The sequence below is a fragment of the Uloborus diversus genome, chromosome 7, assembly GCF_026930045.1.
Source record: "Uloborus diversus isolate 005 chromosome 7, Udiv.v.3.1, whole genome shotgun sequence".
In the NCBI taxonomy this organism is placed as follows: Eukaryota; Metazoa; Arthropoda; class Arachnida; order Araneae; family Uloboridae; genus Uloborus; species Uloborus diversus.
The window spans coordinates 157,468,799-157,575,830 of record NC_072737.1 but is presented as its reverse complement, the minus strand read 5'-3'; the positions used below and the strand labels follow the sequence as shown (position 1 = coordinate 157,575,830).

The following is a 107,032-nucleotide window of genomic DNA, read 5'->3' as shown; positions in this document are numbered from 1 at the left end:
GGCCGTCAAAAGCAGGACAGCATTTCATTGGTTCCCGCCAAGCAGCGCGCTCTTTTCTCTGGTGGGTGATTTCAGCCACGTGATTGATGTGCGGCGACTGTATGTGAATGCTACCCTGTTTTCCTCGGCATTCCGTCACGTCAAAAAACGGGATGGACGGGTCGGATGGTCGATAAGTGAACTGCCCTTTAGAGGAGCAGAAGGTTTTGGATTGGAGATCTCTCCCCCGAAAAGTTTTCTGAATTGAAGCCTTAAAAATGAAATTTTTGAGAATCTTCGGTAATATTTGGAGGACAACAGTTTTGGGACACTTCAGGGTTTTTTTTAAATTAAAGTTAAATTTATTCGACCTTGAATGATGATGAATGATTAATTGAGAGGGCGTTTCTCGGAGGCAACGGTGGGAGTACTCTCATGGTCTTTCGAAATTGCAGTCCTAAATACTCAGGTGTCGACCATCTTTAATGACGTTAAGGTAAGGGATGGGGTTTGAGACTGTTTTCCATGGATTTTTCAAAACCTAAGTTTTGAAAACTCACTTCCAGGCCAGCTTTGGGAATGCAAAAAGAAGGGTTTGGAGTTCCCCACTCCTCCTTTCAGTTTGGCTACGTCCCTCCATCTTCATTGTAAATTTTAATTATTGAAGTAATATTTTATTATAATTTTCCTTTGCCAAACACGATTATTTGCTTGAATTTTCCATAATAAAATTTTCAATTTCCCGCCTAATATTTTTGTTTTATTGCAATACAAGCGTTTGCTCCCTTAGAAAAAGGAATTATAACATTTTGAACGGATGTGGTAATTTTCTGCGATACTTTAGGTCTCTACACCACTTCATTTTATTTTAAATATGCCACCTGCATCTCTTGATCAAGCTTTGATTTACTTACGATTTTTACATTCAAACATTTAGAACTTTTGGTGTGAACATTCATTACATAATACTTTGAATCTCTCTTTGTATTTAACTGGTTTTTTTCCCTCTATCTCTCAATTTCAAATTTATTTCAACCCATACATTTTTTTCCACTTAGCAATAATTTTCAGGACAACATTTTTCATCAAAAAAAAAAAAAAAAAAAAAAAAAAAAAAAAAAAAAAAAAAAACAATAATAGATAACTAAAATAAATTAAAAAAAGAAAAAACATATGGGAATGTTTCGGCAACCCCTATCCTACGGGCTGTCCTATTTATTTATGTATTTTTATTATTTTTTTTTAACTGCAGAACCATGAAGCATGGTTTTGTATAACCAGGGCCGCCGAGAGACAAGGCGTGCAACATGTTAGTTTGGTCGCCTGTCCTCCCTCCCATTATTCAAATTTTTCTCTATGCACAATACTTTAATTTGAGCCCATAGTTTTCGACTAGGCAGACATACGCATTCTGCGGCCTAGTGTACTGTACTGAATACTTTTTTTTGTGTTAATAAAAATGTTTGAAGTATACATTTCCGCGGCCCTTACTTACTCTTGATAAAAGAGAATCATGGATGTTCCTAAATTGTATTTTGAGATTACATTTTCTGTTCAAATTTGACAGAAGAAATACTTTTTGTCACTCTTATTTCACTTGTTCATTTAAATTACTATTTTGTTTTATTTTTTTAAAACAACGAAGAGTTTTCCTTTTTCTTCGTTAGTTGCATCGCAAAAATGAAATTGGCGGCCACACTTCTGAAAAACGGGGAGGGTAGGGGGCTTGCTACGGCGATGGCCCTGAAGAGTACGTGGAAAAAGTATTATTGATGCATCTATTTCTTGTTCAATGAGTTTAAATATTTTTTCTTTCCAAAATTCAAAAATTTCATGTTCTAAAGAGAAAAAAAACCTTCCGGAAAAAAATCCCCCCCAAAAATTTTGCTGGCGCAACTTGCGCCATAATCCCCCCTGTCGCGGACCCGAAGATTTTCATCCCTGCCAAACGAAGTTCAAGACGGAGTTCTTAGGATATCACTTCAAAAAAAAAAAAAAAAAAAAAACTCGAGAGAACCTCCAAACCCCTTCGTTCCTCTATAAGTCAATAACAAAGAAGTTTGAAATAACGTTTTAAAAGACGTTTAAAAACCTTTTAAACTTTGCAAAAGTTCTGAGAGATAACCTCAAACCCCTTGCTCTAAGTTTGATGAAGGTGGCTTGGAAGAGCCTTCCTTACCCTTACATTACCAAAGACAGTCCAAACTTCTTAGTTATTATTATTACTAGAAAATTGCTTGTCAAAATATGACGTCTGAAAATTGCTTCTACATTTTAACGAAGCAATTGCCTGTTTGGTGACATTTTGATAGTTGAAATTTTAACCCTAATTCAAGTGGATTGACCCTAAACTCCAATAGATAGCATTCATTGTTGACCACTTTTTCGTTTTTTCATCCCCATAAAAATGACACCATCTTACCAGTAAAAAATAAGTGACCGGATCCAGCTCAGCCTTGTCAAAATAATGCATTTCCCTGCACGTCAAGCATTGCCAAAATGTGTTATCAAACTATCATGCTGTGGCACGAGTTTGCATTGTTGATGACGTCAGGAGCGTTACTTGATCATCCATCATTGGCTATTAGGTATATGAGGGTTATAAAAATTAGACTTTATTTAAAAACAACATTACGGGGACAGCCCTGAAAACTCCTCTCCGTTCCCCAAACGTTGACAAACTCTACTAAAATGGCGTTTTTATGACCACAATTCTAAAACAATAATGCGAGAGAACTTCAGAAGCCCCCCCCCCGCCACTCAAGTTGGCCTAAATAATCTTCAACTTCCTAAAAAAATTGCCCCCCGCACTTATAAGCCTCACTCGTTGCCTCTGGTTTTTTATATATAAATTTAACTTTAGTTTTATTACTTAACAAGTCCAAAAAAAAAAGCAATTTTTGAAGCAATAATTTTCTCACATTTTCGCAGGATGGGCCCGCAGAACCCCTTTTCAGTACCAAGCCAACCACCCCAGAAGGGGCCAGTCCTAGCCTGAACACACATTTCAATGAAATTATTACCAAGACCAAGTATTTGTGACAGCTCAAAATACTGTCGAGGAAATAATGTAAGTCTAATACATGTCTAAGTGTTTCTCCAGAGAAAGTTATTGTGTACAAAATTCATCAAAATTTTCAGAAAAAAGTTGTTAGATTTATTACCACTCATCTGCTCTCAAAACTAGCTCTAGCAAAATTTTATACCTTTTTCCTCCCTCTTTTTTTGCTGCCGCTGAAAGTCCTACGGCTTTTCGCTGTCGTTTTTTCATTTTTTTTTTTGCCCTCCACTCTTCAGTTTCAATCGCCACCTCTGTGGAGGAGGACATAGAGATCTACTTCTAAGTATTCCAAATTGGATCCAGGCTATCTTTCTGAATAATTCCAGTTTTAAAATGTAATTTCAGGCTACATGTTAAGACCTCAGGTTAAAAAAAGGGTGCTCTCTCATCTGGACACTTTTCGAAATTGAAAGTATAAAATACATTTTTAGACAATGTCTGGAGACCCGAAAAGGGGAAGGGCATTAAACTTTTGTCCCCTTTTGTACCCAGTTGATCCAGAGTCGCATCTAGCCTCCTTTTGTCAAGTCTTTATATCAAGTGTCAATAAAAGACAGCACTAGGGTGAATTTGCCGATGTGGACAAGGGCTGTCTTGCTCCCCCTGGATCCAGCACTGAATCTCTCATGAATCCCTGCAGCCATCTCTCCTGATATTACACATTTTTTGCAGGTCATAGGAACAGTATTATTAAAAGTCCTTAAGGTAGCTCAATCTTCCAAAAAAAAGAAAAAAAAAAAACGCCAGGGGTTAGGGGCTACACACCCTACCCCCACACACTACTTTTGCTTTACCAACTGCCTATTACCTTTTACTTAAAGCAAAATAAGAATGCACTTAGATTGGTTTTTCAACAGTCAAATGAACTTTCATTTATAACCAAATCAATTATACTACTTTCAAAAGATGTTCTTTTATTTCTCTGACACCATATCTTCACTCATTACGTCAGATGCTTAGGCAGTGGCACAAGGTAAAACAATAATTAGTAATAAATTTAACTAGCCGCCAGGGCAGTTTTATTAGTCGCCTGCGGCAGACAGGTGCATACCACATTTGGTGGTATAGTTCGGGGGCTTTGCTCTTTCTTGCCACCTATGGCCGTACATTAATTAGAAACCAGTTCCTTAATTTTTAACCTGACGCATCTCTGGAACCATTCCATTCCAATTCCCACTTTACTATTAACTCAAATTAGTTAATGAACAGTACATTAATCTTCAGAGCTGCACACTTTTAGGACCATTTCATCGTATAGGGTTCATACACTTGTGGTGAAAAAAAATTCCCTGCCTTTTCCAGGTTCTTTTTTAGAAAATTCCAGGTTACTCGCTTCATTCAAAATTAAGTTTAAATAACAATATTTTCAAAGTAATTAAAATTGTTTGAAGTAGCAATACGTAATTTGCCCCTTAGATTTAAAAAAAAATCTTAAATTTTGAGGGAAAAAAAGGAAAAAAAAAATTCAAGTTTTTTTTAAAAAAACATTTTGTACAAAATTGTTTTCAATCGTTTACTACTTGTTGAAAACAAAGTACATTCAACGTATTTCAGCGTTTTTCCATTGCAATGCGTCATCCGAAATATTAGAGTATTGCTCTAACCGTTGCTTTACAATACTTCTTTTTATTTTCTTATTAGTATGTAACACAAAACATATAGAGCAAAATACGAAGCCATTTTTCAATATAAGATTAACTTGTATTGATCGGCATACCATATAATGCATAATAACAAAAATCAACACCCGCCGATCATAAGCTAATGACAAAAATAATCAGCTTTTTTCTCTTTAGCATATTAAAGGCTGCTTATACATTAAAATTTTTTTTTCTAGAAAATAATTAATTTTTAAAAATTCATAATTTATGGCACATTTTATGTTACTTTTAATAATTTACATTGAGATAAGCATCCAATTCTGTTTTTTGAAATTTACATCTATTTCCATCTTGCAAATGACCAACTATGGCGACTAAGTACAAAATTTAAGATAATAAGTAGATCTTCGAAATTGTAGCATAAAAGTAGTCATAAATAATTAATAATCCAAGACAAAACAGTCAGTCTTTAGCACATAAGTGTCTATATCAATTAGAACAAAAAAAAATGTTCTAAAGAAAATTTTGCATTTTTCCAAAAAATAATTGTGAACTATCCACACAGAAAAAGGCACAATCTGAGTTATTTTCAATAGTTAGTTAGTTTTCAATAATACAATGCCGTTTTCGGAAACCTAGGCACTTAAAAAGTCTTGTGTACTTCTATCTTGAGAATGAACAAATATGGCGTCTACGCCAAATGTTAAGAAATAATTTTTTGAATTTGTAGCATGAAAACAATTTAAAAATAATAAATCTTCATGAAACTACAGTTCAGTTGAAAAGTTATTTAGCACATTTGCGTAAAAGGCAATGAGTATAAGATTAATTTTTAAGAACAAAATTTTTCATTTCTCAAGAAAATCACACATTTAAAAATAATAATAAAAAAAACTAATTTAAATTTTGGCAACTTGAATTCAAATTATGTTTTTCGCAATCACGAGTTTGTGTATGTAGGTGTGTGTGTTTGTGTGTGTGTGCAGGCATGTGTATGTAGGTATGTGTGTGTGTGTATGTATGGGTGTGTGCGTAGGATATGGACACAATCTGGAGACAGTTTTCGTAGAGGAGCAGCATTGGGAGGGGCAGGCCAGTCGAAGGTGGTGCTACAGCGGGAGGGAAATAAAATCATATGACATCAAAACCAAGTAAGAACAATAAGCAATCGTGATTGCTCAAAAAAAAAAAAAAAAAAAATTGCAGCACATTCAGTGTTACTTTCAGTAATTAGCAGTTGAAGAAAACATCCAATTCTGCTTTGTTTTTGGAAACTTAGGCATTTAAGCATCCTGTCTACTTTCATCTTGTGAAAGACCAAAAATGGCGGCTACGTTTCACACGTTGCTGAAAAGACTTTACGATCAAAAAATGTTTTTTTCCAATTGACCCTCTTATCCTCAGGCTTGTGCTTCAGAAGCAGTAAATTGTTTTCTCCCATGTTGAGTTTGTGTACAATTCCTGTTCACTATAGGAATTATTTCTCGGGAACTATTGAGGACCAAAAATGGCGACAGCGGAAATTTGTTTTCTGGGTAGGCATTTTTTTTATTGCTAGCGTCAATTTGCCTCAAAAGTTTAAATTTTTTACACGAAACATGGATAAAAACGAAGATTAGACCTCATGGTACTAAAATTGGAAAAAATTGGAAAATTAAAATTCTGAGCCAAAATTTTAAAATTCCCTGACTTTTTCAACCATCTCATTTTCCCCAACAATTCAAGGTTTTCCCGAAATGTACGAACCCTATTGCCAGTTCGCCCCGCCTCTTAACCATAGACAAGAGAAACCCAGTTTCCATGCCTATGCTCTCAACTAAAAGTTTGAACTATTTAAAGATCGGAACACTTCCGCTAAAGCATAAAAAAAGAGAAATTATAAGCACAGGGAAAAGTGGCATTTATTTTGCAGAGTCAAAAGGTGGCTTAGGAAAAAATGGAGAAACGGGCAGGCTGCAAAAAGGCACTTCTGCTTTGAGGGGAAAATGAAAGGGAAAAGCGAAATTGTCTACAGAAGGTATTTCAAAGTGATTCCGAAAGAAAAACCTATGGGAGAATAGTTATGCTTTTAATTACAGGGTGGCGACAGGAACTGTGAAAAAAAGTTCCCTGACTTTTCCCTGATTAAGTTCACCAAATTTCCCTGATTTACGTTGCCAATGATAATGGTTTTCTTTCTTTACTCTACTTGAAATCCATTGTATGTTTGCATAAAATGCAGTATTTTAAACGTTTTAAGTTGTGTAAAGTTGTTGAACTAAAGATATATTTTTAAAAAATGCTACTTTTTTAATAAAATGGTTAAAAACACATATCAAGTCAATTTTTTTGGGAAAAAACCCTACAAAACAGTATATTAATTTTTTCTACATAGAAAGATTATAGAAAATTAAAAAAAAAAAATACTTTACTTCCAGAAATCACTTAGCATAAGAATTTTAAAAAACTATTAAAATTACTCTTAAAAACATATGTGTATTTCTGATAGAACTAAAAAGTAATTGAAATTATTTTGAACTAAGTTTTCAAACAGTATAATAATTGTTGCAAGAATAACAAGTAATAGTGAAAGAATAGAAGTAATGTAGTTATTCTTATATAACTAATTGACATATTTATGCAAAACAGATGAAACCATTTGACATCCATTCATAGGGAGCTTTTCTCTAATCAAGAACATAGGTTTTAATGAATGAATACAGCATTTTAACAATAAAAAAGTAAAGATATTTACTTAAGTACACAAGTTAACTCTATTTCAAATGATTTCAGTACGTAACAAAAAAAATCTTAGATTGCTTTTGTAACAAACAACTTTGAAATGCAAGAAAAAAAGAAGAAAAAAGCAATTAGTTAATTTCAAAATATATAAAAGAAGAATACAACTTGGTTATAAAATTAAAGAATCACTTCAGTCTGAAGAAAAGAAAACCTTTATAATCTGCGGCGACAACAAATAGTATAATGGCAAAAAACAAAGTTTTTTTAATTGAAAGTTCAATTTTAGCAATTAAATTAAAAACACGAAGAAGTAATAACTTTTAAGCTTTTATAGTATTAATTCAAAAACCAAAGATTTCTTCTTGAAATCGTGATTACAGTACTTAATTACTTCGAGAGAATGGAATAAAGGCAAAGGAGCTAAGGCATTAATGAAGGTTTCCTTTTTGCCTGTATGGTTGTTTATTTTACGTAGCATTGAAAGCGTAAAAGGAAATTTCAAGCTAGGTAAAATAAACAACCTAACAGACACAGAAGCAATCTTAGGAAGTCATCCTGTGGTTAATAAGTAAGATTCAGTACTTTGACGTTGAGGAAAAAAGATGCACAAATATGCGGCAGTGTATAATCACACCTCATTAATTTTACTTTTTGTTTGAACAGATAATTGGCGGAAAATGCATAGGGAATTAGAGTACTAAATTTTGTAAGCAAAAAAAAAATTTTTTTTCTTCATAAAATAAATTTTCCCTGATTTTTTGTTATTTTTTTCAAAATTCCCTGATATTTCCCTGACTTTTCCCTGATTCATAAAGTTCCCTGACTTTTCCCTGATCTGTCGCCACCCTGAATTAATATCTCCGCTAATTTAAGTCGCACAATTATAACACCCAGCTAAACATGTAGCCAGAAAAATTATGAATCTATCGATACCTGGTTTGATGCTCAGTTTTCTGTTGTTCATCAGGAGTAGAGAAGATATAGATAGATAGATAGTCACATACAATCGAGTTTTATTAATTTTGGATACACTTGATTGCAACATCATGTTTGTATGAAGTTAAAATATTTTTTCACACAAAGAATTAAATTTATCTAATTTCAAAAAAAAGTTACTTTGAAACAAAATATCTAAATGCATTTCTATTATGCCTACATCTAATCCTTGAAAGTTATTTTTATTTTTCAATAGCACATGTAAATTCTCAGAATGAAGTGAAACGCAACTCAAAAAACTAAAACATCTAAAGGAAGACCCATCTAGACTGTTAGCAATAAAATGCTCATCTTGCAAAAGAAACCAGGCAGAATGAAAATATTTTTGTATTTATAAGTAATAAAAAAAGGTCAGTTTTTATTTTCAGAAACGAACATTACATAAATTAAAAAGTAGTTAGCATTGCACCAAGATTATTGACAAATCTATCATCGTTTGACAGCGATTCACAATTCAATTTCATATTTGTAAAATTGGTTCAAGCAATATTGGTTTTGTTGATTTAAACAAGTAGTTAGTGAAAAATAGGGAGGAATAAAAAAAATATTATAATGCTATATATGCTCTTTATAAATGTACTTTATAATGCAGAATATTGCTTTATTTCAATCAAAGGAATATGCCAAACAAAATTCAAACAAGCACATTCAACCAAGGGAATTTTTTTTTAATGTTAACTTTGAAACAACAGTTTTTTTTTTGGTTGAAATATTATATATATATATATATATATATATATATATATATATATATATATATATATATATATATATATATATATATATATATATATATATATATATATATTCAATGATTTCCTGTGTCTTTACAACATAATGGTGATTATATATGAGACAGTGAGAAGCAAAGGGATGTAAGTGGCAAAATTAAAAATTCGGAAATAACCAGTACAAATGGTAGATGAACCCCTCCTCTGTCTTGGGGCAAGAGATGGTACTTGTAGCCCTGGTAGGTGCTACAGTACAGCATGATTAAGAAAAAGAAAATGAATGGAAGCCTACCTAGGAAGTTATCTTTATACACGTTTTACTAAAAACTTGAAAATGTCCACTTACATCCCTTTGATTCTCACTGCCTCATATGAAGTCTCAAGCCTTGAAATTAACAGAAATCTGTACAGTCTATAACAGTGCAAAAGGATACAAAACTCCAAAAAGCTTAAAATATATTAATGCATAATTCATGTCTTTAATAATTTAGACTTCACAGGTAAGTTTTAAGATTAAATTAGGAAGCTGAAAGATAATTTTTATCGCAACCAAAAGGAATTTAAAATTATTGAGCAGCAATTTTAATTATTATCATTATTTTGAGACACCCTAATTAGCTCTATACATAGTAACAACAATTTCAAAACTTGAATTTATTATTTACTTTTCCAAAATTGACCGTGGAAAAAAGGTGTAATGTAAATGAAAACAAAGAGAAAATGCTAAATTGAGTTACATAATGTTTAATTTTGTTCAAGGGGATGTACTGTTATTTCACAATGCATATTGATGAAGAAAATTGTCATAGTTTGCATGTTTTAATATGCAGTTATTTTATGCAACTACATTATTTCCTAGCAAATAAGATGCTTCTTTTCAAAATGAAAAATGTGCCCTTAAACCAGTTTGCATCTTATTGGCCAAGAGTACATTTGTCAGACAAACTGACATGCTAAGAAAAAATGCTAGTAAGTACTTTCTTTCCGCACATCAGGTCCAAAAAATTGTTAGACAGCATTTGATCCATTTTTGAGAAAGGAAACAGGTGATGTAATTGTTGCAAGGACAAAGGGCATTCTTTTTATTACTAATGAGTAGAATTTGAATTGAAATCATCTTGTTATACACATACTGCATTAAATATTAACAAAATCATTCAAAATTTAATATTTTCCAAAACCACCTTGCAATTAAAATGACTAACTTTAATTTTTTAATAAATATGAATTTAAATGTTGAAATAAATAACAATAAAAAATTTGTCTTTATTTTTAAGCAGAAGTGCAAATAATAACTGCTGCAATAATTTTTGATAATTGATACATAAATATGTAGAAGCAAGGGGATCCCACCAGGGCAATAATCATGGAGCAGACTGAGCCATTGAAATTTTAAGGGGGTTTTAGTTGTCAGCAGTAATTTTCTCCTTTTTTGTTTTTCTGAACTTAGCAAAACTATTTATCATAATTTACTAACACTCAAAAAAACTAGTTTTGCTCAAAACAACTTCAATTTCCTGGATATTAACATACAAATTGACTCAAATTGCTACACTACAATCTATGATAAAAGGCGTGAATTTAATGTTAAAGTTAACAGTCTACAAGATTTTTCATCCTGCTCAAGTAAAAAGGTTTTTATTGGCATCATTGTTTCACAAGTCATCAGAATAAAAAGAATTTTCAACACTATTTCCGCTTTTAATGAAGAAATTTATGTACTCAAAAAATAAACTTTTTAATAATAACTTCAATAAAAATCCGGTTAAAAACATTTGCTCAAGTACAGCCTTCGATGAACATTTCGCTTGTCTTGAAGCTGTTTAACTGTGTAAATGTATGATACAACCGTGACAAACCATATGATTGGATCGTAGATGTGGATGTTTCTTTTGCACGTGGGAAACGGGCGAATTGCTTGATTTTTGGAATGATCACTTCGGATACGGACTTGTTTCATTAAATTTGACTTTTACGTTGATAACTGGATTGAACATCATTCTGCTGAATAATGGATTGGTTTTATCCTCATCGGATCTTAAGGCAAGATAGCTTAAGTTATTGGCAGGTACTGTACCGTGGAAGGATCAGAACTCGTTTTTCCTAATCAGTCGAGGCGAACCCCCCTGCTTTTAATATTAGGTTTAAGTTCCTGATTATTTGTTTATAGTTTAACATGTGGTGCGTTTAGCTCAATGTTACTCTGTATTGCATACACTGGAGCTTAAACACTCTCTTTTAGTTTGTAGTTAAAAAAAGTTTTGGTCTTTTGACCATACTTATTGAATTTTCCACAACTATGAGCTCTGGATTCAACCTTTTGTCTTTTCCTACCAAAGAAAGTGGATTAGTTTTTGTTCAAAAAATTAGGATGCAAATGGATTGAAGCATTGAGTTTCAGACACGAATTGACATTAAAAAAATATTTAAAAAATCAGGCTTTTGTAAAATAATTTGTATGGTCAGTGACATTAAAATGAAAAATGTTTAAACTTGCATAAAGAAATTAACCAATGCAGTTTAATTACTTCATAAGAGATAATCAAAACACAAGAAAACTTTTACAATGCTATAAAAATATTTTACTTTGAAATCAAATGAAAAATTAAAGTAAAGAAAGTACTTGTCAGGTTTAATATTTTTATCTCCAAAAAATATTACCATCAATAAATCAAAAAGTAAAAAAATCTTAAAATTAAAAATAGAATGAGTCCACTAAAGATAGCATGTGCTAAAACAACTTCTAAATATTAAAAATACTTGAAATTTTTACAGGATGCAAAAAGATTCAAATATCAAATATGGCAAGAAATTTTCGGCTCTGCACATGTCAATAATGAAAAGTTTCCAAAAAATAGGTTTTTACATAGGTAAAACAAATTATGAAAGTTGAATTAAAATAGCAGACTTCAGTAAAAGTTCAGAAAAATTACTCCAATTAGAATAATAAATCAATGTCTTTCAGAAAGTGAAGCTTTAAATGTTAGTAAGAAGAGTAACTTCAGCGAAACTTCATTAAATTAAAGATTTAATTTCAATACATTAATAGTTCATTTCTGCCTTTTGAAGCATATTAAAAGGGTTGGCAAAATCGAAAATTGGTACAGGAACAGTGCAATATAAATGAAAATGGCCTTGCTGTAACACAGCACAAAAAATGCATTTTCAATCAGTGAGGTGCAGCAGTTTATCCCTTAGCAATATTCCCTTGAGGCCATTTCTACGCTTAAGGGTGCTCTTCACTGAGAGTCTGAAAGATTCGGATCTAATGTTAACCTACGGGGAAAGTTGGAGCTTGTTTTACAAATTCCTGTGGAGTTTTCGGATCCGTTTTTTTTTTCTGAGTATTTTTCAAGACCATGTCTGTTTCTTTTAGTTTTTACTTTTTTGATGTGTCCATTCTCCGATTTTTTAAAATTCGAGAAAAATTAATTTCTTCGAAAACGAGGTACTGTTGGACATTTCGCTCTGTAAAACATCTGCAACTCGTGCTATCGAAATTTTAAGAACGCCCTGACACGCAAAATATTTCCAGCTCTCTTTTGAGATCTTGTTTGAAATAATGCGACCATTTTTTAAACAAATATCATGTTCTAACTATTGAAAAAAATTTCAAAATACGTTCACTTCTTGCATTCGCCCCGCCTTATATTAGTAACCTCCCCTTTTTGAGGGGTAAGTACTAATGGGGTGTAAGATTTATTACCCTCTCATTAGTTCCCCTCAATGACCTCCGCTGGACGTCCTTTCTTCTTTCCTCTTTTCCTTAGGCTTTCGTGAAGAATCAAGTGCTTTTGAAAGTGAATCCATGTAGATGCGTGCTATTAACTGTTAAATTCGCAACATCTGCTTTTTTTTCAAATATGTGGTTTGAAAAGAAATAGATTTGAAAGGAATATTTCTGAGTCAAATTGTTTATTTACAATATAATGAACATTGTTACAATGCTGTCGAATGCGAAAAGTTGACATTTTTCCCTTCCAGTAGAAAAATATTTTTATATATAGATTAAATCGTATTCTAGATACTGGGTATTTTGCATCGTTTTACATGTGTTTTATGTTACTACAAATGGTACACACATAAAGTGCTTTCCACAGCTCAACAAACATTTTTGAAAATTATTTGTGTCTTTATGAGCCAGACTCGTCAAATTTCTTTAGAAGGTTTGGGAGGCGGAAAATTCAATTGCGGAAAACATTCCGTACACCAACATACTCATTAAATACATAGAAAATCATGAAAAATATATTAGCAATTTAATATGATTCAGTTAATGTAAAAAACACACCGTGGTAGAATTACTAAGCATTGTATGTATTAGTTTTAATGATGTTTTCAGCCTTATGTTGCCGACAAAGCTAACTAAGATGTGAACAATATAGAATGGGGGTTACAAGTTTTCACTGTTTTCTATTTTCATTCTCAGAAGCTAGATCAGCATTTTAATACAATGTAGAAAAAATTAATTACAGGCATAAAGGTTTTTCAGGTCACATAAGCACCCCCCCCCCCTCCCTTAAAAAAAACATCATTAAAGATCGTCTTAAATTTCGCTTTTATGGCTTTAATTTCAAAAAATTTCGGGAAGGGAGTTTGTGAAAAGTCCTTCTTTGACCATAAAAAAAAAGTCGTCTAAGATTGCATTTTTGGATTTCAAAAACCTGCATGTCCCCAACGTTATTAAAGATGGCCTACAATCATGTTTATAACACTTTGAAAATTTTGCCTCCCCCCCCCTCCGAACATCACACTAAGACTGCGTTTTTAGACTATTTCGAAAAATTCCGGGGAAAGCTTCCGAACTTCCCGTTTCCTAACAGAATTGAAGAACCTGAAATTGTGTTTTTGGCGTTTCAAGTTCAAAAATTTGCTGGTGGAAGATCACAGGACCTCTTACTTACTTCCAAATACTACCAGAGATCGTCTAAAAGTGCATTTTGAAAATTTTTATTTTCGAGAAAATTAAAAGGCATAGCCCCCAAACAGAGTGCTTGGGAAAATAGGGAGTATTTCTGAGTAAATAGTATGCTTACGATAAAGATCTTGTTAATTAAATATAGAAATGGTTCCCTCTCGTAAACAAGAAGCTAAATCCTTTCTCTCGCTGTAATTTACATATTACTAGGAGTCAATAGAATAGAAAATGTGGGATCTCAAAAAAAGATTTTTGTTCTATACGAATGAAAATTACTTGATAATCATTTGATTAGAACATTCATTTTATTCTGTGACTGAAGACACGATACGATAATTTTTCGGCACAGAAGTGCGTAACACAGAACTTAAAAGAAAAAGTTTGTCTTGTTTGTTTGTTTTTTTTTTTTTTTTAAATTGTGAACCCTTACTTGTACCTATAATTGCTTTCCTAAATGTAAGCTGTTCATTTTCATTTTTGTTTCAACTTTATGTATTTCTTGCAAATCTGTTTCTTCCCTTTTTTTTTATTTTTTATTATTGATTCATTAAATGCAAGATGCATGAAAACGAGGCAGAGCGATAAAAACTTTAAAATCTGGCAGAGCGAGGCGTTGAGATTTTTTTTCACCTAAGTACGAGTCTCGTATTTCGAGATTTTTTTTTTTTTTTTTTCAGGCAGATATACATGTAGGTAATATTTTCGTGCCTCCTGAGAAAAAGGACAACCCTTAATATTTATTATGACAACTAACGAGGATCGGACACTCACAAGACTTATTAGAAAATTTTAATAAAAACTCAATGTGTTGAAGTAGAAGCACTATATACACTATATGACCAAAAGCACTGGGACACTTTCAAAAATTCACATGTTTAGGGATTTCTCGAGAAATAATAGACCAATTGCTCTATAATTTGTTTCGCATTAAATGTATACTCTAGTTGTCATTTTCCAATAAAAATTAAGTCTGCTATTCATTTAGGGGACCGACAACAAATTGAGGAAAAAAGTTTTTTGATAATTTTTCATTGCAAATTGTTGGGAATAAGCTATAATTTTCAGAAATGAGTTAAAAATCTATCAAAAACTTATTTTTATATTTTTGTGAAAGTATCTCTTATACCCATGGAAATATAAGCATTTCTTTCAAAAATGCAAAATTTTTTTGAAGGTTTTCGCCTCATATTACGCAGAGTATTTCGTCAAACGTTACTAAACTTTTAAAATATTTGACAGCATTGTAGAGAAACATAATAATAAAATTTGAAGTTAAAATATTGAAAATTTGTTGAAATATGAACAGTTAAAGCTATTAATTTTTCACTGCGCAGACACGAAAGATAGCAATTTATAACGTTCATAATTCAAAGCTCAGATACATCCTACAATCCATGAAAAAAATTCCACCGCAATTTCTTTAAATTTTAAAAAGTTATCAGCAATCTAATGAGCCGAATTTCTATAATTCTAGGATAGGCGACGAATGGTAAGGGATTGTTAGCAAACTGGCAACACTTTCCTGCCATCGTTATAGTGTGATTCATGATAAGAACAGATTATTTGTTGCTGGTCCCCTAAATGAATAGCAGACTTAATTGTTATTGGATTTGACGTCTGGAGTATACTTTTCATGAGAAAAAAAATTACAGAGCAGAGAGCAACTGGTCTTTTATTTTTTGAGAAATCCGTAAAATTGTGAATTTTTGAAAGTGTCCCAATACTTTTGGTCATATAGTGTATGTAATACTTCATGTATTTTGCCGAATTTAGTAACTGGGAATCTGAGACTTTAAAAGTGCTAGGTTTAGTTTTGTTCCAAAATTTCAACGCAAGATAGTTTACAAACATTGAGAATGGGGGAAGGAGTGATTTTTGCCTTTGAGCTTGGAGCAGGGTGAGCACCCTTGCATACAAAGATCAGAGAAAAATCTTTAATTTTTCAAATTCAGGAAATCCTTATCCGTAGCCGTCCGCGACTTTGCCGTTGTTATGCTCAATTTGAAAGAACTTTCACCATAACAACCCCTTGAGAAATGCTATCGTAGCCTTCTCATCTGCATATAGTAATTAGATAAATAAATAAATATTTTTTCTAAAAGAAAAGGGTTCAAAGATAAAGATTAGGGGAATTTTCTGGTCACCAGTGGTGAGAAAAGGCATTTATAGTAGCCACATTTTTTTCTAGTCGCCACTACATTTGTAAAACAGGTAACTAACCAACAAAGTAGTATTTAATTTAGCACTAAAATATAAATATTATCAGTTCAAATAAAGGTTAAAGTAACTAATTAGTGGCATTAATGTTTATTGTACAATCAAGTATTAACTATGCAAAGAGGATCTAGTTTCATTTTTAAGAATGTTTTCTGCCAACTCGGATGGGGTTGGGGAGAGTGGCAAACAGGCAGAGGAAGTGAAAAAATTTCGCCAACCGATAACTAGTTAGTCCCCACTTTTATTCGGCACTCGATTTTTCAAATATATTAAGTAGGATCATCCATTTTTAAAGAATATTTTTTGGTTAGAATTTGGAGTTCATTTCGTTAAAATTCAGTGTGGTCATGCAGGCTATCTTTTTTTTTTTCCTTCCTTCTTTGAAATTATCAATTTTCAATAACGAACATTTTTCTAAAAATAAAACGAAATTATAAATTTATTTATTGCAAATATTCATTCATTCGTTAATTTTTCCTAGATGAGATCAGGAACCGTATTAATGGGGAAAAAAATCTTCGTTTCAAAAATTAATTTTAGTGCGAATGCAAATAAATTAATATCACAAGCGGGATTGCAAAATGCGCGGCAATGTAAAATACCGCGCCTTTTACACTGAGTTATTTTTCTTTTACCTATGTAGTCAAGACTCAAGAGGGAAAGAACTAGAATTTCCTTGGAAGGGTCTGTAAAAAGCTGCAGTTTCATTTCGCCGTCAGCTATTACCTCCTCGACTACTCTGCACAGCAGGGGAGCGTCCGGTCTGTCCCCCTGCAAAATGTGACAGGTCACATGATCCACACTTTCATCGGCCACCGCTCGTTCTATTGGTTGTTGAAGTGTCAATCACTTCACTGATGAACATTGCTTTCGTTTAAAGAAAAAGCCCATTTTCAAGCGAGATCGTTTTTCTTCCCCACTGAAGAGCAGCCTTAAGAAATAATAAGCATTAGACAAGTATCAAATGCAAAGAAAAAAAAAGCTTTTGTGATATTTTAGTCTAGTTTTATGAGCTTTTGAAGCAGTTGGTTGCTTTTATGCAAAATTTACTAGTAAATGTCACATGCCCCCCCCCCCCTATTTTTTTTTTTGCTTGACACTTGCAATTCTTTACTACATAAAATATTTTATCCAAAATAAAAATAAATATCTTTGAGTTTTTTCTTTTGTAAACTACACATCTACTCCTGATAAACTTTGTTAAAAATATGAGGAGGGAAGAAGTATTCATGCAGAAACGAGTGTTCTTTGAATAAAGGAAGAACAACATTAAAAAAAAAAAAAAAAAATCTTAATCACAGCATACAAACAAGCTAGAAGTAACAGTCATAAAAACAAATTCTTTTTTTATTTATGGAAGGTTTCTTTCAGTTACAATGCATCAATAGTAAAATTTTGAGCTGAGTTAAAACTTAAGAAAGCAGCAGTACATAGAAACAAAGTAAAATTTAAAGAAACAAAGTAAAATTAAAGGATTCTTAATATCCATTAAAATATATTAGTAAGGAGAATTAAAACATTTAAAACCACACTGCAGCCAACCAGTCTTAGAGCTATGCATTTGTTCAGTATAAAAGATATTTCCTCATGCACACATAGCTGCCAACATTGAAACATGAAAATTAGGGAGACTGTATGAATAAATTTAGGGACAAAAGTTTGAGAGCAAAAAAAAGTTGAAAATTTTAAGTAGGGATTTTTTAAACGAGTGTGATTGGGACCCAAACTTTGGTTTTTGTAAATCTGGCAGGATCCGAAAACTTGAAATTGATATATTACTGTTGTTTTCTTTTTTGAAAAATCTACAACTTTTAGGTTTGAGAAAAATAGAAATAAACTCTATATAAATAAAAGAAAATATATATGTGTGTATGTTCCAAATATAAATCCACAGTTTACATCGGATCTCAACCAAATTTTGCAGGGAGGTACTTAGGCACCCAAGAAGGAACGCAGGGAGGAGGGGCGTTAAATGCCAGAAAAGAACCGAACTGTTCAAATTTTAACTTTAGAACTAAAAAATGGAATTTTTCTAATAGATGAAGGCGAAAAAACGTTGGCAAAAATTAGAACAAAATATCCATAGAACCCCCTGATTTTTCTGCATCAGATAAAATTTGTTCCAATGTTCCAAGATGTTTAGAATGTGAATTACAACTGTTTTTAATTGATTTTTTGCTAAAATGTAGGTAAGCCTTCAATTAGAAATTTACTGTTGAACAATGCTTTTATAAAAATTTGTAGTGTGAAGAAGATCATTGAGAAGAAAGATCCGTTGCTATTTTTTCTTGAATATGAACAAATAAAATTCTGGCTTCTCCTTTGAGCGTTCTCCTGTAATCGGGGGATCCAACATTTTTCCTTTTTGTTTTATTTTTCCACAATTGGCCGGAAAATTTTACAAATTCTACTTTTTGTTCAAGCCTGATTGTTTTACAGGCACTTGACATACCTTTTATTTTTGAGTATACCATGCAAAGCTGAGGGACACAGCTAGTAAATAAATAAATAAATAAAGTTTTAAAAGAAGCATAAGTTTCTTTTCTCTTATAAATGATAATAAACAGCAGGTGAAAACTTGGGAAGTTCAGAGAAATATCATGAACATTTACTGCATGTTTTGGAAAATAAACGTTTTAAAAAGATGGAAAATAAAATAAAATGAAAAAAGATAGACTTTTACAATTTTCATACTTGTATGTGATAAAGTTTCTTTTTCCGATTGCAAAAGTTGCAGCATAAAGATTTTCCCGTAAATTCAAAACACCAAAAATCCCTATATAGGGGAATTTCGTTGCTTTGAGGCAAGTTTGGGAGATATTTACTACATTTGGGGGAGGGCATCAAAATTTGGGAGTCTCCAGAATGAATCAGGGGCATTGGCAGCTATGAGCATAGTAGGGGAATTAAATCTGATGAAGAAAAAAAACATCATAAGAGCAGCAATGTGAGCACTCAAATGTACAAGATAAAATTCTGATCCAAAAGAAAAAAAAAAAAAAAAACTTATAAAATAAGTTAAGACTTCAGACAAAACATTACAAAATAAAAGTCAACAATAATTTTAAAAGTCACTTAACACAAAATTTACTTTTTAAAACATGTATGCAAAAATATAATTTTTTTAGCGAATGTCTTCATGATACATTTAAGAGAAACAAATTTGAATTTGTAATGTATCTAATTTAAAGCTTTTATAATGATAAATGTAAGTGAAATTGAACAACAATAATTTATACATGAATTATATAACACATGTTTAGTGTCAGCAAGGAGAAACACTTAAAACAGCATAAAACTTACTATATGTAACAGGTCATAATGATGATGTAGCTCTTTATGTACAAAATGAAATTAAAATATCTTTGCATGTTATTTACAATATACACACAATTATAACAAATATAAAATAAATGTATCATGACTAGTTGCATTTTAAATGCTTTCAATTTTACCAGTTCAGCATAAAATATTTTCTACTTTATTGAACATCCATCTTTGAAACTGAAAGAAAAGCAGAATCAATTTACTTCTGATTAAAAATTCAATGTAACAGCAGTAAAATAAATAATATATTAATTTAAAAAATAAATAAAAAATAAAAACCAAATTCGAAATAAAAAACATTAGATAGATTATATCCAGAGTAAACAGAAATATATGAATATACCAAGGGTGCCCACTTGGGGCGGGGGGGGGGGGAGGGATCATGGCGCAGACTGGGCCAATAAAGCTTTTATGGGGGGTTGTTTTGAGGGACATTTTTTGGGGAGGGGCATCTCCGCAATATTGAGGGGGGTTCCCTTGCCCATAGGGGGTGGACACCCCTGAATATACTAGTTACCTATTTCAAGCTTGCAACCAGGAAGGTTAACATTTAAAATTTTTTGAAACAAAACAAGTAACTGACTAAAACAGTAAATCTTGATGGAAAATTATGCAGATTAAGTATCAAAAAAGATAATGAACATTATAAAAACACTATTCTCTAGAAGGAGTTCATGTTACCTTTTGTCTTATTTGCACAGTCAATAATCCGTACTAAGCATCTACTAAATTCTTGCAAAACTAATCTTTCAATTTCTTCTTCAGATGCATGGGACTTTTCAGCATCACTTGCTTGAGCAAGTAAACACAAACAGGTAGCTTCTAGTACACCTTCCGTAACGAAAGCAAAAGGCAGTCTAAAAATAAAAAGGATGTATTTTTTTTTACAAAAGGAAATATAATTTACATGTGTTTTAAAGTTACAATGGGCTTATGTGCTTAAAACGTATTGCAGAATATAGTAGAACCTCGATAACTTGACGCCCCAAGGCAACAAGCAAACATGCCGACTTAATCGGACGTTAACTTACCGAAGTTCCGATAATTTAATTTCTAAAGAGTTTCTGTAGCACCTATTTTTTATAATATTAACATTCACACTAAGAAAATTATTCCAATAAATAAATTTTCTTTTTGTTTTCTTCTTTTTAAAAGTACATACATTAATAAAATCACTAATATTATTTGAATACCTCGTGAGGGATGAATCCATAATTTTTGAAAAGAGGTGCAAAAACTTCTTGTCAGTCAGGTCTGTTTAAGATAAAAAGCCCTGCTCACAACATCATGTGCAAAACATGGTTAAAATTATCATGAAACACATGTCAATTGGACAAAGAAACACTTTCCTCGGCATGATGCAATAAGGAGGAAAGATTACAGTATTCTCTGGCAGTAACAATGCTGGAAACTATTCTTGTAAACAGCCCTCCATTAAATAAAAGGTGATGCAAACCCTGATGCAAAGTGAAACAGAATGGTTGTGGGAATTCAGCCGCAAGGTTGGCATGATTTTTACCATCTGTGGTACTTACCAGTTTTTACTGCCTTTGGAAAAACCTGCTTTCTCCATGGTTTTTACCATCTTAGGAAAAAACCTGTTCATGGTATTTTTTAAACGTTTCTGTTGTTTATGTGCAAATGTTTTTGCTTTTGAAGTAAATTAATGTAAAAGCCGTTTATGTTTAAGGTTGTAAACATGAACAGTTCCTATTTTTATTTACATTAAAATCAATTTTCAGCAATCGATAGTGATCATTACAAGTTATTACTTAACTTATAACCAGGGTTGGCTTTCTGCCGGCAGAAACTAGTTTTTGCCGTGCCATTGGCAGAAACTGGTTATAACCGGCAGAAACTGGCAAAAACCTAAAAACATCTTTAATTACTTAAGTGATTGCTAAATGATCTTCGTTTAAGTAAACTAAAAAATGAAACTTCATTTCATCATTTAAAAAAATACGGGGTGGCGACAGATCAGGGAGATCAGGGAACTTTATTAGTCAGGGAAATATCAGGGAATTTTGAAAAAATAACAAAAAATCAGGGAAAATTAATTTTATAAAGAAAAAAAAATTTTTTTTTTTGCTTTACAAAATTAAATACTCTAATTCCCTACGCATTTTTTATCTTTTCGATAAAGTAAAATTAATGAGGTGCGATTATACACTGCCGCATATTTGTGCATCTTTTTTCCTCAACATCAAAGTATTGAATCTTACTTATTAACCACAGGATGAACTTATTAAGATTGCTTCTGTGTCTGTTAGGTTGTTTATTTTACCTTGCTTGAAATTTCCTTTTACGCTTTCAATGCCACGTAAAATAAACAACCATACAGGCAAAGAGGAAGCCTTCATTAATGCCTTAGCTCCGCTGCCTTTATTCCATAGTCTCGAAGTAATTAAGTACTGTAATCACGATTTCAAGAAGAAATCTTTAGTTTTTGAATTAATACTATAAAAGCTTAAAAGTTTTTACTTCTTTGGGTTTTTAATTTGATCAATGGGGTTTGCTAAAATAGAACTTTCAATTAAAAAAACTTTGTTTTTTGCCGTTGTACTATTTGTTGTACCGCAGATTATAAAGGTTTTCTTTTCTTCAGACTTAAGTAATTTTTTAATTTTATAACCAAGTTGTATTCTTTTATATATTTTGATATTAACTAATTGCTTTTTTTTTCTTGCATTCAAAGTTGTTTGTTACAAAAGCAATCTAAGATTTTTTTTCGTTACATACTGAAATCATTTGAAATAGAGTTAACTTGTGAACTTAAGTAAATATTTTTATTTTTTTATTGTTAAAATGCTGTATTCATTCATTAAAACCTATATTCTTGATTAGAGAAAAGCTCCCTATGAACGGATGTCAAATGGTTTTATCTGTTTTGCATAAATATGTCAATTAGTTAGATAAGAATAACTACATTACTTCTATTCTTTCACTATTACTTGTTATTCTTGCAACAATTATTATACTGTTTGAAAATTTAGTTCAAAATAATTTCAGTTACTTTTTAGTTCTATCATAAATACACATATGTTTTTAAGAGTAAGTCTAATAGTTTCTTAAAATTCTTATGCTAAGTGGTTTCTGGAAGTAAAGTATTTTTTATTTTATTTATTTATTTATTTATTTATTTTTTTGAATTTTCTATAATCTTTCCATTGTATAAAAATTTAATATACTGTTTTGTTGGTTTTTCTTTCCTTCCAAAAAAATTGTCTTTCTTTTTTAACCATTTTATTAAAAAAGTAGCATCTTTTTAAAATATATCTTTAGTTCAACAACTTTACACAACTTAAAACGGTTAAAATACTGCATTTAATACAAACATACAATGGATTTCAAGTAGAGCAAAGAAAGAAAACCATTATCATTGGTAACGTAAATCAGGGAAATTTGGTGAACTTAATCAGGGAAAAGTCAGGGAACTTTTTTTCACAGTTCCTGTCGCCACCCTGAAATAAAATCCTATGCTAATGCCCTTGATTTAGTTCGAGAAGGTATCTTTTCAATTGCAGATGCTCGTAATGTTTGGATTAATCTAACAAAGGACGAAAAATCATATAGGTGCTCAGGAAAGAGGAGTGATATACAGAATTAAAAGGCATTTCTGATTTTAATTTGTTCACTTATATGCTTCATCTAAATTGTTTGTGATTGAAATTATCACGTGCTTCAAGAAGAAAGTGCCTGAATTCTACTTGCCAATATTAACATAGATTTTGTACCTAATGTCACAGTTTAGCAAAACAAATTAGCCCTATTTCTCGAAACTTATTTTTCCAGTTGAATTTCTCCCACTACCCCAGTTACTACATGGTGGACCAGTTAAAAAAAATAAATAAATAATTGATTAAAGTTTCATGAACATTGCTTGTTCCTTCATGCATTACCTGCTAGCTCTTCTGTTTCAGGAATATTCTAAAGTACATATTAGTCATTTGTACATATTAGATTGAGAAACTGTTTAGATTTTAGAAACCACCTTTTCTAAGAAGCAACTGCAGTGTCCAAACAATGTAACATTTGGTTTTAAATTGTGGTAATATCGTAATTAAATTGTGCTTTGGTTAATAGTTCTTTTTTCCGTGCACTTCCTATTGCAGTCAATAATTTAATTTTTTTTTTCATTTTGTAAGTTTTTGCCAGTTTCTGCCGCAAATGTGGCAGAAAGTGGTTTTAACCGGTTTCTACCAGTGGTTTTAACCGCCTCGGCAGAAACTTGCCAACCCTGCTTATAACACTGCTGTAAGTTTTGTCTCCTCTGCTTACATGAGTTTTAGAGGTGTTGGAGAAGGGTTTAAAGTATAAAAAGGCAACAGTTTTTTTACTAGGTGATGGTGAAATGAGTTTTCATTGATTTCGTGATCATACCAACAAAACGATAATTTAAAGGGGCAGTTCTCAAAAGGTGGGAACAAAAAAGTTAACTTTGAGCAATTTCAAAAATTTTCGAATTTGATATCAATTTTGCTTTTATTCTATAGTATGCATACCTAGAACACAATATATGAACATGAAAAGACAGCAGGTATTTGTAAAAATTGTTAATTAACAAATTAAATTAGCAGTCTGTAGGTAACACATTTTGGACATTGTTGTCCAGTAGGTAACAGATTTTGGACATCATGATAATGTAAGTTTCACCATTTTTGACAACTGTTAATCTGATTTTTAACTTTTCCAATGAAAATTATATTTACTACTTTTTGAATTTTGCAATTTAATGATAAAGAGGATATTAATGAAGTACTTGAAAGGCTATACATACTGCTCTTTACATATAATAAAGTTTTGGAATGATTTTGAAGTTGATGAAAGGTAGAAAAAAGCTTCATGGAAATAATTATACAAACTTGTAGTTTGATTTATTGGGACAAATAAGGAATAAAAATAGAGACAAATACGACATATATATTTTTATAGGAAAAATAAACAAAATATGCTTTAAGAAAGAATGTGAAAAGTGACATCAGTTTTAATAATGAATATTTTTTCTAATGTCATAAGAATTAAAACGATGTCTAAAAAAAATTATTGAAAAAAGAAATTCGTATTTCTTTTTGGAGATCGTTAAATTATGTTTAAAAGAAAGAGAAAAAAAAAATCTAAAATAATAAAAGCGGCGGGAAAAAAAAAATTGCTAGCGCAGGTGATAAAGGCGCCAAAACTGGTGCAGCTGACGATTAACTACATTTGTCAAACTGGAATCCCCCTCTGGTAACCTTTAGCTTATCCTATACTGTGTTGTCGCCAACGGAGGTTTGCTTGGCGATTTTCGCGCAAAATGGCTTTTGTTCGATCATAACAAGCCATGTTTCTACTGTAATTTATGTATTGTTCAATGTGTAACGTATTAATTATGCAAAATACTAATGGATTAAAAAAGATAACATCATAATAATCTTTTTTATAGATGTTAGAAGACAATGGATTATAAAAAAATTATAAATAAACGGACAGAATTATCGGCGTCAAGATCGTAACGCCATTTGGACATCTCACATGTATGTTTAAGAAAAATTATTTTTCTTCTAAGATACTGCATAAAAGCTTATGAAAACACTTTTAAACAATTAAAAACTGATTCTGAGGATCGATAAATACCTTTAAAACGAAAACATCATATACTTAGTTCTCAAATAATAGCATTGTAAAGATCGTAACTTTTGGACATGCATCAAATTTCAAACTTACTTTTTTCTAAAATCGTTTACAAAGTAAATAATCTGTCTTTACTTTTGTTATTTGTGTAAAATATAAAAACAAAAAATTATTCAGTGTAAGATTCATGCCTTTAATTTTTTTTGAAACGTATGGAAATAATTAAAAAAATTTTTTTTAATGGTACATTTGCTCAGTTAACGTTTTGGTATGTCCAAAATTGTGCCATTTAGCAAAGAAAATATTTTTTAAGGGCATTTGAAGACCTTTTTTTTGCATAATTTATGCCAATTCTTGTCTCTATACAGCATTATAATTTACCTCAAAAATTTTAGAGTTAATTAAAATGAAAGTTATTTGGTGTTGAAGCTTCAAAGTCTGTGTTAGCTCCCACCGTTTGAGAACTGCCCAAAGAACAATTTAGTTCTAAAATCATTTTGTGTCGATTACTATTTTATAGTGAAAAATAAATGAAAGTTTTTGGCAAAAGCAAAACAATCGTTCCTAGGACTTGATAATATATTTTTTAATATTACAATTTTAATCTGCAATAAATAGGTCATTGTAAATATTCTCATGCTTAAAAAATATTTATTTTTCTGTAACTTAAGTCAAATAATTAATCTTCAAGAAATATTATCTCTGTGCTCATTCACACAGTAAAATAAATGCAATTTTTCCCCACTGAGCTCAATTTTTTAAACAAAAGAAACAATAAATTTACCTATCTAGTTAAACAAAAGACAGATAAATTTTCCAATTTAAAGCTTTGTATCCTCTTAACAGTCTGTATTTAAAAAAAAAAAGTGTGCGCATGTGTGTACAGTGCAGTTACAATAAGACTGCGTATCTGCACTGATATACACATGTAGCACAAATAAATTATTTCATTAAATTCATAGCTACTGATGAATTTTGAAAATTCAATGGCATTATCAATTTAAGTTTTTAATAGCACAAAATTTGTCCCTCTCTTTTCTTCCTTATTGAAAAATAAAATAAAATAAAATAAATTCTAGATTGGGAACTCATGAGATGCTAATAAGTATTAATATATTTTTACAAAATAGTACTTGATAATAAATTATAATATAAGATATGTAAAGGCTCATTATTTTCTAGGTTTTTACCAATAAATACCTAGTTTTTCCCATGTCCTGGTAAAAACCAGTTTTTCCTGGTTAAACCCCAACCCTGTTCAGTAGTGGCTTATCAGAACTATGGTACACCTGGTTTTGTTCTGATTGGTTTGTTTTGGTTTTGTTTGCTCATTATTGTTTCTAATCTGAAAGACCCCTGGAAGAGTATTGTTTAGTCTACACCAGGGCTTCCCAAACTTTATAGTAAGTGAACCCCTTTTGTAGACCAATATTTAATGCGGACCCATTAAAAAAGTTCTTGGGGACGGTCCATAAATGACGTCACTTTTTTTCCAACACAATTGCCCCCCTCACTTAATTGTCACCTTGTTACATGTCACACTATTTTTCATATGCATATTATTATAAAAACTAAAAAATCGCCCGTCAAGGTATGACGGGTGAGGATTGCTTCTACATTTGAACAAAGCAACTGCCTGTTTGGTGATATTTTGATCAGCAAAAAGTGATAAAACTAAAAATGTCTCATACTTAAATTCTGACGCTATTTCTTTCTCTCCCTTCCCCCCATCCCCACCCTGTATGTTAAAATACTATCTAACTTTGATAATGCAAGTTGTTGTATGATAATTTGCATATACAGATCAAAAAACTTAATTTTTTTTGCACAAAAAAATGAATTTTTTTCAAAAAATTATCTCAATAATATCAATTAGGGGAACCGTTCGAGGTGAGAGCATCTATATCTATATATATAGATATAAATCTTGTGTCACAATGTATGTTCGGGGTAAACTCCGAAACTTCTGAACCGATTTTAACAAAATTTCTCAACTATATGTAATTTGGCTCAACTTAAAAGATAGGATACTTTTTATCATTTATTATTGCAAAAATGTTAATTATTAAATAATCGTGTGTATTGATTGTTTAGTGTTACGATTTCCTAATAGATGGAGGTGCAAGTTGCAAGATTAAAATAAAATTAGCAATACCTTTCACCAGTTCTTGACAGTCCTGGTGGTTTAGTAGGGATATCAAGCATTTGTGATGACAGATTTGTTTTAGCTGCAGCCTGTTGCTGAACTCTTACTTCAGCAGCATCAGCTAAATGCATCAGAGTCTTTCTCTCTGAACTGTCTTCGAAGTTTTTGCAGCCAATACATTTACACAAATTTGTACACAGGATCTTTGCCTAAAATATAAAAAATAATGAGAAAAAGAATGAGAATTTTTAAAACATTAGGATACGTTAAAGACTAAATTAATACACATATGTACTGAAATTACTAACCTCATAACATTCACAATAATTTTTCAGACATCCAGATCTTTTGCAATTGCAGCCTTTAGTATGTCTCCTTTCTTGGTCCCCTTCCCGAGACTTCCCTAAATGTAAGCCTTATTAAATAAATCATGATTTTAGGTATTATTGGATTTTGCATACGTCCTTAATAACAAAATATACATCTTTTATTTTACATAAATAAAACACAACTACTGATAACTTAAATAAAAAATTACTAAATAAATATGTAGCAATTTAAAACATTTATAATACACTCACATTCCATCACATTTAGATTATATTAAAATTGACAGAAATGCAACATTTGAAAATGCATACATTTTTTCAAGAGGTTATAGGTAAAATTACACATTAGTAAAATTGAAAAAGTATGATTCATTGATACAGGAGTGTTTTAATATTAAACAAATTTATAAAGCTTATAAGTATATTACAATGTTCTGCCGTACTGTAAAAAAAAAAAAAAAATTCTGGGAAAAGTATTTATAAGTTAAAATTTACTAAATTAACTAAAATCAACTATCAAGGTTTTTCAGATATATATTGGATTTAAAAGCGGACTCTCTACTCAAAACAAATAGCTATTGAGACAGATACATACACATAAAACTTTTTTTATAATCTCGCTATTTTGTAAGCACAAAAAAGGAATCTTAGAATTTCCAATTGAAGATTTATTATACTAGAAGCGTTGCGCGGCTTTGGACGTTCAACCTCAAAAATAAAAGTTATGTCAAGTGACTCAACAATTAGGCATAAATAATCGGGGGGGGGGGGAAACTGAAAAATTTCCTGTCAAAATAATGATTCTTAAATTTCGTTGATGGAAAATTTGAAGTCCCGAACAAATTCAACGCAATCCTCGATTAATACAACTAAATCCCTTGATAATCATCTGCTGGCAGTCAAAAAAAAAAAAGATAATGTCCAAAAAGTAATCAAAAGGGAAAGTTTTACTTCAAAGCAAAAAGTAAGAGTTTTATTTGTTCATAGTCGAGAAAAACAATGGCAAGAGATTAGACTTAAAAATGCTTTTAATTCTTTTTCTGGTGATTTTACAGCCTTGTTATTTTTTTATTGCGAAGATAGAAAATTCATATTAAGGGTATTTTTCGTGGGCTTTTGAATGGAAACTGAGAATCAAGAAAATCAGATAATTATTTCGGGTAGAAAGAGCTATTTAATGCCATTTTGGGGCCTTAAAATTAAAATTCTAACAGTTTGGGTTTTTTTTTTGTCGTTCACCCCCCCCCCCCCCATGTTCCTTCACGAGTGCTTGAGTACGTCCCTGCCAAATTTGGTTGAGATCCGACGTAAACTGGATTTGTTATAGGAAACATACATACACACAAATTCTTTGTTTTATTGATATAGATTTGCATAGGAACACTTATCAGAAGTATACATACCAATTTTTGGATGAAAAGCCAATGGATTTCGGTCCAAACACGCCTTTATTGCTTTTTGTCTTTCCTCTTCATGGGTTAAATTATTGTAGCAATTATTACAATTGCAACTATTGCAGAATTCTCCATTAGCAAAACAATCACAATACCTAAATATACAAAATACAATAAGAGGAAACCAAAAAAAAAAATATTCCATTATCATAAACAGTAGCATTTTAACATTAAGCAAAGTTAAAAACAATACATATTTTGGTAATAAAATTGCCCATACAAAATTTTGAACAAAGTTACCTATCAGTGAGATTAAAAAATGTTTGAATATGAAACTTAATCATATTTATTAGCTATATAAGTAACTTGTATATGAGAAGAGTCAATTAAACAAAGAGGAGGAAAATTCTAAATCCCCTTTACCTTCTCCTCCCTTATTTCCGTAAAAGAAGCCAAATGTGAGATATTTTGATGAATATAATTGACGATGAAAAGATATGCAACAATATGATTTACATTTACAACATGTGTTGCATTAAGTATTGATTTAAAAGCAAACCAGCTAATGAATAATTTATAATTAAACTTACATAACTTGCTCTTTTCTAGTGATCTTCAATGACAAAAAAAAACATTGATGGTTGGGTGGCATAACACTTATTCTCCACTCCTTACTTTTGATACTCACTTAGACTGCTTCAATGTTAACATTTTGCAAAACACAAATGTTTGAATTTTTTTTTTTTTTTGAGCAATCACGATTGCTCAAAAAAAAGTGAGTTCAAAAAACTCTGTCCTCTGCAGGTGGCGCGGCGCGGCTGCTCCGGTCCTGAGCTATCCGCTTCTCCTGGTCGGAGGCGTCCATGTCCTACACATGCTCACACACACACACACGCCTACGTGCATACACACAGGTCTACGCACACACACAAGCCTACACACTTACACACACAACTATGCACACGCAACCGCACAAGAGGAGAGGCAGGCTTGGGGGGGGGGGCGTTGGACAGGAGCTGTTTCTAGAAACAATAACTCCAATGAGTAGAGTCCTGTCTCAGTTCGTGATTGCAAAAAACATAATTTGAATTCAAAATTTCAGAATTCAAATTATTATTTTTTTTTTAAATTATGTCCTTCAAATAGTTAAGGGGGTAAATATTAACTGTTTGCCCTTTCGAGCATACAAAGTTTTGCAGTCCAGTATAAAAACGAAGAATCTCCAGGAGGGGAGAGCGTCTTCAAAAGGGAGGAATCCCTGTCTTTCTGGAGTGCAGAGCAGTCGAAAAGGTGCCCTCCATTCATGTCAACTCCTTCGCCACACAAAATGCAGTTAGGAGAGTCCACCAGCTTAAAACGATGTAGATGAGCCTGAAGGAGGTCATGTTCTGTCAGCAAGTGGAAAGAAGAGACCCCTATAGCCCTAGGTAGGTCCTTGGGAATGCAAGATGACAAGACAAAAGGTTATCCCAAGATTTGCCAACAATTTGGAGCGTATGCGGTGTTCATGAATTTTTTGCTTGAGCAAAAATTTGATGTTTCACAGATTTTTCCAGGAGGGGTCAAAAAAGAAGCCTCTTTTGCAAGAGTGTCTGCTTTTCCATTACCCCATAAACCATAATGGCTTGGAGTCCATTATAAAATGAGCTCCTTACCGGAAGTTAGAGTATTTATAATGTTCCTGCATTCGAATTCAATGGTGGTAGGAAGCAGATTGTAGGATGAAATAGTATGGATTGCAGCCTGGCAGTCAATGTAGAGCATGAATTTTTCACCATGCATCTCTTCAATCCTTTGAACAGCCAGATAAATTGCCAAAATTTCTGCATCAAAATTTTCTGAATTTGAATTCAATGATTGTGTTTCAGTTATACTTTTTTGTATAATTGATTATAGCATCTATAGATTTTGAGTCTTTGCATGTAAATAATACATTAAATGGCTACTGATAGCAGCTGGTCATTGGTTATTGCTGTAAAGCTTATGCTTTAGATTTTGATTAAGTAGAATTTTTGTTTCTAAAACATATTTCTCATGTGTTCTAGCATTCATATAAAGAAAAGGCTTATTAAGCCACCTTTTCCCAAAGGTTATGACCAAAAAATAAATTAAAAATAAATAGATGAAAAATATTAAGATTAATTAAACAAAATAAAAATTTTGAATAATGTTGCATACTTTGAAAAAGAAATTATTTTTAAATACAGTAGCAAAATGCAATGTTCAATGCAGATACTATCATTTCTAATATTCAGTCATGCACACTAATAGCTAAATTAGAATAAAAGATTAAGTGTCGCCCTCAAACTCCCAAGACACATTCCTCCAAACATTTTTTTTTCCCAACTACAATGCTACTTCTAGAGAACACAAGGTTATAATTTTTTAAAACACAAAATGGAAAAAGGAGGAACAGCAACAAACATGTGCAGGGGCCATCAGTAGCCCCTGTATTGATTACTGTATTGTATTTAGCCCTATATTGCATCTAGGCGACATCAGTACTCCTAAAAATTCACCAGCCAGGCTGGTCCTAGTCAATATATCAATTTCCAATGAAGATCATAAGCACTCTTAAAATTATTCACTTAACAACTGCCTTCCGTAAACTATTCCAAATGCTTGTTGAAGTAGTTATTTTTCCTAATTTCAAAATTTAAAGGCTGTGGAAAAAAATGCACTTAAAATGTTTGTGGATTTAGTAAGTACGCTAATTGAATGCCTCAAAGGACATAGGGTGATTCCTCTGGCAGGTGAAACAGGATCACCTATTTCAAGTACATTGGCATTTTTAAATACAACTTTAAAAATAAAAAAAAATAAAGAAAGCGAAAATTAAGTCACTAACTACTGTTCAGACTAAATACATTTCATAAACAGCAATCATTTAATATCACCATCAGACTTAACCTTTTCTCATTTACTATTTCTCTTGTCATTCTAATAAAATAATTAATTTTTTTTTAGAAATTTAGCAAAATTCATACCTTCCAATATAGCTTGTATAGCATTGTATTCATGGAGTAGATTCATAGAAACAAATTTTTTGCTGTTGTAGGAATTGGAAGCTTTACTAACATATGTGCAGACATAAGAAAATTTGTCAAAATTGAGCTTAAAACCTTGAGAGAAATTTTACACGAATACAATATTTTTTTGATTTTGTAAAAGGAAGTAAAAAGCAAGATTCATAAAAATATAATTTATGGAATATAAAGCTAGATTCATATTAACAATAGTTCAAAATTAATGTTTAAAAAGCATACTTACAGTTTTAAACATTGAGACTTTGTACAATTGCACGGTTTTCTTGGCCTCGTATCATTTTCAACTGGAGGTGCTCGGCTGTATGAGCAAGTATTTTAATATAAATATTAGTTACATTTCATACAAAAACATAATATTTAAATTCATCCTAATTAAAAAACAAACTTTGAACAACTGCTGAAACATGTTTTGAATCATTACTAAAAATATGGTTCAGTCAAACTTTACATTACTGAAAATTGGAAACAAAACATTTTTAATATCTCCATACTTAAATATTTTAAATGCATCAGTAACTTGGAGATGCAAGCATTTGTAATATAGAGTACTCAAATGCGTTCCTTTTTCATGGTGGTAACAAAATTTAGAAATTAAAAAATTCCTGATTTTATATTTGAGACTATTACAAAAATTTAATGAATTTACAGGGTTTTAAATCTTTTTGTGGCAAAAACCTGTACATTTTTTTTCCAGGATTAAATAATGAATGATGATAAGTATTTGTATACAATACATTTAATCACAAGCCGCAAATATGAACTTCAAGACAGGGATGACAGAGGTCAGAGATGAAAAAGATGGTAATACAAATTATTCAGTGCAAAGACATGCAGAATGGATGATATCTAAAAATGCATCAAAAAAGTTTCTAGAAGAAATGATGTCTATACTGAACTGTTTATAACCAACTTCACTTCAGGGGGAAGGGGGGGGGGGGCAGAAAATATTTTCCCTGGGCTACATCACCCTTTAAGACAGCTTTGCTTAAGATTGCACAAATTGTTGGTTCTCAAAGTATGGTATTGCAGCATTCTTCAAATTCCATTTAAACAACAAAATCAGGACTAAAGCAAATAAGGTACTTATAATGTTTGATAGTATTTATCACTTTAAATTATAACAAATGTTGTTTGCGTTATGTGGTCCAACGTGCCCCAACAGGGGGATATCCCAGGGTGTGCCCTTGGTCCATTTTACAAGGTTTCATTAAAAAATTAATATAAAAAAAGTTAATCAATTCAACATTTTCAAAAAAGTCTGTGGTGTTGAGAAATATTTGGTGAAACTTATTGCAGAAAATCAAACTGCTCATTAATTTTTTTGATGAGATAAAAAATGAAATGTAAAAAAGCAGACCAACGTGCCCCCCGTCCCTCCTTTCTTTTTTATTAAACTTGACTGCATGCTATACATTTCTGTGAAAATTGGATACTTCCAGAAACATCACAGCTTTAAATCAAAAGATGAATTAAACATCATCGAAGTAATATATGAGAAAAACCAGAATCTTTTCAGATCAAAATATTGAGGTCTGAAACTCTGAGGTCTGAAAAAGCGAAACAAGGAGGAAAACTTTACAAAACAAACAAAAATGGCAGGAATTCCAGCAAAAGTGAAAAAAAAAAAAATCATTCATGTAGAGGAGTAGGTTTGATTTGATAAGCAAATTTAACCTTTACTGCTGAGGAGTTTTGCAATGCTATTTGAGCAATTCTTACCTACTAAGTTTAAAAAATTTAACTTTAAATTGCAATAGCTTTGCTTAATGCTGTCGACAGCAAAACATTAATATAAAAACCAGCACATGTTATAATAAAAATAGGCAAAAAACTTTTTGTTAGTAATTCAAATCCTTATCAAGGAACTCTATTCTTGATTTTAAAAATGAAACTTCTTAATATACCACATGGATAACAAGGATTAAAATAGCTATAAAAGTCTTATGCACACACATCTAAAAGTACATATAAAACATTATATTAAAATTTAAAACACTCAAAACTTAACATATTTAATTTTATTTCTTTTCAAAGCCATCTAAATCTAATTTCTTACCCATTTACACTTCTAGGAGAATGGTGAGCAGTTGCAGCTGAACTTGCAGAGTGAAAATTGCTCTGAGGGGCAGCAGCAAGGGAAATAAATGCTGATTGAGATCCAACTGCAGTTGAATTTGGCGTTGGAGCAGGCAATATGTTAAGCATTTGTGTCCCACTGCTAATTTGGTGCACTGAGGACGGTTGTTGTATCTAGAATGAAAATTTTTAGATTAATTAATAAGCACGACTATTTGATGAAATAAGTAACACAAGCAAAAGAGATAAATGCAAAACTGTGGCACTCAATTTCTCTTGGAACAGTATACATATTTTGAAAATGAGGAAAATTATTTCAAACAATATTTGTTGCCTTCAAAATTAGTTTCGGTAAATCAAAAATTTCGGATAAAAAAAGGTACTGGAAAATGGCCGACTTTATACAAAATGAAATTTTTCTGAGATAAAAAGCAGAAATTAGAGGGATAAATCACGCAGTGAGGGTTTTGTTGAGCACCAGGAGTTGGGATCAAGTTAGATAAGTTTTCCAAGATTTCCACGAGGTGTGTCAATCCTTAAAAATATCTTTAACTATCGGTAGTAGGTAGTAGAATTTGCAATAAAAACATCTAAATAGTTGCTACACATAATTTAAAATGTTGACATACTTGTGTTACATATTGCGTAGGTACCATCACATAATTAGAGGAACCAGCAACAGGAAACAATGTTCCACCAGATAATGGATTCAACTGACCAGTAGAAACCATACCAGTACTTGTACGAATCTGTGAACTTGTTGAACTTGGTATAAGAAACTTTGGTCCAATTGGTTTTGGAGCCTACAAAAAAAAAATTAATGTTAAAAATATAAAACAGTATCTTAAAGTACATCAATATATTGTTTTCTATTTTAAAGTAAAAAGTAAATACTTTAATTGGAAAAATACATTAAAAATGTAATAACTTTTATTCTGTGATTATCTAAATGAACATTATTTTTTAAAATACCAGTAAACGTTTTCCTTTGCTAATGTTATTAGATTTTCATCGGTCCTTCAAAATAGTGCCTTTCACTTACAAGCAACTTCACGCCAAATAGGTAGGGAGAGTTGAGGCTTATGGGAACTAGGAACTTGTTAGACCTGTCTTAATTATTTAAATCTTTTACTTCAACTGGTCAAAGCTGTAGTCAGAGAAGGGTCTTAAGATTTCAAGTTCCAAAATAGAATACTACACTTTCATTTATGATTAAGCTTGAAACATTGATTGTTCTTTTCCCTTTCTATAATTTGCATTGAAATTGTAAAATTTTTATTCAATCTAAAATATATATCATACATCGGGGGTCCATTCAAACACAAATTGGGCCCATTCTGTAGCCCCTTCACAAAATTCTATATTGTACAAGCGGCCATTTCAAAACTTTCCGTTTGTAAAACCAGTTCTTTCAACACTTTTAAGCTGAATCAATTTGACCAGAAGCAAAATATCACTGAAAGAGCCCTCCAACTTTCAAATCATTTAGGTCAAGTCACACACATTAGGTTAAGAGTCATATTAATCAAACATTCCCAGTGAAGTCTTTAAGGCCAAAAGAAATTCCGGATTAGGTTTCGGATAGCTAACATGCTCTATATGATGTGACAGGATCCCCCATATATATCAATATAAATATTTTTTCCTTTACGTTTTCCATAAAAAGAAATTTTTTTTTTCTTCACAAGATGCAGACTTCAAAATTAAAACTTAGATTGACTCCTGTACATGGATATTCCATTTGAGAATGGCAAGACTGGAGTTAATAGAAAGTATGACGCAAACATGCAACGACATAACATACACTAAGGCTTAAAAATTCTAACATAACAAACATGACATTGTAAAACTTTCTCATAACATACAATGTGAAATAGTAATGTGAAAGTTACTTCATATCATAAAATCAAAATTAATTTAAAATACCTTGTAGAAAATTTGTTGAAACAAACTAATGAACTCTCCTGTAAATAACAGGCTACAGCCTTGCGAGTTATGACCTATAGTTGAAGTAGTGAAAAATAAAAAACCTAATGGGTTTTTATCTATGCAAAAACACATTCTTACCAAGCATAGAGCTAAGAAAGGAAACAATGTATTTTGAAGATATTGCTCATGTGAAGGAAGAGTAAAAAAAATGTAGACCATTAACAGTTATACAACCCAAATTCAAAATAATAGAATATTTCTCACTTTTGGGAAAAAAAAGTTTATTCTAACCAAATACAAATGCAAATTAGGTATTTAAATGAACTTGCCACCTTTCTTAGACCTTAAAGTGTGCAGTTGATTTCAAATATACTCAATTAAAAATAATCTTAGACAGAATAATCCAAAAGTTTGTAGAGATGAAGATTTACATTGAGTCAAAAAATTAGAATATTCAAATCAAAGGGGGGAAAAACACTTCTAAAAGAAACAATATCAATACTAGAATGCATTATTTTTTGCTGGATTCCATACTTTAATCCTTTAGCACACACAGATTCTCTCTTTCTACCACCTGTTTACCATAAAATCCCGAAAGAAACCGAGAAGAAAGTTTCAGAACAAAATTAAATATTAAATAAGGCTAATTAGGCTAGCATTACTAATAATTTTATGACTATAAAATACTAGTAAAAAAGGAACATTATATTAAATTGATATATTAATGGTGCATTAATACATCATAAAAATATAGTACATAATGTTTTGGTAATTTTTAATAATAAATGAACAATATTACTATGATTAATATAATTTTTATATTAAAGATACCACAGTTGAAAAAATACAGAAAATATCATGATATTTTCAAAATATATATTGTGATATATATCGACTGATATGTATCATGATATATATCAGCGAACCTTGATTACTGGATTTACAACATACCGGTTTTGCTGGTGCAATGGGGACAGTTGTTCCAATTTGAGATGTAGATGCTTGAGAAGTAGTCGTTACAGCAACAAGATTTGTCGTTAACGTAGATACACTGCTGACAGGCATCAAAGTAGTTTCCTTTTTCGCTGTAAAAAAGCAAATATCTCATTAATACTCGGGACCAAATAATTTTCAATTTTTGTACAGGATATCTGCTAAATTTTGAGTGTTGAAATTCATAACTTTCCATGACTTCTGTTCGTAACTTTCCAGGACTCACAAAATGTCACTTTTTCAGAAAAAAACATCGATTTTTCACAAGAATATCTAAATTAGTCATTTCATGAAAATTAAACTGCAACTATCTGATCATATGTTTTTAAAAATTCAAATTAAAATGAAATGTCACTAGCTCAGCTACTATTAAACTAAAAAACAATATGCATCAATGACTACTGATACACATGAAATAATTCGAGTTTTAACTTAATTATTTTGCTACCAAAGACATATATATATATATATAAATCTATAATTTTTTTAAACATTTCTTGGATTCCAATAAATCATTCAAAATTTTTATAGTTAAGAATTTTTGCATAGGTAAGAATTTTCACATGCAAATAAATTTATTATTTTTCATCTGAAAAATCTGATATGACACACAATAATTTTTCCGAAAAAAAGTTATGTTTAGAAAATGATTTTTCAAAATAAAAGAAACTTCAAACATTAAGCAATAATAATGTAAAACTACTGGTGAACAGCTTAACATTTCAGCTTTATTTTTTTTTCCCTTTTGATTTTTTTTAATATAATTTTTTTTAAACTAGTTTTCTAAAAAAAACCTATGACTAGCAACAATTTAGTAATTACTAAAATTAAGTGTGCAATAAAGAAAACAAATAATCGGGAAAAAAAATTAAAATTGAAAAATTTAATAATTAACTTACCAGACATTACCAGACATATTACTGCTAAAGTTTTAGGATAGGCTACAAATATTGAAAAAAAAAATCCCTAATTTGTTATTTTTGCAACATTTTCCGACTTTTAACAAATTTTACCCTCGAAAATTCCGTGATTTTTTTATTTTATCAACATTCTAAAAGTACTTAATTCTTAAGACCAATTTTATTTTCTAAAATCTTCATTAACTTAAGACACTGCTGAAAATTAATGATAATGAGTCTCTTGAATCAACATGGATATAAATGACTTAAAAAAAGACTAATGAGAGGGGCAAAATTTGAAGTCTAGAAGCCCTCAGTTACACAATTAGACATATAAAGAAAAGAGGTTTACAAATAATGCTTGACACATAATTATAAATGTTCAACTAGAAGAATCACATAGTATAGAAAAATGAGTGAATATTATAAGTAGATGCAATTAGATTTTGAAATGTGTGAAAAATCAGTATTAACGCCAATAAACGTAAGAAACGACTAAGGTGCGTAAATTTTGCACCTAATCTGTACAATTTGATAAATGTGAATGTTCTTGAATTCAAAATCCATGACTTTTGAGCATTTTTTGCTGAAAATCATGATTTTCCATGACAATTTTTATCATAGTCCATGACTTTCCAGGTGCACGGACACCCTGTTTGTATTAATAATAATTTCATAAAATAAATAACGCTTTTAAGAATGCAGCAAAAATAGCAGTCAACATACCAATTGCATCACAGGTAAAAAGTTATATATTTTCACTCTTGTAAGAATTATGAATACACACACACACACACACACATATATATATATATATATATTATATATATATATATACCTGTTTTTAAATGCATAAATACTTTAAAATACAATAGACCCTCATTTTACGCAGGTTTATTTTACATGGTTTAAAATTTGACACCTTTAATTTTATTTTAAGCAGATGAGTTTTGGTTTTACGAGGATACGGCAATGCTATCAGATAAAATTTTCCCCTCTTTCAAAATCCAAACCCCTAAAGATTGCAGATTACGCATAATCAACTGCATTTTGGCGGGCTAATAATCGAGTTTGGGCCACTGGAGACATTTTATGCGATTGGTTCCAGAGCTCTTTCCAGAAGTAAAGTTATCAAACTCACATAGTTCAAAACTCACTAGAAGAAGAGCTTTTAGGAGTGACAAAGGGAGGTCAAATCCAACAAGGATATCGATGTCGGTGACGCACAACCAAAAACGTTCACAGTAAAAATTTTAAGCCACTCCTAGACAATAGAAATGATCTTTCTGATTTGTTAGTGAAGGAAGATTCTATCATGGAAATTACGCAAGTGATCATGGATGCGTTAATTTGTGCAAAGAATTACAGAGAAAAATTCTTAATGACTGCCAAAAGACTATCATAGCCAACTCCTCTTTATAAACAGAACACAAAATCAATTTATGCTTTCTCTATGCATGTTGTGCATAAAAGTCTATATACGTACACGTTAAACTTATTATACAATTAATCATCACTAGAATGAAGTATTTTGTTATCTACGGAACTAAACCCCTATTTTAACACCAGAATTAGGTCTCAATTTATGTGGCATTTCCATGGAATGTAACCCACCCCTGTACATTCACATAGAGTAAAAACACTTATAACATCAATAGTTTAATTATCAATTGCTTAGTAACTGAAATAAAAAGGAACAAATAATCTACACATATAATAAAATAAGATGTTTGTGTGTGTGTGGCGCGCTTCCCGGGAAAACGGTAAGGCCTAGAAAGATGAAATTTGGTATACAGGTGCTGTTTTTGCTGAAGATGTGCACCTCGAACTTCGATTTTTGAAATTTTAATTAGAAAAAAAGTTATTTAATGTTTTATGTGTTTTTTTGCACTTTTTAGTAATTTTTACCTCACAGACTCCGAACCAATCGCAGCACACAAATATTTTTTGTACTATAGTGTAGGAAATTTAATTTTAAATATGATGAATGAAAAAAGTTTGAAGATAGAGCAATTTTTATATTTTTTATGAATTTTTGAAAAAACCTTCAATTTGCATGTTTTCCTGGATTTTATTTTTTTCTAATATCATCCTGCGAGAAGTATCAAAGCCTCATTTCTGAAATTTAAGTTAGTAATAGTAAAAACATTTCGCCCTCTTTAGAAGAAAAAAGTTCTTAAAAATACGCAATAGTTTTTTTTTTACAATTTTTTTAATGCTGAACTTATCATGTCCTTTCACGCATCAGTCGAAAAATGCATTCTTCAATCTTTTATGCCTGTGACGTCACTACTTGGGTTTCGATTCGATATTTACGATGGAATCTTAATCGCAAGCAATGTTAATCTTTTTTTTTACTATATAGCTTACTTCTACATTTTCTGACGTGATGACCACGTGTTTTTCCGGCAGCGCTTGCTTTTTTTCTTTCCTTTTTTTTGGTTTTATTTAGGGATTGCATTTATTTCTATTTCCACCCCCCCCCCAAGCTGGACCTTTCGCTGTATCTATATTACTTTACATTTCATAGTTGTGCGCATTAATTCAATAAAAACAGCGAGATTTTTTTTATCTTTGTCAAACGCTACTTTTTGCACACTACGGGGAATTTGAGCCTTTTTTTGCTCTACTTAAATAAAAAAAGCGGTTTTTTGAGTGATCTTTGTTTTTATTGAGAAATGGGCGGGGAGGTCAAAATAAATAGAGATAGATAAGAAAATATAGAGATAGATTGTAAAGGTAGATAGCCGCCGAGAGAGAGAGAAGGCGGCAATCTTAGCGTAAAAATGTGAATGGCACAAAAAAAAAAGATAGAGATGGATTGATTAATACTGCTGCCAAATTTATTTAAACAACCGCCGAAGGCGGCAAACTTGAAGTAAAAAGGTAAATGACAAGTTAGCCAAACTGCCGCCGTAGGTGGCTGCTTGCACAGAAAGGCGAATGGCGTAAGAAGGCGAACCAGCTGGTCGCCGCAGGCGGCGAGTAATTGTTATAAAACATAAAATTGTCAGATTTAAGATAGCATAGTTAAAAATAACCTCCAGCATAGTTAAAAATAACCTCCAACTTAAACATAATTGAAATATTAAACACTGCGGTGTATTTCACTGCACTAAATTTTTGGTAATGCACAAGATTGATACAAACATGCTTTCAAAAAGAAATGCATTTTATAAAATAAATTAAAATTTGGAAGAATGAAAAAGAAAGTGGGAAAGGAAAAGTAATTTCCAGTGTAGCACATGTTCAAATCAATAAAAAATATTTTTAATACATCAGTGAACATATCCATTATTTATTCTGCTAGGAGATGGTTCTAAAAAGAGTAAGGGGAGGGAGAAGGAAACATAATTTGTGAAAGTTTTAAATAGGCGTCAATTAACGAATAAACTGTTGTGCTGAAAATTCAATGAATCATTAATCAACGTTTTGAAGCACAAAAATTGCAAATTACTGCAGACACCTGTTTCAGTATTACAAGGAACACCTTTTTCAATGCAAAGAAGTGTGAGCTTCTGGATCACGATGAAACAGGAGACAGTAAATACCAAAAAAATTTAATTTAACAAAATAAAAACGACAAAATGACACCTGGAGCTGAAATTTATTACATAACTCCACCACGAAAAACTGTTAAGTAATAAATTTTCAAGAAGTCCCATAAACAATGCAAATTGTCCAAAAATGAAACCACTCCGAATAAATCAGCAATAAATTTACTGACTGGAAAAATTATGTATGGAAGCAATGTAACCAAATGGAGAAATGCAGAAAACAGGGTTCATACTCTATTTGGATGAAAAAATTCCATGACTTTTCCAAGACTTTTACATGACTTCAATAAAAATTTTCATGACCTTGTTACAGCATTATTTAATATCTAGCAAGAATAGCACAATTTAATATCTAACTTGCCAATTTTTAGAAATGAGCATTGGCAAAAACTTCTACATGACTGCCACTACTTCATTGAAGCACTTACTCGTAATGGGAAAAAAATGTCAGTGTACACTTAAAAAACTAAACTATTTTTATTTGGCTTCATCATATAAGTTTAAGTGCAGTAAAATTGCAGTAAATGGAATATAATGATGCGTAAATGTCTAATATTTTTTTATAAACAGGCAGAATGATAACCAATGGGACAAAGATTAATGAGTCATCACTAAATTTCAATAAATTTGCTTCAAAAGTTGTTTTTTAGTGTCAACAATGGCATTTAATCATCCACACAACTTCACAGTATTTTCGTTTTTTGAAGTAAAACCACATAGTTTAGTTTTTTGTGTTTCTAAACCAGGTAATCATATGAAAAACCCATTCAGTAGTGAATAACTCTCCTGATTCAAAAGTACTTGTTTTTCTTACTTATTTGCACATTTTCAAATGTATATAAATTAACAAGTTCAGAAATTTCAACACATAATGTGTGATTCCCGACATTGAACGTAGCAGTGAGCCGTATGGATTAGCTTCGTGGGCCGTATGTTGGGCACTACTGTTCTAGAGTATTAGAATTCCCCTTTTTCTGTATTTTATCACCTGACTAAAGATCTTTATTTTATAAAACCTTCAACAAATTAAAATAAACTCTGATAAATTTTGTACTAAAGTTATTACGAGTGATGGAAAGCAACTCGGATGCAATTGAATTGCGTCTTTAGAGTGGGCGTGACCAAACCAAGAACTTGCAAGTTTGCTACTACAGAATATGAAACATAAAAAGTGTTGAAAATAATAATTGATTCAAAATGAGTGATGCCCAAGCAGTAAAACCACATCACTAAAAAAGGGCGAGTGGTTGCGACAGGAGTGGATGCAATGAGATTTCAAAATTCAGATCTGAGTCATTCCATTTCAAATCAGGCAGGCAGGTATGAAAAGTGTCATATGACCATCACCGATTTTTTTGAAAAAAATACAGTAGTTACAACTAAGGGACATATGAAATATCCCAAAAGGATTTTACAAGAAAAATTTTTTTTCTTCAGTTACAGCCTATTAAAATTCTGCACCAAATCCTCCATTTTGGAAAAAACCGGCAAAACACTCCATTTCAAATGGACATTATTTCGAAAGTATTTAACCTATTTGAATAATTCTTTTTTCTAAAAATAAATAAGGACCCATATATCCTTTAGACATCGTTTTTGAAAGTTTAGTTAGGATTTTGATAAAGAAAAAAATCATTTTTGTCGCGAAAAAACTGCATTTTTACCGATTTTATGATTTTTTTCTCCATGAAAAAAAAGTTTTTTTTACTAAACGGAGATGGCAGTCTAAAGCCCTTATATGATAGTTTCATAACATATTTTATTATAATCCTTGGATGCATACAGCCTCGGAAATAAAATTTAAAATTTTGAAAATTTTCAAAAATTAGCGATTTTTGAAGTGATTTTACTCAAAAAACCCTTTTTTAAAAATCGAAAAATTGGCTCATTTGAACCCCATATAATGCTTAACAAGTGGGTAGACACCGCATCCCGTATTTTTTCCCATAAAATGTTTTATGATTTTTTGAAAGTGACCTTATCGCCCATGGCATGCATGTAAAATAAAAATTTCTAATAGTTTCAGTAACTGAAATTCTGGTTATATTAATGCCTAATAACTACAATAAAGGTGGCCTTTATCAGGAACAACTAAAATCTTACTAACTTTTAATAATATATCAGTAACAAACCGCTGTTGATGACCCAGTCAATTCGTCTTTTTGTAAGACTCTGTGTATAGTCTTTAGAAAGAAAAGCCTTTGGTGATTATATTAATGACTAATAGCTACGATAATGATGTACTTTATCAGAAACAGTAAAAATCTATATTTTTTTTATAAATATTAGTTTATTTTGTCTCCAAAGCTATGCATTCACCGTTACTTTCATATGCAGCAACGAATCATATTTTTTCTCTTTCAATTCTCTTTCTCTTCAACTCAATTACGCGACAGGGGAAACCATCAAAGGGAAGAACAATACAATGCATTTAAAACGATTAATTTTAATTTCGTGCTTTGGTTGACATTGGCGAATGTTGTCACATAATTTTTGGATCCTACCTAGTATGATTACTTTTATACTTAAGAATATGTATACTAAATTCATACCGCAAAACCCACTTGTAGTTTAAGAATTTAAAAAGCCCACTGTTTTATGAGAGAAATAATTAATTGAACATGGTTGTAAGTTGAGGTAACCAAACAGATCTCACCAAAGGTAGCTATTATAGCCAGGGATCCAATTTCTAACAAAAGAAGGTCAGGATCCCTATAGTCTTCAGAACTTATTTTAATGCTTAAGTGGCCTGAATTCGGTCAAAAATAAAAAAATTTGAGTGAAACAAATAAGGAAGTATGGGATCTCAGCTCCCATAACAATTAGGCGCTGATCAGCAGAAAAATATATTCATTTAACAAAGTACAAAAAGACGAATTGACTGGGTCATCAGAAGCGGTTTGATACTGCTACATTATTAAAAGTTAGTAAGATTTTAGTCGTTCCTGATAAAGGGCACCTTTATTGTAGTTATTAGGCATTAATATAACCAGAATTTCAGTTACTGAAATTATTAGAAATTTTTATTTTACATGCATGCCATGGGCGATAAGGTCACTTTCAAAAAATCATAAAACATTTTATGGGAAAAAATACGGGATGCGGTGTCTACCCACTTGTTAAGCATTATATGGGGTTCAAATGAGCCAATTTTTTGATTTTTAAAAAATGGGTTTTTTGAGTAAAATCACTTCAAAAATCGCTAATTTTTGAAAATTTTCAAAATTTTAAATTTTATTTCCGAGGCTGTATGCATCCAAGGATTATAATAAAATATGTTATGAAACTATCATATAAGGGCTTTAGACTGCCATCTCGGTTTAGTAAAAAAAACTTTTTATTCATGGAGAAAAAAATTCATAAAATTGGTAAAAATGCAGTTTTTTGACGGCAAAAATGATTTTTTTTCTTTATCAAAAAACCTAACTAAACTTTCAAAAACAATGTCTAGAGGATATATGGGTCCTTATTTATTTTTAGAAAAAAGAATTATTCAAATAGGTTAAATACTTTCGAAATAATGTCCATTTGAAATGGAGTGTTTTGCCGGTTTTTTCCAAAATGGAGGATTTGGTGCAGAATTTTAATAGGCTGTAACTGAAGAAAAAAAAATTTTTCTTGCAAAATCCTTTTGGGATATTTCATATGTCCCTTAGTTTTAACTACTGTATTTTTTTCAAAAAAATCGGTGATGGTCATGTGACAGACCCTGCCTGATCTGAAATGGAATGGCTCATCTTATTTTTGGATCGTTCAATTTTTGACTTTTAATAATTTTTATGTGTTATACTATTTAATCACTTGAGATTTCTAACGCTCTTTTAGTTACTGTTACTTTCTCTTTGTCAAGGTTCCATGACTTGAAATGAATTTCCATGACTTTGAATGAAAATTTCAATTTTCCATGACTTTTCCAGGTCTGAAATTTGCTTATTTTTTTCCCATGACTTTCCAGGATTTCCATGACCCGTACAAACCCTGAGAAAAAAAACAGAGAGAAGGATAAACAAATTTCCCCAATTCATTGGATCTTGATTTTTGGGAATCTTTCCACATCCTGAGGAACTGGTCTAATTTAGTTAACAATTTTAGTGCAATTCTGTATTTTTCTTCTGTGTGGACTCCATTTTTAAAAATGGTTTAATTTTTCTATTATTTTTATGTAAACGCCTGTACATTTCTTCCTTTCACATTTTGCTTTCTTATTTCCTTTTGTGATCAACAAATTCCAGTTTATTTATCCTTCACTCTGTTTTTTTCTGCATTTCTCCATTTGTCACATTGCTTCCATACATTATTTTTCCGTTGGTAAATTTATTGCTAATTTATTCGGAGTGGTTTTATTTTTGCACAATTTGCATTGCTTGTGGGATTTCTTGAAAATTGATTACTTAACGGTTTTTTCCTGATGGAATTATGTAATAAATTTTAGCTCCAGGTGTCATTTTGTGGTTTTTATTTTGTTAAATTCAATTTTTTGATATTTATACTGTCTCCTATTCCAATTGCTTTCTTTGGATGACTTTTTATCCAGAAGCTCACAGTTCTTTGCATTGAAAATGGTGTTCCTTGTAACACTGAAACACATGTCTGCAGTAATTTGCAATTTTTGTGGTTCACAATGTTGGTTAATGATTCATTTAAATATCAATTAATTCAATTTACTGATTTTGCAGGTAATTTTAAAGTGCAAAGTCAAAATAAATCTTGGAGATACAAATTTCAATCCTAGAGAGAGATATATAAAACTCTGAATGCTCATTATTAACATGAATTAAATTTTAGGTAGTTTGATATGTCCCAGCTGGAGCTTGACAATTTTCTGATAAAAAAAGTCCAATCATGAAACTTATTTTTAAATTCAAATACATTGCCCACATACAGTGGCTGGAGAGGGGAGACTGTTAGTCAAATGTTAAGCATCTTTCCTTGTCTGTGCTTTTAAAAGTTCAGATTTACACAGAAAAAAATCAATAGTAATCGAACGAGGGTCCTGTAAGCTATAAATAATAATGAACAAAAATATAATTTTCATCATTTTCTGTGTATGAAAAACTTGACTTTGGAACTGTCTAGAAGGGCTATGTGTGTTTGGTCACATTATAACTACAATTATAAATTTCCTCTTTCAATAACACTTCCATGATTCACAAAAGCCAAATAATCAAGTGTTTTCCAAATGGTACTGATAATACACAAACCAGAGAGTCAAAAGTTCAATGAACTTAAAAACAGAAATTGAAATTTGTAAAATGAGAAGTTTTCTGATGTGAATCAGAAAGCATTATGTAGCAATTGTGATTGTAGTATACTACTAAGCAGGGCACTATTAACTAGAGATATCTCCCTCCTGGATCTTTGGCCTCGATTTAATGTTTCCAATTCTTGCAGAGCAATACCAAAGGATTACAAAAAATATGGTAGACAAATTTTTACAAACTGTAATTTGATTCCAATGTTTAGGATAACATGCATACTGTCTGATCTCTCTCTGTTGAACGGTTCTATTTTAAAAAGGGGTGAGAGCTTGATGAAGCTGCACCATGGTGGCATTTCTGCTTTATCGATAAGGAAAGGGAATAAATTTAAAAAAAAAGCCTAAACTCAAACCAACACCTCTAATAAACAAATCCAACGGGGGGGGGGGGGGGACTTTCACATTCTTTATTTCTTCTCAATATCTCTCCTATTTTAATAAATTTTAATAAAATCAGAAGCGACATGACGCATGCGCAAATTTGAAGAAGGTTGTGGTTTAAAATATCAAACATTACACTTTTAACTTTCCATAGTGTTCTTATTATCAAAATTTACTACATAAAATATGTTCTTATTACATAAAATTTTTGAAATGGTTTTGTATACCTGGAGTAGTCGTTGTAGATGTAGTACTGGCACTAACAAGTCTTACGTAATGAAATTTGTTTCCGGGTACTTGGATTGGTGTAGCAGAACCAGAGGTTGATGGTTGCGTAGCTTGTACTGTTGCTACAGTAGTAGTAGCAGCAGCAGCCACACTTGTCAGAATACTTGTAGCAGTAGCAGTGGAACTGCCAGTAATAGGTTTTAAAACAGTCTGCAAAAAGTTAAAAGCTTTTAATAAAAAATATGTTTTTATATCTTAATAGACAAATAGCAAAAATTCAATCTTTTATTTAAAAAAAAAAAAAAAAGCTTTACGAATTGCTTAAATGTGCTCTAAAAACTTACTTGGGGAACAGGTTTTAATATAACCTTTGTAGGCGACTGTGGAACAGACATTCTCACTGTAGGTACACCAGCAGTCACATTAGTAGGACACATCACAGTTGCAACTTTATTACCAGCACTTAAATTAGAAACTGTGACATTAGTGGCTGGTGCAATTCGCCTCGGCGACCTGGAGTATGTTACTGGAGCATAAGCAACTTTTTGTGTTGGCTTCACCGGAGACAAAAGATACTAGACAACGGGGAAGGAAAACATTACATACTCTATCAGACAAATTATAATGAATAAATGAAAAGCTATAACTTACCACCTAAAACTGGAGCTAAGGCAGAACTACAAGCTCACGCTGACAGCCCAGTTACAGCATCCAGAGATGGGGGCTTTGTCCTTGTTTTGGGCTCAGCAGTCTGTAATAGTTATATAACAACACTGGAGGCTGATACCTTCTCATTGGAGCTGAGATTACCTTCACACTGGTGTCCCCACTGGGGTTATTTTAGCTACCAGTCTGAAGGTAATTTCAGCTCTAATGAGACGGCATTTGCCTCCAACCTGGTTATGACAACTCTGGAGGATTGAGTCCAACACAAGGGCAAAACTGCAACCTCTGGATTCCATAACTGGCCTGTGGATAAATGATAACATGTAATGAATAAATGACATTTAAAAAAACTAAAAATGCTTAATATAAAAAGCACAATTAACGAAATTAAATATACCCTTCCTTAATTTTAATTTATCAGTTTCGAATATTACTACCTATGCATAACAAAACACTTAATAAATCAGAAGTAAAAAAAATTACCTTGGTGTCAAATGTAAACATAAAAGTTGAAAGCACGTGCCTAGACATGTTTCAGGGTAACAAGGAATCCTTTTCTTTAATTTTTTTTCAACGTGAAAATTCGGAGCTTTTTGACTTTAAAAAGAAAAATGTGGGAATGCATATTCATGGCTGTTTTTTAACCAGAAGCTTACATCTCTGTGCAGTAAAAGAGCTTTTCTAATATTAAAAATTGAAACATTATAAATAATTCAAAAATACAGGCTAAATTAAATCCCAATGTCTTCGGACTTTGAATAATTATTTGTATTTCATGGTAAGTATGTAAAAGATAAAAAGAGATGTGCTTTCTTAATTTTCTAGCTTAACCTGTTCAGGACACGCAGAAAGAGGAAGAAGCGCTATCCCAGGCCCGCACGCTCAGCAGGGATCCATGTGCACGGGACCAGGTGATTTTTGTAGTTGCCTAACTTTATTTAAAAATTCATATAAAACCATTATTGCAATTAAATGAGCTGAAATTTTTTATTCACCATCATTAATATTCTCTGAATATATTCCAGCTAAATTTTTATCGCATTGAAAACAAATCTGGGAATTTTGAGGGAAAATTTTGAGGGAATTTTTTTTCAGTAAAACAAAAGACTGTATATATGTGGGTTTTAAAAAGTTTTAAGTTTGCATTCAAACATTTAAAATACAGACAAAACAATAGAAAATAAAAAGACTAAAAAATATTTCAGACAAAAGTTAGAAATAGTAACTAATTATCGCTGAAACACTTTTGAAGCTTTGATGTCCGCTTGCCATTAACTTGCACTTAAAATACCTACGCTATAATCCACACCCTCAGAATCGCTGCTTCCGACATTCAAAATTAATACCTTCATTTTCGTATATGATTCATTCAACAATTTCGACATCTGATCCAATCATGTTTAAAAATTCTGTCCGTATTTTGTTTCGAGAGAACAACTGTAAGTTCAACATGTTTCTCAGTTATCTTCATATAACATTCAATAAATACAGTGAAGCCTGTTCATATGTTTTTGAATGGACTGTACAAAAAAAAAAGCGTATAAATAAAGAATCATGTAACAGACATACATTAATATTTGTTAGACTCTGCAAGGACTAATTAAAAAAACACATAATTGATAAAAACGCATAAAAGAGAAACGTATAAACGGTGCTTTACTGTATAATACATTATTTATGTGAAATACCAATTGATTTTTGAAATCAACAAGATCATAAGACTCCAGACTATCTATGATAGCACATTTTTGGGGGATTTCAATGGTTCTGTGATTTTGACTTCTCAAATTCATGTTCAAGAGAAATGTTTTTGTTGCAAAGATAATGTAAATATTCAAAATCCTTCAAGTACAGATATCCTAAATTGTTAGCTACAAAAATATTTTTACCTGTTTAGTGGGCGTCCCTTTTGCCTTAACTTGGTTTGAGGACGAAAAATATTCTCTCAACACTTGAGGCGATCCACTAATGTTCAAAAGGTTTCTTGACAGAGTATATGTTTTATTTGGGCTGGCCAATAAAATTGGCTGCGACTGGGTGACAACTATAGGTGTAGTAGCAGTTGCAGACACAGGAACTGGTGACACCAATGTTTGATTCGAAGCAGCATTATTTGTTATGATTACTTTTGTAATCATTTGTCCAGTTGAAGAGGGAGTTACTGCTCTTTTTACGGGACCTTGTGATGTATTTGAACTACTAGCAATTGTTGAAACGACGGGCTTATTTGCAACAAGTGTTGGAGTTGTTCCAGGCACTTGGCTAAGCAAAATTTTTACATCTCCAGGCTTTGCAGCTGTGGAAGGGGCAATAGCATTAAGTATATTTCCTGTTGCGTTAACAGTTGGCAAAGTCAAGATTTTTGTTCCAGCAGAAACAACACCAGATTGTGGGACTAATGCTACATTTGAAGCAGAAACACCTGGAACACCTTTAGCTCCAACAAAGACAGTAGAGAGATTTGTTGGAGGCTTTTGAAATATTAAAACTTGTGTGGGATTTGATTTGTTTGTATTAACAAGGCCAACTTTTGACAAGGGTGCGTCTGCTGATTTTATAGCAGGAACAGAAGTAACAGTTGATATAGGTGTTAAAAAACTGGAATCGGAAGATTGCACTGCATTAGTCATCAAATTTGCATCACTGATGATGGAAAAATTTGACAAATTAACAGTTCCATCGACAGAAGACAATGTATTTACTATATTATCAGATGGATCTGAATTGAGAGAATTTTTATCAAACGATATATTGAATAAGTCTTGGTTACAATCAACTGTATCTGTTCTTAATATAGATTCACCAAGTGGATTTTCAGCAACAATATTCATTGTATCTGGCATCAGAATTGAATCCTCATCTTTACCAGAAGAAAGGCTTGACATAAAAGATAAGCTAGATTCATTCAGATCAATATCAGCTTTGGGTGACAACTCTATAAATAAGGAAAGAAAAATACAATAAATGTAAAGCCCAAAAGAAAAGAAAAAAAAAACCACATAAATAACGCAGGGAATCAGTGGATGTGTAACATTAAAATGTTGATGATCTACAAGGTTCAGTTACAGGTCAGGGAAATCAATATATGTTTATTATTTTTATTAAGGATACAAGTAAAAGGCTTTCTGAGAACATCAATATTTTTGCAGATGCTACCAAAGATATTGGGGGCTCAGGAGGGGATAACTACAAAGAACTAGTAAAAAAGTTTCAAGAGTATTTAGATGGGATTTCTTGGCTCAGATGTCATATATCCTTCCCATTTGGCGATATCCAAATTTTTGCACAAAATTTAAATTATTTTTTTCGCCAATGAGGCAATGATTGCAATATGTTGTGTTTTCGTTCTTGATATTAGTTCCATATTTATTAGTAGTTCAGGCTGAGTGTGTGGATTTAGACAATGAAAAAACAAATTCTCTTTTTCAGAATTCAAAAAAATTCTCACTTTCAAAGTTTTTGAGGGGTTTTTTTTTGTAGTTTCTTAACTTTATTTTTTTGCATGTAAATTTATTTTGCAAAAATAGTATGGTTATTTTACTCTTAAAGGTTATTATCAATGTCAAGAATTATTCAGGAAAATTCCTCAATTTTTTGCGATTGATGTAAACATTTCAATGCATATTTTTAGACTGTTCTCATTTCCATAAACGTCCATTCCTTTTGGTACTGAATAACTGAAAATAAGTTGACTCTAGCATTTTATAAAAATATGAAGGTGTTATTTTATCTAAAATAGAGTAGATCTTTTTGGTATTTTGAAAGCATTTCTGAATAGCAAATTAATGTATGGTAATTTTGTATTGTTTATGTTTTGGATGTTTTTTCGAATCATTCTACTTTTCATGCATCAAAATTTGAATAACTTTGCTTTTTTTTTCTGGACTGAAATAGTATTAAAAATGTTTTATACTAGACTTGTAGTTTTTGCTCATTTAGTAGCATTTCTGTATAATTTACTTTCCGCAGGGCCGATCCTAGCAGGTGTGCAGAGTGTGCACCGCACAAGGGCGGCCAAAGCAAGGGGCGGCCGCAGGCCGCATCATATAGTTCTTTTAATTAAGCAAAATTCCTCAAGAATTTCTCACAAGATGACATAATAAGTCGAATAAATATGCAGAATTTAAATGTTTAACTATCAAATTAGGTGCAATTTTCCAACAACATAGCATATTAAAAAAAATGCAATGTTAGAGCACATTGTGTTGCTCAATTATCCATTAATATCAACTCTTTATTCACATGCTTCATTTGGTTGCAAAATTTGTGACAGAACTGGTAATAAGGCATGGATACAGGGGAGGGGCAATGACGGAAGTCCCCCCACCCCCCAAAGCATGGAAGGGTGCCTTCTAAAGACCACTAATGCTCATCCACAGCCTCCCAAGCTTTTATTGACCCTTAACATTGAAGACATATTTATGTAAAAAAAAAAAAAAACTATGCTGATAGCATACTTTCGCAAGTGTTTCAAACAACAAATTCTGTGTTCAGCAGTCGTAGATGCGTAGAGACTGGAGAGACAATGGAAAATTGCGACTCCCCCGAGAGTCAAACATATATAATCAACGAACTAAAATTTTTAATTTTCCCCCTTTACTGCAATTTTTCTAGTTAAAATCACGAATGAACTGGTCGGTTTCAGATCAAGTAGGAGGACAGGGCCCTTGCCCCGGGCTGCAAATTTTAAGTTTGACTTCAAAACGAAGATCCAAAAGGATGCCTTGACGAGACTAAAGAAGGCTTCAAACTGCGTTTTTAGGACTTTAATTCCGGAAAATTTCGCTGGTTGAACCACTGATTTTAAGGATCCAATTAAGTCTCTTATTCACCCTTTCTACCTTAATGTAATCAAACATAGCCTAAAAATGCTGGCTCCAAAATCCAAAATGTCTTTTCTGGGGACAGCCCTTCCTAACGTCATCAAAAAATTGCTCAATGGTATTTTTCGAATTTCTTTTTTGAAATTTTTGCGGTAGAGGGCCCTGAAATTCTTTCCCTAAGATTACTACCAAAGATGGTCTGAATTAGCGTCTCTAAAGAGGCCCCCAATCCTACCCACTTAACGTATTCAAAAACAAACTAAAATTGCGTTTTTCAATCATCAGTTTCGAAGAACTTTGGGAGAAATACCGCGGATCCCCCTTAACGTAATCACAATAGCTCAAACTTTCGTTTTTAGATGGTTCCGTGAAGCCACCAAACCCTTCCTGCCTAAACTAGCCTGAAATTGACTTCAGTTTCAAAAAACAGTCCTTGAGGGCACACTGAATCCCCAACTGCTCTTTGTCCCATCGTTATCAAACAATGCCTAAAATACGATTTTGGTACTTCTATTTCTAAAAAATTCCGGATGGCTTACGTAAATTTTCACGGCACTAGGGCATCCCCCAACAATCGGAGACAAGTCTTTAGTTGTATTTTTCAGATATTAATATCGAAAAATATTCAGAAAGATCCGCTGAAGCTTCTCGGTTTCCTTAACGTCACCAAAGATAGTACAAAATTGAGCTTTTTAGAGCCCTAAAACCCTTCCTTCACAAAAATAGCCTAAAATTGATTTTAATTCCGAAAAATATTTCCTCAGTTCGGAATATTTTCCCCTATCGTGTCCAAATCTAGCGAAAAATGTGTTTTAGAAACAATAGTGCCGATAAATTACCAGAGAAAAGATGCCAGACCCCCTACTGTCACCAAATACAGCCTAAATTTGAGTTTTAAACTTCAATTTTGAAAACTTTCGATAGGAGACAACTGAATATCCTTCCCTCCAGCAACGTCAACAAAGATAACCCAAAATTGCTTGTTTAAAACTTCCGTTTCAGAAAATTTTCAGGGAGAGCGCCGATCCTTTCACTATCGGTCCTTTGTTAAGATCACAAAAAATAGCTGCAATTTAACGTCAATTTTTAAAGAATTTTAGGAAAGAACTCCAACATTACTTTCCCCTCAAGTTTCGGAAAATTTCCTAAAATTGCAATTTTTGACGTCAATATTGAAAATTTCTCCATGGACCTTGAATGTTCCCGACTCTTTTGTCCTTGCAACCAAACAAAACCAAAAATTAATTACAACTATTTTTCATACGCCAATTTTGAATATTTTCTGGGGGCGATACCCTCCCCCCCCCCTCCGTTTCTTCCTCCTCCGTCTTTCTTCTGATGTCACCAAAGGCAGACTATAAAATGCGTTTTTACTACTATTACCTTTTTAACAAATTCATCCTTCTGTTTTTTTTTTTTTTTTTAAATTAGAACTTGATACAGAAATTTGAAGAAAGATTTATATAGATTTATATGGGCGTTATAGTCAAAATATGCTAATTGCTCTTCAGGGGCGGCACATCAGGTCTTTGCACACGGGCGGCCGACAATCCTAGGATCGGCCCTGACTTTCCGATATTTTTATGTCTGTGATTGGTTTAGGAGATGTTTTCCGCTTAAAACATCACAATTTGAAAGGCTTTGTTTTTTTTAAGAAGAGTGTGAGAAAAGTTATTGTTCGATGAAATACAGTCACTACGTAATAAAAACATGTTATGAACACTCAACATGACATCATCAAACCAACCAATTGCTCTATGCAAATATACCCAATGCAACTAAGTGTAAATACAAAAGGGTAACCTGTTTTGAGGGCAATTGCCGCACATATCAATATTTAGCCAAGTAAAAGATAATTGACACAATGAGAAGAAAAAGGATGTAAGTGACAAAATTAAAAAAAACCTGTGCATTGTGCAAATAGTAGGAGAACCCCTTCTCTGTTTTGGGGCAATAAATGGTGCTAGTAGCCCTGATAGGTGCTGATATGTAGCATGATTTAGAAAAACAAAATCAATGAAAGCCTACCCAGGATCTGAACTTTAAACGTGTTTTTCTCAAAACTTTATAAAGTCCACTTACATTCCTTTCTCACTTTCTTAATTGTGAAGGAGAGGCTTAATCACTGATGAGATGTCTACTAAATTAATTACATTTGCTGAATGACGAATGGCTGTGAAGGTTTTGAAAAATACAAATTTAAGACTATTTAGTATAATCGGAGAATGTGAGGTAAGGCAAAAGACTTCTTAATTACTAATTTAAAAAAATTTGCACATAAAAAACTTTCAATTCTTTTTGACAGTAGAAGGTCAGCAAATAATCTTCGTTTAGAAAAATTGAAATTTGTGACATGTATTCTAACAATATTTAAGTAAACTGATAAAGTAATAATTTCTAGTTGTGAATTGATCAAGCTAGCTAAATTTAAATTCTTATCTCTAACTCTTAGCCACAAACACAAACTATTTTTTTTTAATATTTTTAGTGACACCATTACATGTAAATATTTATTTTTAATTTATCTTTCCCAAGTAAGTTATTTTATTTTGCAGAGAAATTTTTAAATTTTAACAGCAACTGAAAGTCTAATGTCTTATCTGCAATGCAAACAATAACCAGACTTAGATAAAATAAAAAGCTTTCTGTGAACACAAATCCTAACTGAAAAATTTTCTGCAAATAATTATCTTGCCTAATTCACCCTTAATCTTTATATATTTCTTCCATGCGGACGTTTGTAGTTATAAGGCTTTTAAACGGCTGGACCGATTTGATCAAATTTTTTGTGTGTATTTAAGTTGCTCCAAGCATGGTTTAGAGTCGCAATGGATCGAATTGGAAACTTTTTTGTCAATTAATTAATTTAAACATTGGATGGTTATGTCTCCCAAATGATTAATATTTATTTTAACATATTGTTGAGCGAGAATCGAAATAAATATTTAACCCATTGCCAAAGTACAATAAAAGAGCCAGCTCTGCTTTTTGTAATGAAATTTCCTACTGCGATATGTCAATTGAGAATAGATAAAACGTTGAGAGAGAGTGAAACCTTCATTTCTTGAAAGCAACAATTTTAGGTCCTGTGATACATTTATAAGTACTGGACGGTTCATGCAAAACGTGTGTTCTGCCGTCGTAGTTGAACTATGTGACCAAATTGGTGCTTTAGGTTTTCCTAAGGTCCGTATATACGAGCTGACACATCAGCTAAACATCAGTCATTTTGGATCAGAGCACATGTTCTAGTTGTTGTGTTTTCTGGCGTGTTATTGTGTTTGGTGATTATTCGCTGTGAGCAATTATTAGCGGCATGTGAATTGTTTGTTAAATAAAATATTATTTTCGGCAAATTTGTCGAAATCCGAAACTTTGCTCTGGTAACTCGAGCTCGGCAACAATGAAAAATCAGATCCAAAATGGCTAAACTTAAGCTGATGAGTCGGCCTATCTATATAGTGGTTCTAGGTTTTCTTAACCAAATGTTCAGAAGTACTATACCTAGCAACATTTGTTTCTTGGCTCAAATCCATTTGAGTTTTGGCACCAATGTCAGAATACTTTAAGGATTATCAAACTAATCGGTACATTATTAAAAGGAAAAGATCATGGAATTTAAAGACCAAACAAATTTTATTTCCATCCAGATAAATTATAACAGGGTAACAAAATGATCAGTGCAGTGGAAGATTATCTTTGGTGGAAAGAATACATTAGGCAATATATGAAGTTTTAAAAGTATTAGTTCAAAAGATCGGACTGCTAATCGGTCGGAGTTGGCTTCGCTCACAGATCAGCTGGATTACAGTAACGTGGTGGCTTGGCGACTTTGGCTACAAACAATAGAGTTGCGTGATCATTTGTTTGCATTTAAAGCAGGGTTGGCAAGGTTTTGGACACTATGGTAAAAACCACGGTAAAAACCCTGGTTTTTACCGTCCTGTCCAAAACCCTTGTGTCCAAAACTATATTTTTAGAGAAATTGTATTTTTGAGAAAAAACAAAAAACAGAATAAAATGCATCAAAGTAAAGTTTTATATTGAACATTTATTCAATGTGAACATACTAGTGATTTATGCCGCTGATTTTAATCTAGTTATAGAAGTTGAATTCTTAATTTAAATTTGTATGCATGAGTTTATTTAATTATTTATTTATTGTTATTATTAGTATTATTATTTTTTGATAATGGTAACCAAATTTACTTATGCTTGTGCATGTGTGCAAATGAAAGCGGGGTTGGTCAGGTTTTTACCATCCGGTTCAAAACCCTTGTTTCCAAAAGTGTCCAAAACTATTTTTTTAAAAAACCATATTTTGTGAGAAAATATCAAAAACAGAACAATATGTGTCAATTTTTTTTTTTTGACTACTTAATATATTTATTTAATATGAACATTTAAGCATAAATATGTATATAGCTTATATATACAGCAGATTTTAATCTAGTTACATAGAAATTAAATTCGTCATTAAATGCTTCAATTTGTATGCCTGAGTTTCTCTTTTTTGTTTCCATAAACCAAATTTTTGGACATTTATGCATGTGCTGAAAGAAAGTGTTCAAAGTATAGTGCAATAATTGACTTAAATGCAATAAATGACATTTTTTTGTAAATACAGAATGTGTTATATTAAAAATATGAACAAAAAAAAAGAACACAACTTTTAAAATATAAGTTGTGTTTAATCATTAATTTCTTGCTCTTTAATCTATGAATTAAAAAATAATTTTCATTAAAACATCACACAAAATTTATTTGCAAAAACCATTAAAAAAAATGAAGCATTAAAAAAAATATTGTACATTTAATAACATTCCTTTGAGTTATAAATGTAACTGAAATTAGTTGTCTTGTTAGCAATGTGAATTTCCTTTCATGGCTCTACCAACTGTTACAAAAGGAAGTTTTTATGTGATAGAGTTATTGGCATTTTATTTTAAGTAAAATATTTTTTAAATGAACATTTTGGAGAAAAGTATTATCAAATACTTATTAATTAAACCTCATTAATATTTATATTTATGCATTACAAATACTGTAGTAAATACAAATTGATTAGGTTACACCCCTTTAGCTTTAGCATAGTTTTGGACAGTTTAAGACAGTTTCGGACAGTTTTAGACAGTTTCGGACAGTTTTAGACACTTTTGGACGGTAAAAACCACCTGTCCTGTCCTAAACCGGTTTTGGACAGTCCAAAACCCAACCCTGATTTAAAGCTACTGGTTATGTAATTTACTGTATTTTTTTGTTTATTTAGCGAAATATTTCAAATTGCAAAGAATTGTTTTTCACTTTCAAAGAGTATTTAGTTGAAGAATGTGGTTATTTTACATCAGGAGTGGGGGGGGGGGAGGAGATGAGTGATTTTCGCTTATTCAGAGAACTGTTTTTACCTTTATCATTTTTTTAAACGATATCCTTTTGATTGTTTTCTTCTTTTTCATATGGGGGATGTTGCAGCGGGACTTCTTGTTGGTTCTAGATGGGTAGTTAGTTTTTTACACTTAATATCTGAAGACACTTTTTATCCTTTGAGTATGGCTGAAGGAACAAACCACCAAGTACGGGAGAAAAAAGTTAATAAAAAGACTACTCAGTGGGCAGTAGATAAATCAAGTTGTAATAAATATACGCATTCTGACATCAAGCAGCTTAAAGCACTTTCTTTTACTTATTTTTTTCAACAAAACGGTTTAAACACTTGGTGGTTTATTGAATTTTTTTTACTTTCAATTTACAAAGTTTGAACAGAACAACTTCTGTCGGGTCCTCTAGTTTACATTAAAATGTGAAAAAGGGAAAAAAAAAAACAAATTCTTCATCATTAAAAAAAAAAATTTGCAACAACATATAGTTTAAGCTTATTTTTCACCAACTAAAGAAAATTGCCTTAATCATTATCTTTTTCCCAATATCAATCGCATGATCATCAATATTATTCGAATTTTATAGTGAAAAAGTTCATGCAGATCTGATATAAAACATGAGCTACCTGCTTTTAACTTGAAAATTTTATGAAGATATTTGATTTTGTAAACTAATCAACAAAAACTATTCATTTGTTTAAAATTAAGTATTTCTGCAAAAATAAATATCATATTTTCCTGCGTATTATCTGTTTAAGAAGTTTTAAATTAATGAGGTACGAATTATACTCTGCCCAGGATTATCTGTGCTTTTTTTTTTCTCCCTTTCAACGCCAACGCATTGAAACTCAATATACAGCAGGATTCACCAAAAGAGACGGTTCCGTAGTCTGTAAGGTTGTTTATTTTACATAGCTTGAATTTTCCTGTAATGCGATTCATGTTGTGTAAAATAAAAAACTGTACAGTCATAGTAGAAGCAGTCTCCATTTGCAATCGTTTACTTTGTCTTTAAGTAATTAGCATACTATAATAACGATTTCAAGAAGAAATCGTTATTTTTTAGATTAATTTTGCACAAGAAACAGAAATAAAGTGTGAAAAATTTTTTTAATGAATTTTATGTTCTTTTAAAAATTAATGTTAGTAGTGAAAAAAAATGTCTGCAGAGCCAAAAATTTTCTGTGAACGCCGTTTGCATGTCCGTCTATATTATGCAAGACTGCCAATAATCTTGCCTATTTTAACATAATTAACAATTTTCTTTTAACTAATTGATAAGCTTAGCAATACACACAGGGTTATACAGAGACCAATTTCCCAATAGGTAGAGTAGGCAGCAGCCTAGGGCGACAAATTTTGCTTCAATCCCATTCTTTAAATTATTATTCTTGAAAATAAAACATCAGTTGTTTTTTAATTTTGCCGCAAAACAGCAACATAATTGATCTTAACTTATCAGCGGAGTTTACCGTAATTGTCGAAGCCACAGAAAATGAGGTGTGACTAGAGATGTAAATTTCCGAAAATTTTGAAGTGGTGGAAAAAACACTTTTTTTTTTCAGGCAGAATTGGAAAAATTGATTTTTTTATGAATAAAAATAGGGTTTCTTAATAGCTCTGTGTTTCTTGGAACATATAAAGGGTTAAGCATTAAAAAATATATGCAATCTACACATCTTCTTTTTCTGCTTGACAGAAATACACATAAAAGTAAGTTTAATTGAAAAAAAAATTTTTTTTTAATTTATAACTGAGAGCTTTCTTGATCAAACACCAGAAACAAGTCAAGTCGTCGTTCAACCAATAATATTGAGTAATATGTGTCTAATCATAACAATTATATTGTCTATTTTAGATTGTCTTCGAAACTTGAAATAATAATTATAATTTTTGATTTTATACATGATTGATATTGTTTGAAAGAAAAATAAGTATGGTTTCCCTTAATTACAATGTAACTTTACTATCTAAAAATAAAAGCTATTGAGTTTTGATTTTTTCTAATCCAGTCTAAGTTTAAATCAAAACTAAATTGGTTTTTCTTTTCCTTTCCCACGGAAACCCCAAACCAAAACTGCGTAATGGTTTCTAAAGCTGATTCAGAATTTAAACTGGAGTTTCAGTTTATTCATACGGCCGTGCTAAGCACAGAAGTAAAAGTAGTCATACCTACACTTTTGGAAAAAAAAAAAAAAAAAAAACCCAAGTTATTATAACTAAGTTTTTCTCTGTTTCGAATTTTATTTAATAAATAAAATGCTTTCGGGTCATCAAAAGCTTTTTTTATAAATTCTGAAAAAAAAAAGGAGAGAGAGAGAGAGACCTGAATCAAATATATGGAAGAGCAAACTTTAAAACACAATCTCTCTGCTTGAGCTCAGCTGCAGATTCCACTTTTGTGCTTGGCACGGCAGCATACAAGGTGCGGCAAAAAAAAAAAAAAAAAACCTTGGACAAAGGTTGCATCATCGAATGGAAGTAAAGTAATTTCATTTTAATGAGCATCTTATTCATTTTTGTCTCTCAGTTTATTAGAAAATAATTTACACTGTATCTCCTAGTTTATGTATTGTTTTTCGTTTTTCTTACAATTTAAGTAAAAGACGTGCTATTTTAAAGTTGTTTAAGCAAGTAGAATGACGGTTTGTTTGCTTGTTATGCCGCTTCAAAAGGCTTAGAAATTATAGTCAATGTCCGGAAAGTGTACAAAAGCGAACAGTGAACATTTTAATAAAATAATTGACAAAATCCGAAGTCAGGCTTTGTCTGTGATGGAATCAGCACAAGCGACGAAAAATCTGGGGGTTTTTTTGTGGATGAGGGTTATAAAATGAATCAAAAAGTGTACCCGAAGGACATTTTAGAAAATTTGTACATCTGTGGACCTAAGATCACTTCAGCACAGCAATGTAGACTGGACATTTCAATTTGACTCCACATCAGTTCATACAGCCAAAAAAAACAAGAGTATGCAAAAGCAAGGCAAATTGTTTTTAACATCATATAGTCTTTAGAGTGGACGCTTTACTCGCTAAACCTCAATCACATTTATTACATTGTATGGCCTGTTTTAGGGTCAAAGGTCTATCCTAAACTACACATAAGTTTGGACTCTCTTTACCAACTGCTTTATAGGGAATAGGATTGATTAAAGGACTTGTGGCCCTTGAATGGAAATTTTCTATCAGTTGCACCTCTGTTTTACTTTAAAAGGCGGCCAGTTTGAAACCAAATGATTTATATATTGCTAAAGGTCTTCCCATATTATTATTTTTTGCATTTTGCTAATTTATTTATTTTTAATAAAGTTACATGGAAAAATTGCTTGTCTATTTTCTTTTTTTTTTTTTGCCACACCCTGTAGATTTGGTTTGCACAGTCAGCAGAAGCATAGTTCAGTGATTAAAGTTATGCTTGTTTGTTTTATGAAGAAGGAAAATAAATTCTTCACTAAATATATTGGTTTATTTATTTATTTTATTTTTTTTTTTGTTCCTGCAAAAAGTATTAAATGTTTTTTTAATCTATATGCAAATTATATTATCATACAAAAACTTGCATTATCAAAGTTACAGTATTTCGACATACAAAGAGGGGGTGGGGAGGAAATTGCATCAGAATTTAAGTATGAGAAATTTCTAAGCACTTTTTGCAGAAAATTTCAATTAAAATTTCCTGAAAAGTTGAAAAAAATAATTTTTTTTCCTTTTTTCGGAAATTTTTTGACTGTTTTCATCTCTAGGTGTGACAGACTTCCGGTAATGGGTAATCAGCCGCATTTTAGCTTGTGGCAGGGACTGAGTACATCTCCTACAGAGAACATGCTTTTGATCTATACCTTCCAAGAATTACTTTCCCTAAACCCAAAGATTCTTTTGGAGGAGCACATCAAGAAAAGAGCCTCACGTAAAACAGATATAACATCTGATTTCTCTTAAAAAGATGATGTGCAACACTTGAAGAGAGTGACCATTATCTCTTTCTGCGTTTAAAAAGAGCATTTTATTCATCTTACACCCTTAGGAGTGTTCATCACAAGTCATTACTTGAATGTTTAAAGAATTGGAAAGTAATTTGGGATTATTTATCATTTTTACTTCCGCTCAGTAAGTTAGTTAAAACCTACTCCGTTCAGAAAAAGCTTAAATATGTACTGTTTTATACATTTATTTGTAGAACGAATCAAAATATTTTTTAAATTTTTAATATGTATTAGGGTCACCCAAGGTAAAATGGGTATAAAAAACAGCATTTTTGATTTCAGTGACCCATAGCAGAAATATCATGAAATATAATTATGTTTTTGTTCAATATTCTATACATTGTGTATCCTAGGTCTAATTTGGACATAGTTTGTGTTAACTTTTTACTTTAAATTTAGTGTAAAGGGGTATACCTATTTTACCTCTGTGTATACCCATTTTACCCCGTGCTTCGGGGTAAAATGGGTATACACCGGGGTAAAATGGGTATACACCGGGGTAAAATGGGTATATGCTTTTCAAAGTTGAACTACACTGTAACTAATGGAGAAAATTTTTTTTAATTGAGTATAATTGCATTGGAGAATCAAAACTTTAATCCAAAACAACCACAAAAAATGTTTACAGAACCAAATTTATGAACACAAGGTGCATTGGCAAAGTCTTGCAGTTTGGCTGTGGTAGTATTTTTACCACTTTGTGATGCCTGCACAATATCAATGTCACCTTTCTTGGGGAGCACATAGGATAATTTGGCAGATGATTTTGTAGCAAACTTCTCAGTATATTCACCTTCAGCTGACATTTCAGTGATTAAACCTATGAATTCCACAAATTTAACAACCGGCCTGTCGCCAATTGCTGGGATGAACAATTAGGAGAACCACTAATTTTCACTCCTACTTCATTAGTTATTTTATCAATTATTGTTAATGTCTTTTTTTTAATTTATTTAATTTATGTGTATTTATTTATTTTTTCTGCTTTTGTTTGCCTCTTGCCTGTTTCTGTACAATTTTGCAGCCACCTGTTCTGTAATTAAAAATTCTCCCACCTTTGTTTGGACTCTTACTTTTTTTTTTGTAAATTTTTCATTTCCTTACCAGTGTTAAAAAATGGCTGTGAACCAAGAGGTATAGCAGGAGGATTTAGTTATTCAGTACAACTTTGCTATGAGACATAAGGATTCTGTTGTGATTGTGTGTGAGGTTGTACTTAGACTATGCTCTGAGCATGGGAGGTTGGTAGTTTTAAAAGGAAATTAAAAAGACAGCGTATTAGCGATCAATACTTACTATGTTTTTTAATATGTAGCAATGAACCATATACATAATAAACTTACAGTAAATTACTAACTTACAGTAATCATGAACTATATCGATAATAATCGAAAAATGTAATACCTTTAAGTACTAATTGGTGTGAGTTATAGTAATTAAAATAAAACAAATAAAAACAGAGTAATTATTTATAAAACTTTTTAAAACATACTTTTAGTTTAAAAGATGAATAGTATCTAACATTTGTCTTGCAAAGATAATTTAAGTTTTTTAATCTTCATGCATTCAATGTCTTTAACTCGAAAATGTTGGCTATACCCATTTTACCCCGTACAACTAAAAGTGCTATAAAATTTTTGTAAATATTAAAATTTACTTATTTTTTGAGCTTGTTAGAAAAATTCTTTTTTTATCAAATCCAAATAAAAAATTTCCGAAAATCTTCCTGTAAATTTTTTTAGAAAGAAGTTTATGACTCACTATAAACACATCGTTTTGTGTTCTGAAAATTAAAACTGTTGTTAAGCCTGGTAAATGAGTTGCGAGATTTTTTTCCTCAAGTCAAAATGTTGCCTGATATGTAAACATTTTCATCATATTTTTTTATTTTCAAAAAATGTTGTCCAGTAGAATAAAATCAAGAAAAATGCAACTATACCCATTTTACCCCGGCTACCCATTTTACCCCGGGTCCCTCTATTTATTTACTATAGGTGACACTTTAAAACCCTGCAATTTGATAGTTTTAATATATGTATTTGAACATTGAAAAAAAGTAAACCGAATGATTTTAAAATTACGGTGTTTTTTATTGCTCAGTTAATTTTGTTCGGTTACTTTGTTAACGAAAAAATGAACTAAATTCTGTTTTTGTCAATATAAATGCTATTGCCAGTCTTATGAAAGCGTTTAAAATCAAATGCAAAATTTTAAACACGCAAATACTAAAGGCAGAATATAATTGTAAGAAATAGTTTTAGAATTCATCACGCTTTTGAAACGAACAAAAAAGAATGAAAAAACTCTCTAAGCCCCGTGTAGATTTAAAGTCCTATCGAGATTCAGCCTTACAGATTGCCTGAAAAGTTTGTGATTGCGAATTTTAATAGCAATCAAAATACTTGCAATATTTAAAAGGAAAAACACGGGGTGCATGCACTACATTTTGTGAATTTACTATTTACAAAATCAAAATTTAATTATAATATATAAAGTTGAAATATTTCATGATACTTAAATTTTCTCCATTACGACAGGCTAGTGAAAATTAAAGCCTCGTGAAAATAAGGGCTTTTTAGTATTTAAATTGACATAGGATAAATCACTTAAGTGGAGGGCGGCTTTAGATTTCAAAACTGCCTAGTTGCTGCATGAAGCTAAATTTAGCCATGGGGCTTGGCCATCCCTCCATAGCAGAGGATTTGGCTTTCAATGGGTCAGACAATTTTTTGTTCTTTGAGAAAAATGAAACTTTTGCTTTCAACCCTTCTGTTCAAAAGCAAATCCTCCCTTTGAATTTGAAAGTAACTGAGAATGCAGTTAACATACATTTATTTAAAAAAAATTCTAGTTTTATAAAGTTATGAGTACTAACGTCAAAAGCAAAAGTATGCAGTTACATCTGTACATAATGCATAGTATATCAATGGTCTCCACTCATCCCTTGTATACTTATGTACCTAATAGGAAAGCAGCATTGATTTAAAATAAGAAAAAAAAAAAAAAGAAAAGCCACATAGCAAACTTTCATTACTTTAAAAAATATAAGTTTTTAAATTTATTAAATCTGTGATTTTTCTATAAAGCTTTGCTAGTTACTTTGCATCAATTAGATTTTACTCTTTACAATAATATGTAAAATTCATGAAACATTTGGGGGGAACCAAAACCAAACCAAAACCACTTGGTTTTAACTGTGGTTTAAACCAAACAACCCTGATACATTCCATAATTTTTGTAATGTTTTTGTAGAACTTATCATCAGTAATTGATACATAATTATAGAAGTTTAAAAAAATTATATATATATTTTTTAAAAATCAGGAACATGACTCTGATAATTTTCAGAGACTTTTCAAAAGTTAAATCCCCTCTCCCCCCCCCCCCTCCCAACACTAAAAAAAAAAAAAAAATACATTTATCAGATACAGAACAATTATTACTCACATTTATCATTGCATATATAAGCAAAGCACATTCGATAAAATGAAAATTCACCCCACTCTATCAGAACAAAAACTTACATATGTGACAGTTCAATTCAGTACTGCAAATTAATGTTTCATGAGAAATAGGATTAAATTTAATAAATTCACAATGCACACTACACTTATAACCTTAATTCAAGATCTCGAATTTAGTTGGAATAAAAACAGAATCAAGTTATAATTGATATAAACATGATCGGAGCACTTGACAAATTTGTAAACAAACAATACGTAACAATTTTAGGACTTAATGTTTGACAGAAAAATTAAATTTATAATCATAAATACAAATTGATAACAGAAAGACAAAAATGAAGCGAAAAAATTCACTTTTAAAACCATAAATATTTGCCACGAATACCTAATTTCCCATTTATTCTTGAAAGACGCGCCATTTGCACAGCACAAAACAGGGAAATTTGAATGAGGATTGAGAGAGAAAAACATATTTCAATCCATGATCAATTGATAATGTTTCAATTATGGTAAAATGTATGTGTTACTCAAACCAAGAAAACTTGTTTATTTACAAATGAATATTTCCCCCCCACGGCTACGATTACGCGAATTAGCACACATCGCGCCTGTACAGTATAGGAAACATTAGCAGCATTCCTGAGAAGTTGTACTTCAGGCAACTGTACAGCTTTTTTCTAATTTCCTACACTTGTAAAATATAAACATGATCGAAAATGGAACATATTTAAAAGACTTTAGCGAGAGATATTGCGACATTACCCATTCTCTCCGAAGGCATCCCTTTTAACTTCAAAATCACGCGCCGACCATTGCCATCCTGTATAAAAGCCCCCTCCCTTCAGAAAAATTTGCGAAACTTCTATAAAAGTGACCTGGCAAGTTTTTTCCGCGATATTTTTTTTCGTTTCTTGTTGAAATGCTCGAAAATATTACAAAAAACACAAAAGGTTGCTTTTTCAGGACTTCTTTTATGATTGAAAAGTTTCGTCAAATATCTGATTTTGGAAATTAATGTCCCGAAATTGTCAGGGCCTGAAAACTAGGCCGTGGCCTAGGGCCCCCGATATTTAGGGGCCCCCAAATGACTGAAATTACTTTAATCTATGTCTAAAATTGTTTCAATCAATGGCTAAGTTATAAAGTTTGAATGCAGGTGGCCCTAAATAAGTATTTGGCCTAGGGCCCCTCGATATCTTAATCGGGCCCTGGAAATTGTGAACTTTTAGTACTAAGTGTGCGTATAATGGAAGAACAAGAAACGAAAGTTTGCTATGAAAAATTTCATTAAAAACCGAAAACCTAAGGCTTGAGGAGAAAATGCCGGCAGCTGCTTTATGAGAATAATTTTTTACCAGTTCAATAACTCATCTTTAACAAAATATACATTAAAAGATTGAAATAATTTCGGTAGAAGAAATATTATAAAGCAATGACCAACTCTGATTTACATAGAATTACCTGAAAACTTATTTTCATTTATGCTCCATTATTATGCTCGTTTGCTTAAAATGAATTGTTTCTTTATAATTTTAGATTTATTTTATTTTTATTTGTTTGACTCAATCGAAACAAAAATGTTGCTGCTCATCTCTTTCAGGATTTTAGCAATAAAATCCAGGTTTTACCTTCATTTACTTATTTCATTAAAATAAAAGGAAGTAATCTAATATTATGCATTAATAAAAAACATAGTTCAAAACGAAAAGTTTTCCGAGTGAATTTTGCACCAGATGGTTTGTTTTAGAAGGGTTATGCCTTTAAAGCACTAAAATTTATAAACACTTATGTTTTTATATATAGATATCATATTTGGTACTTTGTTCATGATCCCTCTCCCTTCGCTGTACATTAATAAGCGTTGTTAATTAAATCATATTCTGTCTTATTTGAGAATTTTCAACACACTATGTTCTGTATGTAAACATTTCAGGAATCATACTCAACACAAAATTTACCACGACTTTTTTTTTTGGGGTCAAAAGTAGTAAATATTCTTAAATTTGGCCCTTTGAATCCGACCGGTTACTAACCGCGGCATTCTTTGACTACCGGTTATCACACCGGTTACCATTTTGAGCAGTTGATTGGTTGATGTAATCACGTGATATCCTTAGCTGTCACCTGATTAACTAACCGGTCGCTACCAGTCGTGCTTGTCGAACGCACTCATTATGGGCAAAATTGCTGGATCACACACGCTATAGAGTTAGCACTCCAGTTAAATAAACTCTCTAGGCTCGGAAGCCTCGCTCGTTTGTTTTGAGAAAAGTTGTCAATAGGGAATTTGCGCGTGCTCGACTTTTGAAGCAATTTTTTGCAAAGTATTTAAGATGTCTGGTGTAAAATCTCAATTAGCTGCTCTAAGTAGTCTAGGAGGCACGCCAAAAGATCAAGCCGACAGGTATTTGATGAAATAAATTCTCTGAAATGTTTAATTGCACTTCATTTAGTTCCATGCAGAACAACGTTTCATAATTCTTTTTCCCTCGGACCAGTTTAATTTGAAAAAATGATGAATTTGAATTGTGAGATTTTGATACAGTCGCCGATAGTTTTCCCCCCCTGGCATCGCATTATACACGTTTTATTTTTGCTATATATCTGCAAGGGTATGAGTGCCTACTCAATGACTTCGAAAAAATTGTTCGCAATTGAAAATACTGCCTAAAGTCACAATTGTCGAAGACTTCTCAGAAAGAAATTTTTTCTTGACACTATAAATAAACTACTCATGCAGGGATGACACCCGTAGAGCAAAGGCGCACCCCCACCCCCTAGATTTTGAAACCCCCCCCCCAAAAAAAGCAAGAGACCCCTAAAAATTTCAATGGCACAGTCTACGCCATGACCCCCCCCCCCCACCACCAGGTGAGCACCCTGACTCATGATTTCCCAATAAATTAATGCTATTGTGTTTTGTTGAAAAAACAAATTTTCATAGTTGTGTAGATATGTGTTTTGAGTTACACGAAATTCCTCTTTCAATGTGGCTTCTCTTGCATATTCACTACACAGAAAACAAAACGAAAAAAGATACAGAGGCTACCTGAAGACCCCTAATTAAGATATTTGTTAGCACTCTGCTAAACACTTTTCTGGGTTCTGTAATCGAACCTTATAAACACTAAAATTCACACAAACTGCCAGTGACAGCTTAAGGGGTGCATGGTGACCAGCCACTCGGTGCACAAAATATTTGATGGGGGGCAGAGCACATCGCTCCTTAGATGAACAGAAGAAAATTCAAATGTACAAAGGAAAAAATATTTTCTCTCTTTTTCTAATTAAAATCAAAACTACAGTGAAACTGTTCGTCAAACTTTAATGAGCTGAAAACTTCCACAAGCCGAATTGAATATTTATTCCATGACCATCAATATATTTTCCATGGTAATGTAACTTCATTACATGAAACCATTTCCCTTTTCCATCTCCCCCTCTCCCCCGTCAGTGCATCAAATACCGTCTCTGCAAAGTGGATTTAGTAAATCTTTGACATGAATTTACAAAATCAGAGGAGCTTTTTACAAAAGAAAATAAATATTCCTTTTAACACAGATTTTTCGAATTTTGTAGTAAGTGATGGAGATTGGAGGGGATTTTAGTCACCGAATAATCTGTTTATCAAGATATTCAGGGCCGGATTTGGAAGTGTGGAGGAAGTGGGTTCGAAAAGATCATCATATTTTCGAAAATGTCTGATACTTTGATATATATCCGAATATTTTGATATATAGGCTATATGTATATATCTGATATTTTTGATTTAAAAAATTTTCATTCAAGTCATTTTGTCAAATAATTTTTAAATTTTTGAGCTCAAGAAGCGAGAAGTTGTAAGGATGACCTGCAAAGTCAACCATTTTTTGGGATTTTTTTTTGCTTACTTTACTTCTCTTTAACTCATAGGTACAAATTACAAATTAAATGAATAAAAAATATATATATGCATCGCCACTGAAATGCTCAATCAAATAAAAAATTTATAGTAAATGGATACTTGCAATCAGTGCTTTCTGATATATCGATATTATTATTTTTGTGCAAGCATTCTGTGTAGAAATACTAAAAAAAAAACTTGTCTGGGAGAAAAAACGTAAAATTTGGTGACCCGTGAAAGTTAGGATAGTTTGTAAAATTTTTTATTGTGGGGGCTCCTTTGTTGTGGAGGCCCCGGGGCAGTAGCCCCGCCTGCCCTCCCCTAAAACCGGCCCTGAAGATATTTTATGGAGCATAAGGGGGGGGGGGGGTGGAGTTTAATGGGGAAAACGATTTAGCTGATGAAGAGAGGGAAGTACTTGATGAGAAGGTAATACAATTACCTTCTTTTGCCGTGGCTATAGAATCCTGTCCTGATATTCCCGGCTCCCTCTTTGATGTATTTAAGGACTTTTTAACAAAAAAACAAATTTAAGCAATATTTATTTTCATGTTTTTTTTCTAATAATATTTTTTAAGTATTTCAGTTCAAAATTTGTTTTTTTTTTCCCAATCTAAACAAACTCTTGAATTTTTATAATTATACTAGAGGACCCGACAGACGTTGTTCTGTTCAAGCTTTGTCAATTGAAAAGTTGAAAAATTTCAATAAACTATCAGGTGTTTCAACCGTTTTGTTGAAAAAAATAAGTAAATCGAAAATGTTTTAAGCTGCTTGGTGTCAAAATGCGTATATTTATTACAACTTGATTTATCTAGTGCCCACTGAGCAGGTGTTTTATCAACTATTTTTTCTCGCGTATTTCAAAGATGTTCAGAGATTGTATGGTGTGTTCCTTTAGCCATGCTCAAAGGATGAAAATCATCTTCAGATATTAAGTTTGAAAAAATAACTTTCCCATCTAGTAAAAACGGGAAATCCCGCTGCAACGTCCCCCTATAAAAAAGAATAAAACAATCGAATGGATATAGTTTAAAGAATGATAAATGTAAAAACAGTTCCCTGAATAAGCGAAAATCACTCCCCTCCCGATGTAAAATAAACCCTTTCTTCAATTAAATAGACTCAACATTCTTTAAAAAGCAAAAACAATTCTTTGCAGTTTAAAATATTTCACCAAATGAACAAAAGATACAACAAATTATGTTAACAGTAGTAAACAAATAATCACGCAACTGTATTGTTATGGCCGAGGTCCCCAAGCCACCAAGTTCCTGTAATCCAGCCGATCAGTGAGTGAATCGAACTCCGACCGATTGGCGGTCCCATCTTTTGAACGAAAACCTCATATGTTTGCCTAATTTGTTCTTTCCACCAAAGTTAAAAAAATTTCCACTGCACTGATCTTGTTGTACAGAACTACCCTGTTGTAATTTATCTGGACAAAAATAAAATTTATTTCGTCTTCAAGTTCCACCATCTTTTCCTTTAATAATGTACTGATTAGTTTGATAATCCTTAAAGTATTTTTGCCATTCGTGCCAAAGCTCAGATGGATTTGAACAGAGAAACGAATGTTGTTATGTACGGTAATATCCAATCATTTGGTTAGGAAAACCTACAGCACCGACACTGTCACATGGTTTAACTGGTGGTTTTAAACATGGTTAAAAAATACGCGGTACAGATGTAATATACCCCCCCATTTGGCGACATTCGATTTTTTTGCACAAAATTAAAATATTTTTCTCGCCAATGAGGCGATAATTTTTTATGCATGGCATCCCTGGCCAAACTAACCTGTGTTTAGCAACCCGAAGGCAATCTTACAGATCTGTTCAAACTTGTTTACTTGGGTTGTTTGGGTTTCACGCAGGAGAGATATGTGGTGTTGTTTCGTGCAATATACCTTACAGGAATGCTTATTTTGTGTTAGTTTAAATTCAGTAGTTGTGTTTTGAAGTAAAAACATTAGAAAATGCCAGTTTCTTCAAACTTGAAGGTTAATTAAAAGTTAACTCCAACGTGGTGTGTATTTGTAACGTTCCATTGTCATATGATGTATTGTTTTAGACTAAGTGTGAATATTTATACAATATAAAAAGGTAAGTTCTTTATTTTAGAAGTCAAAAAAACCTCTCACTTTCAAAATTCTTTGTTTTTACAAATCCTTGAGGGGTTCTTGTAGTTTTTAACTTTATTTTTACTGTATGTAAATTAATTTTACAGAAATAGTACGGTTATTTTGTTCTAAAAGTTAATTCTTATCGATGCCACGAATTATTTAGACATTCTATTAACGTGCCTCCTTTAGGTACTGAATTTTATGTTAACAATTGAAAGTTCTTTCGGTTGTACTCTTAAAAATGCTGAATTTTATTAATAAATCTGCACAATAATGGTGCATATTTCACACTTAAAACTGTGTCATTATTGTACACTGAACGGAAGGAGCCACCCTTGGGTGTCTCCATGAAAATATACATAACTGTGACCATACTCCGACTGTAATGTATATTAACAGTCGGAGGGATAACGGACCGAGCGGAGCGAGGTCCTGGCGAGCCAGAGGTCTCATAGTACTTTCGTAATGAGACCGAGGCAGGGCCGGCGAGCCGAGGTCTCATTACGAAAGTACTATGAGACCGAGGGCTCGTATCGCGGAGAAATGATGAAAAAAAAAATTAATGCATTAATTTCGACTCGTAATTAATACAATAATTTATTTCATTGTATTTTAATATGTTTACAAAAAACCCCGGCCCTGTACATTTTTGAAGCATATATTCGTGATGTTTTTTGTTGTGCTTTTATGTTGTTTTTATATATATTGTGTTCTGAAGTGCTTTGATCATGTTTTTTTATCTGATTTTTTCCTGTTGGCGCTAAAAAAGCATCGCTAAGAACGATGTATGACATATGTCGTCATACATCGTTTTCTTGGCGACGCTTTCTTGGCGCCAACAGGAAAAAGTCGCCAAGGGTGGGGTATATCACATCAGTTCCAAATACGCGTTTTGCGTGAACCCAGTAAAAGAAATGCGATTTCTTCCAGTACTTTACTTTAAAATATATCACTGGACCTAAAATCGTTGCTTTCAAGAAATGAAGGCTTCACTCCCTCTCTCTACGTTTTATCTATTCTCAATTGACATGTCACAGTAGGGAATTTCATTACAAAAAGCAGAGCTGGCTTTCTTATTGTTCTTTGGCAACGGGTTAAATATTTATTTCAGTTCTTGCTCAACAATAAGTTTAAAAAAAAATTAATCATTTGGGAGACATAACCATCGAATGTTTAAATTAATTAATTACTTTACAAAAACGTTTCCGATTCGATCCATTGCGCTTCGAAACCATGCGTGCCACAACTTAATTACACACAAAAAAATTGATCAAAATCGGTCCAGCCGTTTAAAAGCCTTATGGTGACAAACATCCACAGAGAAGATTTTTATATATTAAGATTATATGTTAATTATGTTGAGTTCATGTATTATTTACCTCTGATGGTTAGGGAGAGATGGGGTACATTGAACCGCGGGGCACGTTGGACCAGTCTCATTAATTTTAATACTGACCACCCTATTTTGTGGATAACCGAGAGTTTACTGTACATTTAATGAGTTTTGGTGATAGTATTTTATTTGGTCCCAAAGTTTTTGTTTTCTATTTTGATAAGCTGAATTTTCTATAACTTGAATTATGTTTGCTTTCCCTGCAACTTTGACTTATTGAAGTTTCACTGTATTTAGTCATTTAGGGATTGGGGGCCCTAATTGGCTTATTTGGTCCCTAACTGTTTGGGTGCATTTCAATTCTATTAAAAGTGAATACAGTGGCACTGAAATACGTAAAAATAACAAAACCTTGGGGAGTTTTTTGTAAAAAATCAAGGTAGAAAAATGTCACACATTTTTCTACCTTGACTTTTGGGGCATGCTGCTACATAATATTGTAATTTTAGTCTATTTACTTATTTATTCTTTGATTAAAAACCTATTTTAATGCAGGCAGGTAAAAATCTCCAAGTGCCAGTCTGCCTGACAAACAATTGAGAATGCTTTAGTGCATGCATTAAAAATGTGAAACAACATCGCTTTAAACTCATGAAATTAAAATCTTTTAGGTATAGAAGTGTTCTGGATAATATTGTTAAAAGCAGCGGAGAAGAACTTGTAGAAGGATTGAAAGCTTTCGTTGAAGCAAGTAAGATTTTCATTTACTCCATAGAAATAAAAATGGATGGATTTTCTTTTGTGTGTTTATGTATGTTTGCCGAATTTGGACAGAGGTCCTTTGATGGACAGGAATTCCCATAAGGGGGTTTTCTTTTATACAAATCTGCAATTTGTATTGGATCTTTGCCAAGTTTGGTATTGATGTCCTTTGATGCTCAGGAATTCACATAGACGGGTTTCATCATATTTATGCAAAGAAATAATGTCTGAATTTTCGGAAAAGATAAAAAATTCAAAGAGGCCTAAAAATTCATAAAATTGCTCTTTTTTGCACATTGATAGAAAATTTTGCATTTTTTATTGTTTTATTTAACCCTGACTGTTCAACATACCTCACTGTTGATTCTTTCTTCAACAATAACTTTATCAGTTGGATGCCAGTACATTTTAGATTTTCCCCTCATTGTCCTGAAATCATTTGTTAGCATCGTGTTTCCATATTTTGTTGTCTCATTGTACAGGATGTAGTTTTTAAGAGAAAAAAATCTAGTAATTTAACTCATTTTTGTGTTTTAAAAAAGGGGTATAAATTATTTTTATAGACAAGTGCATCTGAAATGTAATTATTGCTGTAGGCAGGTTGAAAATACCTTGGGCAAAAGAGAATTTTCTAAGGACCAAAGAAATTTTCATTATTGATAGGTTTATTGTAATAGGCTGTATTTTATATGCAGGTGTCACTGTAGTTACAATTATTCGTTTTTTTTTCGAAAACATTTTAAAAGCTTATATCCCACCCACCAACGACAATCTAATAATTAAAGTTTCTTACTTTCTTTTCGCAAGCATTGTTGTATTCCTGGTTATTATTATTATTACTTTCTAATAATTGTATACATATTTTAATCCTTTATGTATTTTTGAATGTATTCTCTTCTAGTTGTTAATGAAAACGTCAGTCTTGTGATATCTAGACAATTGTTGACTGATGTTGGAAGCAATCTTACGAAATTAGCAGATGATGTGTCCAAATTAGTTTCTCACTACACACTAGAAAAAGTACAACCACGTGTAGTTTCGTTTGAAGAGCAGGTAAACCTTTTTTCTTTCATATTTAATAGTTACTAAATACAAACTTTGGACAATTTAGGTGGTGAACACTTTACAATATTGAAAAATATGGAGTAGCTTAAAAACTACTCAACAAATGTTTTTTCAACTTTGAACATGATTAAAAACAAAAAGTAAGCATGCAAAAACTCGTACAGTGAAACCTGTGTAAGTTGACCACTTGCGGTGCAGTACTTTGGTGGTCAACTTAGACAGGTGGTCAACTTATAAAGGGGGTAATGATTTTTTTTTTTTTTTTTGTCATTTCTTGCACCATGTATTCATTTTTTGATTGATTGACACTTACTCTTTCTGTTCAATTCACTTTCATTGTTTAGCATTACTTTGAAACAATAATTTAAAATGTTATTCAAATATTTTTAAAGATTATTTTCCCGGAATGACGCATAATGTGTCATGCAAATTTAAAATTTCAGTAAATTGATCAAAAAAAAAAAATATGAAAAGTTACTCATTTGATATTAATAGTTCCTAAAAATTCATAGCTTCTCAAAAATTACAAATTTTTTATACATTTATAACCCCATGATGATCTACTTTTCAACAAAATAACTCCTTATTGAAGTTGGCGCACTTATCAGACACTAGTTTTAGAAATTCCATATGTGTCAGCTATTTTTCTCTGGCTTTCTCCCTTTTCAATTAATTTTAATATTTCATATCTTTTATCAATCTCAAGTTCAACTAACTTTCTTTTTGAAGCCATTTTATGTAAAACTATAACACAAAGAGCAACAAGTTGGAAACTCATAGTTCAAAAAAGCAGTTGAAAATGAAAATGTCGTATCTCTTAATCCCTTGCACCAGAAATACTGCAATGCAAGTAACTTTACTCTTTAGCACAATTCCATTGTTGCCACAAAATATTGCAACTGGAAAAAAATACTTTGTACTACTCTATAGGGTTCTTAGTAGTTTTCCCATGTGGTTAAGCTCAAAAGGAGGTTTAGTTATGCTGCTGTTAGTCCATTTAAATGCTGTTAGCCATTTAGTTAGTAAAATGCTGGTCTGGTATCAAAAATATTCTTGGAAAGCTTTAAAAAAAATAAAATAAAATAATTTGCTAAGTAAAATTTTAAAAATAAACCAAGTGGTCAACTTACAAAGGGTTTTTTACAATACTCCAAACCAAATTTGGTGTTCATTAGTGGTCAAGATAGACAGGTGGTCAAGATAGAGAGGTGGTCAAGTTACACAGGTTTTCCTTCATTAAATAACATAGGACTAATTCCGTTCCTGACAGAAGCAGTCAACATAGACAGGTGGTCAACTTATAAAGGTGGTCAACTTTACAGGTTTTACTGTACTTTCTTTTTAAAAATTTTGTTTACTTGTCACTCAGGGATCATTCTGTATCATAGAATGCTTATTTATACATGGATATAATTTTTAAGTATTTGTTTTGCTATGTTTTATTTCTGGTGTATATTTTCTAAAAATATCACTTGTATTCATGAAGATATTAACATTTCTTTGAAAAATTCCATTATTTATTTTTTTTTATTCTTGTATAATTTTGAAACTTTTCAGGCTGTAATGTGCGACACCTTTAAGAATCACTTTGCATGTAATTAAAACTACATGCTAAAATTTGAAAACTAAGTATTAAATAAAAAAAGATATGGCTTGTTACAAAAGATAAAATTTCATAGCACTTGTGCAAAAAGTATTTTTAAAGAAAAAATGATTAAATAGGCATTTCTATTTAGTTACTTATGTGAGAAGAAATGCAGTTCAGTACATAAAAAATGTGAAAGGTACATTGCTTATATTAAACTACATTTTAAATTACTCTGAAAAGAATTGTATGGTGAGGGGCTCTCATAATTTTATTTGCAGAAGTTCTAAATTTTAGTTTGTTATGTGCCAAATTATTTTTTTAACTGTAAACTAATTTAGTCGTCTTATTGAACCTTAGAAAAGCAATACCCATTATTTTTCAAACCTGAATCCATCAGGTTTTTTTAAGCTACAAATCACCTATGCATGCACTAAATCCTCATGTTTGATGCTACACTTTCAGTACTGATTAAGCATTAAGAAAAATTGAAAAAACTTGATACCATTGAGGTTATTATTTAAAAAGTCATTGTATACTTTTTTGTCATTTTATTAGTGCTGTATATTTGGTTTGCTGTGTGCATAATGTAATAATACTTATTATTTAAGTCAAGGTAAAATTTTTATTCAGGTGGCAAGTATCCGACAACATCTTGCGGAAATATATGAGAAGGAACAAAGTTGGAGAGAAGCAGCTAATGTTCTTGTTGGCATACCTTTAGAAACTGGTCAAAAGTAAATTTTTAGTTATTTTAGTGTCATCAGTATTCATGTAATGGCATACTTTTTTTACTGGATGATTCTACTATCACATGTAGACTTTATATATATATATATATATATATATAATAAAAGTGGAAAATATTGAAAAGATCACACCAAAAGCTCATAGATGCGCAACGCAGCAAAACTAAAAAGCCAAGTAAATATAAAATAAGTAAGCCAAATTCCAATATCTTTTCCTATTTAATAGCTTTTTGCAATTTTCCTTTTTATCATCATTATTTTTATATAATTTGTTTAATATTTGGAATTTGGCTTGCTTATTTTATATATATATTTATATACAGAAGTGTGAAAATTATTAGAATAATTGTGAAATTTATAGTAAATCCTTGTTATATCAAAGAAATATTACATTATTTTTGAAATGTTGATACATTTAATCTTGCGAGGGCATCCTCTTATTTTTTTAATAAAGATTCGATCCGTCTTGGCATTCTTTTTACAGTGAAAGACCGTTATAACGCCGACCTATATAATGCAATTCTCTACAAACCGCACAACTTTTCGGAAGTAAAGAATAGGTTTTGAAATTTAAAAAATAACTGTTTTGCTTTGCAAAAATAAAAAGGGCTAGGCAAATTAAATCTTGAAAGTTTTTCATCTTTCCATCATAACTCAAAGTGTTTAAAGGAAATTAGTATTCACAGTAAAAAGAAAATATCAGATGGCTCTTGAAAAGGCAGCTGTTATGCAAACCATGAAGTTAGCAGAAGTGCAGGATACTGCACTTTCTTTTGAATGTGGAAGATATTTATTTGTGAATAACTAATAGTAAAATATTGGTGTTTTAATACTCATTGCAGATAAAACTCATTCTGAAGTGCTAATATACAGATGTATTCTGAATATTAGTTTCAAAATTTGTGAAATAATCTATATAATGCAATAACCTGTATGACGCAAAAGCTCTAGTCCGAAGGTGTACATTATAATGGTCTTCTACTGTATAAGTTTTTGGCAATTAATTTGTATTTCCTCGTCATGGTGCCAAATTTGAAGGAGTATTTCTGTGAGACAATTCTTGTTTGTGAAGTTCTATTTCTTTAATTTTTTTTTTTTTTACAATAGTTCAGATATTCTCTGTTAGGCTCATATTTGGAGAGTTTTGATGCTGTGGAAGTGTTTTTACATATTTTTTCGCATTCAAAATTTTGGTCACAGATAAAGCTTCAAGACACAGAACTCCATTGTGCATGAATATGAAGTCTCCAATAGGAAACCAAACTTTTAACTTTAAAACCTTTGTTCAAGCACTTTTTCATGCTGATATTCGGTCCTCATGCCTTCTACAATGTTTTAACATCCAGCATTTTGAGCGGAAATCACGCTCCATTCCATAACTTGGGTGGTGTGTTTAACCATTTGCATTATGCGATTCGGTGAAAATACTTTACTGGCAATTCTCCTGACATACTGACTACTACCTTTTGGTATTTTAAGCATTGATTTATCAGAAAACTATACCTAAAAGGTAAAAAGTACCTTAGTGCATGTAATTTGTTGAGAAATATTCTCATAAAGAAAGTTTTAGCCGCATTTGTAAACAGTTTTGAATCTTTAGTCAGTATGCAATAAATTTAATTTTAGGAAAAAGACTGAACAACTTGAATTTAACTGAATAATTGAAGGAAAATCAATATTTCTCACCTTGGTCCAATTACTAGTAAATAGTTATTGCACAATTTTTGCTCAAACAAGTCCCTTTGTTGGAGTCCAGGTCCCCCTAGCAAATTTGAGTTTTGCACTCTTTACGAGGATAACAAGCACCGAGTTCAATGGAGATGAGTTTTCTACGAATAGAAGCATCACATACATCTACTCCATACACTTGTAGAGATATTTTTAGTTCATGATCAGTTGTTTTTCTGTTAGTTTTGGCACTATGAATTAATTTCATTTCTTTTTTGCAATATATTTACTTTTCTACTGCATTTCCCTACTCTTGAATTTATATATTTACATTTGAAATTCAAAGATATTTTTATTCTACACACAGATGCTTGCAAAATGTTTAGTTTTTAATGATTTCTTGTTGTGTATATTTCGGGGAGAGACACTTTATTGCAGCTAGTTTTTTAGACAAAAAAACACTTTTTCGCTTATGATCATGCAATAGTTCTTTAACAAAAGATAAAAAACTGCCAATTGTAAACTAATTAAAACTGCGAAAAAAATTGCATCAAGATTAAAATTATACTGATGCCAACCCATGAAAAGAATATAAAATACTAGCACAGCAAGCTGACAGTTTTTAAATTTATTTTAAATTAGATTGTTTGAATAAACACATGCTTTATGCAATGGAAACAATTTCATTACTTTACATCAAATGTTTCTCTATTCTATAAATGCCAACATTTAAAAAAGTAATGTCTCCAAAAAGGAGTGAAAATATGATTAGAATAACAAAACATATTATCCTTCATGTATTATTACAAGTATATACAAAATTATATAAGAAAAACTGAAGAAATAACAATTATTCTAATGATTTTCACACCTATGTATATAAATGTTGGTAAATATGTATGTATGTTGCTCCAAAACTCAGAAATTACCCGTCAGTTTTGGCTGAAAATTTCTCAGTTTGTTCTTGTGAGTGCTGGAAAGGTTTATAGACCAGTTCCAAAAATAATTCTTAGTTAAATACTGTTTAAGGCTATCACAGCCGGCGTCAATATGGGGAGATAACATTTCCGAGCTTATTGGCCGTGGTCTAATTGGAGTAGAAATTCCGGACGTTTCGGCTTGCTTTGCTGTGAAGCTATAGAAATTTTCAAACACCTCTTTAATATTCGGTAAATTACCACCCGTTAGCCAGGGCTAAAGCGGAAATACGTGAAATACACTGCCAGCTCAGTCATTTCCAGCCGAGGACTGCAGTTTCGTGCTTATTAGCACTCATCAGCCCGGCATAGGAAAGTGACTGAGCTGGAGATTCAAAACCTCTTAAGGAAGCCAAGAGTGCGAAAAAACTGGTAGCTAATATAGAATTAGCAGACCAGACAAGTGACCGAAGCAATGGTTCGGTTCAACTCGAAGATTGAACGCAAGGCAAGGTATCTATATATATAATTCTCTTACGTGCCGGCAAATGAAGGGGTGAATTTCTAAACCTCTGTTGGCAACACTTCGCCGATAAATCATGTAAACAAACTTCTACGTTGTTTTGAAATCTTGAATCACAGAATACTCAACGAACTTTTTTTTTTTTTTAGATGAGTTTGAGTCGGGCTGTGGCCCATTTCAACCTTAATCAGCAAAGAAAAGCTCAAAGAAGGCAGGAAACCGTTCTTGAATCCAATTTAAGACGAGCCATTTCCAGAGTTGTATTCTCTGATTCGCTGCCGATAATTTTTAGCGGCTGGGGAATTTTCAGTCAGCAGTTCCTTCAACAGATCAGGTGCGTCACACAATGCCGGTAACCGCACCTTTCCGTCATGGCATTAGTATATTTATTTGCAGTATTACGCTCTTTCTGCCAATAAAGAGCACCACAAAATTCGCATTCTTCACACATTGCTCCACAATCATGTTCATCGGCAATGTTGTTTTGAACGCGTAGGCGCTTTGAGCGTCGTCTATTCTCTGCTTCAGTACGACAGTTCAGTTCAAAATGAATAACCGAGAAAGAATTTACTTTATTCCTTTTATTCTCAGCTGAAAGGTTTCGCCAAATTTGTTTAGGGTTATAGTAGTTTTAGTATTGTGCAAGCAAAGTAGCCTTGGCGAGTTTTCGCGTTTTTAGTTAAACCATTTTTTGTTCGTGACGTGGCAAGGATTCAGAATAACAACAAGAAGGACAAACGTTTGAGAAAATATGTTTGGTGCTCTCTGAGCCTGTTTTTAGTCATGGCCAGCTCTATGTGGCATTATCAAGAACAAGATCTTTTGAAGCAGTGTCAGTTGCGGCTCCCAAACGGGACATTTTTAATTGTGTATATGAGGAAGTTTTCTCAGATTAGAATATATAAGAGTGTAAATATGTAAATATATAAGAGTGTAAATAATGTAAATACATCCCTCGGGGGAGCCTGTAACCCCTAGAGGGCGCGTCCCCAGGTGGCGGATAGGGGAATGCCTTCATTGGTTTTCCAATGGGTGGTAGAAGGGAAATAAAATACCTTCCGCAGACCAACAGGTAGAAGTGCAATCTCTCCAAAGCAATGACAGACACTTTTGTATCTATAATGGTAAAGTTGTGCACATTGCCAAGGCAGTCATCTTACATACAGCAAAGTTAAACTGTCGAAAATCTGGCTAAAGCAGACAAATTAACATTATGAACGTAATTTTCATATTGGTTAAATGGATGGTGACCTAAATGCAATTACCAACTTTAATTTTTACGGAAAATTTTAGCTAGGCTAATGTATTGGCATACAGCGAGCGAGCGAAGCGAGCATGGATCGCGAAGCGATCCACAGGGAACTGCGTAAGCAGTTCCGGGGGTTGGCGAGCGATAGCGAGCAGGGGGCGATAGCCCCCTAGTATTCAGTAAATTACCACCCATTAGCCAGGGCTAAAGCAGAAATACGTAAAAAAAACCGCCAGCTCAGTCATTTCCAGCCGAGGACTGCAGTTTCGTGCTTATTAGCACTCATCAGCCCGGCATAGGAAAGTGACTGAGCTGGAGGTAATTTACTGAATATACCTTGCCTTGCGTTCAATCTTCGAGTTGAACCGAACCATTGCTTCGGTCACTCGTCTGATCTGCTAATTCTATATTAGCTACCAGTTTGTTTCGCACTCTTGGCTTCCTTAAGAGGTTTTCCATCTCCAGCTCAGTCACTTTCCTATGCCGGGCTGATGAGTGCTAATAAGCAAGAAACTGCAGTCCTCGGCTGGAAATGACTGAGCTGGCGGCGTATTTCACCCCTTTAATTTCAACAGAAAAGAGGAGAATTTCAATTTACCAAAAACATGGCACCCTGCCCTTATATCCGCTCGCCACAACAGTCTAAAACCTACTGTGGTCCCATCCAATCAGAAACCGGTAGCTACCAAGGCTTGTGAATCCCATCCAATCAGGTACCAGGATCACCCAGCAGCTTGAATCTCATCCAATCAGGAACCTTATTCCACCAGCAGCTTGAGAACGCCTCCCAATCAGGACCAGCAGCCCAGCAGCAGTTTGCTTAAATACCGGAGCCACCGAAGCCAGGAATCAGTCTCGCCAAACTCAAACCACTGATGATGGCTGCAACAAAGCAAGCCGAAATGTCTGGAATTTCTACTCCAATTAGACCACGGCCAATAAGCCCGGAAATGTTATCTCCCCATAAATTCGTAGTTCTTTTTTTATTCCAATAGGACACAATTTCACATAAATTCCCTAATATTAGTGTGAAAAAATACTTACACAGATTAGTATTAAATGTCTATCAAAAGCGCTGATTTTTCTGCTAAAGATGGTATCTGTTCAAAATTGGTAAGTTGAATAAAAGACGAGTTATAAGCATTTTAGCTCCATGTTCAAAGGCTTTCATCAACTCAATTCAGCATTTTGTGTATCATCTCAACTCCCTGTTGATAGCTAGAATTGTTGTATTGCTGAATATTTTTTTTTCTTTTGACTGTTCAAGGCTTTTCTCAAGTCAAATCTTAAAGTAACGTTTTCCCAGAAGATTGGTAAGTAATAAATGGATTTGGCTGATCATTTTCCATTTTAATGAAACTTTAATGCAAGTAATGGATTTTTAATTTATTTGTGCTGATTGGACGCTTGCTTGTTATCCAATCGACCCACAGAAATCTGGTCAAAATTTTTACAGAAAGATTTCAATAGCTGAGGCAGTTTTTCAACTGTCGCTGTGTTTGAAACTAAAGACATTGTAATACTGTTTCTCAGCTTTCACCATGTAACCAAACTATCGCCATTAAAAGAATCTTTAAAACTTTTGTTAATATGTTTCATAATCCACCAACTAAATTAGACAAATCTGTAAACAGAACAAAAACTTCCATTCGTCGTTTTGCAATTTCCAACAATCGCCTAAAATTTTACTACTTATTTTATAAACATTTCTGATGAAAATGTTTAGCATCATTTTATGGTCACCAAAAGTATCTCAGCATTTGGTGACAATATCTTTTTGACGAAAATTAATAGCAAACAGTTCTACAAAGTAGGGATGGGGAGCATTATCCAAGGTATCCCAAATCAATTACCGCAGATTTGGTAACATTTGAAATCGCAGTAAGAACTCACAATAATTGAAATTTGCCAAAATAACTAAATCATTTAAAGGGGGTAAGGGGCGGCTATATCAGGGTGGCGACAGATCAGGGAAATCAGGGAAAAGTCAGGGAACTTTATTAATCAGGGAAAAGTCAGGGAAATATCAGGGAATTTTGAAAAAATTACAAAAAATCAGGGAAAATTGATTTTATGAAGAAAAAAAAAATTTTTTTTGCTTTACAAAATTAAGTACTTTAATTCTCTACGAATTTTCCGCCAATTATCTGTTCAAAAAAAAAGAAGTAAAATTAATGAGGTGCGATTGTAAACTGCCGCATTTGTGCATCTTTTTTCCTCAACGTCAAAGTATTGAATCTTACTTATTAACCACAGGATGAACTTCCTAAGATTGCTTCTGTGTCTGTTAGGTTGTTTATTTTACCTAGCTTGTAATTTCCTTTTACGCTTTCAATGCTACGTAAAATAAACAACCATACAGGCAAAGAGGAAGCCTTCATTAATGCCTTAGTTCCTTGACTTTATTCCATTGTCCAGTGTCTTTCGTCCATAAGCTCATTACGTTTTGCATTGAGAAAGGCGTTCCCTGAAACGCCAAAACACGTGTCTGCTGAAATCGGCAATTTGTGCTTTTTTGACGTTGTTTTTTCTTACTTTAAATATCTTTATTTTTTATTGTTAAAATGCTGTATTCATTCATTAAAACCTATGTTCTTGATCAGAGAAAAGCTCCCTATTAATGGATGTCAAATGGTTTCATCTGTTTTGGATAAATATGTCAATTAATTATATAAGAATAACTACATTACTTCTATTCTTTCACTATTACTTGTTATTATTGCAACAATTATTATACTGTTTGGAAACTTAGTTCAAAATAATTTCAATTACTTTTTAGTTCTATCATAAATACACATGTTTTTAAGAGTAATTTTAATAGTTTCTTAAAATTCTTATGCTAAATGGTTTCTGGAAGTAAAGTTTTTTTTCTTTTTTTAATTTTCTCTAATCTTTCCATGTAGAAAAATTTAATATACTGTTTCGTAGGAGGGTTTTTTCCCAAAAAAATGACTTGATATGTTTACAATACTGCATTTTATACAAACATACAATGGGTTTCAAGTAGAGCAAAGAAAGAAAACCATTATTATTGGTAATGTAAATCAGGGAAATTTGGTGAACTTAATCAGGGAAAAGTCATGGAACTTTTTTTCACAGTTCCTGTCGCCACCCTGTATATATTTTTGGACGGTTTGTACTTCAATAGCCATATAGAAAAGGTTTTAGACTATATTTTCAAAAAAACTCTATTTTCTGATAAATCTTTTTAAACAAGTGAACTTTAATTCCATGTTTTGGAAATTCTTCAAATTTGTGTATGTTTAAAAGTCATTCTTTCATTTCTAAATGAATACTATTTTGTTCTTTGTACTTATTGCTATTTTACTTTTATGAGTAAAGAAGAAGTAATGATTGTTTCTCATAATTATTACTGACCTAGGCAATGCTAGGTATTTTTGCTAGTGTTTATATATCTACAGTCATAGGCGGATTTAGACCGAAATATTTGGGGGTGCAACAATAACAGGGATCTGGGGGGGGGGGTATTCCCAGAATAACAAGGCAGTGGCGAAATCAGAAAATAATTTTAGTGGCACTTTTAAGGTTAAAAAACGCGATGTAAACCATATTTAGTAAGATTAGGAGATGGGCAATTCTTAACATTTCAAACTGCAGAAGAAAAAATCTTAAACAAAAGTCGATATTAGAAGCAATGGGTGAATCCAGCTACTGGTTTGGAATGGGGTTCACGCCCCAGAAAAAATTTGAAATAGTAGTTTTGAAAACGCAATTTTACAGTTTTTGGTGATATTTTAGCGGCAAGAAAGGTACGTGTGGCTCCAAGGCTATTTTTAGAAATTTTAGTCTTATAAATGTGATTATAGTCTATATTTATAGTTTGGGTTAGGAATGAGACTCTTAGATTGTCTCCAATCGAATTTTTGAAAAGCAGATAGCAATACGTACCTCCCCCCTTCCCCGCGCTACCTCTTTAACTTTTCATAATTGAAGTTCCAAAAATACCATGGAGGACAATTTTTGATGCTGTTACTGAATGAGGTATTCTGGAGCTCTCCCCTGGAAAATTTTTGAAATTGAAGTCCTAAAAATGAAATTCTTCTGCAATACTCCATGGTATTAAAAAAAAAAAGAAAAGGATTCTCCCACTTAAATATTTCGAAATAGTAGTTTTCAAAACCAAAATATTAACTCTTTGATGATATTAGAGAAAAGGGTCGGAGGCCCTTGTTCGAATATTTTCCAAAATTAAAGTCTAAACACATGAGTGTAAGACCATATTTGGTAATATTAGGGACACTGCATTTTTTCAAAATTGAAGCTCCAAAAACGCAATTTTAAACGATTTTCAATGTATTTAAGTGATTAGAAGATCTTCCTTGGAAATTTTGCAAAAGTGAAGCCCAAAAAACGAAATTTGAGATACTCTGTAATAACTTTGGTTGGAAAAAGGGCTTTGGAGAAGAAACATTTTGAAGACTAATAGAAAAAATGAAAACGAAGTAGAAAAAAGGAAAACAAAAGGGAGGGGGGAGAAATGAAAGAAAGAGGATTGTGCGAGGAGGCACACAATTTGTCGCCAATAATCTGAAGCTGTTGAAAAATTTAAATGTCAATATTTCTTTTTGAAAGAAATTAAGATTTTTTCCTCAATTTTCTTTTTTTTCGTAAAATAACTGCGTTTTCCCAAAATGAGATCTTTTCTTCTCTTCAATAATAAAGAATATTTTTTTAAAAACATCTACTCAGCATTTTGTGTGGAGGGTCACCAGTCTTGTGCCCCTTCCCCCCTGGATGCGAGCAAAATGTCCGGGAGTCCTCCTTCAAAACTTTTTGAAAATTTACCTTAAAAATGTTGTTTTTCGGTTGATTTCGGGGTAGATTTTATTGATAAAGTTTCTTGCAATAGCCGTGGTTTTTTTTTTTTTTTTTTTGGACTTTATTAGCCATTGTTGTTTCAAAATAGAATTGGTATTGATATACGAATAAATACCCATTTACAGAACATGCAATTATTCTATACAATAACACAGCACTGAACAATAAATTGTTTGAGAAGTTTCTTTATTTGCATGGAATTATTTATTAGTCTTTTTTTTTTCCAAATGGATAAAATTTCTTTAATTCTTTATGTGAGCACAGTTATGTTTTTCTTGCACTAGCGACGTGTGGTGATACACTGGATTCAAGTAAATTTACTAGCACCCCTGTAAATCCGCTTATGTCTACAGTCAAACCTTGTCAATTCAACTTGCTTAAAAATGATTACTGCCGCATTTTTAATCCCAAATTTCATTAGTAATTGTCACGGTGGGGACACCTTGTAAATTTCGGGCGTTATAAGGAAATAGAAACAGATAATGGAGTAATAAAAAGAAAAAAAAAATTTTTAAATATTTTTTTAATATTTAAACTTTCTTAAAATAATTATTTGTGTTAAATAGATAAATGTAAATTGATTTTAAACTCTAAATTATCATTATCGTACTCTGATTACTTGAAGGCAAAAAGTCAAGAAAGGAGCAAACGGTCTAACCTTGTGCAAATGAAGGCTTCTTCTCTTACTGTATGTTGTTTATTTTACATAGCCTGAATTCAGGCTATGTAAAATAAACAGCATACAGGCAGGGCAACAGTCTCTCCAAATCCTGCTGTAAATATTGGGGATCAATATGTTGGTGTTGAGGGAGAAAAAGGAACACATATTCCACGGCAGCGTATAATCCGTACCTCATTAACTTTACACTTATTTAACAGATAATCCGCGGGCTATACGCAGGAAAAGGCTACAATACATTTTTTTAAATATTTCAAGTACGTATGCACACAAAAAAAAAGGGAAAATAAATTAAAATATAAATTATTGTCTGAAAATAGTGAGGGGGCCCAGACACCCTCCGGTCCCTCCCATGAGCCGGCACTAACCACAAGACTATATCTCTACCTCAGAGCCAGGCTAGCGATAGTCCAAAAAATGTCAATTGATTAGTGCAGTTGTAGCATCAGGGTTCAAAAATATCCGATGTTTTGATATATATCCAATATTTTCAATCAGCCCTAACTCAAGTCTTCAAAATAGTAAATGTATTTTCAAAACACTCTTTATTTTCTTATATTGTTATTACAATATGTAGAATTAAAATTAAGGTTTCTATTATTATTTATATCTAACATTTCATTTGACATTTTAATAAATTTTTACGGAATTAATTTAGCATTAGCTGTTTTACTCGTTTTTCTTCTGTTAGCTAGTTTTACACAGTTATAATATGATTGAGAAATAAAAAAAATGTATTAGTTGGTGGACATTTTTTTTTCTGATCAATGTTTAATATTAAATTAAGCACTTTTAATCGGAATGAAAATTGTTACATTACTAATAATTTTATGAATGTAAAATAAAAAAAGGAATACTATATTACTTTGTTACAATAATGATGTGTTAATACATCTTAAAAATATAGTACATAACTTTTTGGTTATTTTAAAAAACAAATGAACAATATTACTATGATTGATATAATTTTTATATTGAAAATACCGTGGTTAAAAAAATAAATATCGAATATATCATGATATATATCGGCAAATCCTGTATAGCATCCTATTCCACTTCGAGACATTTTAGCGTAGTTCAAAAAAAAAAAAAAAATTAACGCAGCTCCCATCCTTTGCATGCTCTAGATAAACATTTTCCCTCTCTCCTGTAAAGTAGCGATTATGTGACTCACGTTGTTCTCGCTCTGGATACAGATATGAGCTTTCAGATATCTTATTTACTGACACTGATAGAGTGCAGGCACACATTTTAAAAGTAAATGCTGTCGGCCCCACTTAATCGAATATCGTTGGTTCTAAGAAATATTATTTGATTAAGCGGTGAAATTTTCTTTACCTTTCTAAATTAACAACATTTGTCTTAAAAAGTAATAATTATAAATCAATAGCTTTAAGAACGAAATAAAAAATGATATTTGTAAAAAGTTTTAGAAATAAGCTAAGTAAACAACAAAAAAGTTTACTAATTTATTCATACATTATAGTAGGTATGAAAATTATAAAAAAGTAACTTTCAACTTGAATTATGAAATGTTTGTCTTTAGCGCCTTATTTCAGTACTATTTTTTTTTTTTTTTGAAAAAAAATCTGTAACAGTAGACTGCTTGCTCCAAGGTCATTGGGGAAGACTTTTCCAAGTCGTCTTCTCCCTTCTCGTCTGCCGCGTTTTACATTTAATATTTTTCAATTAATTATCATCTAAAATATGTATATTTCTTTGTGTTATTTAAATTAGCTATTGACTTATAGTTAATTGTTTTTTTGTAATGGCAACGAAAAAAAATTTTCGATAGAATGGAGGAAATTTTTTGATGAAAAATAGAAGTTCCTAAAAGCCTGTTGAATGAAAAAAATATTGTTTTATATTTTTACGTCAACAGTTATTTTTATTTAACTTTTTTCTAATTTATTTTAAAAAATTTTAAGAAAAACATTTGCGAAAGCTGATAAATGTTATTCGATTATCCGGAGAAATTATTCGATTAAGAGGAGATCTTTAACATTGCGTCAATGGGGGAAATATTCGGTTCTGGGAGGTTTTATTCGTATAAGCGGGGTATACATTTATCCATTGCCCTATTAAGCGGTGCTGACATACTTAATGCAGATTATGTTTTTCAAAAATTCTTTAAAACCAGTTTTGTTATTTTTGAGATTCAAATATAGTTAAATCAATGGTTGCTGGTAATTTGGTAGGAAAAAAATATTCCTTTTCAACCTTTTTTTTTTCTTTTTTCTTTTATAGACTTATTATTTTTATTTTTTCTTATCTTAAATTGTTTAAAATAACTTTTAAACAATTTTATGCGACAGTGGTTGTAAAAATTATTTTTTCTAACCTACAACTGATATGTGTAAATCTCATTAGTTTCTTTTGCATCACAAAAAAAAGAAAGATAGGAAGTTTAATTTTCTTATATACAATAAGTAAAACTTTTTTTACAGGCAATATTCTGTTGATTACAAATTAGACACGTATCTCAAAATTGCCCGACTTTATTTGGAAGATGATGACCCTGTACAAGCTGAGGCTTTTATCAACAGAGCTTCTCTATTACAAACAGAGTCCAAAGACGAGCAGTTGCAGATATATTACAAAGTATAGATGCTGTTTCTTTAAAACATATTTCTATTATTATGCATGATTAGGAATTTTTAATGCATTTTAAAAATCTTTACCTATGTTCAAATTAGGTCTGCTATGCTAGAGTTCTTGATTATCGTAGAAAATTCATCGAAGCTGCTCAACGATACAATGAGCTGTCTTACCGGTCTATAATTCATGAAGAAGAGCGCATGAGAGCTTTGAAAAATGCTTTGATATGCACAATTTTAGCTTCTGCTGGTAATTTATTTTGCATATAAGTTATAAGTTGTTCCATTTTGCTCTTTTATTATTTAAAGAAAGTATTTAAAATACATTAATTACATCATCACCTCAGGGAGCCAATAAGATGTCTAAAAAAATATGAAAATTAATAATTGGTCATGCTTATATTACCAAATGTGCCTTTATTTAGTGGAATGCTCTGAAATTTTTGTGTACAAAACATAACTTTTTGTTGCAGAATTTCTTGAAATTCATTTTAGTTTAAGGCAATACTTGGTTAAATCCTAGTTGCCTCTAGGTGACAATATTTTAAGATGTCTATTCAATCGTGAAAACACATTCAGTGTTCAGTGATTTATTTTTGATATTCACTGAACTTCAAAAGCTTATGAAATCAGGGTTCGTGTTTACGCGCTATAGCGGGTTTTTTACGCAAATTCGCGGGAAAGGGACGCAACTTCCGCGAAAATTCCGGTCCTAGGGACCCAGAACACCCAAAAGATAAAAACCAGAAAAAAAATTGTGGAAAATGCTGAAGATTTATCTAGTGAATGCTTTTAAGCTTCAATGACCAGGAGAATCAACATAAAAGGATTAAAATGACCCTATCTCTTTATCAGCTATTCAAACACACCCCTACTGTTGACCAATCAATGGAATTTTAGTGATAAGACTGGAGCTTACAGTGACCTCCTGGGCAGAGCTGAAGGAGCAAAATATTGCAAGTTCATAAATAGCCCATTGTACTGTATTCTAAGAATAAGTTCTCCCAAAACTTTTATCTTGGGGAAATTCCTGAAAACAACAATAAAGATCAAAAGTAAGAGTGGTTTCAATGCAATCTTCAGGATTGATACAGGACAACTGAGTAGTAAAAGCTTATCTATTTTGCATTCACCTAACCAGAATTACTTTTGAAAATTATTATCTTGCATCCTCAATAAAAGGATGGGTGAAAAAAAAAAATGGCGAACATTTTCCCGATCGCGCAAAACACAAAGTTCTGAACTTAACATTTTTCTTGTTAAATTACTTATGAATATGAATTTTATACAAAAGCACTTTAACCTTGTTCATTTTCTAGTAATTCACCTATTTCTGAGGGGCTATTTTTATTTGGACTTGCAAAAGTCACGTATTAATCGATTGCGCCATTTTGAAAATGGCGAAATTTTAAAAGTAGCACCAAAGCCAACACAAATATTTTAAAAGAGTCAAAATGAAGTCAAATTTTCTAATTTAAGATTGCAAATGAGCAATTTTCATACTCATGTGAGAAAATGTTTCGTTTTTGCGATCGCGATTTTTGCGTTGGGTTAATTCGCTTGCGATTTTTTTCTATTTCTATGAAATTGCCATTGATAATTGATGGAGGGGGGGGGGGCTGTTTGCTTTTTTTCACCTAGAAAAATGTTCATGAAAGCAAAGGTTAAGGGAGTGCTTTCTGTTTGATCAATCAAAGGCATTTATTTTTTATTTCATGGTAAGATCCAACTTTAAAGTAAATTTTGAGTTTACCTCATTTGTAACTGACTAAATAGTTTCTCAAATAGCTAAATCTTGCAAGTGTATTATTTGAACATATGATAATCACAGAAAAAAAGGGCAAAATTAACCAATTTAGTTTATTTCATACCTTTTTCAAATAACTACGTGGATAGTTTCTTTTCCCTAAGCATAAATAGTTGTATATTATTCAATTATGTGCTAAGATTTTCTGTTTAAAATTTAAGGGACTCATTTTTTCCGCCAAAGGACCCAAATCTATTTCATTAATGGGTCCTTGGGACCCAAGTTATGGATAGTTGAGCGCGAACACTGGAAATGGATTAATTAGATCAGGGGTGCCTCAGGGGGGGGGGGGGGATTATGGCAGAAGTTGCGCCATCTAAATTGGGGGGGGGGATTTTTTAAATTGTTCTATTTATTTAAATTGTGTTATTTATTTATTTAAATTGTGTTATTTATTTATTTTAATTGATTAAGTGGTTGATTTTTAATTTAAATTATTTATTTTATTTTATTTCAGTTTATTCTTTTTGTATTTCATTTCTGTTATTTGTTTAGTTTGTGTATGTGTGTGCATGTCATTGGCATAGCACATTACTTTTCTGATAAAATATCAATAATAACAATAACTAAAAATAAATAAATAAATAAACAAATACTTTTTTTAAATAAAAAAAATTAAAGATAAATAAAATAAAAAAGAGAGCTGAAAATAAAATAGAAAAGGGGGGATATTTATTTGGGGGGGGGATTGGCACCCCTGAATTGGATTGTATTCTAATTTTATCACAATTAGATTATATTCTAGTTTTGAGTATGCAATGTTTATTGAAATTGTTGTAGGGCAGTTGAAACGCGTTACTTCTGTTAGATCAATCTAACTTTTGTTTTCATGAGTGGATTTTCTTTAAAGTTTACAAAGAAATCAAATTTATCGTTACAAATGAGAAAAGCTTAAAAAGATTAGTGTTTGTGAAGCCAATTTTATACCTATAGTTGAGGTTAACCTAACTTGGCAGCATCATAATGCTGTGATTAGGATCTGCTTAGGCTTCAAAATGCTGCCAGGTTAAGTCTGCTCCAACTGTAGATACTTGTTATTTTTTAATCATTTATTATCATTGTTGTACAAGAAAAGTATATTTATTTGACTTGAGTATTTAGTACTTCTGAAATGACGTGTCCAAAATTCAATCCCTTTCTGCTGTAAACAAAATTTATGATCATTTGATAAGTGTTTAGCTATAATGGGACTCTTGTCGCTTCTGCACAAATTGATTTCTTTTCATAATAGTATGTCAAAACTATTGTCATCTCTTTCATAAAATACTTAACTCATGCCCTTTCTGAAGAAACCGACTTAGTTGTGTTTTTAAAAGGAAAAAAATTTCAAGAATACTTCAACTTTTATTTATTGCTTTGCTGGAGTTATTTTCTAAAACAAAGTATGTTTTCAAAAATTGAATGATATCAAAAAAAAAAAAAAAAACTTTCTTTTTTTCATGTTTTGTTTAAAGCAGGTGCTTTTGTTTTGTTTAAACCAGGTGTATTTGGTTTAAATACTATTTGTAAGAAAAAGTTTGATTTTCAGAAAGTAACCAAGATTTTATGAATTAATTGTTATGAATGTTCAACATTCACATTAGTACCTGATTTCTTGACGATTAATTCAATAACTATAAATAAAATTTTGTTATCTCATTTCCTTATTACTAGAGCTATCTAAGAGGAAATATTGTTTTAAAAGCTATAACTACTGAAAAATTACTATAGTTAAATAGACATTTGCTTAAATAATCAAAGAAATAATTTATTATGAGGGTTATATGAGATGATTAAGTATAAATAACCAAAAATAAAATCTTGTAAATTAATTTCCTCATAAGTATAGCTTTCTGCAATAAGTAAATAAACAAAGATAAAACTAAAATCATGTATTCTTAAACATAATTTGCGTACATATGGAAATTATTTTGCAGTGTCTACAAATAAATCGCAAGTCTTATGTACATTACATACTTTAAAAACTAAAAGATCAACACTGATTTTGTATAAAACTAAAAAGAAATTACAGATTATGTAATAATTTACATAATAATGTATCAACACTTATACAAATGGGAGGAGCATACTTTAAGAAGGTCACTTTTTTTTTCACTGCAGACATTATTTTTCTTGGTTTAATATGCTTAGGAAAAAATTTCTTTAAAAAAAAAAATTTAAATAATTAAAAGCCTTGAATAAAAAATTAAAAAAAAAACAGTTTGGAAGTCTTTTCCAATCCTAATTTGTTCCTTATTTTTGACTATACAAATCCAATAATGAAAATATTTTCACATTTCAATAAAGACTTTATAAGAAAAATTAATGTTTAGCGAGTCTTTCTGTTTTTATATGGGTGGGATTCTTTTCATATTTCAATTCCAAAAGGTTCTTTGAAAGTTAAAAAATTGGCAATAAATTTCACTCTAAATGAACAGTTACCACAGTTATTTTTTGATTTCAAAATTTGATGCATCTAGTGATTGCAATACCAAATGCTGGTATTTGGAGCAATTTTGCAATTTCAAAATACCGGTATTTCTGGGGTGGAATACCGGTATTTTCAGTATTAGCAAAAAATAATAAATAGTTTGTAACTAAAGAGTTTTCAATTTAACTAATTCGATATAACAATTCCTTATTGCTTATATTACCAAGATAATAGTGTTTAAAATTTCAGCATTTTAAAGTTTAACCATGAGAATCATTTGCAATTGTGTGTGTGTGCTGTTTTGCAAAACAAATTTATCGTTTTTAGTTTTTATTTAATTAAAACTGCTATTTAGGTCAGCAGAGATCAAGAATGTTAGCCACTCTATTTAAAGATGAACGATGCCAACAATTACCAACTTACGGCATTCTTGAAAAAATGTAAGTATTTGTTGGGTTTGAAATCATGTTTTTAAACTTTATCTCATTTAAAGTGTTATAATTTTTGGGTGGCACTTTTCAATACATGATCTCTGCTAATCACTTAAATTTAATATTTTTCCTCTATAGAGGTTTGAGACCGTTCTTTTGAATGGTGAGCAGTTTGGAACATTATGTTCATGCACTTGTGATAAAATTGCATTTTTTTTTTTGCTTTTTTTTAATTACATTCATCTTTAAATTTTAAACTCTCAATCAATCACAAATTTCCTTTTTCTCAGAACAGTACAATACATTCATTTTGAAGCTTTTTACTTTCTGCTTTATTCATCATTTTTCTTTAACCATTGCAGTTCATTTGCAATTTTCTAATGTATCCATTAGTAATGTTTTGTGTAACTTCTTTGGGTTACTAACAAAAATTTGTACATTTTACTTTCTGTCCCTCACAACTGCTAAAATCCATCTCATGGTCATGCTATTTGTTGCCAAAATTATTTCTAAAAATACCTTTTATCACTTTTCTGGGAATCGGTTTGTCTTCTATAACAGCAATTCTCAACCCCGTGGTTTTTTTTTTTTTTTTTGCCTTGCAAAAAAAAGAAAAAAAGGAAGAACATTACTGGTTTGCGAATTTTTTTTCAAAAGCTGTTGCCGGTCCGCAGGTCAAAAAAAAGTTGAGAAACTCTGTTCTATAACATCCCTATCAACTACCATTTTTATTGATTTGGCTTTATTTTTAATTTGCTTGGCAACTTCCTAGTCGCTTATTTTTCAATCAATATCCAGAGATTTTTAATAAGGATTATTACTATTTTTTCCCCATTTGAAAAAGTGTTTTTTTTTCTGTTCTCATTGATACTGGAATAATTTTGAAGTTCCTTAATATTTAAGCGAGTCGTTTTTTTTAAATGAAGTTATCCGGTACTCCGGTTGAGCTACCGATATATATTCCTTGCTTTATTTGTTGTTACCTTTTTCATTGTGCATAGTCTATTGGTAAATACGATATGTTTATACTAGCAAAAATACCCGGCGTTGCTAGGGTCAGTAATAATTGTGAGAAACACTCTCTACTTTCTTTCGTTTTCTGTTTTAACTGAAAGAACTCAAAACACACCGCTTTGACGTGATTAAAAATCGAGCTTCTTCCTTACCCATAAAAGTAAAATAGCAATAAGTATAAAGAACAAACAAGTATTCATTTAGAAACAAAAGCACAAATTTAAGCATATAAAAATTTGAAGAATTTCCAAAATATGAACTAACAAAAACAAAGATCACTAAAAAACCATTTTTTTAAAGAAAGTTTGTTAAGAAAGTTTATCCGGGGCAGAAAACCATCCCTCAATCCACCCAGATACGTCAATGAAGTAAGCAGACCCAGGAAATGTGCCATGCATGCAAAGTTCTGTTGTTTTTTTGGAGAGTGAGGGGGGGGGATTAGGGATGGTTTCTTTTTTCCTTCCAGCTCTATTGCAACTAATTTTCTTTGAAAAAAGCATTAAAGTAATTAACGAAAATCTCATAATATTTTTTTGAAATAATCTTGGCAAATCATAGTCTCCCCTCTTTCTGTTCCCGACTTGGCGAGAGCCACTCCTGTATCACTAAAAATTACCTCATCAGTCTAAAATATCAAAGGACTATTCTACGGAAAAATGGGATTTCCACAATGTTTTTATCAATAATTGAAACAAAAAAGAATTAGGGACATAGCAAAGAGAGGGCAGTCCCCAAATTTTATCCTTTCATTTTATGTTACCATAGTAAGATTAAAAGAGTGTTTTTGAAACATTGATTTTAAAAGAACTGCGGGGAGATTCCCAAGCCCAATACTTTCCACTATTGTCATCGGAGGTAGCTTATATTTACATATTTAGGACGTTTTTTCCAAAAAGGATAGTGCTCCCACTCAAATCCCCGAGAAATGCCCAACTTAAATCCGCGAGAAACACACCCCCATTCATCATTAATGATCGTCCAAAATTTCGTTTTTAAGACCTCAATTTCTAAATTTTTTTGGAGATCTCCGAACCACCCCTCAACTTAATATCATCAAAGACCGTCTAAAATTTCTATTTTAGAGCTTCAATTTAAAATTTGAAAAAAAATCCAGAGATCACATCAAAACTCCCTGATAACATTATTGAAGATCATCTACAATTGCATTTCTAGAACTTAAATTTCGGAAAATACTGAAGGAGGGTTCACGAACTTTTCCATCCACTAACGTTACCAAAGATCCTTAGAATTTGCGTGTAAAAAGCCAACTTCAAAAATTTTCTAGGAGAGCATCCCCCTCTCACCAACATCGTTGCAGATTGTGTGAAACTTTGTTTTAAGTTAATCAATTTTGAAAACTTTTTGAGGAAGAGCCCTCGAATCTCTCACCTTCACATCATCAAAAATAATCTAAAATTGCAATGTTAGAGTGACAATTTCAGACAATTTCTGGGAGAAAGCCCCTTAACCCCCCACTTCTTAAAATAATCGGAGATAACAACTGCATTTTTAAAAGTTTCAATTTCAAAAAATGGCCGGTTTAAGCATCCCTAAATCTTTTCCCCTAACATTACCAAAGATAGGCTAAAAATGCATTTTTAATACTACAATTTCAAAAAGTTCTTGTGCCAGATTCCCTTGCACCCCCATTTCTGAGTGAGTATTCTGCTTACGATTACGTTCATATTTTTAATACTTAGATCTAATTTTGACTCCCTGACTCCATTTTAAATCAAAAGCTAAATCCTCTCTCTACATTTAAGATGATTTTGAAAAGAATCAGATGCCACCAATTTAACACACAAACTTAATTTTTTGACCTCGCCATTACCTTGCCCCCTTTCCAGTGGTTATTTAAACTCCAAGGCTCCCTGGTATATGGGGACCCCTGGTATACCCCCATTATTGAAGCTCTGCACATGCTCCTGCCTGTTTCAACATTTTGCAGGAAGGCCAAAACCAGTTTTGGTTTTAAAGCAAATTTTTCTATTTTGCTGCAATAAAAGTGTTGCAAACTAGAGATTGGAGATTGAAATTCCATCTTAAAATAGTGATGGTATTGATGCATCGGCCAAAAAGCATCAATTTCTTGAAACCTGGATTGTTTGAATATGTAATAATGCATTTAAGAAGAGGGCAATTTAGAAATTGATTTTGAGGACGGCCATGGGCCAACCTGGGCTGACATATCATTGGGAAAGAACTCCTTTAACAATTGCATTTTGAGAGATGTGAATTTAGTACCTATACTTTTTAATCTATAACTAATGTTTTTCGATAGAAACTTATGTACACATTTTTATTTGAGAATAAAAAGGTGCAAGTAAAATAATTGAATGTAAGCATAAAAATCAGGTTATTATATTATTTTAATTAATTTGAGAACAATTTATGATTTAAATTGTTCTTCTTTTGCAGGTATTTAGATAGAATTATTCGACGGAGTGAGTTAGATGAATTTTCAGTTTTGCTCCAACTTCATCAGAAAGCTTCTACACCAGATGGTAACTTTTTTTGTCTTATGATATTTCTATTTTCACCTCGAAAATAAAAGTTATGCCAAGTGACGCATGTTCAACAATCGGGCTTGAAAGAAAAAAAAATCAGTAAATTTTTGCGGCAGATTTCGGAAAAATAACCAAAAAGTAAACATTTTAAATCTCCCAATTACAGGAAAAGCCTTTAAAACAAAACCCAGAATTTTATTTGCTCATATTCGAGACAAAAAATGGCAACAGATCTTTCCTCTCAATGATTTTCTTCAAACTATAAATTTTAATAAAAGCATTTTTGCGGAAAGTTGAGATGAAGCACTGAATAATAATTTGAATGGAGGAAAGCCTTCTAATTATTCTCAGAGGATTATGTTAAATAGCCGAACATAAAGACGGGAAGATTACGAATCCATCGATACCTAGTTTGATGGTCAGTTCACTGTTGTTCAGGGGAAGAAACTTCGACATAGATACATAGGCTCAGATTTTAATTATATAAGATTTATTTCAGTGCCGATTGCTCCAGTGAGTGTTGCGCAATCGAATGGTTTTCTCATTAAGCATGATTGCTATTCAGCTTCATACAAGTTAGCAGATGTTAGCCTCAGAGATCCCCGTACCAACCAAACTCTTGGTTTATCGATTTTAAAAGCTCGGATAAATCCGACCAAGTGGGTCTCTGAAGAATTTTATTTTAATATTTTTATTGAAAAAAATATGATATACACACAAAAACTTACTAGTTTACAACGTTAACAAAAGAACACACAATATTATGATAACAATAGGAAATGTGAGATGCAATTTTACACAACAAAAATGTAGTTTAACACTAGCAGTACCTGCATGGCGATGCCCGTACTAAGAATTTAAAGGAAGTCTCTTGAATACCCCCCCCCCCCCAAATGTGAAATGATCTTTTTTTTTGTATATGATCTGATACTAATTTTTTTTAAAAACCTGCCATGCATAGTGCAATTCCTTTATTATATTTTACACTATTCATTCTTTGTAAAACAAGTAAAAAAACAGCTCATCCTTTTTTATGTTTTTTATCTTTTAGATGCAAATGAAATATGATCCCTGCCAAACTACTTGACCGCACGATTTCTAATATAAGATATTGACTTGGAAAATATTACATAAGAATATGTTTGACCCCCCCCCCCCCCCCCCAAAGCAAGGATATGTAGAGATTTTTCCAACCCCCTCAACCTTACGTAATTAATGAATGGCCCCTTTCCCAAAACTTACTGTATCCGCAAAAAGAAGCATTAAAGGATTAATGTTCAAGTTCTGATATTAAAATGCTTAACAGATTGTTTTTGTTTGATGTTTCTATGGAAGTTATAATTTTTAAAGTCATTTAGAAAGCCAAAAATCTAATCTGGAATTTTTTCTGGAAAACATGGAAAAGTTCAAATTGTTTTAAGTTGTTCTTGTAAAAAGTATTAAAACATGTACATAGCAGTTTAAGAAATCAAGATAATAAAAAAAATATTCATCAAATGAAAAAATAGATGTTACGGCTTTTTTAAATGCAACTGTAAGTGATATATTTTAAAAAAATCAAATTGTTTTTTCACGTGATCTTTTTACATCTGTGAAAGATGTCAAAAGAGCTTGTTTTATTGCTTCCACTATTTTTAGAGGAATCCAGATCTAGAAAAACAGTTTATGTTTGATTATTCAATTTAGTAATCATTACCAGAACTTTGCTTTATCTACCTAATAAGATGCTTGGGTTTATCAATAGATCTATTTCAAACAAATCTAAAGAAATTCTTCTGCCCTTATATAGAAGTTTGATAAGACCTCATTTGGAGTATGCTGTTCAGTTTTGGTCTCCTTATCTTAAGAAAGATATTAATGTATTGGAAAGGGTTCAAAGGCGGGCTACAAGGCTAATAAATGGACTTTCTCATTTACACTATGATTCCAGGCTTAGAAGGCTAAAAATGTACAGTCTTGAGCAAAGAAGAGACCGAGGGGACATGATTCAGTTGTTTAAATTTATTAAAATAAAAGATGTACGGGCTAAAATTTAGCACTGAAAACGGGACAAAGGGTCATTGTTTTAAGCTATTTAAATCTCAGGCTAACATGAATATTAGGAAAAATTATTATTTTAGCAGGGTAGTGAAACCTTGGAACAGCTTACCGGAAGAGGTGGTAATGAGCAAGGGAGTAGATAGTTTTAAGAGAGCCATTGATCTTTACTGGGGATTGTAAATTGACTAGGACCAGCCTAGCTGGGCCCAGAGCTTGTTGCTGGTCGTCACTTTTGTATTTGTATTTTAATTTAATTACTTTGCACTCAAGGCGATTGGAATGTATTTTTTCCTCAAGTTTGGAGATTTGGCCTGCTTTTATTTCCTTTTATGTCAACAGTATATTTTTTTAATGCATCTCATTCATTTAAAATGAATATCCTTTTAGGGTCCTCAATATTGGATCGAGCTGTAATCGAGCATAATTTATTGTCTGCTAGTAAATTGTACAACAATATAACATTTGAAGAACTGGGTGCTTTGCTTGAAATCCCTCCTTCTAAGGTATTCATTTGTTTCATTTTAAAATCTGCATTACATAAACTTATGAAATATGTCTTGGTTGATATTATATCAGTTAAATTACTGGATATTAAAAATAAACAAATGTTGAGAGCTTTTGTGTAAGAATCAAGCACAGAGCAAAATTAATGTTGCTAATACACAAAGAAAACTGTATTACATTATTTAAAATGTATTCTGAGAGCTATAGGTAACATATAATAAAGAAATTAATCTATTATTAATATTTTAGCCATATGAAGGGTACAGGGGAAAACCCAGTCAGTCAGCTTTTACAAGGTAATGAAATAATGAAGCAGTCTAGTGGTTGCTGAAGTATACTTTTCAAACAGTCGATCATATTTTGACAAAGCTCCATAAAACAGCTGAAATATTTGTTCGAAAATAGGTGGTACTGGAGAAAAAGCCCATCAGTCAAACATTAGCTGTAAAAAGGAATACAGTGGAACCTAGATAACTTGACACCCCAAGGGTACATGAAAGCATGTAGACTTAAGCGGTTTAAGCGGCAACTTACTGAGGTTTCATTATTTTGATTCCTAAAGAGTTTCTGTGTCACCTACTTACTAATGTTAACATTCACATTATAAAAATTAATTCCAGAATATAAATTTTCTTTTCTTTTTTTCCCCCCAAAAGTACATAATAAAATCACTAATATTACTTGAATACCTTGTGAGGAATAAATTCATAATTTTTGAAAAGGAGATGAAAAAGCTTCTTGTCTGTCAGGTCTGTTAAAGATAAAAGGTCCTGCTCGCAGTGTGTGCAAAACATTTCATGGTGCCTTTTTTCTCTAAAGAATTTTCATGGGTACATTTATCCAATCCCTTTAGCACTTTAGAATTGCACTAACAGCACAATTGGATGTCATCTTACAAGATTTCTGCAAATGTGTATCAAGTTAGATTGGTTTTAGTCCATTGAAATTAGCACTGGGCCAAGTATAAGAAAAATAAATGTCGAGTTACCGGGGTAGTCCAGTTATCCGCGTGTCGAGTTACCAAAGTTTCACTCTACAAAAGAGGCATGATTTTTGCATTTTAGATTCATGAATTCCATACCTCATAAGCCTTAAAAATGCTTCTTTATGCTTAATTCTTCAAAAATTTCCTTGTGGGTGTACTTGGAACCCCTATCTTCTAAGCAGGGTCTCCTAGATCCCGTTTAGTTGTACCATCCTATCCTAAAGCTCTTTGCTCATCTATGGTGTTTGTATTTTAAAAAACTGTTAATAAAAGAGATAATATTAAAAACTAAATTTTCATGAGTGACAACTCAATACACTGCGTCCTGTTGTCTTAACTCTTGGGGTGATTTTCCGCTTGTATGAATGGTTTGAGATATAATAGTCTAGAAATCTACTACATATTATGATCATAGTGCCTGTTATCAAGTTTTTTCTATTGACAAGATAGGTAGTTATTAGAGATGGCTGTCAAATAAAATTCCTTAATATTATTTCAATGGGGGATTGATTTTTTAGAAATCTTACTTTTAGAATTGCATTTACATATTGCTTTTGGCCTTTTAGCTAAAATTGTAGAGCATTACTTATGCCAGATTTGAAAAAAGTGTCTACTGCAGTTTACTGTACTGCAAACTGCAGTAACAATTGCTCTTTTATTAGTTTCAAAATAAATATTTAGAGACTTCTCATATATGTTACTCATTGTATTTGTTTAATATTCTTATAATATTTTATGATTTCATTTTAGGCTGAGAAAATCGCATCTCAAATGATAACAGAAGGTAGAATGAACGGATACATCGATCAAATTGATTCTATAGTCAATTTTGAAAGTATGTTTTTTGTTTGCTACATAATATTATGTGATAATTATTTTATTTAATATTCTAATTTTAAGGTACAAGCTCTTCTATATTAGAGAGGAGTTAAAACTTATTTCTTATCAAAATAAATTAATTTTTTTTTCATTTAACTCATATGATTTTTCATCTCATATTGCTATGCAATTTGTTTCTTTAAGAAATTGTGTTTTTATAATTTGCTATTATGTCATCAATATTAAATTAGGTTTGAACCATATGCATTAAAATCTGTTATACATTACATTATAAAATTTTTTCGATGAGGCAATACTTGGAAGTATAATAGTTTTTAAAATATCAATGCTGAGTTTAGTTTTATTTATAAATGTCAGTTGAATAAAAATTGAAAGTTTCTAAAGCCTCCAAAATAAAAAAATTTTAAAAAAATTGCGATTTCTTTGCTCTGATAATGTGTACAGATTATGAGATTTTATTCATTCTGAATGTATCAGTGAAGTATTTGTTTAAAAGAAAATGCATGTTCTTAAATCAATTTTCATCACCATAACTTTGATGTTGATGTGCTGAAAATCAAATTAATGCTTGAAACACGAAAATCATAAGAAATATTTTACTGTATCAACACAATTAAAACAGTGGTTTTCAATCTGTAAGGTGTGCCTCCCTGAGGGAAAATGGAGTAATTGTAAGGGGGCAAGCAGCTGTTACTAATATATCTTTTTAATTATACAAAAAAATTAAAAATCATAACTGTGTCATAAAATAAACGTCGGCAAAACATCATCGCTATGGTATTCCTGTTTAAACGCACATACTAAAAACAGCAATATCTTTTCTATGACCAAATTAGCATTCAAAAGCAAAACCTATGCATTTTATTAACATTTCATTTATATCTCACCTATGCAGTATTTTAAGAATCTTTTTCTGTAACTTTGTAAGAGTTGTTGAAGCAGTAAAATTATCAATACATTCATTAAAATGTAACCCTAAAAATTAGGTTTTGGTACATAAAAAATATTTCATATAAAATATAGCGTTTTTCTAACCCATTAAATAAATTGCAACTTCAAGATAAAATTTATGGACCTTGTTTACTACAAAAGCTGAAGGGGAGGGAGAGTTATAATTTCTTCAATAAAAAGTGGTGAAGAGTTTGGGCATGGATGTAAGTTTGGAAACCACTGAATTAAGGTTAAAGTTAATAACTGAAGAGAATATTAATTTAAAAATAGATGATTTAACAAATTTTTCTTTAATTGAAGGTTTTTAATCCCTATTTCTCTGGTCAGTAAACCAGCATAGAATATGCATTTAATAATGTATTAGTTATCATTGCAAAAATTGCTAAAAAAATGAGAGCCCCCTCCCTCCACTTCTTCCCCCCGTAAAATTGATTTTGAAACTTTTTCTTCTTACATCGTTAATGCTTTTTCATTTATAGATAAAGAAGTTTTACCTTCCTGGGATAAGCAAATAGAAAGTTTGTGTTTCCAAGTGAATAATATTATAGAAAAAGTAACTCTGCATGCACCGGAATGGATGGCACAAGCAATGGAAGAACAAATGGTGCATTAAAAATTTTCTAACTCTAAAAATGATAATGCTTTTCATTAAGAAAATGTTCACACTTGTTCATGTATTATATATTTCCTGTACAGTTATAATTTCAATAAAAAGAATTCAGATTATATGTGGTTTTAGTCAATTAAAAAATTCTGCTATTAAGATTAATACAGGGTTCGTACGCTCCGGGAATTCCAGGAAAACCGGGAATTGTCAGGGAAAATGACACTGTCAAAAATGTCAGGGAAAAGTCAGGGAGTTTTTAAATTTTGTCCATCAAAAATTTTTTTTCCATTTTTTTCACAAGGAATTAAGTATTATGAGATCTAGTCTTCGTTTTTATTGTGATTTCACAAAAAAAATTGTAAATTTTTATCTAAACCGACGCTGGCACTTAAAAACTGCGATCGAAAAAGGAACGTTTTTTTTTCACAACGAAAAATGCGCCAAAAGAGCGAAGATTTTCTTACATGGAGTCAGTGAGGGGAACGCATTTCTACTGCCTAAAGTTTTAGATGGGTTGCCACAACATTCTATTCGGTTCAGGGTTCGTACGCTCCGGGAAAACTTGGAATTATCATGGAAAATGACATAGTCAAAAATGTCAGGGAATTTTCCAAATGTGTCCCCAAAAATTTTCTTTTCCCAATTTTTCCCAGGGAATTTGGTTTTATGAGATCTAATCTTCATTTTTATCGATGTATTTAAAAAGAAATTGTAACAATTTTAAAGCAATGAAAAAAGTGGCGATCCAAAAGATCTTCAGCAGCCGCCATTTTTGGCTCTCAGTAGTTCCCAAGGGAAAAAAAATCAGGTGAACAGGAATTATGCACAAACTCAACAGTTGAGAAGACAATTTACTGCTTCGGAAGCACAACCTGTAGATGGGAGGGTCGATCGGGAAAAGTCGTTTTTTTTTTCTTCTTTGATCGGAAAATCATTTCAGCTACGTGTGAAACGTAGTCGCCATCTTTGGTCACTCACAAGATGGAAGTAGATACGATCCTAAAATGCCTAAGTTTCTAAAAAAAAGCAGAATTGGTTGTTTTCTTTAATTGAAAACTGATGAAAATAACAGAAAATGGTCTGCAAATTGTTTTTCTGTTATTATTATTTAAAATAATTTTCTTGAGAAATGAAAAATTTTGTTCTTAAAACTTAATCTTATCCTCACTGCCTCGGACGCAAATGTGATAAAAAATTTTCAATGAATTGTAGTTTCATGAAGATTTATTATTTTTTAATAGTCTTCATGCGACAAATTAAAAAAGTTATTTCTTATTTTTGGGCATAGTCGCCATATTTGGTCATTCCCAAGATGGAAGTACACACGACTTTTTAAGTGCCTAAGTTCCCGAAAACGGCATTGGATGTTGATTGCAATGCAAACTATTGAAAACAACACAAATTGTGCCTTTTTTTCCGGATAATTTGTAATTATTTTCTGAAAAAATGCAAAATTTAATCTTCGTAACATTTTTTTGTTTTAATTGATTTAGACTCTTATGTGCTAAATACTGACTATTTTGCTTTTATTGTAGTTTTTTAAGGATTATTAGCTATTTATTACTACTTTTATGCTACAAATCCAAAAATCTACTTATTATTTTAAATTTTTCACTTTGTCGCCATATTTGATCGTTTGCACAATGGAAGTAGACTTAAACTTCCAGAAACAGAATTGGATGTTTATATCATGTGTACTATTGAAAATAACATTAAATGTGCAAAAAGTTATGAATTTTTGAAAATTGACTATTACTTTCTGGAAAAGAAAATTTGAAATTTTAATGTAAGTGTCCTTTAATATGTGAAAAAAAAAAAAGATTATTGGCATTGGCTTAAAGATCGGCGGATGTTGATTTTTGTTACTATGCATTATAATGTATGCCGATCGATGCAACAAGTTAATCATATTTTATACTGAAATTTAGCTTTGCATTTTGCTCAATATGTTTTGTGTAACCTACTAATAAGAAAATAAAAGGAAGTATTGTAGATCAAAAGTGGATGCTAAAAGGTTGCTGCAGGACTACAGCAAAACGCTATAATATTACGCGTGACATCAAAGAAATGCTAAAATAAGTTGAAAGTACTCTGTTTTCAACAAATAGTAAACAAATTAAAACAATTTTGAACAAAATGTTTTTAAAAAAAACTTAAAATTTTAACAGACAAAACAAAGGAAAAAAAAAATTCCCAGTTTTTTTTTTTTTAATCTAAGGGGAGAAGTTTTAGTTCTTCTGCATTGCTACTTTAAACAATTTTAATTATTTTGAAAATATTACTATTTAAACTTAAATTTTGAATGAAGCGAGTAACCTGGAATTTTCTAAAAAACAACCTGGAAAACCTGGAAAAGTCAGGGAACTTTTTTTAACCAAAAGTGTATGAACCCTGTAATAAATTAAATAAAATTAGAAAATAAGAGAAAAAATTTTTTTTCCTTACACCATTAACTCATAGCTACCAAATTACCCGATTTGTGTGGGAGACTCACAAATTTTCATCAAAACACTTCTACCATCGGTTGGCAAGGATAAGAAAAGGGCAAAACCAATTTTGGACACTGGGGGAAAAGGATTTGTGTTTGTTTCTTCACACAAGCAGTATGTAATTGCTACCAGCAGCTCTGTGCTGGTCAAGAACTTCCATATTTTAGATTTTCAACTTGTGTTTTTATATTTGAGAATGTTTTTCATAAACACTTAATTTTACTTTGCCAGTTTATATTTGAATACTATATCTTTTAAATCAAGTTAAAAAAATACTTTGATTAGTAGATTCAAATTTCCATTAACTTGGTTTTTTTCCACAAAAACCTTTTTTGGGCATTGAGTTTGAATGCTCAGGTTTTAGTTATTTCTATTGCTAATTCATACTTCCTTAAATCTGTTTAAAACACAATGAAACATTTATGAATGACCACTTATGTTGTATGAAAAATTATCATACAAGCTTTGTGCTACAATATGTTTAAAGTGAAAAACAACGTAAATAAAGCACAAATTGTGCTTTATTTACGTTGTTTTTCACTTTAATCACATTTATGTTGTGTTAGGAGTTCTAGTCTAGAGGCTACACTTCCACATCTGCATCAGTTGCTTTATCCACACCACCATTGAAGATGACAGCCGCAGGTGCAGTCGAAACATTTGGAGTTATTACACTCTGATCAAAGCATAACAGCCTGGAATCTTTTAATATGATTGAAACTGGCCGTGAAAGCCTTCATTCGTACTGTAAAATTTCTGT

At 31.7% G+C, this 107,032-nt stretch overlaps 2 protein-coding genes across 2 annotated transcripts; one reads left to right on the top strand and one right to left on the bottom strand.

Moving 5' to 3' along the window:
• Positions 1 to 17,816: 17,816 nt before the first annotated feature.
• On the bottom strand, positions 17,817 to 66,543 carry LOC129226040 (protein lin-54 homolog). Its single transcript, XM_054860616.1, has 13 exons — positions 66,476 to 66,543; positions 49,953 to 50,998; positions 47,742 to 47,972; positions 47,397 to 47,607; positions 37,034 to 37,167; positions 34,783 to 34,956; positions 34,134 to 34,327; positions 32,301 to 32,375; positions 29,040 to 29,185; positions 27,616 to 27,710; positions 27,317 to 27,516; positions 20,233 to 20,408; positions 17,817 to 19,728 (listed from the first exon to the last, which is right to left on the bottom strand). Exons 1-13 carry the CDS (start codon positions 66,492 to 66,494, stop codon positions 19,706 to 19,708), a joined length of 2,724 nt encoding a protein of 907 aa, XP_054716591.1. The 5' UTR covers positions 66,495 to 66,543; the 3' UTR covers positions 17,817 to 19,705.
• A 1,431-nt stretch (positions 66,544 to 67,974) lies between these two features.
• On the top strand, positions 67,975 to 103,892 carry LOC129225683 (COP9 signalosome complex subunit 4-like). Its single transcript, XM_054860159.1, has 11 exons — positions 67,975 to 68,117; positions 73,726 to 73,805; positions 74,718 to 74,869; positions 77,100 to 77,203; positions 89,538 to 89,691; positions 89,787 to 89,937; positions 94,260 to 94,344; positions 97,768 to 97,853; positions 100,284 to 100,399; positions 102,136 to 102,220; positions 103,656 to 103,892. The coding sequence occupies exons 1-11, from the start codon at positions 68,047 to 68,049 to the stop codon at positions 103,787 to 103,789; spliced, it is 1,218 nt and encodes a 405-aa protein (XP_054716134.1). The 5' UTR covers positions 67,975 to 68,046; the 3' UTR covers positions 103,790 to 103,892.
• Positions 103,893 to 107,032: the final 3,140 nt, after the last annotated feature.

Coding starts and splice junctions, on each gene's coding strand:
- LOC129225683 (XM_054860159.1), top strand. CDS start 68,047: ATGTCTGGTGTAAAATCTCAATTAGCTGCTCTAAGTAGTCTAGGAGGC. Junction 89,692..89,786: donor AGTTGCAGATATATTACAAA/GTATAGATGCTG, acceptor TGTTCAAATTAG/GTCTGCTATGCTAGAGTTCT. Junction 97,854..100,283: donor GAAAGCTTCTACACCAGATG/GTAACTTTTTTT, acceptor ATATCCTTTTAG/GGTCCTCAATATTGGATCGA.
- LOC129226040 (XM_054860616.1), bottom strand. Junction 47,608..47,741: donor TATTAAAACCTGTTCCCCAA/GTAAGTTTTTAG, acceptor AACTTTTTGCAG/ACTGTTTTAAAACCTATTAC. Junction 34,328..34,782: donor CTACGCAATATGTAACACAA/GTATGTCAACAT, acceptor TTTTCATTCTAG/ATACAACAACCGTCCTCAGT.